The 137,500-nt window shown below is 44.9% G+C and overlaps 7 protein-coding genes across 8 annotated transcripts; 3 read left to right on the forward strand and 4 right to left on the reverse strand.

Moving 5' to 3' along the window:
• Window positions 1–30,256: 30,256 nt before the first annotated feature.
• On the forward strand, window positions 30,257–37,638 carry LOC308373170 (lutropin-choriogonadotropic hormone receptor-like; the record flags this gene model as incomplete). Its single annotated transcript, XM_080848585.1, has 9 exons — window positions 30,257–30,267; window positions 31,043–31,114; window positions 32,522–32,551; window positions 32,820–32,894; window positions 33,115–33,186; window positions 33,949–34,017; window positions 34,677–34,751; window positions 35,532–35,720; window positions 36,495–37,638. 9 exons carry the CDS (start codon window positions 30,257–30,259, stop codon window positions 37,636–37,638), a joined length of 1,737 nt encoding a protein of 578 aa, XP_080704711.1.
• Window positions 37,639–39,577: 1,939 nt separating this feature from the next.
• Window positions 39,578–47,834, reverse strand: gtf2a1l (general transcription factor IIA, 1-like; the record flags this gene model as incomplete). The annotated part of the gene is made up of 9 exons (XM_080848586.1): window positions 39,578–39,685; window positions 39,860–39,952; window positions 41,199–41,435; window positions 41,791–42,509; window positions 42,779–42,872; window positions 45,968–46,020; window positions 46,350–46,473; window positions 47,298–47,399; window positions 47,811–47,834. The coding sequence occupies 9 exons, from the start codon at window positions 47,832–47,834 to the stop codon at window positions 39,578–39,580; spliced, it is 1,554 nt and encodes a 517-aa protein (XP_080704712.1).
• A 3,180-nt stretch (window positions 47,835–51,014) lies between these two features.
• On the reverse strand, window positions 51,015–59,345 carry ston1 (stonin 1). Its single transcript, XM_080849505.1, has 4 exons — window positions 59,152–59,345; window positions 52,899–54,842; window positions 51,988–52,190; window positions 51,015–51,726 (listed from the first exon to the last, which is right to left on the reverse strand). Exons 2-4 carry the CDS (start codon window positions 54,781–54,783, stop codon window positions 51,661–51,663), a joined length of 2,154 nt encoding a protein of 717 aa, XP_080705631.1. The 5' UTR covers window positions 54,784–54,842; window positions 59,152–59,345; the 3' UTR covers window positions 51,015–51,660.
• Window positions 59,346–61,350: 2,005 nt separating this feature from the next.
• Window positions 61,351–78,837, reverse strand: ppp1r21 (protein phosphatase 1, regulatory subunit 21). Of its 2 annotated transcripts, none has more exons than XM_080848788.1 (22): window positions 77,689–78,837; window positions 77,003–77,071; window positions 76,468–76,614; window positions 76,149–76,250; window positions 75,552–75,716; window positions 75,167–75,225; window positions 74,635–74,729; window positions 73,840–73,892; window positions 73,433–73,582; window positions 73,164–73,265; window positions 72,971–73,059; window positions 72,643–72,779; window positions 71,857–71,949; window positions 70,816–70,943; window positions 68,887–69,039; window positions 67,610–67,702; window positions 67,069–67,341; window positions 66,341–66,376; window positions 66,014–66,130; window positions 64,792–64,890; window positions 64,385–64,513; window positions 61,351–63,159 (listed from the first exon to the last, which is right to left on the reverse strand). In XM_080848788.1, exons 1-22 carry the CDS (start codon window positions 77,740–77,742, stop codon window positions 63,130–63,132), a joined length of 2,373 nt encoding a protein of 790 aa, XP_080704914.1. In that variant the 5' UTR covers window positions 77,743–78,837; the 3' UTR covers window positions 61,351–63,129. The 2 variants fall into 2 exon arrangements, with proteins under 2 accessions (XP_080704914.1, XP_080704913.1); XM_080848787.1 differs by having other exon boundaries at window positions 76,149–76,253.
• A 3,975-nt stretch (window positions 78,838–82,812) lies between these two features.
• exoc1l (exocyst complex component 1 like) lies at window positions 82,813–83,793 on the forward strand (the record flags this gene model as incomplete). Its single annotated transcript, XM_080848587.1, has 3 exons — window positions 82,813–82,933; window positions 83,175–83,338; window positions 83,533–83,793. The coding sequence occupies 3 exons, from the start codon at window positions 82,813–82,815 to the stop codon at window positions 83,791–83,793; spliced, it is 546 nt and encodes a 181-aa protein (XP_080704713.1).
• Window positions 83,794–85,753: 1,960 nt separating this feature from the next.
• smc2 (structural maintenance of chromosomes 2) lies at window positions 85,754–98,045 on the forward strand (the record flags this gene model as incomplete). The annotated part of the gene is made up of 24 exons (XM_080848588.1): window positions 85,754–86,014; window positions 86,305–86,454; window positions 86,561–86,683; window positions 86,773–86,811; window positions 86,900–87,010; window positions 87,145–87,189; window positions 87,325–87,558; window positions 87,886–88,035; window positions 88,453–88,686; window positions 89,068–89,227; window positions 89,529–89,646; window positions 89,901–90,039; window positions 90,428–90,547; window positions 90,707–90,911; window positions 91,314–91,449; window positions 91,716–91,840; window positions 92,239–92,432; window positions 93,821–93,964; window positions 94,549–94,743; window positions 95,192–95,392; window positions 95,865–95,981; window positions 96,707–96,867; window positions 97,276–97,423; window positions 97,866–98,045. Exons 1-24 carry the CDS (start codon window positions 85,847–85,849, stop codon window positions 98,043–98,045), a joined length of 3,597 nt encoding a protein of 1,198 aa, XP_080704714.1. The 5' UTR covers window positions 85,754–85,846.
• A 5,238-nt stretch (window positions 98,046–103,283) lies between these two features.
• Window positions 103,284–115,859, reverse strand: foxn2a (forkhead box N2a; the record flags this gene model as incomplete). The annotated part of the gene is made up of 5 exons (XM_080848952.1): window positions 103,284–103,771; window positions 104,630–104,698; window positions 106,770–106,819; window positions 107,337–107,461; window positions 115,272–115,859. 5 exons carry the CDS (start codon window positions 115,857–115,859, stop codon window positions 103,284–103,286), a joined length of 1,320 nt encoding a protein of 439 aa, XP_080705078.1.
• Window positions 115,860–137,500: the final 21,641 nt, after the last annotated feature.

The following is a 137,500-nucleotide window of genomic DNA, read 5'->3' on the forward strand; positions in this document are numbered from 1 at the left end:
TTGTTTGAATAATGCTTGGCTGTGAATAATATAATAATCATAATATTACTTTACCCATGGCATGTTGCAGTTGTTCTCGACCGCTGTAGCAACTGTCCCACAGGAAAAGAATTAGACACATGGGCTTGAAGTAAATATAGAGACAAGAGGCGTCTGTTGCATATATGTTAAAATGAAACTAGTCGCCAGGCAAAGGCAGAAGTGTTACAAATGTACCTGGTCTCCCCTACAAGAGTACTGAGCTAATTAAGCCAAGATTCTGGGATGTATAACCTCACAGAGAACAGCAGTTAAGGGAATACTTTTTGGAATTTTTTGACTGTTGGGAAGGGCATCGTTCTTGGTTTTTATGCCCGCTAATATGTGTGATTGTTTTTGTGAGCTTGAGCGTGAATGCTCTTGCGTACAAATGAGTTTTAGTTTGCGTGAGTGTGTGTGTGTGCGTGCATGCATGCATGTGTATGCCCACAGGAAGGCTTGTTTCAACAGAACTCTTCTGACCTCTGCTGGTTGGTGCATCACATGTGTCATCACAGCCTCTCTCGTGTGTGTGTGTGTGTGTGTGTGTGTGTGTGTGCATCACATGTGTCATCTTGTGTGCCTCAAACAGGGACGGATCACATCACTGTCTAAAACATCATTCCACTGGAGTTATCATTACAGTACATAGCCTTAAAAGTAACTGACTCCATACACGATAACATGTCTACCATAGATATGACATCGCCTGACTCCATACACGACTACATGCCTACCATAGATATGACATCGCCTGACTCCATACACGACTACACGACTACATGCCTACGATGGATTTGACATCGCCTGACTCCATACATGACTACATGCCTACGATAGATATGACATCGCCTGACTCCATACACGACTACATGCCTACCATAGATATGACATCGCCTGACTCCATACATGACTACATGCCTACGATGGATATGACATCGCCTGACTCTGTGACGGTCGTGGTGCGACCGCACATGAAATCGCACTTCTCCCCATCTCTCCAACCACTAGCTCACCCCAACAGACATGGATTGCACACACACGCACACACAAACACTCATACGACTGATTGAAATTGGATCCACCTGATGGGTGATTGCTTTTTGCCTAGACTGGCAGAGGGGACACAAACAATGGTATGGGCCAGACCACCTGGATAAAGTGGTTAGGTTTACATCCTTTTGAGACATTATTTATTACATAGTGAATTATGTGGTTTATAATTGTGAAGGAATACTATGTTCGTGTCTTGGGTCCGTCTTGTCATTGTGTTTTGTTTAGTGTTTGTGTCTTCCCCCCCCCGTGTGTAAAAATGGTGCTGGCCGCCAGGTGTATATATGTTCATTGTTCGGTCTAGTTCAGTTAGTCTAGTCTAGTCTTGTATGTGGACCTTTTTGTGACTGCTGATAGTTGACCTCTACCCCATTTAGAGGCTTAGCAGGTATTTTAATTGATGTATGTAATGCTGCATTGTGTCCTCTTCCCCATTTAGAGGCTTAGCATGTTTATTAATAGTGTTTTGATACTGCTGATTTTTGTCCTCTGCCTATTGAGAGGCTGAGCAGGACCGTTACTGGAGAGACTGCTGCTTTTTGTCCTCTGCCTATTGAGAGGCCAAGCAGTTCTCAAGAATATTTTGAAAGCATAATAAAGCTTTAATCTGAACCCTCACTCTGTCTCTGAGCTTTCGGGCCAAACCCACTCATTTAGACGGCAACCGAGGCTCGGTCCGTCACACTCCATACACGACTACATGCCTACCATAGATATGACATCGCCTGACTCCATACACGACTACACGACTACATGCCTACGATGGATATGACATCGCCTGACTCCATACATGACTACATGCCTACGATAGATATGACATCGCCTGACTCCATACACGACTACATGCCTACGATAGATATGACATCGCCTTACTCCATACACGACTACATGTCCACCATAGATATAACATCCCCTGACTCCATACAAGACTACATGTCTACCATAGATATGACATCACCTGACTCCATACACCACTACATGCCTACCATAGATATGACATCGCCTCACTCCATAAACAAAAGCACAATTCAGGACCAGCAGATGTTTGGGTAATTTGGGTGTTCTCACTACTCTGCTTTATCATCAGCCAGTCCTCCTCCATGCTCCTCCTCCATCCTGCCCTAACAGAAAAACACTCCCATATTTACCCTCCGCACAGAAAAACCCATACAGCTTGATCCTCTCAAACCCTCATCAGATTTATTGATAACGTTATGCTTTAATTGGTTGTGGGAGGCTCTGGAAGATTAGACCGTGGGGTCGAATGTCGGGGAGACGCGAGGAGCGCCACAGCCTCCGACTCACCCCCGGAGAGCTTGGCACGCTTCTAATTGGGCGGATTTATTCACCACTAGAAACTGCAGCTTATTCACTTCAGGAAATGGAATCTAGGGTTCCTTTTGCTTCTTGGGGTTGTTGGATGACTGCCTTACATGTCGCAAGGCCATCCATACAGTTAAGCAGTGAAATGCCATCTGTAGTGGACTTGGATGGGAGTCAGAAGGTGTTTCACTATAAACTGAGCCATTACTGGTAATGAATGCAATGCAGTTTGATGCAGTGTTTAAGGAGGTCACTTTCACAAAGAAGCATATGAGTATATAGAGTATTAACAGACTAGCTGAATACGTTATGAATTACATCCTGTACTTTTGATCTGTGCTTCTTGCATTGAGCTTATACGCAATGCTACCTCATTTCTACTGACTCACCTCATACCCAGGACACCCTTTAGTCAAGAGAAATGTGCGATGAAAGCTTTCTGCATCAGACTCCGCGCACTGACAACGGAGCTTTTCAAAAAGTCACGTGCTGTATGAGTGTGTGTGTGAGTGTGAGTGTGTGAGAGTGAGTGTTAGTTTGAGTGTGAGTGTGAGTGTGTATGTGCTGTACCGAGGCTGGCATCAGAAGATGAGAAGTGAGCCATTTTCTCTGACACTTAAAACCTTTAGATCCTGGCTGCTGTAAGCCACCGACATGAATGGATTGTCACATATGCTGCCTTCATTTTCAATCGTATTCTCAGCCCTTCCTCTCATTGGCTTTCTTTTTTTTTCATGAAACGCTATCAAACAGACCTCCGCTCTTAATCTTGCATTGTGCTCATCTTGTGTCAGTGGCCCGTCGTCACTCTGATCCTGCCAGGAACTGGTCGACTAATGCAAGTCTGAAAGACTGGAAGCACTGTTATACAACGCAGTGATGGCTCTCACCATGGCGTATAGAATAGAATATCATGCTTAGGTGAGGTCTCTACACACCATCCCCAAAAGGAACGTCTGCACTGCTGCTCAGGATCTGTCATGGTGGTGCTTTAGTGTGAGGGAGAAGACAGGCATGCTGGAGAGGAAGGTAACACAGAGAGAAAGAGAGAGAGAGAGAGAGAGAGAGAGAGAGAGAGAAAACAGGTAAAAGATAATGAAACTGAAGATGAGAGCTACGAAGTGTGTGTGTGTGTGTGTGACAGAGAAAGTGAGGGATAGAGTGGGTAGACAGAGGGAGAGAGAGAGAGAGAGAGTCATTAGTGTTAGCATGATCGGCGGGCTTCATCTGCCCGTGCGCACACCACGTCATCCATCTCCCGCTAATTTGGGTCATCATGCATATCACAGGCTCTAAGGGGGGTGGTTAAGGTGTGTGTGTGTGTGTGGGGGGAGGGGAGGGGGGAGTGGGTTTGTAGGGGATGGGGTGTGTGGGGGTGTGGGACAGCTGGGGGCGTGATATGCACATCCAGCTGCTCCATGTCATCCTGCACCACCCCCCACCACCCCCCCCCCCCCCCCACACACACACACACACTCCCACACCCCCACCCCCCCACACACTCTCACACACACACACACACACACACTCACACACACTCACACACACCCCACCGGCAGCCTTCCCAATCCCGCTCTCATTTCATGCCCTCCACAGGCAGTCCTCTCCTGCCGCCTGCTCCCCACTCCCGCGCCAAGAGGGGCACACGGATAACAAGCTGGAGATTGGGTTCGGTTTTGGTTCAGGTTGCATGTTATGAGCAGGGAGTAGAGCAGGAGGAGGAGGAGACAGAGGACGTGGGTGAGACAGAGGAGGAGGGGAGACAGAGGAGAAGAAAGGACAAGAAATGTTTGGGGGATCGCACTGGATGCGACTACAGGAAAGACAACGGTACCACAAAAAGGAAAGAAAATGTGTGTTTCCAGCCATCCCATCATTGCCGCCGCCGCCGCCACACACAAAGCTGAACCGTCTGAAACACAGCCTTGGCAAAACACAAAACGACCAAGGGGACTCGAACTCCACTTCATGCGACAAAAGTCCCACAATGCGGCGCTCTCTCTCTGGACCTGGCGTTGGCGCGCCATACGGAGAAATTCCCACAGGGAACCCAGTGACTGTGATGGTCCTGCTGTGCACAATGCGTCACCATGGCAAGACCACAGAGACAGTTACGGTGACTGAGATGGTGGCGGTGCGGCCTAGAACAGAGCTCAATGGAGCACAGATGGAGATCAGCACCAATCACAGTTGAGTCAGACCAACCACAACACAGAGTGAATAGAAAGCCGTGGTTATAAAACCGACAGGTAAACACGAGCTCCAACAGGCACGCGGCTGCTTTGGTTGTCTCATTTAGTGGCAATTGAGACTTGAGAGAGGGTTTTTGGACACAAACAGACACAGAGGAAGAGCCATAATAACAGAGAAAGAGAGAGAGAGAAAAAGAGAGAGAGAGATAAGGAATGTTGCTGGCTAGAGGTACTGACACAGGAAGTGAGTGGCGAGCAGAGAGGGCGGCTCAATCCGTCTTGGCCGGCTGACAGGCAGCGGAGAGGCCAATCGATGCTGCTTGACCGCTTTAAATATCAAGAGTGCAAGCATCACTTCCTCGCAGACACCACACTCTCTCTGCGCACACACAGACGCATACGCACACGTACCCCCCCCCCCACCCCACCAACTCGATGAAGATTGATCATGTAGGCAGGCAGGCCAGGCAGACACATCTACAGGCTGCATCATCAGCCCCACACACAACGACCCCCCCTTCACACCACCGCCACCCAGGTCGTTAATAATCATCTCTGCTGTGGTCGATGCACTAAAGAGTGTCAGACAAATACCGAGGACATCAGGGGTCCTACTGCCGGCCTTTTGATATGACGCATGGCTAATATGTTTTGGCCTGGGTGAGTGTGGTAGCGTATGCTATCCCTGTGGCTAATCTGAGGAAGGGGGTGGATAAATGCCCACTTGTGTGGAGGGGGGAGGGGTAAGGGGGCAGAGGCTTTTGCTGCAACCCTGATCAAGCACGTGATTAGCTCTAAACACATGCTCCTCTGGACTAAACACATGCTCTTCAGGACTAAACACATGCTCTTCAGGAATAAACACATGCTCTTCAGGACTAAACACATGCTCTTAAGGAAACACGTGCTCTTCAGGACTAAACACATGCTCTTCAGGACTAAACACATGCTCTTAAGGAAACACGTGCTCTTCAGGACTAAACACATGCTCTTCAGGACTAAACACATGCTCTTAAGGAAACACGTGCTCTTCAGGACTAAACACGTGCTCTTCAGGACTCTTCTTTAAACACATGCTCTTCAGGACTAAACACATGCTCTTCAGGACTAAACACATGCTCTTCAGGACTAAACACATGCTCTTCAGGACTAAACACATGCTCTTCAGGACTCTTCTTTAAACACATGGGTTAAATGCGCCAGGTGTTCACTTATAAGGGCCAGAGCCAGCGAGGACAGGCCAGATGATTCCAACAGAGATGGTCAGCTGTCTGTTGCACGCATGAGATCGCATGGGACTGCAGAACAGAACTCTTTTTAAGACATAAAACGCTTAAAAAAAACTATTTCACATACGGCCAGATGTAGAGGTTATTTTCTAGAGCTATCCAAAGGTATACAAAGGTTGACAGAATACAATTCATTCAGTTTGAATACAATGGAATGGAAAAGCATTAACAGATTTTTTTACCCGAAGAGGATCTTGCAAGATAATGGTCCCAGAGGCCCCTTGTGATCAGAAAAAGCACGGTATCTTATTGTCTTTTTGACCAAGACAGATTAAAGAGGCAATTGCTCTCTTTATCAACCAAATTCCAGTGGCTACACACCATTCATCATATGAGGGCCAGATCAATTCCCTGCAGCAATTAAAAGTCTGTGTACTTGGATCGGCTAATCGTTCAGTCAAAAGCCCTGCTGGTGGCTGGCTCCGTGTCCAATTGACTGCTCAGGTGAAACGAGGTAAGTCCTCCAGGACTATGCATTCAAGCCGGTAAAGACTCCAAGGGAATTTCTATTACCTACAGATCATTATTAAAAAAATGTCATGTTGTATTTTTGCCGTTGTTCTTTTGATTTATAGACGGACACGGACATGATAGGTTTAGTTTAGCTTGTGTTTCTTTGCGCACTTGCATAACACTAAGTTCATGTAATGGATCAGTTAATGGAACATTTCCTTCTCCATCAACTCCAGCCACTGTCTGAGGGTTTCTCCTTGGTTGAGTGATGCTAAGAGCTTAATTCACGTCTAGGCTCCATTTGTGGCGAGGCCAGACAGACAGTGATATCATATTCTCAGGCTGCCGTATGTTCTCCCCCCCCCCCCCCCCCCCCAATGACTCACATCCTCCAGTAGCAACAGGTACTTCCTCCATGCTGGCCCAGCTGCGGTGCTGTCACGCGGGCCCCAGATACTGAGGGATGAGAGGGGAAGAGGCTCCTCTCTGCCGGCTGTGTAATTCATCGCTCCAACCAAGGGCCTGGGAAGGCGTTGATTTGTGATCCACTCTTACAGTTATTGATGACCCGGCGAGCCCTCAGCAAAGCTCTGTGGCGGAGAGAAGTGCACACACACATGCACACACACACACGCACACACATACGCACACGCGTGCACACACCAGACACATGCACACACACACACACATGCACACACACACGCACGCACACACATGAACGCACAAACCCACACACATGCACACACACATACACAGGCACGCACTGCAGACAGGCATAGAGACCTATAGACTTCTTCACATCCAATAAGAGAGGCCCCCAGCCCCACTGTCACACTGAGGGGAGCAGCATCTCAGCGAGGGCCCTCGGGGAGCGGTCCCATCCTGAAGGTTGGCTCCACCATCAGCAGCACATAATAGTGATTGGACACAGATCCTTACCCATCTCCATTACTGTTTTATGCATTTAAAGGCATTGAGAGTAGAGAGACTCTCTTAATAATTAAGGGAATTGTATGTGAAGGACTCGACGTAATTATCTGCGAGCGCTATTCTCAGCAGGAGGCCCAGGCAAGTACAGAGAAGCAGCCCTCATGGCATGGGATCAAAGTTAATGATTCTTGCGTAGTGCACCGACGCCTCAGTATCCCAAAGCAATCGGATGGCAGCCGGATAAGACAGGGGAGCAGGGGCGGTGGGGGTGGTGGGGTACGGAGGCAGGAGCACAGTTGTCTTTGTTTGCCCCGACCGCTCGCATTACACAAACAAACAAGTGCTGAAAAAATCAGAAGCACTTCAAGGAACATGCTCAAAGGAAACGTGTTGACGTAAGGGGGGGGGGGGGGGGGGGATGAGATGCCTCACAAAGATTGGGTAAGGATTTGAATTATGAAAGAGAGAAAGAGAGGGAGGGATGGATTTAGGGTGGTTTCCAGAGCATAGATACAGTAGCACTTTTTCATTCTGATGTAATTCAAGTAGAGAAAAAGATACCAAGGCAGAGACACATTAATCTGAAACCACCTCACTATTCCACATTTACAAACGTTGGGAAACCAGACATCCGATGAACAAATCCAATGGAAACCTTGTTGAGGAAACTGGGTCCGGGGGGAGAGCAGAGTATGTCCCTGTGAGATGGAGCACCAGAGGGCCTTTTATCCAATACCTGCACTGAGAGCAAGCTCTGTACGGTTCCATACCTCATGACATCGCCAAGATCAAAATGTTCACACTATTCACGAGGTACGACCTGCAAGGTTAGGAGTGTTTGGGAGTGTCATGGCAAGGTCCTCGCAAATGAGGCCAAGCACTATAAAGTCGGATATTTCAGTTCACTGCATCTTAGCTCTCGAGAAACACGTCTAATCTCGGCGCAAGGTCTTGCTGCCTCGGAAAGGACACAGGATGAGTGTTCAGCACTTAACTTGTGAAATGTGCATCATTGTTATTCTGGTCGTGGCATGTTTACATAAAACATCCTCCCGGGTCACACACACACACACACACACACACACACACACACACACACACACACGCATGTGAACTGGGCTCCAAGGTATGTGGATGCCTGGACGGGCGCCAGGCTCTTCCATCTGTTCACCTCCGCACTTACCTCTCCGCCAGGTCTCAACATATGTCGCTTACACTGAAAGTACGGGTCTTTACAATCAATCAGGGTGCCACATGTTTCCAAGGCAACCTGAAAGAGGGAGGGGGGGGGGGCGGAACAGCCCATAAAGCCCCTGCAGATACGGGGCAGATGAATGGAGAGGCGGCGCAGGGATAAATGTGTTGGGGGTCCGAGCAGAAAATGAGTTTGCGGGAGGAGAGAGTTCAGATCTCCTCCAGCTGCTCCTGATAATGCCAGGGAAAGTCATCAGTGATGGACGCAGAAGACCCGTAAGAGCTACCAGCCTGTTATCACATCAGGTGGGTGGGGGGGGGGGGCTGGTGGGGTCACAGAAAGTAATATCCCAAACAGCGCTGTCCTTTCACGGCGCACAGGACTGAGGTGAAAATGGAATTCCCCAGTCCCCTCGGCTGACTTCATTACCCAAGAGCCCGTTTTCAGAGAGCGGCCTTGTAGTGGAGGCAGCTCACATATGCCGACAGTATGACTGCTGAGGAGGCTCCATACATACGTACATGTCATACCTTGCCCATTAACTCAGCATCTAGAATAGAATAGAATAGAAAAGCCTTTATTGTCATTGTATTTACATACAACGAAATTTGGAGTGCTTCTCCTGTTGGTGCGACGAGGGACAACATATAACACAACAATATTGCATATCTAAAAAACGGTGGGAATAGCATAAAATATATATAAATATTAAGTGTGCAACAAAGCGCCGTGGAATATATTAAAGTACCTATGTATATATTATCATACATAATATCTAACGAATGTGTTCATGAAAAACAACCTTTTTCATCTGTCTAATTGTTAATACTCAACCTCGTCACACTAGTTAATAATAGAATATGTCACTGAGATCATCTTAGACCTGCTTTGTGATGGACACCTGACTGAGGGGTGGCTCAAGGACCGGAGCAGCAGCTCACCCTGTCTCTGTCAGGAGTGGACCAGCACATTTACCATTAAACGTTACCGGTCCCGTGTATCAAGAGACATGTCCACTTGAAGATAATCATCATTCTTTTTTTTTTCACTCTCCCTCTCTCCAAAGAGACTCTCTCTCTCTCTCTCTCTCTCTCTCTCTCTCTCCCCCCACTCTCCAAACAAGACTCTCTCTCTCTCTCTCCCACTCAGCCGTACTCTACTTTAGGCACTCACGCATTCCACGTGAACAGCCTCCCTCTTCAATTAAAACACTTCTCTCAACATACTGAGCTCAGACAGGAAGTGGGGAAAGTTCAAACGCGCCCGCTGCTGCATATTGAACCTCTCTTTTTCTGCACTTGATATCAGCTGGTTTCAAATCCAGTGAAGTCCCACTGCCAGGTGAAAAAAAAAAGTTGTGGTAATAATGTAACCCTTTTCCCATGATGATCACACGCCGTACCCACATGCCTCAGAACACTCACTCTGCCTCTGCTTAAAGTTTTTGATTCCGGGGAAGCGTCTGATCAAGGAGACTTGACTGAAACGAAAATAGCTCATCTCTTTTCTAAAGACTTCATGTCATCCTCCTCTGGAGTAGGCTCCGTCTGATGCTCTGTGTTACTCTCATTACATCCTCCGCTGAAGTAGGCGCCGTCTGATGAACCTGTCTTACTCTCATGAAGACATCGCTGAGACTTACTGCTGCACTTATGTGGAGGAGGCTATTTGCTGTTTTTTTTATGCAAGGTGAAATGGCAGGTTCACTGAAACTATAGGAACACATAAACAATGAATAACCTCTCGACATTCTAAATATTCTTTTCAGTCATCCATAATTAGGACTCTATGCTGTAAATGTGTTTTAGAACCTCTTAGATTATATCTCCAAAGAAATGTTAACATTTGTGACGGGTTTAGATTAGCCTTGACATGTGTGCCATGTAGAGCACATTCTACAGCATCCTAATTCTGAACCATTCTGATCGTTTTTAAAGCTGCCGTTTCATTTCCACAGCAGTCGTGTCTGTGAATTTGGATTCACTTTGACACGCATTCCTTGCTTGCTTTGGCCACGTGTCTGCTTGCTGTTTTATTTTCCGTTCTATTTGAGATTCTCTCCTCCTAATCCTTCTCTCCAAAGTGTTTAGGCTGCTGGGTCACTGCACCAGGCACACAGTATACAAACGTTATTATGAAAACTTTACTCGACACTTTTCAAGGAGAAAATTGCCAGTAAAAGTATTCCCGTATCTATATTTTTTTTCTTTCCCCCACCCTGTGTAGGGAAGGTGACCCCCACTTATCTCGCCTCCTCGATGCTCTTCTAATTGAGTGACCAGAACAGAACCCATTGCTGCCGCAGCCTCACTCACTCTTCAGATGCCAGAGCGACCGTCGGCACAGAGGGTGTGATTTACGGCCCCCATGCCCAATCTCTGACAGACACGAGGCTCCCCTTCGGCCTGCACGATAAACCCGCCTCCAAATTGGATTATTTTATTCCACGTAATTGGAGGCAGCTCCCCCAGCCGAGGCGTGCACCTATCTCCTTTTCATTCCTGCGCAATAAACTCAAATTCACAGTTTGTCTTTATTAAACCCCTCCCTGGTAGCCACAAACAGAGAGCAATCATCTTGATCGTCCATCACAGCCGGTGCACAGCAGGAACACAGCTTAAACCTCACACACACACACACACACACACACACACACAACGCCTCATCCGCTCAGGCTTGGAGGGACATGGGACTACTTCAGTCTCACCGTAGCCGTTCCATGGTATCGGTGATGCATCTATCTGTCTCCAGGCCCCTCGATGACTAAGAAAAGAGCCATGTCATTACGGCACCAAATAAATGTGTGTATAGAAGGGCCACGAGGGCTGTTTGCCCCTCTCGGCTTCATTAGGAGGGAATCAGGCATCCCCGGATGGATAGTGCCCTAATGAGCCACGCCAGAAGTCTGTCCAGGGAATGCCAATCGCGTGTTCATCACGGTCCTGGCAGTAGTGGAGACTATCCAGGGGCACATCAGTGACCACATTTGTTCACCATTTACAGGGCAATTCGTCATTTACAGTAACACGTGTTCATTCCGCAGAGCCTTGGCAATCTTTACATTGGCCATGCTGTCTAAACACTGCTTATTTTGAAATGCTATTTTGAAAGTCTGTTGTGAAGTGTACTGAAGCTCCCTAGGTAATACCTGTTTGTATTTCAATACTTAGAGGAAATGTGTCTTCAATTTGCCACATACTGTATGTCTGGTGACATCCACCAACATTTTGATGACATAATATAGAGATTCTGAAATCTGAACTGTCCATAATTTGCCTGAATCAAAGTATATCGAGATGATATTGTTTCAGTGTTTGGATGCAAACAGTACATTCTTCCAGCTATTCCTTGACACTGACAAACAATTGCTGTAATATGCATGTTGTTTAAATGTGTTAATTGCCTGAACTCATCAAGCATTATCTAATCCTTCAAAAAGACTGCAGTAAATTATGGAAAGGCAAAGTCTCGGTCCCATGTCACCGTATTTCCATAACTCATTATTGCCTGGCATTCTGACAAATGAAAAGAGTTCTTCTACCTCATTCAAAGACGGAAGTTAGCGAGGTTCTGTCGAAAACTTTCAATTAAAAACTGCGCCCATCTTCCTTCCCAGATCAGCCACCCTCTCCCCTCACAATTTAGCTGCATGTACAGCCAACCTTTTAAGCCGCATAAACCGCAAACCTTTCAGTTTTATTAAACCCTGTTTGACGGCACTGAAAAAGACACCAGATAGACGATAGATATTGTGTCTGGTATATGGTTTCGTGTTTACCACAAGGAATCATGTATCCGTTCTGACTGGCATTGCAATCAGAACAGTGTGTTTTGGGACACACTAGTAAAATGTTCAAATTTCATCTGATTTCATCTGCAAACACATCCTCCGAGCATAGTCTTGTTTGTATTACCATAAGAAGACGTAAGGGCATCTTCATCTTAGTAGCTCTACTGTTGTTACTGAGGAAAATGGCACCACCAAATTAACGTGCAATCCCTTGCTGGTCAATTATGATGACTGGTTTAGAATAATATTTTAAAGAGAATATTTCCAGCCTCCTTCCTCACTAGCTGCATTTACATGTGTCTTTTTTGTAAGCCGCTCTGACGGAATCATCTTCGCGAGAAGGTGTGAAAAATTCGAAGGGAAGCGGCTCTTGTTGTTAAGCTGTTACATGGACCGAAATTTAAGCCGCTTACCTTGCCTTGGGCATGCGCAAAGACGACGGAGATATGCTCCCACTCCCACTTCCGCCTTCTTTGTTTACTAACAACATTAACATGGATCCGCATCGTGCACAGGCAGCTTCCGACGTCGTTCGCTGCGTCGAAATTATTCATTTGCGACACACTCAGATGTGCCGAGACGTTACGCAATCTCCAGCTCGTTTACTGTTAGTTGACGAGCCTACCGACGACACAAGTTCAGAGTTCACGCCTCATGTTAACAAAGACATTAACAAACATGAAATATCCATCTAATGTTATCAAAAACTTGCATCCCTGACTGGGGACAAATCACAGGTAGTCTGAAGATATGGTTCTACAGTCATATTGTTTAAACCAGCTATAGTTCACCAGATGGCAAGCTAGTTTAATTTATCTACATGAGTGAAGTTAATGTGAAGTCTTTGTTTAAAGTGTAGCCATGGCCAGCATGGCATGCTAATTGTTCCTGGCAATAATTTTATGTTAATTAAACATCCATATATTTTGTGTTCATTTGAACCAGTTGTGTTTTGTATAGAATTAATGTTGAGATTTGCTTGTTGAGAGGTGAACAGGTTTCTTCTACACTCTACTGTGGCCAAAGGGGTGAATTTGTTAGAACCATAAAATGGTTGAAAATCTGTAATCTCTCTATATAGCACATTCATTTCTGTACTGAGAAGTCCTGCGGTGACTTTGACAGCCGTTGTCTGCCCATCATCAAAGGGTTAGGAGGGGTGTGAGGAGCAGCCTCATAAAAATAACCTTCTCCACATCGTCTCTTTGCAGCAGTGGAACATACTAATAACACCAGTGCAGTGGTGATGCCACATCTCTCTCTCTTTTCTCTCTCGCTCTCTCTCTCTCACACACACACACACACACATACGGTCTCATACATACACACAAAGACTGTACATACACATACACATAATCTCTCACACACACACATATATGAACACACACACACACACACAATTTTACACGTTCTATACACTGTATTACATGGACTACAGCTGAATGGCAATATATATATGCGCCTTTTATGAAGCCCATGTTTTTCCCCTACACAAAGGACATCAGTGATGCACACATATGGCCACTTACACTTCACCACTTTTGATTTATTTCCTCAAAGGAAAATATCCTTTTACATCTAAGAGAAGCCAAGCACAACTGCGCTCTTCAAGTTTCAGCGTTAGCTCTGAATTGGCTATCCACCACTGCTTAAATATTTATTTACTAAGGTTTTTTTCATCTTATCAGATCTTTTTATGTAGTCTTATCTCACCACGCAGAGCAGATGAACGTAGATTTTTTTCTGACCAGTGACAGTTAGATGATCAAGGGCAGAAGAAAAAGGGATAAGAAGGAACAACCTACACTGAGACTGTGAGCTGTGAACATCACAGTGTCCTGTGTACTGGAGGGTAGAGTAGTGTTACTATGACTACTGCTTAGAGGAATAGTGGGGAATAACAATCACATAGATTATCCTTCATTTTGTATTTGTCACAATACATCGGATGGTATCAACAAGCACACATTGAGTGTTTATTATAATTATGAGTAGAAGTAGTAGTATTAAAAGTAGTAGTTGTAGCAGAAGTAGTGGTAGTATTAATCTAGTGATAACTGGAATTGATGTGTAAATGGTTCCCTTTTGTGATATCTCTAGTCTTTGGTTCAGGACAGACGTACTAAAACATAATAAGTACATTATCCTACTCTCATCTTATGTCCACGACATCTTCTTCCTGTTGGAACATGATAAAACACACATTTACACACATTCTTTTCACAACCTGCTCACTTATCAATAGGTTGTGTATTTTGTTATATACCTTGTATTTAGGTTTCCTCCGGTAGGAGGTAACCTATTGTTATTGTAGGCTTTCTTATTATGTTAGTACCATGGGAGTCAATGGCAGCCCCTAGAACCATATGGTAACTTTTTGTGAAATTTGGCACACTCATTAAGGACAGTCCCTTCTTCATTCACACCAAGTTTCATGGCTCTCATTACACCACTCTAGCGCCACCAACAGGTCAAAGTTGGACTTTTGTAACACACGCAACTTTTGAACCGTATCACCGATTTTCAAAAATGAGGTACCAATGGATTCCCTGGATCAAGACGAATTAAACACACCCTATGGCGTCAATTTCCGGTTACATAGATTTTCCGCTATTTCCGGTTTTATCAAAAACCTTTGAAAGCCTTCTCCTCCTACAATTTTTGGCAAATCTTCTTCAAAATCACCAGAGATAATCTTCAGACCTAGCCTCACAAAAGTTATGGAAAGAATTTTGATCCTCACAACCGTTTGTCCGGTACAGCCACTCAAATTCAGCTGAAAAGTCGCCAAACAGGAAGTGAAGTCATATCTTGGCAAATCTTTGTGAAATCAACACCAAACTTGATATGTCACTGGAAGACACTACAACATGTTCCCATGTGCAAAGGCAACTTCATATCTTCAAAAATGACTGATATAAAGCAAATTGGATACATTGTTAACGCTAAAATAATGCTTTACACATCAACAGGTCAAAAAGTGATACTCTGATTCAATCACAAGTTCATGTGAAGACACTTGAGAGTGTTTAGAACACAAATCTGAAAAAAAGTTGACTGTAAGATGAAAAGTAGATTTTTGGTGAATATTTGAAATACGCATGCTTGGCTAATTGCTAGGGTGTTTCTCAAGTCTGCCTCTCTGCTCCTGCCCCTCTGGTCTTGCGCGCGTGTGTGCTCCAGATTCTCTCTCTCACACACACACACACAGGGACAGGGACAGGCTCCTTTGACACGCGCAAGCACACACACACAACGTTTAAGGAAATTTAGGGATGACCACACCCCTTCTCACTCTTAGCTTGAAGCCATGGCCCTTGAGGATCTTCAAAGTAATGCATTTGAAATATCATATCCCATTGGCAAGTCTGCAGCATGGATTTTTCTATACAGTGACAAATTGTCACAAAAATACATTTTTCCCTGGTTCGCAATGTCTGGAGGAGGAAACCGACATCGCTGCTTGCAGCTATATTTCCAATTACTATTTGTAATTATTATTTTGGATGTACTTTGGACAAACCATGGATTTGTTGTTTTTGTTTTTGATATACCAGTTTTTGGGTTCTGTTGCTGTTAACAATAGCGTATTGATCAGACGACCTGGACCACTCACTCCAATTTTGAGCTAAGCCGTCCTCTTGATGACTGTGGCAGGAGAATAGTTTGTTGTGCTATTTGTTGCAGCACACATCAGTATTATGTTTGAGGCGATTGCCTTAAGGCTGTTAAAAAGACAAAAGGGAAAACTGTTTTTTTGAAGAGTTAAGAAAGTCCACCACGCTAGAGTTTCAGAAATCTTCAAACGGCTTTTTAATCTCATTTCACCTCTCAGTCTTTTTTCCCCAGCAGATGTTGCTGTGCAGTGGAGTAAGAGCACACAGATACATTAAAATCATGCCAGTGTGGCTCAACATGACTGCAGTGCAGTGATTGTATTGATCTCGGGGGTAAAATGGGCTCAGTCATCTTCAATACACAGCAAATCCACTTTGACAGGCAACTTATAGGAGTCAATGGTGCATTCCCCCAGCCTCTCCCTCAGTGTCAATAAACACTTCAGCGACACGCACTGACAGCTGGGGCCGGCCACATTGCGCTTCAAAAATGCCGCGTGTTTTTTTCTATGCTTGTTCATGCCAAATAAAATCTGTCTTTTCAACTGTACAGTCTGACGGCTGATAAAAAGGCAAAGGATTCATCTGAAGTTAAAAGCCTCTTATGCCAGAATAAAAGCCTTGACCCAAGGAGAAGGAATGGCGATGGTTGGTGGGGAGGGGAGGGGGGTGTTGAGGAGGAAACATCATGGTAGCAAGATAATGTGATTTGCTTTAGAGCAAAATGAGAATCAGTGAAAAAAAGAACTCGTTCTGGACTGAGATTTCCTATTTGCAGATGAGGAAACCTGAAGTGTGGGAAGGCTGCTTGTGATACTGGGTCAGAGAGGGCCAAGGATGGAGAGAGCCCATTCTGACAGTTAATACAACCAGCATTGGCAGCTTTTATAATTCATCTCCCATCGCTGCCTATGTGTACAGGGCTGCCATGCTGTCTATAAAAACGACCTGCTGTGCTAGCCTCACTGTATGTCTTGTTATTACATCTCTATATAAAGGCTGTGTGAAAAATAAATGCATGGTACTTGGATCAAAAACCAACACAGTGTCTAAAGAAGCTTAGATGCAAGTATAACTGTACTGTACATTTTCGACATTGTGGATCAAAATGTAATACTGTATTCATGTTTACTGGTTTATTACTTATATAGTGTAAAAAACCAGAGCAAGAATTCTGTCCCAGTACACGGGATGGATACCCTGCAGGTCTGTACCGCACAGGTCTGGGATCCAAACGACAGCGGTACGTCATGGGTCATTTTTCCTTCTCCGTTGTCTGGTTGACAGTTAATTACTTTTTTTTATTCAGTGGCTATTGTTATAGAAGGGGCATGTTTTTTGTAATCTCAAAGGCTGTCATCTCTCTCTCCCTCACCAGCAGGTTGGGTGCCTTTCAATGGAAGCACGCAACCTTGAGGAGACTGTAAAGACTGGATTCTGTCAATAGGCTGTATGATTTATTCTGCACCACTGTGTGATATTACACTGCTAAGCTATGCAGCTTCAGAGGTATGCATATGATTTTTATTTTGGTCATGTTATTGCCTAGTGAGATTAAAAAGCCATTATTATTTATTATGCAGTTGAGAAACTGTCAACATAATATCTACTGAAATAATTTAAGTACACTTAAAATAATCAGCATTGTTACGTAAAAGAAAGGTTTGAAAGTTTAACCTTAATGCTAAAGGTCTTTCTTTCGTATGAAGCAATTCACCACTTTCTGAAACATGATTTTCATAAGCAACTAGTACTGGTATCCTCTTAAAATAAATGCCCATGGTATGGTCATGCGTAGAACAGATAAACCCACCTACTGTTCCAAATAGCCGCCTAGGCCAGGTCTGACCACATTATTAAATATTACGTTAAATAAACCCACATTATGCGCTAAATACCACATCCAGCTATCTCATTTCAGCTCTCATATATGTGTCAATTTCACTGGATTTGGTCAATGATAATGTATTCGTCAAACTAAAAAAGGCATTAAGACAACACATGTGGAATCTCTGGATAGCCGACAGGGAGAGAGAAGTTTGCTTGCTTCTCAGTGAGGCTTTCCATATAAAGCATAGACATACTCCGTGTCAGGACAACCGTCATCTTCTTTAGCCTTCACTGAGAAACTGCCCCATTTTATGGTCATGAAATGTAAAGATCTGAGTGCATACGTCCAATAACAGAATGACCCAGCAGCCATGGCACGGAGCTCTTCTTCTCTCTACTGCAGCACCAACAGCTGAGGCCACACTCGTGATTCTAGATGTGAGAGGTTATTCCTCACCTTCAAATAGCAATTTCACATGTGAATAAGCGGTGAGTTCAGCTACCCCGAGTTCGCAGCTCTAATATGGCTGGGAGAAATTCAGTCGAATAACAAAAAAATGCTTTTGCTTTTAGGTCATATTTTCTCCTCAACTTCATCCTCTCTCTCTTCTTCTCCGGCTTTCTTATTCGATAACAATATGAGTGCCATGTGCATTGTTTACATTCAGCTAATTATACAATACATTACTCAACACAATGAAAGTCAGTGGGCTGGGCAGGACTACCGTCTGGCTACTGAGATTCATTACTCTGTCTGTGTGGTCGATTAAAAATGGGCTAATTTTACGATAGCAGGCAGGATGCAGCCATGTTAATTCAAACATGGTATGATGGAGATTGACAGATCTCATTAGGGCATCCCAACCACAATCAGCCACAAACTAGGGAGCTCATTACAGAGTCGAGACGTGTCGTCACACAGCGAGTGCATATGAACAGACTCATCGGCTATTTTCAAGACATGAAATAAATCAGCTGCAAGCAGTGGTGTAGTCCAGGGTATACGCAGGTAGTCGGAGTATACCCACTTATTTTTCAATCAGCATTGCGTATACCCACTCCTCAAAAAAAGGTGTTTATCCTGTGCTATATGGGCTGCTTAAAAAAATAAGAGTATACCCACTTCTCCAGGGACCACTACACCACTGGCTGCAAGCCTCAACACATGAAGGAGGGATAGTATGTGTGGACAATTGAAACGCTTAAAAAAAAAAGCCTGGCAAACGTGTCCGATTGAGTCATATCAGACGAGGCTTCATGGAATCATAACTCTGCGCTAATAGGCGAGGGCCACTTTGTAATTAGCCCACATCCACAGGAGAGGTAAACAAACCCATGTCCCATTTTCAGCACATTTATTATTCCACCACTCTGGATCTGAATGAATAAGTGATCAAAGGCCAGCTGGCTGTTCTCTGCAGGAATCCAGCACAAGATGGTGGGGGGGAGAGAGAGAGGAGGATGTGGTCAACCATTACAAAGGTAATACTGACACCTGCTGGCAATTTGGGGTAACTAGAAATACTGTGGCTTACACATGAATGACCGTAATACACATTACACCACACAGATATTGGAATTAGGAGTGCGGGGGCTGTGTTTCAGGTACACATATTCTAAGTAACATGCATCTTACTCAAGGTGCACGATACTATTTCATCCTGTCTATTACCATGCATTCCACGGGGTGACAGTGGTACAGGAGGTATAGAAGACATTTAGTAATCATAAGGTTGTTAGTTCGATTCCCTGTCGAAGCGTCCTTGAGCAAGACACTGAACCCCTAATTGCTCCTGATGTGCAGTGTGCCATCAGTGTAAAAAAAATGTGTATACATCCTTGTAAGTCGCTTTGGATAAAAGCGTCTAATGACTAAATGTAAATGTTCCTCACTCCAGACTGTTTATGGTGTGGGCTATGAGGCTACTCTTTTAGAGCTTACAGATCAGATGAAAAATTGTATGGTGCTGAACATACTTTTTACTGATCGATTCGAGTTCCAGTTGTAGCTTCCGAGGTCTCTGATATTTTTAAGCAAAGTCTCTCGATGCATTATTTGCCATATTAAACAGATGTTGCTATTTGAATTTGGAATCAAGTTCTCCCAAAACAAATTGAAACTGTTTTGTGATCTGCCCTATAGTAGTTATTATAGTGCTTTAGTCCTCCTAAAGTAGTTATCATAGTCCTTATTGTCCTCTGTCCTAAAGTAGTTATCATAGTCCTTATTGTCCTCTGTCCTAAAGTAGTTATCATAGTCCTTATTGTCCTCTGTCCTAAAGTACTTATCATAGTCCTTATTGTCCTCTGACCTAAAGTACTTATCATAGTCCTTATTGTCCTCTGTCCTAAAGTAGTTATCATAGTCCTTATTGTCCTCTGTCCTAAAGTACTTATCATAGTCCTTATTGTCCTCTGTCCTAAAGTAGTTATCATAGTCCTTATTGTCCTCTGTCCTAAAGTACTTATCATAGTCCTTATTGTCCTCTGTCCTAAAGTAGTTATCATAGTCCTTATTGTCCTCTGTCCTAAAGTAGTTATCATAGTCCTTATTGTCCTCTGTCCTAAAGTACTTATCATAGTCCTTATTGTCCTCTGTCCTAAAGTAGTTATCATAGTCCTTATTGTCCTCTGTCCTAAAGTACTTATCATAGTCCTTATTGTCCTCTGTCCTAAAGTAGTTATCATAGTCCTTATTGTCCTCTGTCCTAAAGTACTTATCATAGTCCTTATTGTCCTCTGTCCTAAAGTACTTATCATAGTCCTTATTGTCCTCTGTCCTAAAGTACTTATCATAGTCCTTATTGTCCTCTGTCCTAAAGTAGTTGTCATAGTCCTTATTGTCCTCTGTCCTAAAGTAGATATCATAGTCCTTATTGTCCTCTGCCGTACAGCAGCCTGCCCCTGCGCCCTTTCGCTGACCTGAACCACTGCACTGAACTATAGTCACAGCACCACAGATGTTAATCCACTGAACTACAGTCACAGCACCACAGATGTTAATCCACTGAACTACAGTCACAGCACCACAGATGTTAATCCACTGAACTACAGTCACAGCACCACAGATGTTAATCCACTGAACTATAGTCACAGCACCAGATATATTAATCCACTGCACTGAACTATAGTCACAGCACCACAGATGATAATCCACTGAACTATAGTCACAGCACCACATATGATAATCCACTGCACTGAACTATAGTCACAGCACCACAGATGATAATCCACTGCACTGAACTATAGTCACAGCACCACATATGTTAATCCACTGCACTGAACTATAGTCACAGCAGCACAGATATTAAAATCCACTGCACTGAATTATAGCTTCAACACCACAGATGTTAATCCACTGAACTATAGTCACAACACCACAGATGTTAATCCACTGAACTATAGTCACAACACCACAGATGTTAATCCACTGAACTATAGTCACAACACCACTGCATTCTAACATATCTCTTTCGTTTTTAAGGTCAACAGTGACTCTATTGGAATAGTATTTGAGGACAAATACATTCAACTTTAGTGCTTTACTACTACAAATTGATTTCTTTAAATTATTTTCTTTAACTGCAGGCCATCCAACATATACTACTGTAAAAGTACTTTTTTTTTAAACACAGTACATGCAATTACTCAACTCTACCATGTTACTGACAGAAAACTGGTTCATGTCCTTAATGCTGGGACATGGATATGTGTTAGTGTGTGTTGCACTGGGACATGTGTTAGTGTGTGTTGCACTGGGACATGTGTGAGTGTGTGTTGCACTGGGACATGTGTGAGTGTGTGTTGCACTGGGATATGTGTGAGTGTGTGTTGCACTGGGACATGTGTGAGTGTGTGTTGCACTGGGACATGTGTGAGTGTGTGTTGCACTGGGACATGTGTGAGTGTGTGTTGCACTGGGACATGTGTTAGTATGCTGTTGCACTGGGACATGTGTTAGTATGCTGTTGCATTGGGCCATGTGTTAGTATGCTGTTGCACTGGGCCATGTGTTAGTATGCTGTTGCACTGGGACATGTGTTAGTATGCTGTTGCACTGGAAGCAGAAAGGTCCAAGGATTTCTGCATTCCTAATATGATAACATGGAATGTGGGGATGTCAACCTCCACCCTACCCCCACCTCTCTCTCTCTCTTCCTCTCTCTCTCTCTCTCTCTCTCTCTCTCTCTCTCTCTCTCTCTCTCTCTCTCTCGGTGCCAAGTCAGCCTCAAGGTTGCATAGCATTAAAAGAATTAAAAGTAAGCGTCTGCTTAATCATCCATAATAATGCACACCTTCTCAACTGGGATTTGTTTACCCAGAGTTCATTAAAATGCAATACCATTTTCAGCCCTATTGTAAAGTGAACCGATAAAAGGACATTATTATAATTATGTCTTTGGTGGTAGTGGTAGGGGTGGTGGTGGGGGTGTGTGTGTGTTGGGGGGGAGGGGTCAACTCAATTCACACGCTGGCCTTCAAGATATAAAACAAGAGATAAAACTCTAAATTAAAAAAAACAAATCTTGTTGACAGAGAAATGTATTTGATTGATGTGAATCATTAAAGCAACAGTGTGAATTTTAACATTACCATTTACATTTTGTGGGGAACTAGTCTTTGTAACTTCCTCAAACTAATTTCTAAGGTATATGGCTATTTGATGGACAGTTGAACACACCTGTTTTTCCCGCTAGCCGCCTAAGCTATTTACAATGTAGTTATGTGCTGCAACACCATGCAGCCAAGCATTTAGCCTAAATGAGTTCGAAAGCTAGCTAGCTGATATCAGTGCCAAACTACACGGTTGCTTTTCTTTGCAAGTCATTATGTGTTCCCAGGGTGCGATTTGTCCAAAAACCAGAGGGGGGGATGTTTTTTTTTTTTTTTATCATGAAAAAAAAACAAGCAATACATAGGCCTAATTCTCTTCATATACATGCATCATATATGTCTATGATATGATAATCGCTGCTAGGCGCTCAGTTATTGTGCTCCCTCTCATTCACGTTGAAATACTGAAACCGAAACTTAAACTTTGAAACTGAAACGCAACTGTTTTGGACAGAACTCGCGAATTCAGTGAACAAACATTTTCATATTCATTGTACAGTAGCCTAATTAGCTGGCTTTGCTCATTTCCGTGTTTGTAATGTTATTGTTACAATGTATACATGTGTTTATGTGCATGGGGACGTTCGCGAATTCTGAGGATGCCGACAGTTCGGGTAAGATGAACAATTAGTTATTGCCAGCGATGTAAGCAAGTGTATGAAAACGCTGTCAGAACCTGTCTGTTTTTTCATTGTTTTTTTAATAATTGAGGGTTATCCCCCCCATGTATGAAATTCATCCAGCTGAGGTGGGGATGTAAAAACCAGAGGGGGGGTAAATCCCCACCATCCCCCCCGGCAAATCGCACCCTGTGTGTTCCTGTGTAGGCTATGTGGTCATGTACGTATGCCTATGTGTGTGTGTGTCTATGCGTGTTACAGAGAGAGCGAGAGAGAGATAACACATCTGTGTGTCTGTGTGTGCGTGGTACAGAGAGAGAGAGAGAGAGAGAGAGATAACACATCTGTGTGTCTGTGTGTGCGTGTTACAGAGAGAGAGAGAGAACACATCTGTGTGTCATTGGCTGCCAGGGTTTGGTCAGATCACTTTGAAATATAGTCAGTTATTGAACACAAATTACATGGCAATTTTTGTAATGAATAACAAAATCCATTGGATTAAAAAAAAGTTACCTGAATACCTGAATACTTTTGGATTACTTTTGTTATTTAAAGATCAAACATTGAAAGTACTGCTTATAAATCTTATAATGGAAAATTGAAGCTGACCCAAATTTTGAGTTCCACAAATATACTTTTTTCTTCTCTTTATACGTCTCAAAACATTTTCAATGCAAATAATATTCATTTAGCATATTCAACATTTACAGTTGGTCAAATCAAATGACCCCTAAAAAAAATACATACTATATGTGTACTGTGTGGATTCCACACCATGTGGGATGCTGTTTCTTTAAGCAAAGGCCACAAGGAGGACTTTGCCCTTGTATCGCAAGAGGAGCGTGCAGGGCCCTATTCACAGTCTTCTACTTCTATTTTCATTACAAGAGGATCGTGTAGAGCTATATTCACAGTCTTCATCTTCTATACTCATCACAAGAGGAGCGTGTAGAGCTATATTCACAGTTTTCATCTTCTATACTAATCACAAGGGGAGCGTGTAGAACTATACTAACAGTCTTCATCTTCTATACTCATCACAAGAGGAGGGTTGAGGGCTATACTCACAATCTTCATATTCAAGGAGGACTTTGCCCTTGTTGCAAAAGAGGAGCGTTGAGGGCTATACTCACAATCTATATCTTCTATTTTCATCCAAATAAAAGGAGAAAAGCCTCTATTATGATAAATCCCGGTCAACACTTTATTTCTATATGGGACATGACTGGACTGGACATAATACAGCAGACTGCTACTAGTAACAGGGCTACCCAACAGGGTAACATTGTGCATGGCACAATGCATATTTTTGAGATCCAGTTTCCATAATTTGCTCGATATTGTGCGTTTGATAGTGACCTCCACCATTGCTACCATTATCAACCGTTCTCCAGTGGCAGACGCCAATGAGCCTATGAGGATTGAGGAACGTGGTGACGGGTGAAACTAAACTATACCCAATGTAGCAGCCAAATGGGTTGCTTCAGCCAAATGTATTGTCACTCACAATGTGTAATGACTCTGTTGAACACTGGGTGTTGCTGTGCATTGCACAGGTGGGTTTCGTGCATATAGGTAGGAAGCCTACTGTTGGTGCCAGGTGTTGACCCCGGAAGGGCAAATGGTTTTGACCGCTTTACCGCGAGGTTGGAATAAGTAACATGTCGTTGCTTTGTATTTTAATGGAGAAGATACAATAAATGGAGAACTGTTTAACAAAAGGCAAGAAGTGTATGGACTTTATCTCGCTGACGGTAAAGCCCCTGTAAACTGATCCAAGCGCGTCAACCAGGTTATTCCTGGGGTACAACGAACCAGTAGCTCAGTAGTAGCCTATACTGGGCTCCCACACCCAAGATAAACCCATCCCACATTTTAATGCAATGCTAGCTAGTTAACTGAGAAGGAGACTTCTTCAGATTTGAAGTTGAGGTCTTTGCTGATGACAGCAACTTCATCTTTTTGTACAAATCAGACTGGACATAGGCGTTGCGTTAGACATTTTGGAAATCAAAGTGATGACGATATTGCCAGGAATGGAAAGCTGTTTTGGAGGGACTGCTGCTGCTTAAATCTTGACTCAAACTGTTATTTTTTTTCTGCCACAAAGTCCTCTACTAAATTTTCATAATTTTTAAATTGCTGTCTTTTAAGGACATAATCAAAAGTCATCTTGGATGATTATAGTTATTTTTTTTGTCTTATTGTATTAAATTGTGTTATCCCAATGCCATGTAATCTGCTACTTCAATCAACCCTGTTTGCTGCACAGGGGGGTAGCTGGAGTGTGTTTCCACAGGCCTCTTCATCTTGCCCTAGTTGTCCACAGTCAGCAGGGGGCCTGACATGTCAATAGCCACCCAATCAGAGGTGAACCTGTCAGCAGGGGGCCTGACATGTCAATAGCCACCCAATCAGAGGTGATACTGTCAGCAGGGGGACTGACATGTCAATAGCCATCCAGTCAGAGGTGAACCTGTCAGCAGGGGGACTGACATGTCAATAGCCATCCAATCAGAGGTGAGAGACACCCCACATCGCAGGCACACATAAAAAGAGAAAAACTACAACCAAAAAAGCAACACTCACTGCGGTTACATGTATTCGAATTTCTGGCTTTATACGATTTAAATCGAAGATCCATTTCATGTAACCACCAATATTCAAATTTTTGAGCTCCGACTAAATTCCGATTTACACCCCAAGATAACTTGATCGGAGTTAGTTGTTAATTGGAGAACGCACGCATGTAACATGAAATCGGAGAATCAACTGGAGTTTACGTCTTTGCGCATGCTTGAGATCCTGCCCATAGACATATACATGCATCATATATGTCTATAATAATCGCTTCTAGACGCTCACTGTTCTTGAGCGCCCATATCTCATTCACTTTGAAATACTGAAACGAAATCTAAATGATCAAGACCATGCACCATTTTCTTTGCCCTCATGTGCTGCATATCAGAAATGGCCAACAGAAAAGCAAATTATTCTGATGGCTGCTTTTACCATGGAAACAATAAACAAAGCTAACTTTAGTATCTAAATAGCAACTGCATATCAGAAATGGCTAACAGAAAAGTTATGTCTTAACCAGAGACATGTATATATGTCTATGGTCTCAACTGTTCATACTAAAGGCACGTTTTTTTATGAATATCCTGCAGACTTTCTGTAACACCCACCAACGTAATAACTTCCCACCAACGTAATAACCCTGCCAACGTAATAAAAAAGTGTGCATTTCAGACGTAATACCCCGGCCAACGTAATAATTTCCTTCCAACGTAATAATTCTTGCCTCCTGCCAACATAATACACAGCTTCCTGCCAACGTAATACTTATTACAGTGCATGAAATGCCCTGTATTGTTATTCCTAGGCTTCTTCTTCTTCTTCTTATTCTTGTTACCTTTTTCTGCGATTAATTCAGCCCGAACCGCTTAACGTAGAAACTTCATTCAAACTTTGTCGCGTAGGTCTTGTAAAGGACACTTATGCTATGTATTTTTCACTTTTCTAAACTTTATACTTTTTAAGATATTAAATAAAAACGAATCAAAATTTTCCCATTGACTTACATTGGGCCATTATGACATCATAATAGGGTCTTTAAACTGGCTTGCACCTGTGCTTCACTGACACCTGCGCCAAATCCAAGGAACCTCTTCTCTGTCCCTCTCAATTTAACTGTAACTAGGAATATTAAGACACCTTCCATTCTCCACTTTTTTTTCTCTCCATCTCTCCATCTTTCTCTCTATCCCTCTCAGTCTACTTTCTCTCACACTCAATCTCTCTTCTTCACTCCATTTTTCAATATTTTCACTCTCTTTTTCTCTTTATCCAGAGCCACTCTTGTTCACTCTTCTTTCCTTTCTTCTTCCACTCTTCTTTCATTCTTTCACTTTTCTTTCCTTTCTTCACTCTCCTTTCTTCTTTCCTTCTTTCACTCTTCTTTCCTTCTTTCACGCTTCTTTCTTTTCTTCTTTCCTTCTTTCACTCTTCTTTCCTTTCTTCACTCTTCTTCCCTTTCTTCACTCTTCTTTCTTTTCTTCTTTCCTTCTTCCACTCTTCTTTCCTTCTTTCACTCTTCTTTCCTTACTTCTTTCCTTCTTTCACTCTTCTTTCTTTTCTTCTTCCTTTCTTAGCTTTTGCATTTCATGCACTGGTATTTCCTTCAGGAAATGCATTTTCTAGTTATGAATTGGTGTCTGTCAGCCTCCAGAATGGCATTTACATATGACCTAGTATCCCCAACGAGGCTCACATAATGCTCTCCCTGCCCCTCTGCAAAATGACCAAGGATTAATAGGGGTAGGTTCTCATCATATGTGTGTCTTGGTAAAATGAGGGTGGAAGCATTTGCTCCAAGTATAGATACAACCAAAATTTGCACATTATAAAGTTCTGATGCTCTTTGAAGGGTGATATGATCTCCAAATGTCCCATGTTTGTGCATATTTTCCAAATACATATCCCAGTTGTACCCCACAAAATTAGAAATAGGGGTTCCATGTGATGTATAGGGATTGTTTCGTAAATTAGACACAATTTCTTCCCTAACATTGGATGCTGATCTTAAAATCCCTATATTTTCAAGGTGATTGGCCAACGCAGAAAACTGGCAATCACCATTTGGTTCTGGATTTAATTGAATATGAAAATTTGTTGAGGTTAAGTATTATTACGTTGGCAGGAAATTATTACGTTGGCCGGGCTATTACGTCTGAAATGCACACTTTTGTATTACGTTGGCAGGGTTATTACGTTGGTGGGAAGTTATTACGTTGGTGGGTGTTACAACTGTCTCACAAGCTTATCTTGTTGATTATGAACAAACATAACACAAGAGGCCTGAATAGATATGAGCACCTTTACAACCCCTCCTTAAACACGTATAAGGACGTTCAGATGGCCGCGAATCCATTGAAAGAATACTATCCCATTTCCACAGAAAACTTCACCTGCACACAGCAATCAGGGCATATGTGTCAAACGCGATAAAAGATACTGCTATGATCTATTCCCATTCCATACTGAATATACTGTTTAGATCAAAGGTTTGTTTGGACATACCGTGATATTTCAGATGATAGTTATATGGTATACCAATGTGTTGAAATTAGAAAAACGTTGACTGCGACTGTTTTGGACAGAACGTGCTAATTCACCGGACAAATATTTTCATATTACTTTTCCACCACTTGTTAGTCATGTCATCCATTCATATTGATGTGAATCAATCAATACTAATACAACTTTAACTGTGATGTGTTTTTGTTTCATTTCACAGCTAATTTACTGTATAATCAACGGTAGCAGGTGCCCGATTGTAAACATTCCACATTTGATTTGAACAGACGCGGCCAATGATTCGAATTTTTTACTGCCATGTACTTTGAAATAATAGCAGTTGCCCCCCATGGATAGCAAACTCCGACTAAAGCCATACTCGGATAAATGTCATCATGTAAACGTACTGACTGTGGCAGTCGACCAGGAGGCAGTCTAGAACTCAAACATGTATTATTCCCTCTACTCTATGGGATCACTGTGGCAGTCGACCGGGAGGCAGTCTAGAACTCAAACATGTATTTTTCCCTCTACTCTATGGGATCACTGTGGCAGTCGACCGGGAGGCAGTCTAGAACTCAAACATGTATTATTCCATCTACCCTTATGGGATCAGAACAGAAATCATTTAATGGGGCAAGACCCCATGAAGTGCACCGACATTTCAACTCAATTGTATTCATTACTACCATCTCATTAGTTGCAGACACTGCCTCACGGCACTGTGCAGAGCCTGGGGCTTCAGCACCTGAGAGCATAAAGGCTCCGGGGAAAAAACGTCCCTGAGCAAGACATTGGTCTCTGCATGGGGCAACAAAATGGGCCTCAGATAAAAGTGGTCCTTAAAGTGAGTCGTCACGTGGCCCCACTCTCCCCTCTTCTACTCCGATGACATCTGATTGACTGAATTCCCATCATTCATATTCATTCAGTCCACTGGCTGGATCAAGACTGATTATTGCCACTCCAGACCCCCACCCCACCACCACCACCCCGCAGACAAAAGCATCCTCCTGGTGGTAATGCAGGGGTGTCAGGCGCCAGGAAGGAGACGGGAACATTGCTGTCTAGCTCTCTGGCTGTCTGGCTAACTGGGTGGGGACTCTTATGGTGCAGGTCGCTAATATGTTGCAGGTCACTTGTGAAGAGAGATGGGAGGTTGTGCTGGGTGCATGCGCTGAAAGCTCAGCTCATTATGAGGCTACCAGTGTGGTGGTCTTTTGTCCCCCCGCCAGACACCGGGGGGACTTCATGTTGGCGGTCAACATGCCCTTTGCTATTTTTGTGTATAAAAGCATAAACATCAATTTGGATGTCTGGTGGGAAATTGGTAAATAACAAAATAATTTCCATATTATTGTGATAACAAAAAGTATCTCTCTGAATGCAGTGCATTCTCTTTCATGACTATGGAGAGATGGGTAATTAATACCTCCATCGACCCACACCACCATTTTTTGCCACCATTTCCCGGAGCGCAAAGAAGATGCCACATCCTCTGTTTAGAATTTGCAGAGTTTCCAAGAATGCTGCTTCCATGTGTACCTCCTTGTCGTGCTCTCCTCCTGGTCGTGCTCTGGTCATGCTTCCCTCCTGGTGGTGTTCTCCTCCTGGTGTTGCTCCCTCTTATCTACAAACGCTTATCTGATAAATGGTATTTGTTGAGTCATTGACTCAGTCTCCACTCATGTTCCTCTTAATCAGTCAGGGTCTCCCCAATTCCCTGGCAGTTGCACTTTATGCTAACAAGCAACTATAAAACTCCAATGCCTAAATTAAATAAACACTAAACCAAGCACAGCCAATGCTAAAAAAATGACTTCACACTTCTGCCTGAAAGGCTTTCTCTTAATATTCAGGTCATATCTACCTCGACTGTTTGCATTTCCTTGGATTACTAGGGGCTAGGGCTGTAACCAATATAATAAAAAAAACTACGGCTGTAACCAATATAATAAACAAACTACGGCTGTAACCAATATATGATAAACAAACTACGTGTGATATTGATGATGGAAATTACAAAACAGCTCAAACATGTCTCGAGTGACACCATTTTGCTGAATAGACATGTCAAGCGTCTAAGGATGTGACTGATTCTTGGCGGAGACCTGTAACTTACACAACTCACCTAATAAACTGTCACTGAATAATTCCAAGTTATTTTTCAGCCTTAATGGCAACGCACAAACAGCTGTCTAGGGTTGAAATCAGCTTTACTATTCCAAAACACCGGGTCGGTGTAGAGTGATAATGAGCGCGAAGTAGGCTATACATAAGATACTGTATATGGGTCCTGATAGCACACGTGTTCTGCAATTTTTTTAGACTAAGACGTCCTTGCTGAATGATCTGGACACAAAGTAGGCTTTTTGCCGCTCTTCGTTACCTTCTTTTCAGAGCGTACAGACCACTGCGCGGATTTGTATATTTCTTTCAAATATGAAATATGAGACTCAGAAGTCAAACGTGTCAAATATGACTTACATGTTTGACTGTGATTGTTTTGTCCCTCTTACTAAATGAATGCGTACGTTTGTAACCTTGCTGAGTAGGCTACTTAGTGACGTCGATCATACAGCGCTAGTATTGTAGAGTACAGTAGCCTGAGAGAAGGCAAGACGGACGCTGAGTTCACTGAAGTTATAAAGCTAAAGTTTGTGCTCGTTTTGATAAGGTTTGTGAAGGAAAAGGTTCGAGGGATTGCTCAATATGCTTTTGCGTACTGTTTGGTTGGTGATCTTGCTGTGGAGTGTCCAACACGTGAGCCCTATCTGGACATTCGAGTGTCCACTGATCTGCCAGTGCTCCGCGGAGACATTGCGCTGCACGAGAGAAACACAGGAAAAAGCGCAAGCTCCATCAAAATTGACTTTGTAAGTTTACGCTTTCACCGAATGGATTACTTGTCATATGTTTCATTCTTTTTAATGGCATTTCGTTATGCGTCCAATCACCGCGTTATTTTCCCTCAACTCTTCAGTTTAACATGTTCAGGGTCTCTAGCGCTCTCTTATCGCATGTAACCTTATTTTCCAGGAGAATTATACACCTGCCATTGAGGGAAATCCAAAGTGGTTCTTTCACAGGGTTACTCAACGTATCCAGGATGTAAGTGTTCACGAATTGTCTTTTTTGCTAACTGTTCGTTTGTGGTTAATTAAAGTTGCATGAACTTCTGGTGACGAACCTCTATGCAGCAGACAAGACCTTTGACAGATTGACAACCTTTTCAAAATATGGTCAGGATGGACAGAAGCTATCGTTACCTATATCTATTGGCCAGGTTGGAAAGGAAGTTATCGTTACTGGTACCTATATCTAATATCTCTTGGCGGTCTTGTGAATTCTGGAGTGTAGCCTGTAGGATAACCTGTACACCATCCACTTTTTGCCTTTATGCCTGAACTGTTGTGATAATTGCATGCAACGTATATAGTATCATAAGAACCCAGGGCTCAAACAGATTAGGAAGGTATATCAGAGTACTTAATCAGAATCAGAATCAGATTTTGAGTAAGGGTATGAGGTCTGCTAACTTTTCAAACATAAAATCACAGTGTCCAGTGCTCATTCACCCATGGGGTGCTGATCAAAGCCCTCACTTCAGCTCACTCAAGAGAAGAAAGGCAGTGGAACACGTAGCTGTGATAGAAGTCGTGCGGTCACCCACTGTGTTCCTCTGGTCATGTCCCACTGGGGTGTGAATGAGGTGAAATAGGTGACCAGAAAGCAACGCTAAAGAAAGCCTTTCAGAGATCACTCCCTTCTCGTGTCGCAAATGCAGACAGTTTTTTCCTCTTCCCGTAATTGCTTTTTAAATGTGCACTTGTTAGGACAGGTAATTGGGGTCATTACTTCAGAGGTCTGACATAGGAGACCAAAGATGAGTGAAATAATTTGTGAAGTCTGGAAGTCCAAGATAGAATTGAAATGATGTTAATTGTTTGCTGAAGTGTTCGCTAATTATGCTTTGCAGTGGTAGTTTATTTTTAAAAAGCGCAATTAAAGAAGATGGAAGAGTAGGTCTGTGTGTGTCTGTGTATGTGTGTCTGTGTTTGTGTGTGTGTGTGTGTGTGTGTGTCTGTTTGTGATTGTGTGGGTGTCTGTCTTAGTGTCAGCGCAAGCTACCAGCAACTGAGGGCATGACACAGATGACCTCTTCAGTGATGTTGTTTAGAGAATTTTAGTACAATTTACAAAGTAAGCTTAACCTTGTGTGCGTAGTAGAATATATTCTACGGATTAATTTATTGGTTTCCTTGTTTGGCTGGACCCTGGAATACCTGCCATAGCATGGAGCCATGCGTTATTGATGACAAAGCACTTGGCTGTAGAAGACTGATGCATTGTACATGTTTCACTTCAGTCTGAAGAGAATACAATTAAACAAACAAAATACTAGTGTATATAATATTATATTATTATGGCCATATAAAACCAATTCAGTACACGGATGCATGTATAACAACTTGTATCTTCTTTTTGTATCTTCTTTTTTTTGTATCTTCACTGTAGAGAAATATCTCAAAGTGACTCAGTCAGAAGGTTAAGACACCAGGCATTTCTCTCACTGAAAACCCTTACAGAAATGTAAGTATTTCATACTTTTTATGTCTTGCTAAAAACAATTGCTAATATAAGTCTCGTTTTAACAGTCTCCCTGGTTAAGATCTTGTTACACTGTTGCCTTGGTCAGTCTCAAAAGTGACCAAAACAGAACATCATGTCTCATACCCTTGCATCATGCAGTATGCTGTCATTTCCGGCGAGGAAAAAGACACTTGTGATGTTATGCAAAGATTTTTTTTCTCAGTGCGATACTGAACATCATCCATCTTGTGGCGATTGAGAATGGAGCCTTCACTGACATTCCCAAACTACGATACTTGTAAGCATATCTACATAAATTTGACAATTTACAATGAAAATTTGTGCTGTGCGATGATGACATTTTGAAAACACTCGTGAATTATGTTCCACATTTGCATGCAGGCCTTTAATGAAGCCTTATTTGTATTCAAACACTTCATATAACATTGGTTATATTGGCTCTAATGGGTTATTGTGACAGCTCCTCCTTGAATAATGCTTTGCCTGTTACTTTGTAGGAGTATATGTAACACAGGAATAACACATTTCCCTGATCTTTCCTCCATTTCCGCACTGGAGATAAACTTTCTGTGAGTACCAAACGTCTGCAAACTCTTAGTCCACTAAGCTACTGTGTTGCTTTGTCCCCGACTCCCACATATACAGTATATACCAGTGGGGCCTGTTGGTATACCTGTAGGGGCCTGTTGATATATAACTCTAGGAGCCTGTTGATATACCTGTAGTGGCCTGTTGATATATACCTGTAGGAGCCTGTTGTTATACCTGTAGGAGCCTGTTTATATACCTGTAGGGGCCTGTTGATATACATATAGGGGCCTGTAGATATACCCGTAGGAGCCTGTTGATATACCTGTAGGGGCCTGTTGATAGGCCTGCAGACAACGTATTCCATCATATATTATGATCTCTGACATTTGGTCCAGTTAACAAGTCTGTACTTTGGTTGAAAGAGATGCAGTGAAGTTATGAAAAATGGAGTTACATATGCATACCACACCAACAATTTGATGGTACTTCTCCTTGCAGGGAGCTAGGAGATAATATAAAGCTGGAGAGCATCCCATCCAATGCTTTCATAGGCATAGCAGAGTACAAGCACATGTGAGTACACAATGTTTTTTTAGTGATAATACCAAAAAATGATGAAATATTACTTAGTATGAATTATGATGAATTAATTATGTTTTAATGATGAGTTATGAATGAATTAGTGTATAATTATATGAATACAGGCTTGTCTTAGGGTTTAAATGAATGGACTTGCTGAAGACATCCTTCAGTGGATAAATTAAAATACCAAAGTGTTAATGCTAATCTCATATTTTCAGGAATCTTGTCAGAAATGGATTCAAGGAAATTCTATCTCATGCCTTCAATGGAACCAGACTGGAGAAACTGTAAGTGTGAGGCGTCACATCCATCTATTCCTGTTAGAGAGCTGACATTTCTAGACCACAGTCTCTATCAGGTTCATATTTGAGTGACAGTCTGTGCAGTGACTGAGATATCTCCATTTCTCTGTGTCACATCATGTACATCAAAACAAACAAAACAACACAGACAAAGCACTGATGGAGGCTCCATGGGTGAATGAGCGCTGGACACTGTGATTTCATGTTTGAAAAGTTAGCAGACCTCATATACCCTCAGTCCTGTTCAGACTTAAATAATATTATTATAATATGAAATAATATTATTATAATATGAAATAATATAAATAATAAATAATCTGATTAGGAGCTCTTCCCTAATCTATTTGAGCCCTGGGTTATTTTATTATTCAAGTCAGAGTTAAGCATAATATTTGCTGAAGACTCCAGTCAGACTGTCAGTGCCCTAAATTGCCCATAAATTAAGTTAGAGGGTTCTTATTAGATTGTGTTTCAACATTTCAGTTCACGTCAATGAAATGCCACAATTAACTAATATGTAAAAGGATAAACAGCTTGTGTGTGTGTATATATTTATATATACACACACACACACACACAAGCTCTGACAACTTGTCATGTGTTCTATACTCAGTTGTGGTTTGTGATTCATGTCTCTGCTTTAGGATCTTGAAAGATAACTGGTATCTTCACACAATTCATGATGATGCCTTTGAAGGAGCAACTGGACCAATTGTCCTGTAAGTAAATAGTGACGCATTTGCCTGAAAATAACTACAAAAACCTACAATAATGAAAATATATGACAAGAATGTGTTATATGAACTAGCAAGACCCTGTTGGGCAATTGGGAGCACAAGACAAAATCTAATTCCAGGCCTTATGTAACTCCAACTGTGTATGGGCCATTGAGCAAATGCAGGAAAGCTTACAGTTTTCATACTGCAGTCTTGTTGTCACAAGGGTACTGATGGTGTTGTGAAAATCTGTGTCGAATTTAACTAGACAAAATTTGCCTCTGGAAACGCAATTGATCAGTGTACAGTTACACTTACTGTTACAGGTATTAAGCAATTACAGTGAAGCCCTTGACCTTAATATGCGGCGGAATCTGTATTTATAATTTAATATTATAAAAGATAGGTAACAAGGTCTCATAGAACAGCTAGTCCATGTTAGTGTCATTGTTTCTACTTAAACAATGAATGTCATGGTCGCACAAAGATAGTGCCATTGGCCATACTGGCGGTTTACATCTGGTCGTGTTCATGACTCCATGAACTCCTTGCTGCATTGAGTTAACTCATATTATGGAATATTTTGTACACTTGCCCGATAGCAGAGCAGCTGAAACGATTAGGCTTCCCCCCCCCCCCCCATTGTGTCTGTGTTTTGTATCTTATTTATTCTTCACATTGAACTAGCTTTGGGTCAAAGGGCACAGGTTTCAACTAGCATCAGTCTATAGTATACCCTTGGCTTTGGTTCTGATGTACATGGTGTGTTTATGTTTCATACAGTGACGTGTCCTCCACATCTCTGCGCTCACTCCCTGCACACGGTCTGGAGCTTGTGAAGATGCTGATGGCACGTTCTACGCCTTCTATGAAGACTCTACCCCCACTGGAGAACCTGCAGAACCTGCAGGAGGCCTCCCTCACCTACTCGAGCCACTGCTGTGCTTTCCACAGCTGGCGGCGGAACCACAGGTACTCACCGCATACACATGTCTCCTTAATTTCTTCCCCAGCCCAGATGATCCCTGAGGCCCAGATGATCCCTGAGGCCCAGATGATTTTTGAGGCCCAGACGATCCCTGAGGCCCAGATGATCTTTGAGGCCCAGACGATCAGAAAGGCACCCATAAGCATGGCAAAGGGACCACATCCTACAAATAAATACCCATCATTACAAGTTGTGCAGCTACCTTGATGTTAAAATCATTTGTATTACTTTAGTACCTGTTCTATGATTTTTGAAGAGTGAAGAATTTGGGCACAACCTAGTGTCTCATTACTGTCTCAAGTAGTTGCTCACATCTTACTAAACTTTTCACTTTTCTTGTGAGGCCAGGTGCAAAAATGGTTTGAAATAGTTTGCATTTTAAATATTTTCCGGCGTGTTTAATACTTTCTTCTTTTTCCTCACAGAGATAATCCCCTCATAGCGCTCTTCAATCTGACACGCCTCTGTAGTGAAGATGCTGGGACAGACATGTGAGCCACTTATTTATTGTAGATGAAAATCCAAAATCAGACAGCTGTATGTTAGTAGTTAATGATTCATCAAAAATCAGCTAGCTCAAACCATAGAGGAGCATGTGATACCTCTTGCATTTGTCTGCCCACACGTCAGCCATTTGTCAAGGAGTAAAATAGTGAGTAGTTGTCGCTCATATTCATATTTATTTAATTTAAATGTAGGTCACTTATATAAATCTTCCATAAACCTTCAGCTGATGCATCTGCTCATCTTCTGCACAGGGATCCTGCCACTGATCTCAACGACATCAGTTTCCACTACCCAGACCTGGAGCTGTGTGTTGGCAGCGTCCCCATCAAGTGTACCCCAGAGCCGGATGCCTTCAACCCGTGCGAGGACCTGCTGGGCTGCAGCTTCCTGCGCTCCACCACCTGGGTCATCACCGTGTTCGCGGTGTCGGGGAACCTGGCCGTGTTGTTCATCCTGCTCTCCAGTCACCAGAAGCTGACCGTCTGCCGCTTCCTGATGTGCAACCTGGCCTTCGCCGACCTCTGCATGGGTCTGTACCTGCTCCTGATCGCCGCCATGGATCACCGCTCGCGGCAGGAGTACTACAACCACGCCACCGACTGGCAGACAGGACCCGGGTGCCACGTGGCCGGCTTCCTCACGGTCTTTGCGAGCGAGCTCTCCGTCTACACGCTCACAGTGATCACCCTGGAGCGTTGGCACACCATCACCCACGCCATGGAGATCGACCGGAGGCTGAAGCTGCGGCACGTGGCGCTGATGATGGTGATGGGTTGGGCGTTCTCCCTCATGGTGGCCATGCTGCCCGTGCTGGGCGTTAGCAGCTACAGCAAGGTGAGCATCTGCCTGCCCATGGACATCGAGACCCCCGCCTCTCAAGTCTACGTGGTGCTGGTGCTGCTTCTCAACACGCTAGCCTTCCTGGGGGTGTGTGTGTGCTACGTTCGCATCTTCATAAGTGTGCACAACCCAGAGTTGGCCGGTCGCCGCGGGGACACGCGGATCGCCAAGCGAATGGCCGTGCTGATCTTCACTGACTTCCTGTGCATGGCGCCCATTTGCTTCTTCGCCATCTCGGCGGCGCTGCGGATGCCCCTCATCACCGTCTCCAACTCCAAGATCCTGCTGGTCCTCTTCTACCCCATCAACTCGCTGTGCAACCCCTTCCTCTACACCCTCTTCACCCGGGCCTTCCGGCGAGACATCTGCCAGCTGCTGAGGCGCTGTGGCTGTTATCAGGGCAAGGCCAGTCTCTCCCGTGCCAAGGGCTTCCGGCCCCGCCCACGCCCCAGTGCAGCCAATAGCAAGCCTCTCTCCAAGAAGCCCAATTCTCTGCACTTTTATACGTACCACATCAAGATGCAAGGCAGCCTCCTCAACAAGGGGTCAACATGACTTTAGCATGGTGACAAGAGTGACAAAGCTAAGAAGCTAAAGCAGTGGATAAAAGCTACTGAAGTTTATGCTTTTTTTGGTTGGTGCTGTGTATACAATGTATATAGTATTTTTTCTCTGTACAATATTTTTGTAATACAATATTCAAAAATGAAATGTGTTTTGTATAATGTAATATGTACATTCCAATTGTTTCTATACATCTGTGGATTCTTAAATACATATGTCTTAAGATGAGCACAGGTTTGGACTTTCTTAATTAACAAGCTATCACATCAAACCTCACTCTAACCATTACTTCTCTGTTCCATCCACAACACACACGTTTTTACTAAACATTGAAAATGTCTTCCGAGAAAAAGGTGAATAAATCACCAGGTGGAACAAAGGAAACACTTCCCAGGTGTTCCAAGAAATCCCCGTCTTTGGCTGTATGACAAATGGGCCAATTACAGTGTTTACCCACTGCTCCAGCTACAGTCAACACTGGCCCCCAGGTGTCTGGAAGGGAAACCGCTTTTAACAATCAGTGCTGAGATACTGGAGGACTGCTTGACCACCTTAATCTGCTAGGGCCATGGACTCACGGCTCAGGGCCAGCCAAGTGGAACTGACTCTACACCATCCTGAGCTCAGGGTGTGCGCGCGCACACACACACACACACAAACACTATTCACAAAGACACACACACACACACACACACACACACACACACACGCACAATAAATCAATGGTACGGTCAGGGCCTACCATTTCACCTATATGTTAGAAGGGACAGCTAGCCAAAATAATACAACAGACGTGCCCAACATTAACCGATGCTAGGAATGGAACGATAGAAAGCCAACCAGAAGAAAAATTCAATTTTAAAGTAGCTCTGATAAAATAAAAATGTTGAAATGATAAAATATTTTGGTTTATCTATTAGTTAAATGAAAGCATAAGACTATTTGTGTACAGAAAGACAAAACCTCACGGGACTGAAGTCATGAAGGCGAAACAGCCTAGTCCAGACACACAGACATAGATAACCACGCAGGTATCCAAATAGGGGTGCAGAATTAGTGCACTATTAATGGTTGGTTTGAATTGCATACTATTCCATGGCAGGCTACTGCAAGCTGCTAACTTAAAGATGTGGTGCTACAAGCACAGGCATGAGTAGGACTCTGCTTAAATTGGAATTCATTTTCCAGCAGAGGTGAAGTGCACGGATGGAGGGAGGGGTGGAGAGGTCAAGTGCCCGGGTGGCGAGGGGAGGCGCACGGGTGGAGGGAGGGGTGGAGAGGTAAAGTGCACGGGTGGAGGGAGGGGTGGAGAGGTAAAGTGCACGGGTAGAGGGAGCTGCCCACCCACAACTGTACACTTGTGTACATTCCAAAAGGATTCATGATCAATGTATGCTAATACATTTCCACACACACAAACTTGACACACAGAACTTTGAGAGCAGTTAATGTTTCATTTAGAAAATAACTCAGAGATGACAAGTCAGTCACATCACTGACAGCGGAGCTACACTTTAAATAAATAAATAAATAACCAAATAAAACGTACACAAATAAACATTCATCATATGAATCTCAATCAGGACTGCTGTGCTTAAATTACAAAATGCAGAGCATAGGTCAGTGCATATACAGAGTGTGAGCTCCCTAGAGTATAAATAATAATGAATAAATAAATAAATGTTATTTAACAAAATACAATTTCAGGGAAATAATATGTAAATAAAGTTAGTCAAAGTCCATCTACAAGAGGGAAGAAAACTGTACTTTTAAGGCTTCTCGAGCTAGAGCATGTTAGAACATTTTTAATATAATGTAATATAATGTAATTTCGGTTTATTTTCCGGTTCATTTTTTTTGTCACACTTTCAAAACAATGGTCTCTTAAAGGTGTTGTTGCTGTGGTGGCATCTTCATCTTCCATGAACCCTTACCACTCTGCCTCTCCAATGGCCCGGGAGAAAACATAATCCTTTCCCCCATAACACATGACTCCATCCTTCAGGTTGAACTTCCAGCGGTTCTTACTGCGGTGAATCTGGACCAAAATAAGATTCATCAATAGCTGCGCGCATACACACACGCACGGGCACACACAAACACACACACACACACACACATATACATATTTAAGGACGAATTCTACATAAACAATTAATTGTACAAGTCATACATTTCATACAACAGGTTTGATATAAGGCCAGGTGCTTACCTTTTCATACTGGCAAACAATGACATTCTCTGTGTCGAAAAGATCTGGGATGTCCTGCTCACTCACATCATCTCCTGAGTTCAAGGGGCTCTGCTGTGGTTTGAGTTAAGGGTAGAATGGTAACTAGGGATGTTTGTTGCTGTGGTTGGAGTTAAGGTTAGGATGGTAACTAGGGATGTTTGTTGCTGTGGTTAGGGTTAAGGTTAGAGTGGTAACTAGGGATGTTTGTTGCTGTGGTTAGGGTTAAGGTTAGAGTGGTAACTAGGGATGTGTGTTGCTGTGGTTGAAGTTAAGGTTAGGATGGTAACTAGGGATGTTTGTTGCTGTGGTTGAAGTTAAGGTTAGGATGGTAACTAGGGATGTTTGTTGCTGTGGTTTAAGTTAAGGGTAGAATGGTAACTAGGGATGTTTGTTGCTGTGGTTGAAGTTAAGGTTAGGATGGCAACTAGGGATGTTTGTTGCTGTGGTTGGAGTTAAGGTTAGGATGGCAACTAGGGATGTTTGTTGCTGTGGTTGGAGTTAAGGTTAGGATGGTAACTAGGGATGTTTGTTGCTGTGGTTGGAGTTAAGGTTAGGATGGTAACTAGGGATGTTTGTTGCTGTGGTTGGAGTTAAGGTTAGGATGGCAACTAGGGATGTTTGTTGCTGTGGTTGGAGTTAAGGTTAGGATGGTAACTAGGGATGTTTGTTGCTGTGGTTGGAGTTAAGGTTAGGATGGTAACTAGGGATGTTTGTTGCTGTGGTTGGAGTTAAGGTTAGGATGGTAACTAGGGATGTTTGTTGCTGTGGTTGGAGTTAAGGTTAGGATTGTAACTAGGGATGTTTGTTGCTAAAGCAGTGTGCTAGCTGGTTCCTTTACATTTTTCTATGGTGCATTTGATCATCGTAAAAAGCCTTCACCTCTGAGTCGTCATATGTACATTTTCATCCATGCATACAAATTAATTCTGCCAACACATGCTAATTTGCCCCCTATCAACATATGACTGAATTGTTGAGCTTCTACAAAAAGCAACAAAAATCTATCTTTCTTCTTTCAGGCAGCGCCATTTTAAACAAACAGTTCCTAATTTTGTTCAATTCCGAACATCAAACACTTGATAGTTTTGTCCGCATTTAATCCCTGGTCACAAAACAGTTCATTTAAAATGAGGCACGGTCTTTACTGCCTCTCATCATTTCTCATGTGTATGGCGCAAGAGTGCGTTACAAATTAAATGAATTATTATTATTATTATCTGTATGGCGCACATAGTCTTACCTCCTCTATAACCTCTTCTTCCATCTGTATTATTATTATTATTTCTCATGTGTGTGGCGCACCCCAGTGAAGTCTTACCTCCTCTATAACCTCTTCTTCCTTCTCCATGTCGCTGCCTGACGTACTGCTGCCATCAGTGCCGCCCTCCTCCTCCAGGACGTGCAGAGCATCTGCACTGATCATGCCCAGGAAGTCGTTCTCTGCCACCGGCCCTCCGATGTCCACCTCCTCCTCGTCAGAACTGCCATCACAGGCCCCGTCCAGCTGCACGATGTCTTCCAACCCGTTGTAGTCGAAGTCCCTCATGAGTTCCATCTGAACACCGACACAGAGCAGCAGAGACTTGAGACAGAGAACACTAACACCACTCAACACAGCACCAATACAGCGGACACTAACACCACTCAACACAGCACCAATACAGCGAACACGAAAATCACTCGACACAGCACCAACACAGCGAACACTAATACCACTCAACACAGCGCAATACAACCAGCCCCAAAGATATGTTGTAGGATGTTGCTTTTTATACTGAATCACTGAAAAACACTTCACATGACAGTCTACCCTCATTTTCAACTTGACATGACACAGCCTACCAGGTATTATTCTAATAGGCCACCACCTTATCAACATCCCTTACCAACTGCATTGTCCAATACCATACCTTAATGGCTTCATCCAGTTGGCTCCCAAGGCTGAAGAAGGCTGTGCCATCTGACACAGGCAGTCCATCGGGAGCCTCTTCCTTCACCTCTTTATCAGGTGTGTCCACGGTGCTGCTGCTGCTGCTGCCCTCCCCCACCTGACAGCCCAGCAACGGGCCCTGCTCCTCCTTGATGTGCACCCCAGGGGACGGGGTGAAGGGCGTCTCCACCACATGAGGGCTGAAATCAATACCGTCCAGGGTGAAGTCCCCAGGGCTCTCCGCCACTGGCTGGGGGGTCACGGGATGCAGCGGGGCTGGCTGGGGGGTCACAGGAGGCAGCGGGGCTGGCTGGGAGGTCACAGGAGGCAGCGGGGGGGCTGGCTGAGGGACTGGAGCCGGCAGGCTTTGATCCACAGGTGCTGGGGGCTTCTGGGGCTGCTGGGTTTTCGGAGGTTGCTGGCCTGCTTGAGTGGCTGCCCTATCAGGCTGGGGCCCAGGGGCAGTGGATGTGGCCAGGGCAGTGGATGTGGTCAGCGCAGCCCCCTTGTTAGAGGTTTGAATGGGTGCTTTGTGGGTAGTGGTGATGGTGATGGTAGTGTGGGCTTTGCTGGGGGCTGGCTGGGGCTTGGGTGGAGCATTGGGGGCCTGCTGTTGCTGTGCAGTGGGCTGAGTGAACACACGATTGGCTCTTGGGGCCTGGGTCACCACAACGGGTACGTTTACTTTGTAAAAATGACCTGAATGCAGACAAAAAATTTGTATATGAAAACACGGTTCAGAAGCACAGTAACAGTTTCAAGTCTTCAGGAACAGTGTGAGTAAACGATGTGGGCGTGTGGCTTGGCGGAATAACAGGGTACATTCTGAATGCTTCGGTTATTGCTGTTCATTAAATCAATGGGAGTCCCCAGACATGAGGGAGGTGTGCAGAAACACAAATTTCTCCTGATTTCATCTAATAGTTTAGATACAGTAGCAGGTGCTGGTCACACGAAGCGTCTCTCACCTGAGGCCGTCTGTAGCGTGACTCCTGCTGGGATGTGAACTGGATATGTGACTCCAGGTGGTAGAGAGAAGGTAGCGACAGCACCAACACTGCCCTAAGGCACATTAGCAAACAATAACATGAGAACAACAAGAAGCTCTGTGCAATCTATCGGCCCTCCCAGGGCACTTTCTTCCACACAGTCCCTGTTATTTGTAGCTGCCATCAGGATCAGGAGAACCAATAAACAGGAAGCTCATAATTGCAAAAACAAGCATAACCACAAGCTACATCAGTGTGGAGAATTATATGGTGGGGATTGGTTCAGAATGTGGTGCACTATTTGAAAGGTTTCTGCTGCATGTCTGTGAACAGCACGCCATTTTGTGAGTTCAAGATGCACCCTTAACACAATTTGGCGCTTAGTCTCTCGAGTCTGCCACATGGTTTGATGTTGAATAGGGCAGGGCAGCTCTCCAATTATACCCCCACCTACTGGCTAGCCTTAGTCATTGCACTTCCCTGGGTTGTGGGGGGGGGGGGGGTTTGCGGCCCTTAGCGTTTATCTGCCCAAACACTTACAGAACAAGAAATCACCGTAATCTGCATTAGGATTTCAATAGGGACCAGCAGGCATTGCGCTTGGAGCCCTTACAGTCCTCCTGCTGCCAGACATATAATTATGCCCAGGGAGCAGAGGGGCAGACAGACATGTCAGGGGCACACAAGCGGGGGCTTCTCACCTTACACTTTTCAATGTCACAATCTCAGGTAGAAAAAAAAAAAAGAATTACCCTTGGGTTCTCAGACAGCGGCTATTCTTTGGGCAACTCTATTACCTGCCGGCTTTCTTTTTTTTTTTTTGCGTCTTGGCTTTTGTCAGACCTTATCTAGATGAAATGGTGTTGCTTCCTTTGTGTGTTTAATACAGTGTCAGCCTGACCCGCCTCTCCTGTAGTCATAACAGTGGCTCTCCTGGAGCTCACTTTTCAAGAGGCTCCAAGCATGAGGTCAGAACTCATGCACTCACTAAGTCGGCACCCACTCACCTCTTCCACATTTATCACTTAACACACACACAAAATAACTAAATAATAACTAAACTCTACCACACAGTAGGGCTGCTCAATTATGGCAAAAAAAAACATAATCATGATTAGTTGGGTTAATATTGAGATCACGATTAAACAGGATAACTCATTCAGTGTTTCCCTTAGGATTCTTTTCAGCTGCGGTGTGGTTGAGCATGCAGACTTGCCCAGTGCTTTTATTTGATTTTTTTTTTTTTTTAATCAACTTTATTAATAGTAGCATCATCAGTGCATATTATGTTTGTGATATAATAATATACTAACCTTTACCACTCAAAGCACATATACCATATGAAATGTGCTGTATAAATAAACTTGGACTTAAACTTTATTTTGTGTTCTTTAGTTATTAGAAACAGCATATAAACTAAAACATACAGGTAAGTGTCAAATCATCTTTAATTGATTTGTGTAAAGTTTATTTTCATTTGAAGTTGAAAAGTACTGTAGGCCTACAATAAAGGTGAAGTAGGTCTTCACTGATTAGTAGTTCACTGACTGAAAAAAAAAAATCTGCTGATTTGGGTTATAAGTTGTCATGTTTTCATGTGGGGATGTGACGTGAATGTGATCCTGCATTTTTGTCATGAATGAAATTTTAGCAGTGGTGCTATTTACTCCGTGGTTTAGCAGTGGTGCTATATACTCAGTGGTTTAGCAGTCGTGCTATATACTCAGTGGTTTAGCAGTCGTGCTATATACTCAGTGGTTGAGCAGTGGTGCTATATACTCCGTGGTTTAGCAGTGGTGCTATATACTCAGTGGTTTAGCAGTCGTGCTATATACTCAGTGGTTTAGCAGTCGTGCTATATACTCAGTGGTTTAGCAGTGGTGCTATATACTCCGTGGTTTAGCAGTGGTGCTATTTACTCAGTGGTTTAGCAGTGTTGCTATTTACTCCGTGGTTTAGCAGTCGTGCTATATACTCAGTGGTTTAGCAGTCGTGCTATATACTCAGTGGTTTAGCAGTGTTGCCATTTACTCCGTGGCTGAGTGAGTTTGGCACCGCTGTGAAGGAAATGAGTGTGCTGGATTTATAACACAAGACAAAACGAGCGCATCAATACGACACATTAGATGTCATCTCGATTACGCTGTTTTCATAATCGTACTTAAAATTTAAATCAGCTTAATTGCACAGCCCTACCACACAGTGCAGTGTTTGTGCGATCAAGAGCTCAAACTGGTTTCAAGGGGAACTTCAGGGTTTTTTTACAACCTGGGCCCTATTTATTAGATCTCTGTGGGCCGCAAAATGGTAATACAATGGAAGCGTTTGGGGCAAGGATGCACGTCATAAGTAAACCGCTTATTTTAGTCACTGACAGGCTCGTCATGTTGTAATAAGGGTCTGACAGCATGGAAAGGATCCCTAAAGCGCCATGTCTGCTTACCTCAATAGCTGTAAAGACACTGCGGAAATTACCGTTTTACCTTTCCCTTCTTCAGGTCACTGACGTGGCACCCTATTCAGTGCCTGTAGTTGATCGGTGTACTGTGTGGTGATGGAGTGGGCACTCAAAGGGGAGAGCACCTCTCTTCGATAATCACCGATTACGTTAGCCCACAGCAACCTCAATTCTGTGAGGACCCCCTTGACATTTATGATTTCATGGAGGAGACTACAATGATGTGAAGAAACCCCCTACGGCCATTAGTACCACAATACCAAGAGCTTTCTCATTAGGCTAAAGCACAGCAGCTCCATGAAACACAACTGCCTCTCACAATTATGTGAGACAGAATATAAATTTACTTTTCTTTTTTTGCATGTGACAATAGTTTTTTTCCCCCCTCTTCTCTCATTTCCAAACCCTAGTTAACAGCACTTTTAATGGGGTTGGCCGGCTGGCCCCCCTGCACCTGATCCCCACCGAGTTGATCTGGGTTGAATTGGATAGAAATGTCATGGCTCTACAGCCAGCTAGTGCAGATCATTTGTGGGCACTTTCCCTGTTGTGTTTGGGGCGGATTTGGAGAAAAATGCTTTTAGTGAACATTTAAAATAATCCAAATTACACATTGAGACGATAAAAAGCAACTAAGAGAAGAAAAACAGACTTTACCTTCCCAGAAGACTACAAATCAGACACATTTCAAAGGAATTTATAGAACATACCGCCTTAGCTGTGAAGTTCTGCACATTCTGTCCAGGTGGGAGGATGATTGAAGCTACATGAATATAGCAGAGATAAAATACTATTCATGACAAAAAAAGACAATTTGTCTACATGAGTCACAGAGTGGTAAAGTGGGCAAATCTTCTAAGGTGCTTACAAGAATTCCTACATACAAACCCATCCTGACATGCACTAGAATAACCCAGACTAAAAAGAAGTGTACTCAAAAAGGTCTTAAAGTGTGCAATAACAAGGCTACATTAAGTACATAAAGAACTCATGGGAAGTAAGGTTTCTCACATTCCTCACTGCAGTGCACAGGCTAAAAAGCAAGTCTAAAGTGGCATGAGTACAAGCTGTGGACAAAGGCGCGTCACAAACCAGGCTGTTTTTGGAGGGTTTGCGTGTAGTTGGCTGGAAGCTGAAGGACAAACTTCGATGGATTTATGGTATCCTTACGGAAACCCTCCACTGCTTTTGACTGCATGACTCTGGACACCCACATCTATAGAGGAAGAAGACGAGTGAAAGCAGTCATAGGCCTACTGTGTGCTTAAACAGATGAGTTTAAGGGTCATGTTACAAACAGTGTTCTCAAAGAGGCAGACTTTTCCCAATTTGTTATTCAAGTTTTATTTGGACTACATTAACAAACATGACTTATTTATGATTATCTCCCTCTGGAACGAAATACTGTTTTCTGATTGGCTAATGGGGTGTACATTAAGTTCGTATAACCGGACACCTTGGACGTAGTCCCAGTAGAAACGTTAAATCGCCGTTCCATATCAATGCTCATGAATGGTTACCATTGACAACCAACGTAACGGTTTTTTTTTCTTCAAAAAACGCACTACTTTCTCTAACGGGAGCACTAGGCTTCAAATCAAGAATTCATCAGGTTATTATGCATATTAAATTTCCTAAAGATAAAGGAAATTCTAAATAATAATAATAATAATAATAAAAACATTTTTGGATGTTGTAAACGGGAGATAAGCGGGATAACGGCCTCCGAGCTGTCCAGTTCTACGAAGTTAATGGACTTCTGCGGACCAACACCACTCCGCTCCGCGTCGTGGTGTTCTTTGCCCCGCAGCGTCCATTAACTTCGTAGAACTGGACAGCTCGTCGGCCGTTATCCCTTACTTAAATCTGCAACGGAATGTTTTAATTATTCAGGGTTGGCCTAACATTTAAGTGTAAGCTATAAACTGAAGGCTGTAGGCCTATGCCCATTTCCTCCTTGCAAAAAAAAAAAAAAAAACATCTTTGAAGCCTATACCCACAGTACTGGGGCGCATATCCACAGCTGCTTCATTCACCAACCTGACGAAGTTCGTTCAGGACACCCTCCTCCACTCCCTCGTCAAGAAACGTCTCACGTACATTTTCGATGACATCGTCGATAACAGAAAGATAAAGTTTGCACTAAAGAGGATAACTGGTTGAGTATCGATATTTGCGAAATCAATATAAGGTTATGAGAGATTAAACCACAGTAGTCAACTGCTAGATAAATCACGTTAGCTTAGCATGATACCATATCAGGCAAAAGCTGTATGGCCTTGGCTCAACTTTCCTAAACAAATTAGCTGGGGAAATAATTAATTGGCGGGGACAACCACCTCCGTGTGCCCTGACAAATGTAAGTTTGCTAAGACTGTGAGATATTATAATCTATGACTTTGTCTTTATTTAACGTTAAAAATGGACTGACATGGCCTAATTGGTTAGCAAGTTGTTGCTGCTGTACGCTAACTAGCTAATATCGGAGTCGAACATGGAACGATATAGGTAACGTCACTGATGTTTAACGTTATCCAAAGAAATGCTACTTACCAACGCATTAGCGCTTGAATGCATGACCAGTGGCGGTGTCCACCACCGCCTTGGCGATGGTCCAACCGCAGTTATGTAGCCAGTTACAGTATGTCTAACTAAATTGGGGCTGTTGACTCTTAGAGTAGACCGTCGGCCAATGTTAACACCTCTGATAATGCCAGCTATGGCTGAGGCTAATCTTGGTATTTTGTTCTGAAATGATTATTCTGAAAGTCTTCTAATTGTCGCTAAATTTTGTTCAGAGGTTATTTGGTTAAAATGAACCGTTGAACACCATTGTCATTACCCAGAGGAATTCACTAAGTGCGTTAATGTTTGCTGCAGGTGCTGAGACCTGTTTTTTTTCCAGCAGGTGTGAAGATAGGTCACATCCGTTAAAATAGGCTCACGAGTTTGGTCACGCGTTTGCATAATTTCTATTATCTCAAACGCAGGATGAAAGATCTGTAATGTATGCTCTCAGTTAGTGCTGACATGGAAAAGCTGTGGTATGTACAGTTACCTGGTCAAACCCTAGATTTTGAACAAGTAACAACCCAATTTGATTTAGAGAACTTTTAATGTGACAGGTAACATTTACTCTCTTCGTAAACAGTTTATCTCGTTAGGCACAGTTCACCCTAGTCTTCTGCATCAATATTTACTCAGATCAGATGTCAGCTTTTGGTTTGGCTAGCCAGACAATATGCCCACATTTAAAATGGACACTCCATTTTCTGTTCCTTTTGCATTCAAACCCCTTATAGGCATCTTAAGGCGTAGGCCCACGTACTCTGACTTACTCTGTGGTTGCTCTGTCCTTGTGTAGTCATACAAAAATGGAGTCCATTGTCATATTTAATCTTTAAAAGACCCATCGTATGCTCATTTTACCACAAGTTGATATGGTTCCTTGGGGTCTTAATGAAATGTGTAACATACTTTGGTCAAAATACCATAATAATTCAATCAGAAAACAGCACCCTTTTTACCCTGTCAAAAACAGCCCTCCACAGAGTGTTTTTAGTTCCTTTCAATGCGAATGAGCCAGCTTCCCCCTCCTCCACGAGATGCGCTTGCCTAGCTTTAAAGGCACCCAGTGCAACTTTATATAAACATTCAATGAAAAATAAACATTCAATTTCTAGTCTTTTTTACACGTAGTAAGTTTCAATAACTCCATACCATTACATATCGACATTCAAGGAGCAAAGATGAGACGTTGTTGTGTGGTGAGAACTGATAGAAAATCGTAAACAACAACAATCGCCGGTGGGGAGAGGCCTTTTTTCCATTGACTGGAATCCTGCTTTATTTATTGTGGGCACCAATTAATAAAGAAAATGGCGGCGATTGTTGTTGTTATCGATATTCTATCAGTTCTCACCACACAACGACGTCTCATCTTTGCTCCTTGAATGTCGATTTGTAATGGTATGGAGTTATTAAAACTTACGTGTAAAAAAGACTAGAAATTGAATGTTTATTTTTAAGCCTCGAAAGTTGCACTGGGTGCCTTTAACACCTCCCTCCACCCCAACACAAAGCCCTTTCAAAAGGGAATGTTTTTTGTATGAGAGAACTATTTCTCATAAAGACATTATATACTACGACACAAATTCCACTCCATAGACATCCAAATGAACTATCTACTGTAGAAGTAAGCATAGATCAAATAGGCTAGCTTAACTGTTCACACAAAATTGCGTTGGGCACATTTTTAGCAATTGCTGTACACCAGCTGGCTCCTACACACTACAACATGCTAATATCACTAACTTTTACACAAAGCCTATCATTTCACTGTCAGGTTATTGTGACAACAATTAATCTCGAAAACCTTCAAATACCAAACTACTTCACAGAAATCTTGTTGTTTGCGGTAGGCACTACAGGTATACCCATTCAAACGTAAATTCTCACAGGAATTACATCCAAACGAACTGCTAAACTAGCCTATTTGATCTAAGCTTACTGGAATAGCTAACTAGCAGCATGAAGCAAATGAAGCCCTCAAGATGCGCTGTGGTCGGCTGCACAGATCTGTTTATAAACGTCCCAGCCTCAGAAGACATAAGAGCGAAATGGATTGAATTCATATTTAATGGTAATGTTCCGGAAAGAATTGGCAAAAGTTTGTTGGTGTGCACGCAATTTCACCATTTAGTGTGGGCGGTTAGCGATGTTATCAATGTTGAAGAGGGGTTGGGGGGATGTTATGTGATCCCTTAGGCTAGTCATGTTTGCCTTGTAAATATGAATTCAATCCATTTCGCTTTTGTGTCTTCTGAGGCTGGGACGTTATGTACAGATCTGTGCAGCCGACCACAGCGCATCTTGAGGGCTTCATTTGCGTCATGTTGCTAGCTAGCTATTCCAAGTGTATCCGAGGTTTACAAAAACAAAGTGAAGTGCTTTGGCAAATATCGTATCTCAAGTGAGTGTAGGGGGGGGCGGGGAATGACATGGGGAGGCGGGCCAAGGCCATGTAAATCAAAGTGACGAGAGAATGTTAAGGAAGCTCATTCGCAGTCACTCAAGCATGACGTTTCTGACGTACTAGAACCATAACAAATCGCGGGAGTTCTTTTTTTCTGGAGTTTTCGGGACGGTAGACTTGCCAAATACCCAAATTAACGTGTATAAGCACTAAAAAAGTAGACGTTTTATAATATGTCCCCTTTAAAGGCTTATCTGGGATTGGTGAACCAGGGAAGAGGAGCCTTCTTGATGAACCATAAGAGCAAGGATACCCACAAGCATCCTACACTGAAGCATGTTTAATCACAATGTGTTAATTCACTTAAAGGAGCCGCTTGTTTATAAAAGCAGATTCTGTTAAGCCCAGTAAGCATGATCGTCATGTAACTAGTCATTAGTAGGCCTACATTTCTTTAAAATTGACACTTAAATGCACAGAAAGGATCTCCTTGATTGTGTTTGACATCAATCCCTTCTCAAATAAAATTTAGGTCTACTATGTGTTGCTATGGGCAACCATTTTAGACTCCATACTCACTTTCCACTGCTAAGATAGTGAGTAAATAATGGGTTCCTCACAGGACCACATTTTTTATTTTTAAACGCAAGCATATCTGAATATCAGATCTATCTCATCTGTGCCTTTAGTTCAATAACAGGTAGTAATAGCTGTAAATGAGTACTTACCTTTAAAAAAAATAACACACAATTGTATAAAATATTAACATTTTAATTAGCTTCTTTGAGTTATCGAGAATAAGCATGGTAGTCTAATTTCATACAATTCAAAGTATCAAATCTGTTGGCTTTTCTACATTTAGCACTATACACAAGTTCATGTGGTACAGTTAGTACCAAGACTTTCAGTTGCTAATTTCATCAGTACTTACAAAAAGAATGGTTAACATAGTGCATTTCAAATGTAGGAGAAGTTAAAAACAACCTTACACTGCCTTCATATAAGCCAATCTATTGGTCTTCTTTAAGATAATATTGTGGATTAGTGACACTGCTGTGTACATTATTGCTATGATTCATATAAAAATAATTCAAGTTCCCTGTCAGTAAGCAATCAAATGTCAAAGAGGAATGTAAAGTGCAATGCAGCCGCAAGAGTGGGAGTATAAACTTTGCATAACATGCATAAAAAAATCACTGGTTTGTGGAATCTTGATGTAACACGGTTTGTATTCATGCTGGAGTATTATGATTGATTGAACCAATGACAGAATTGACAGAAAAGTATTAAATAACACAAAAGATGATTCTGAAGCCTCTACATCCTTGTTTCTCTGGGTCTAATCAGTTGTCGGAACACGTACATATCAGAGCCAGCTAAAGCAGTCCTGCATCTTTGCTCCGGAGAGTTTCTCTTGCTCCTGAATCCTCACTGCATCATGCAGTTTGACTGTCTCTGAGGTTCTGTTTCGATCCATTTCTTCTCGATCTCCACCTGGGAGAAAAACAAACATTCTTAGTTGGCACCAATAGGAAAATGCAGTACATAAAGAGTCATGTTTACCTCATAGAACCCAAAGTATCTCAGAAATCATGACTCATTAACCCAATGTATCTCAGGAATCATGACTCATTACCACAATTTACCAAAAAGCCAGCCAAAACAGACCTTTGTATTATAATTCGTTCACTGCAACTCACTTCACTTTCAACAACTCATACAACCATTGTGCTGTAGTTAATTATGCACACGTACCTGGCAGTGATAGTAAGCTCTACTGCTCACATGCTTCTGTGGCTGAATGTCACTCTCTGTGCCGAGAGATCGGACCCTCGTTTGGGACACAACTACATCAGCAACATCATATTCCATGGTGGCAAAGGGGTACCAGTCAGTTGGGATCTCCTGATCAGACCCAAGCTCCAGCTTGCAGGATAAGGAATGCGGATGGTTCAGTGCTGCCGGAAACAAGAGGGAATCTTTAGCTGTAGTAATGCCTTACCACCAACAGAGGGTGCACTGTTGTATTTTATAACCAAGTTATTTCACATATGGTTACAGTATACAAGCTTAGTTTTGATGTGTAGATACAACCATAAAGGTTTGTGTTTTTCTAGGGATGCAGTGAGGAAATGTTTCTCAGCTGACCTTGACTATTTCATCAGTTATTGACTCAGACAAGTTCATTCAAGGATTAGGCCTCAAGGATGAGACATAGTAACAGAAGAGGCAGGCAGTGTAATGGGGGGGGGGGGGGAGTGTGTTATCAAGGTTTGCTTTTGAATTCCTGCCTTTGCGCTAAATTGTTTTTGGTCATGTGTGTTTTAAAGGTGAAATGTGTTATTTTGCTGTCCAAAACAAAAAAAATTCTAAAATAAACGAAAACAAATATTTTAAATAGTTCTGTTCATTCTTTGAATCTTGCTCTTCAGTTTCAGGATTATATTGCCTACTTTAGGAAAACAAATACAGTTAAATGAAATGCCCACAAACCTAAAACAAGGAAAAAACAACACTACATATTGCATCTCTAAGTTCAGCCACTAACTGAATTGTGTGAACTTAGTGCTGAAACAGTGGAGTAGTAGACAGCTGGAGCAATATAATGGTGAGTGATGAACCAACGGTCATGTTATCAAGGCAAACAATTAGGAGAAGCTTCTTACCCATATTCTTAGCAGGTAGTCTGTCAATCCTCCACACAATTGCCCCATATACATTCTCATACTTGACGGTGCCAACAGACACTTGCATGACCGGATGAGACTCTGGCATATTGACAGAGCCCAGGCAGGTGTTCCTGTTCATGCGAGACTTGAGAGACCTCTGCCGTAGCAAGGACACCGTGCGGGATACCTTGATCCAGTCCCCAGGAACAGGCACGCGGATCATTACATTTTCACACAGAGGCTGACACTCAGTTGCTACTCCTACAGATGGGGACGAAGAGGACATATTGAGGAAGGCCTGCAGCTCTACATAAGCGCCTTGGACAGTAACTAAGGCCTTCATGGAAAAGGGGAGGTCGCTGCAACCGAACGACGTTGTCTTGTAGCGCATCAGCTCCACTCTGCAAGCATCCGGAGGTGAGAACTTCACCAGTCGTGAGTTGTGGAACTCATCTTCTTTCACGCAGCTGTGGAAGTGACAGTCTGCGATTTCCATCCAAACGTTGTCATCTCCTTCGGACCCATAGCTGGAGTCTCTCAGCAGCAGCTTCTCATCATTCAGTGCCATGAAACATTCCCCCGGACCGTTCAGGAATGCCAGGCAGTGTATCCGTGTGACGGCTGCCTGCTCCAGTGTGGCCCCTTCCTTATCCAGCTTCACCCAGACGTCATCGGCGATCTGTAATGACATCTCCTGCTCCTCGTAGTGTTTTCTGGGTTGTTGTGGGGCTGGTAGCCTCAGCAGCTCTTCCTCCAGAGCCACCATAAGGTCCTCCATGTCTGAGTGGTCTGTGGTGCCAAACTTCAGTAGCTGTTCCACCTCTGCCTCGTGAGTCAGGTCAGGCTTGGGATGGTAGCGTTTGCGCTCAGTGTGAGTCACGTGCTCGATCTTCACAGTGTGGATCTTGCGAGGCTCGCCATAGCTCTCCAGCTTGGGCCCAGAAAGGCGGCACTGGGGCTGGAGCTGGAACTCCTTGAAGGGTTTTTCCAGGCCTTTCTCATAGTAGAGCTGCAGAACTCCTCCAGGCAACAGGTGCAGGTAGATGGGTCCCCACTGACGGGAAGACATCCGATTTTTCTTCTCTGGGATCCTCAACATCAGTGGCCAGCCATGTCTCCTCTGGCTACGAAACAATCCCTGAGGAACGAAAAGCAGAGACTTCCCTGCAGTTCCCTCGTCTCTCTCCTCTTCCACGCTTGGCTCTGTTCTCTCACTGTCCTCTGCTTCTTCCTCTTCCTCCTCCGCGTCTCCTACGGCACGTAAACGCTCAAGTTTATGACAAATGTACGAGTAAGAACTCTGAAGATGAGCGGCAGGGGGAGGCTCATAGCCCTCCTTGGTCCTGATGAAGAACCGAGGCAAACTCGAGCCGGACTCGGAATCTGACGAAGAGCTTCCTGACTCTGCGTTGTGGCTGGTCTCCCCCCAGAAAGGATTACAGTGCCCTGGGTCATCTTGAAACAAAGGGAAAGGGCTAGAGTTCTCTGCACTGGGGTTTGTTGAACTTTGACCCAGGCCTGAGGAAGATAAGACAGTAGACGGGGAGCTGGAAGCACTGCAGAACAAGTCTGGTTGTCCACGAGGACCAAAGTTGAAAGGGGATGCACTAGGCGGAGTCTCCCTCACAGGTGTGCACATGGGAGTGTTACTAGGGACACAATTACTGCCATTAAGGCCACTTAAGTGTACTTGGGGAGATTCAAGGGCACCGGTAAAGCTCCATGATTGATCTCCCAAGGGTGGGAGCACCAGCTTTAAGCCGTTGGGGCGAGGTAAGGACCTGGGGGTGTACGATGAGGTCTGCAGCTGTTTCGGAGGTGAGGAGACGGGGCTTCCCTCCTCCTCAAAGGTGACCCAGTTGGGATGGTTCATTGAGCACATTCTTGATCAGTTGGCATCGGCACTGTATGGCAACCAGTCAGGTATGCTTGAATTGTAATCTGTAAAGAACAATCACCACACAACATTAAAACCACACAGAAATGAGTTATGTATGTAGTTATTGTAATTTTAAGATGCACACTATTTGACACTGTTAACCTCCGAAATGTTTTAAGTTTGCCAATATATGGTGTACATTAGCCAATCCCTCCAGGACCTTGCAAGGGATTGTTTGTCTTTGTTGTGTCCGAAAGTGACTGAATTTGCAGGAATTCTCAAAAATTGCAGTGATTTTTATTTAAATCAAATCAAATAAAAAAGAATGCAGAAATTACATGAATTTTTTTGGCGGCCATATTGCCGTGACAACAGTGACAAGAAACACACACCTGCATTTGCAAATTCCTTACATTTGCATGTATTCGTGAACACAAATACTGGAGGAACTGATTACATCCACAATGTAACATACACATCACATTTAATTATGACTGCAGTCTCACACACAGTGGACCCCACGTATCAGACAATGTTGAATAAACGCCATACACACTCCAGCATTCCAATCTTAAGTGTGTTCAGCATATGTCTTTCATCACGTAGGGGTCTTGAGTGCAAGGGCACTCTTTACAAGCCTGTGATGTCACACCATATGAACACGGTGGAATCAGAAATGCCTCAGCATAATAAGGCTAAGCTCTTCACATGAGTAACAGCCTATCAGACATTATTTTATACACCACGTTTGCTATTTATATCCCTTGATTGGGGTGGAATATCATAGAGCGGGTTATAGGAAGCTTTCAAATAAGCAAAGACAAGATTCTTCACGGAGATATTGAGTTTGCATTTGGGGGTCATCTCTGGGTCTTTCACATTCAGTTTTTCTTACCAAGAGACCAGCTGGCTTCTGTCACTCAGCCAGTTCAGCCTATTCCCACATGACTGCTAGTTTAATTACATTTAATTATTCAATGGCACGTGTGTCTTTGCTCGCATTGCCTGCGCTTCATAGTTAATATTTTATTTGAACCAGTTTTCTCAGAGTAGTTCTAAGTGGAACCATATGGAGGAGCACAGGGCGGTACTTTGTGAGACAGGCATGGAAAAATGAGAAAGAGAAAGACGGAGGAAAAAAGTGCTCGGTGCCACCCCATTCCGTGTGTTCACCTCTGCAGATTGTGGAAGTGTTTAAAAATAGCCGCTTGAATCAGCTGGTGACTGCTGAGTAATGTCTTGACTGGCGCCATTGAAAAATACGGCTGAAAATCTCAACAGCACCAAGAACAGGGAAAATCTAACCTACAAAAACATGGAATGATACATTATACACAGGAGATTAGGTTACATCACAGGGGGAATCTGAACCCAGAGAGATAGTGGCATGGTGTGGAATGTACAAAATGTCTGTACTATTTCCTGTGTTGTTGCACAAAAAATGTATATCTAAATACATCCCTTACCTCAGTGCTTTCTGCGTAGGGGCACAGAAAACTATAAACAGAAGCCCTGAAAAGGGCTAGCTCAGAAAATCCCATAAAATGTGGTGGCACATCAACAGAGTTGCTTTCCAGAATGTACCCCCTCCCTCTCTTACTGCTACCAACCAGCTAGATAATGTTGCATTACAAGACGAGACTTATGACTATAAATAAACAAGTGAACTATGGGAGTGACTTTCACAGAAGCCTTAAGCAGCAGCATGGAGGTTGATCATTCAAATCTCCTTGACTGCTCCTTGAATGGATTCACTGAGACTGTGGCAAACTGTGATGCACAGCCTGTACTGGAGGAGGGGGGAGAAGAACGTAAATGCAGTGGTAGGAAAAACCAACAGAGCTTCCCCAGAGTCAAAACAGAGACGACTAGCTAACTGACCCAGTTCTATGGCTGGCAGTCGCAGCTCCTCTGAACAGTGAGGGCAGATAAATGAGAGGTTACAGAATCTTTAGAGGCCATAACAGACATTCCTCACATTCCACCGGGACGCGCACCGTGCACACAGGAAATGCCAGCGCTTCACACTTCTGCATACTTACGCATGAAACAAGTAGTTCCTATCGCCGCTAATAATTGTTTCGCGCTTACCCATGTGCCCTTCTACTTACAGTCACAGAGTTTAAGCTCTGCTACTTCCATAGGTTGAATGCAAAGTAAAATTACAACTGTTTGGTTCTCTCCATTCCATACAAGATGGATATGGGGCAGACACTTAAGGAATAATATTGCATGTTTTGACAGTCAATGTACATCCCACAAAAAAATATAATCAGAAAAGCCTTAATTCATAACCTCAACATCAAGAAGAGAAACCCTGATTTGGGCCTTCAGAGATGAGTAGCTTTGTAGGTCCTGGGATGTACACATTCAGATTGTTCAGTTCTGTCTTTATGTCTGAAGATAATTAGGTGCATTCTGTCTGAGGAAACCTGGGACAGGACTGCCTCTCCCACAGCATACTCCTTATTCTGTCTTCATCTTCAGCAAGAATGGCTTTCCCATTTTAGATACAGCTCTATTTAAGTCCACATGACATCAATTACTGTTCAGCGATGGATATTGTTCTATTAGGGCATCAGATGGGGAAAAACCCTGGAACTGATGTGAAGTGGAACTGATGTGAAGTCCCTCAAGAACAGACATCATGAAACCAGGGTTGTGGTAACTGCTGGGTGGTTGGCTGGTTGATTACGTTCATCACTATGTAGAAACCTCAATCCAGTAACCACTGAGGTTCAGGTGCCAAGTGTTTTCGAATAGTTTAATGTTAGTACAATAATAACGCGATCAAAATGATTTCAACAAATTCTGAAGAAAAATGAACCGCATCACGGAAACCTTATCTGGTCGGGACATCCAGTGTAGACTACATCCAGTGTAGGCCTATCGTACATTTTCTTGTTTGTAATTTTGCTAATTTTAAACTTATTTTGCCAATGTCATATTATATATTAAACAACCTCACAAGTTGTGTCGCTCTCATTTCTAAACAGATAGTTTCTAAAATAGCCATCTTCATGGGATCTTTCCTTTTCGGTAATTACAAAGCCCAATATGCCAACATCAGTGTGAATATTCTCTCACACTGTATCTGCTATGGTTGTGACTATTCTCTCACACTGTATCTGCTGTGGTTGCATGCTATGATTTCTAAATTCAGATCAACTTTGAGGAAAAAGGGGTGTGACCCTGGTCTAACCTCACAAAATTACTAAAAATGGGAAGGATGTTTATTTTCCTCCCTGTAAATTCTCAAATACTCTGATTAATGATAGACTGTGTATGTCTATGAAAGCCAAGTACGAATATAGCACAGACCTCTATAGTCCTGTAATTGGTTGTTTTCAGGCAGCTAAAATTCCTCATACAGTAACTAAAGCCTTCAGAATGTTTTGCCAGTAACCTAACATTGCTGAATCATCTGGTCCTTTTTAAAAGGAGGTCATTTATAACACAGGCTACAAGAAACATTAATTATAAGAACATTTTGATGAAGTGCCACTTGTAAATATTTTCTGCAATCCACGTTAAATTGCTTCAACACATATGCCTTGTCTGAATAATTGAATAAACAATCTGTGGATGATAAGATCATAAGATGTTCTTTCAATTCAGCATACGCACCTACTTTGGAAACATAACCCAGGTGCTTGGCAGAAACCACTAGCCTGAATGTGAACCTGAATATGAAAATAAACGCTCAACAACTGACCGTTCAGGCCATGGCCAGCAGATACATGACACTAGTGAAGATGGCCTGAATGTTGAGATAAACAACAATCCCAAACTCCAACCTCAGAAGCATGGAAACTATATAAACTAGGACGGGCTGTGATATAAACAACTCAGCCATGCTTGGATTCACTAAGCCGGGGCAAAAACAGCCCCCGCTAAACTGATGGAGAAAACTGTCACGAAAGGATAAAGCTGCTCGTCATGGTAGCCACAGATGTTACAACTTCTCTATCCGTTCGATGGTAGAGCACAAAACAGCTGTTTAAACTCAGAAATCATAAAGAAGTCTATCCTAAACCGTCGGTTACATTAAAGTTGTTACATTCGTAGTCTTCAACACAGGATACCGTTAGGATTCATGTAAACACCCTGAACTCAGTCAAAGGCTTTAAGGAAACGCTACATCAAAATAGACTTGAATTCCTCTGTTGCCTACGCAATTTAGGATAGGCTACGCCGAGGACAAAAAAGTGTAAGGAGGCAATCTCAACATCTTACTTTGACGCTAACCACCAGTGAAACAAAGTAACCTATGCCGTAGGCTACGTAGTCATCCACAGTGAGGTCATTTAAGTTTCTCTTTCCTTCAGTGAGGTCATTTAACTTTTCAACAAAAACAAGACATCCACTCACTTCATATACAAAATTCCCAAGCTTGAACCACAGTCCAGTTCAAGTCATTGTCCCGTTGTTGTTGCCAACTCCTTGTGCGGATGCGCCTGGTCCGAAATTGACCGGATTCAAACAAAATGGCAGAGATAGCCTGGCCAGCTGCTGAAACGCTGCTCGCAATTCCGTCTCTCCTCGCAAACCAGGGCTGACGAGAGGCCCAGCCAAACAAGAGGCTCTGCGATGGAATGAGTGTTGCTAACGTAGCACAGCCCTATCAACCCCCCCACCCCCTCCCAACTGGTGACGACTGTCTGGCGGAATCCACCAGAAAGCTGTGTGAAACTTCCCTAGTGGGCCGACTACACACACAATGTGATCAGACACTCGTGTGTATTTGAACCGTTACTTTTCTCATCTCAGTTCAGAGTGCAGCAAACATTCTGATCCTCTAAATTGGAGACCTCGATAAAGATTCTGAAGTCCTGTAACGGTAAACAGCATTTCAGCCCTACTGGCATATGGTGGAGTTACATGCATTTATAAAATATGTTACATGTGAACAGTCAAGACAGGGGAAGTCTGTGGGTGTTTCAGCTGTCTGCTTTTGTTTTGAAGATATCCCAGGGACAAAGCTTCTTCTTTTTACTATATTATGGATCCTTGCTTTTTATTTCAGATAGTGTTCATTAACAAAGCAACAATTAACTTAATCTACCCACCCGGAGAGGACAGTTGAACGCTTCAGGGCAAATACTGTTGCCCTCACCACACACTCAATCAAAACGGCAGCAAATAAAGTGAGTGAAGACAGTTGGGGGAAGCTATCAAAGAGAGACATCCATGTTTTAAATTAGTGTAATTCATTACACAGAGACTGTAAGAACCAATTACAGGGGCTGATATCTGTGGTCACTGACAGGGCGGAGTAAAAAGGCCACAAAACAAGTCTGTAAAAGGAGACACCCCCCCCCAGGCAGGGGTAGGGAGACACAGAGGCCATCCCCAGAATATGGTCTTACTAACATGCAGGGGACTCCGTAGTGCATGTTGGAAGCCAATTAGACAAACATCAACAATGCAGCGTCGATGGCACAGATACAGTCCCCGGAACTTCCTTTAATGTAGACCAAAGTAGTGTTCCTAAAGTAGTCATTTGTGACTCGTGTGGTGCTCCGTGACACTCCACCACAAGTGTCTCTACCACGCTGCATTCATTTCACAGACATCACTAACACACACCACAGCAATACAAGGCTCTTCAAACAGCTGAGTGTCCCATAAACGTTTTCATGTACATGTGCTTACAGATGAAAATGGATGGTCTTGTGATCAGCTCTTGAAGTGTGAGCATTAAATCATTGATATCCTTTGCATCGCCACAGATCAGTGGCTCAAAAGGCAAATTCCACTGCCCTTACATACTAGGAGACTGTGCCCTCACATGCTATGAGACTGTCCCCTCACATGCTATGAGACTGTGCCCTCACATGCTATGAGACTGTGCCCTCACATGCTATGAGACTGTGCCCTCACATGCTATGAGACTGTGCCCTCACATGCTATGAGACTGTGCCCTCACATGCTATGAGACTGTGCCCTCACATGCTATGAGACTGTGCCCTCACATGCTATGAGACTGTGCCCTCACATGCTATGAGACTGTGCCCGTGATAGTAATGTGCCAGGGGGCCTTCATCGGAACTCTTTTTTTCCCACAGTAAAGGGAAGGGGTGAAAGGGGGGGGCAGTCAGGGTAGAGACCCTTGGGAGTGTGCCCAAAACAAACATGAAAACAAACACAGGAGAGCAGGGGGGGGGGGGGGGGGGGGGGGGTGTCAGCACAGAGCTGGCAAGCTGCCATGCAAATGTGATCAGTATGGGGAATCAAGAGCTCGCTCTCTCACCCTCTTTCTCTCTCTTTCACTTATCTCTCTTTCGCTCTCTCTTTCTCTCACACACAAACACACACTAGCCTGGGTGCCATCCGTTTGTATGCGTTCCACTGATTGCTGCCTTCTGCTGAACAAACGTTTGTTCAGCTTGATCAGTGGAACGCGTACAAACGGATGGCACCCAGGCTAAACACACACTGGCTGAAGGCTGAATAGTGGCACCTTTTTCTAGATAAAGATAATTACACTCATACATTAATTATACATTATGTTTGATGTATAAAAAAAAGCAGCAAGTTCAATCGACCTTTGAGTATCACTTTGCCTTTAATTGTGAAATGTTTAGTTGTATGACATTTACATTTTCTTTACACGGACACTCAAACCAGGTGTGTTGGCAATCTATTCACATTTAGATTTCTCACAGTGGTAAACTTTTTGTGCCTAAAAGACAGAAAGGAAAAAGAAAACCAGGAATAAGCATGGAAGTGAACTGGAGAATGGCATCTGTCCTCATGTGTAAACTATCATCGAGAAGAACGGTTTGCACAGTTTGCCAACACACCATCACACAAATTAGCATTGATAAGCCACACAGAACATGAGATGGAATAGATGTTTTCCTATTCCAGATGTCAGATATTCACGGGTGTAAAAACTATCGGCAGCATTTCAGCCCTCCCTCACTCCTGTCCTTCAGTGCGTGTGTGTGTGTGTGTGTGTGTGTGTGTGTTCTATTCTGTGCACGCATAGTGACGGTGCTCCACTGACACATCAACATCAAACGACTTCATTGGTTCAGTGAAACATTCAGAGCCCATTTGAATCAATTGTCAATGTAGCACGTACATCTTTAGGAAAGAAAAAGCACACTGGACACGTATTTAAACATGATTTCTGTGTTTTCCTAGAGGTGTGTATTCATACGTAACCCTTTTTGATCCATTGGTGATCCCTAGTTTATTTTCAAACTGCCTCTCTAAAGACAGCACTCAGCGCACAGCCTTTTAACGTTGCTAACACACAGTATTTGGAGTAAAAGGCCCATCACTTTTTTTTATTTTATTCAGACTTCGCTGGCCACTAGTCCTCAAAGCTTTGGGAGCAAATATTTATTTGAACCTTCTCCAGACATACTGAAAGAATAGTCTGGGAGGCATGTGAGAGCAGCCCAGTGTGTCCCCTCTCGGTCATACTTACTGGGTGAGGGTCGTTCTCTTTTTTTTTTTTTTACTGGTGCTTTCGTATTCATTGTACATATTTGCTCTCATCTACAACTATCTCTGCATATAAAATTTATACAAGTTATACATTAATACAAAAAACTGTCACTGCCAGTCCCTTAGCTGTGCCTCTGTCAAACATGTAAATGAGCAAATAAATTCTCGCCTCAAGCGCATATGATTAAAATCCCACACCCAATGCCCAAGACAGAAGTCCTTGTGTCTGACATGAATTTTATCCCACGTTATTATGTGTGGATCTCCCTCCCCTTCTCTCGGTCAGACAAACACACTTACTTTTAACACACACTTACATTCAGACACAAACACTCACATTCAGACACACACACTCACATTCAGACACACACACTTACATTCAGACACACACACTTACACATTCAGACACACGCTATCACATTCAAACACACACACACACACACACACACACACACACACACACACACACAAACAAACACACACAAACACACACACCGCGGTTGAAGAATAAGTGAGTAAACCTGTGTGGCCCCTGAACTGAAAGCGCTTCCTCAGGCTTGCCCACCCCTGAGTAAGGAGCAGCTGCTGACGGCCAGCTCCAGGAAGCACTTCACAAATACACTTTATATGAGCATGGAAACACATGGAGAAAAAAAAAAGAAAAAATAACCATAAAAATAAATCAGCTTTTCCTGTAGAGAGCAGCACACTCACTCCCAGAGCCTCAGCCCACCCTGGCCAGATAGAAAGAAGTGTAGGGAGGGTGAACCTTTCTCTTTCTCTTTCTCTCTCTCTCTCTCTCCATGCTGCAGTGGTGGCGATGGCAGGACAGTGCTGGATCGACCCATGGGTTACTCCTCCAGTTCCCCGTGCTGTGTCCGTGCTTCACTACCGGCCCTTATTCTTCTTAGAGTTTCCCTGTGATGAGCAGAGCAGAGCAGAGCAGAGAAGAGAAGAGAAGAGGAGAGGAGAAAAGAGAGAATGGGATTCCGTGACTGCCCCTGTGAAACCGCTCAACTTGCTCCTGTAACAATATGGGAATGCAAGTCTAAAAGTATTCCATTCAGTGTCTTCTGAACCCATAATGCATAATGACCCAAAAGTTCAACACTTTGGTTAAACACTTTTTTAAAGGTGTGGGAAGATGCATGACGAGACAGTGTGTCAAAATGAACAAGATAAAACTTTGACATACTTATTGATAACCAGCAGATAGAAGGAGAATCCACTGATGAGTCGCCACCACAATATTGTGTTTACATTTGGGCCAAAAACATTACATCATGTCAGGTGGTCCAAACTCTGACACACCTTTCACACGTACGCGTTGAAATGCGTTGAGCCGTTAAGGGCGGCGGATCCCCATCCACTTTGAATGGGGTGTCGTCATCCTTTGCCGAACTGAATTGTGGCTCCCTTCAGTTCGGCTAAGGTTGACGTCACCCCATTCAAAGTGAATGGGGATCCGTTAACCCTGACGCATCAACGCATTCTAACGCGTACGTGTGAAAGGTGTGCGAGTTGTCTTGAATGCAGCAAAACATACGGGTGGGAAATAACTAGCCTACCTGTTACTTTAAAACCAATGAGGGGTGATTTTGCATCATGTCCAGCATGTTTATGCTTATGTCAGATGTGTGTGTCCTTAGCTGCTAAGCTGTGCAACTCAGCCTCCTGTTCCTGCAAGCTGACTGTCCCTTCTACACCCACGTCGTCCCAGGTCTATGACTACCTCCGCTGTGTGTGTGCGTGTTCATGTGTCGTTCCCCCCCAGAAGGGCAAGGTGGAATGAAGGTGAAATACAAAAAGCCTCGCTTACTAACACACACTTTCACCCTTTCATCTAACCCTAGGCTGTAACCGCCCCTGTCGCTTCAGTTCCCACTGCCCTAATGGCTTTCCCAGAGCCCTGCCGGCAGGTGATATTCCCATCAGTCCTCCACAAGGTCTGTGTGAAAACGTCAGTGTGTGTGATGTGTACCTGATTCGTCAGTGTGCTTCAACCTGATGACATTTGCGTTTCCTCTTTGTAAATTTGGAGGTCTACTTTAAAGTCACACATCTCTCCTCCTTTTGTCTAGGTGTGTGTGTGTGTGTGTGTGTGTGTGTGTGTGTGTGTGTAAGAGCTTGGTGAAGGGCTGACCTTGCTGCCCAGTTTGAGCGTGTCGATCTCCTCCCTCTGCTTGCTCAGGGTCTCGTTCATGCTGCACAGGTGGTCACTCATCATGCTCAGCTGATCCTCATAGCTGCGCTTGGTTGTGGCCAGCTCATCCTGGAGGCACAAGACACCATTAGAGCAACAGACCATCAGGTGAGGAGTGTGTGTTTCCTTAGTGTGTGTGTGTGCGCGTGCGTTTCCTGTGTGTGCGTGTGTGTGTGTTTCCTGTGTGTGTGTGTGTGTGTGTGTGTGTGTGTGCGTGCGTGCGTGCGTGCGTGCGTGCGTGCGTGCGTGCGTGCGTGTGTGTTTGTGTGTGTGTAGAATCTGACGAGGGAGATGATGTGAGTTGAGTGGGAACTTTATTATCTTCTCCAAAGGAGGCGTGTCTGTACCTGCAGCCGTGAAATGTTTTGATTGGCCACTTTCAACTCCTCAGTCATCGTCTCACGAGATTTCTCAGCGATAGTCAGCCGCCTGGCAAGGGCACGACACTGTGGAACATCCCAGACATCAGGACTCAACAATCACACACCATGATTTACACAAACATCAGCACTCAAGAATCACACACCATGATTTACACAAACATCAGCACTCAACAATCACACACCATGATTTACACAACTATCAGCACTCAACAATCACACACCATGATTTACACAACTATCAGCACTCAACCATCACACACCATGATTTACACAAACATCAGCACTCAACAATCACACCCCATGATTTACACAAACATAAGGGTCACTTAACAATGGCCTATACAATATGTTCCACCAAATGTTTCTCGAATCTTCAAGATGTAGTGCCCTACGGTAAATAGGCTGGACATCAGCTCGAGCTATGAAAGGCTGCTTCTTCAGATGTGAAGTCAGACACCTAGGTCTGCAATCTGCATGCAGAAGCACAGAAGCAGTACCTGCTGCCCTGCATAGCGAGAGCCACTTTGCAGAGAGGCCAGAGTGGCTGACTCAGAACCAGCTGCCCCAGACATCCATAAAACCCAATCACAGACAAAAGAACACCCTGTGCTGCTTACTCACCGTCATGACTAGTAGTCATCACTACTACACGACACAATAGGCGATTTTTTTTAGATACTACGAGGTAAAAACCTTCCGGCAGGCCACTGCACAAAACAAAACATTCATGGTGCCAGAAGGTCATAGCCTATTGTACACATAAATCCCAAAGACTACAGCACAGGGCCAAAGACTGGGGCAGCACCTGGACTATATATGAGCCTACGCACGAGAGATTCTGTCTTCACCCAGCTGTGAGGCAGGGGACGGAACAAAGACAGAGCGGAAATAGGAAGAGGAACAAAAGGGAAAAAAACAACAACTTGAGCCCATGAGGAAGCTAGGTGTAATATTATTCTGTGCTGCCTGGATACCCGCTTCCTTTATACCAAAGGGGTACAAATGAGGGAAGAAAAAGGGGAGCGGGGGAGGGAGGAAATAGATAGATAGATAGATAGATAGATAGATAGATAGATACTTTATTGATCCAGAGGGAAATTAAGGTCATGAGAGATGAATACAGATGTGTAGTAAAAGAAAGGCTTGCCCAGGAGGACCAGTGACTAGAGCGTGGCAGCTCTCCTACCTCAGCATGGAAGTGCACCGCTTTGCTGTCGGCCATCTGCAGCTTGGACGTGAGCTCGGCCACACGTGACATGTAATGAGACTTAATCAGATGCTCTCGTGACTCCTCTTCACTCACCTGTGTGGGCGCACACACACACACACACACACACACACACACACACACACACACACACACACATTTCAGAACAGGACTGGACAGATGACACAGAGCCTTCATTGTATATAAGCGTGTTACGTTCTGAAAAGAGTAAGTGGTAAAGGATCCACATATGTGGCCGGTAACAGTCGCCAAATGGCCAAGTCATTCAAATAAACGTGGACTTACGTCTTCACTGCAAGTCGTCGTGAGCAGCATGCCAACCTACGAAGACAAAAGGATGACCAAAATAATTGCAAACTGCAAAAACTGCAAAACAGAAACGCATCAATCACACATGAAATCATTCCAAGCAAATGACAGGCCAATAGCAGAGGAAATGCATGTTATTACTCCTGTAAGTGCTCCTCTCAGTCCTGGGTCCCGTAAACAGAACTAGAACACTTTATCAATATACTCCACTACCCAGTCCCCGGTGACGACAGATCCAGGAACCGCTGCCTTTCACAGACACACAGGCACCCAACAGGCATGGACACACAGGCACCCAACAGGCACGGACAGGAAGCTGTTCTTAGGACGGCATCGAAGAACATTACAGTGCCGTCACTGCCTGCAGACCAATTAACCAATCATCAAGATTGCATACAAAACTGCAGTGTAAAGCGCTGGAGACAGGAGCCATTTCCTCTTATTGATGTGACTCTTCTGCATATAAAACTGCAGTTTGCATCACATAGACAGGAGCCATGTCCTCTTATTGATGTGACTCTTCTGCATATAAAACTGCAGTTTGCATCACATAGACAGGAACCATGTCTTCTTATTGATGTGACTCTTCTGCATATAAAACTGCAGTTTGCATCACAGAGACAGGATCCATGTCTTCTTATTGATGTGACTCTTGTGTGCATGTGTAGCAATGTGAAGGGTAGGAGGTGAACGAGCACACAAACCAGGCTGGAGCTTTGGCTCGACTCCTTGTCCCTGCTGGCTCCTCTCTCCTCACAGTCCAGGTCCAGGTGCCCTGAGGTGCTGGGGCTGTCCTGGGAGGCGGCCGTGACGGGGGCCGTGTTGGAGGTGCCCCCCAGCGCTGCGGAGAGCTGGGCCTCGAGCTCCGTGATGCGCTGCGTCTCCTTCTCCAGGCGCACGCGGCCCAGCTGCGCCTCCAGCAGCCAGTGCTCCTTCTCCTGCTCCAGACGAGCCATCTTCTCCTGGGACTGCAGCACCTGCAGACACGCCACAACCAAGGCATGAGATAATCACACTGTACTGTACTGTACTCTCACTCACTCACTCACTCACTCACTGGAGTTAATCACACTGTACTCACACACCACACACACACACACACACACACACAAACACACACGCTCTCTATCTATCTATCTCTTTATCTCTCTCTCTCTCTCACACACACACACACACACACACACACACACACACACACACACACACACACAAGATGTAAGGGAAGCTGAATGCTTGGTTCCCTACCTGCTGGGTGAGTCCCTCTCGACTCTCCGTGGAACTGGTGAGGACGCGGCGGTTGGTCAGAGCCTCTGTGTAGGGGACTGACTCTGGCCTGGCCTGGAGAAACAGTTGTAGTGCTTACAAAGACCAGTCACAAAACCTCAACACAGTCATAGTGCTCACACAGACCAGCCACAAAACCTCCACAACAACCTACTCTAATAAAACAGGACACAATGCTAATTCTCTGAGCTTCTGGTTACTTTCGATAACAGCATCTGTTCAGTGATCCTGTTCCATAAATGAAGGAAAGGCAGATCAGCCGCAGGAGCTAATAAACAGTCTAGAGGAGCTCTTCATGTCTAATAAACAGCTAGTCTAGAGGAGCTCTTAATGTCTAATAAACAGCTAGTCTAGAGGAGCTCTTAATGTCTAATAAACAGCTAGTCTGGAGGAGCTCTTAAGGTCTAATAAACAGCTAGTCTAGAGGAGCTCTTAATGTCTAATAAACAGCTAGTCTAGAGGAGCTCTTAATGTCTAATAAACAGCTAGTCTAGAGGAGCTCTTAATGTCTAATAAACAGCTAGTCTGGAGGAGCTCTTAATGTCTAATAAACAGCTAGTCTAGAGGAGCTCTTAATGTCTAATAAACAGCTAGTCTAGAGGAGCTCTTAATATCTAATAAACAGCTAGTCTGGAGGAGCTATTAAGGTCTAATAAACAGCTAGTCTAGAGGAGCTCTTAATGTCTAATAAAAAGCTAGTCTAGAGGAGCTCTTAATGTCTAATAAACAGCTAGTCTGGAGGAGCGCTTCATAAACAGCTAGTCTGGAGGAGCTCTTAATGTCTAATAAACAGCTAGTCTGGTGGAGCACTTCATAAACAGCTAGTCTGGAGGAGCTCTTAATGGCTCTGAGAAATGAAATATAAACAGAGGGGAGGTTTTAAAGAGTGCCTGACTAAGGCCAGTCTGAACTCAGCCAGTGGAGTGGCAGTTAAACACATCCCCCAGCAGTTAAAGGAGACTGGAGACTCTGTGTGTGTGTGTGTGTGTGTGTGTGTGTGTGTGTGTGTGTGTGTCTGACGGGGTGAGACAGACAACTGGAGACTGGAGACTGTGTGTGTGTGTGTTTGTGGTGTGTGTGTGTGTGGTGTGTGTGTGTGTGTTTGTGTGTGTGTGTCCCTGTCGGGTGAGACAGATGACTGGAGACTGTGTGTGTGTGTGTGTGTGTGTGTGTGTGTGTGTGTGTGTGTGTGTCCCTGGGGTGAGACAGACAACTGAGACAGCCAAGAGAGCACTGACCTTCCTGACAGCCTGCATGTAGGCTGACGCCTGCTTCTTGTTACCCAGCATGCTCTCTGCCTGCACCGGGTTGAGGGCCCCGGAGCCCCCCCGAGGACCGTAGCCAGGGGACGAGGTGAAGAAGTCCAGGTTATTGCTGAAGAAGGTCGCGATCTGCAGGAAACAGTGGCGTTTGTGAGCAGTGCAGGCTAGTCTATGCATTCACTTCACTGCGTGTTCTACATAATGAACCACGGCAGTGCAGGCTACTCTATGCATTCACTTCACCGGCGTATTCTACACAATGAAACCGTGGCGTACGTGAGTAGTGCAGGCTACTCTATGCATTCACTTCACTGCGTGTTCTACATAATGAACCACGGCAGTGCAGGCTACTCTATGCATTCACTTCACCAGCGTATTCTACACAATGAAACCGTGGCGTACGTGAGTAGTGCAGGCTACTCTATGCATTCACTTCACCGGCATGTTCTAAACAATGAACCGCGCTAGGGATGGATGTTCAACATGAATGGCTGTTAAATTTAATTGGTGACTCAAAACCTCAGCTTAGTCTGCTCTGTGCTCTCATGTGCAATAATTGTCTCTATAAATATATGGTCCAGTAGGGCAAAGCTTATAAGGACTAGTAACATAACCAGAGATGCCAAACAGGATTGAGCAAATCAGAACACACACACACACACACACACACACACACACACACACACACACACACACACACACACACACACACACACACACACACACACACACACACACACACACACACACACACACACAGACACAGAGAGAACCCAAGAACAGTCTTGGCTGCGGTTCCCCCTCTGTAGTCGTTAACTCCCTTCTCAGATAAACACTGTTTTCCCAGCACCTTCCTGCTGTGTCTGCTGTGTCTGTCTCCCATGTCTGGAAGATCACTATATCACAACACCAGAGCTGGCTCTAGCACGGGGGCTCAACGGAGATCAAAACAGAACATCACCTCTCTGTCCACACACCACTCCACATTTCACACATATCAAGCTACGACGAGAAACAGCAGCTGCGGTACAGACTCATAAATTATAAATTATTACACAAAGCCAGCTGTTCTACATGCAGAACAGGCAGAATGAGAGCTCTCCAAACTTGCCACGTCAGACACACGACTTTTAAAAAAAGTGTGGCATTAGCTGGTGACTTGTGGGGTCTGTGATGCACATCAGACTCATGCTGAGCCTGGGACTCTGACTCTTAGCAGACGCTGCTCTACTGCTCCACTGAGGGTGCGTTTCACAGGTGTACTAGGAGGAGGATGAACGCTGCTCACTGCTCACTGCTCCACTGAGGGTGCGTTTCATACATACACTAGGAGGCTGATGAACGCTGCTCACTGCTCTACTGAGAGTGCGTTTCATACATACACTAGGAGGATGAACGCTGCTCACTGCTCACCGCTCCAATGAGGGTGCGTTTCACAGCTCTACTAGGAGGAGGAGGAACGCTGCTCACTGCTCTACTGAGGGTGCGTTTCACAGCTGCACTAGGAGGAGGAAAGGTCACAAACTCTCAGCTCTTGGCTGTAAAAACGTCCTGAGGGAAAAGGCCCCCCCATAAAACACCACTCTGAACATTAGTCTCTCCTTTGACCCTGTAAAAGCCTCCACATGATGCTAGTATCTATATGGCTGTGTATAACTTCTCAAGGAGACACAGTTTGTGGTTTATGTGGAGCATAAATGTAGGGCAATAGAAGGCCATCCCATAGTCAAATAAACCTACTAGCCAATGCCATGGGTAAGACTTACAATCAAAGCAGGATTCCTTGGTCTATCGTCAGACATGCTACCTCAATTCTCACACAATTCTGCCCACCTCTGCCATTCATAGACCCCACTCTAATCATGCTGTTGGGGTTCCGCTGTGGCGCGGCGGTCCTGGGCGTACCTTGTGGGTGCTGTTGGTGAGGGAGCCCAGTGAGGAAAGCAGGCACTCATTGGTGGTGCGCATCTTCTGGGTGACCGTAGGCAGCTCCTGCTCCATGCTCGCCTTCTGGCTGTAATGCTTTAACATCTCTGGGGAGGGGTCAAACACGAGAGAAAGGATGGAGGAATGGGGGCAGGGAGGGATGTGTTAGAATGTTGTTGAGTGAACGTTCTCAAAATTATCTGGATTCATTGAGTAGAACATCGAGTTTTGGAATGGTATATTGTTGATGAAGGCATTCCTTTCAGTAGGATGTTCCAAACTCCTTTATGCACTGCTACTGGGGAACAAATACTGGCAAAGAAGTTTTTAAAACTTACAGAATTACAATTATTTGGAGTTAAACAACAGGAGTTGGATTAGACATTTGTGCCGGGGCTTGCAGTAAGTAGCATATCAATACTTATACGACACCCGACTGGGCTCAAGCTCAGCCAGATGAGTGCCCACTGTGCCAGCAGCTGCATTCAGAACCCACAGAATAATGACCCTGTGACGTCTCCAGCCAGTGCCAGCCTCAAACACCACTGCAGGGCTATCCAGTTGGCAAAGCCACTGATTGCCCACAGCACAATAAGCATCTGTTTATGTAATCTATATTATGGAGGGACAAAGAACATTCGTTTCTCCACTTTTGCTTGGCTCACTGAAATGAACTAAACTGCTGGTTTCTGTCATGCTTTGAGCAAAGTGCTATCAGATTAGATTCAGTTTTTCTTCTAATATGCCTGCATAACATTATTATTAGAGACTAATGTGTCTGTACATTCCCCAGGCCCTGCTGCATATGAGGAGGTGCTGTTACAGTCTGGGGGGCCACTGGGACTAAGAGGAGGTGCTGTTACTGTCTGGGGGGCCACTGGGACTAAGAGGAGGTGCTGTTACTGTCTGTCGGACTATGAGGAGGTGCTGTTACTGTCTGGGGGGCCACTGGGACTATGAGGAGGTGCTGTAACTGTCTGGGGGGCCACTGGGACTAGGTGCTGCTGTAGGCTGGCTTGCCTTTAATGGCGTCGTGAAGGCTGTGAAGAGAAGCAGCCAGCTGAGTGAACACGGCACTGGAGCTGCTCTGGGGCAGGGCGTCCTCACGCAGACCTGGAGAGACAAAAGAGTGATTCGTTAAAGGGGTCTCAATAATGCAATTTAATTATGATTTATTTTGTTTTACAAATTAAAGGATTCTGGTTTTAATGGATGACATCCACACTTCATTTATTTTGTTTTACAAATTAAAGGATTCTGGTTTTAATGGATGACATCCACACATTCACACAATATCCACATAGAATGAAAAACAGCTCAATCAATGCACATATAAGTATATACTGTGTATAAACATCTATTGAGTACACAAAAGCAGAGCACAGCTCCTGCTACAAAACTGAAGGTACTAGTGGCAGAAAAAGGCCAGAAGGTGGCGCTGTGACTTACTAGGTAAGGCCAGTAAACTGATGTAGGTCTGTGACTTACTAGGTAAGGCCAGTAAACTGATGTAGGTCTGTGACTTACTAGGTAAGGCCAGTAAACTGAAACTGATATAGGTCTGTGACTTACTAGGTAAGGCCAGTACACTGATGTAGGTCTGTGACTTACTAGGTAAGGCCAGTAAACTGATGTAGGTATGTGACTTACTAGGTAAGGCCAGTAAACTGATATAGGTCTGTGACTTACTAGGTAAGGCCAGTAAACTGATGTAGGTCTGTGACTTACTAGGTAAGGCCAGTAAACTGATATAGGTCTGTGACTTACTAGGTAAGGCCAGTAAACTGATGTAGGTCTGTGACTTACTAGGTAAGGCCAGTAAACTGATATAGGTCTGCAGCTTCTCAAAGATAGAGGTCACTCTCTTCATGTCGTCCTGCAACTCCTGGTTTTTCGAGGTGAGGGAGGAGTTGCACAGAGGTGCTTCACACTCTTCCTGCAGACTGGGGGAAAGAGGGAGGAAAGGGTCACTTTCAGTCTCTCACACACACACACACACACACACACACACACACACACACACACACACACACACACACACACACACACACACACACACACACACACACACACACACACACACACACACACACACACACAAATAGTAGATCACTCTACCAAAAAAAAACCTCACCTTTTGAGTTGGTAGGGCAAGATCTTCTGTAGGAAGCGTGTGTAGGCACTGAAGTACTTGGAGAAGTCCTGCAGTTTGTTAACAGTCTCCTACAGATTTACAAAAAGACACACCATACATCACACCATATCATACCAAAGATCAGCCTTCATTTCCCCCAAAAGCGTCTGGTGGCCATGTTGGCTTGACTCACCAGCATGGTAACAGTGTCTTCCGTGATGCTTTGGTGCAGCTGCACAAGGCCGTCTTCGAGTGGGCGCACGTAGGCAGCGTTCTCATGCAGATACTGCGAGAACTGAGACAGACAGACAGACAGACAGACAGACAGACAGACAGACAGACAGACAGACAGACAGACAGACAGACAGACAGACAGACAAAGCGAAATGAAAACTCTGATACTCTGCACTGAACTCGAAGAGCAGTCGTGGCGAGCAGGATTTTGGGTTGGAATGTGCCCACCTTCTGGTTGAGGGGGGAGATGGTCTCTATGGACGAGTCGAGGGGATAGATGTGCACCCTCTGTTCGGTGTAGGAGTGGAAGTTGAGAAGGGCGGCCACTAGGTCCTGGATGAAACCCAGTGCCTGTCCTGCCACATCACGAGCCCTCAGCTGCAAGACGCATATAATGACATACATCAGAAAGACTTCCTAATCCAAATTACAACAGGCCCCTAGTCATCAGTAACATTTTAGCATGATGATCATCCTCAGACAATCAGAATCAGTGTTCACTCAGCAGTCCAGAGTCATGGACACCATCCCCAGAATCAGAGGGATCATCCATGCACACCATCCTCAGAATCAGTGCTCACTGGACCTAACTCCAAACTTTGCTGTTGTAGGTAATGGGCGGAGCTCAAACCCACCTGGTGCCGACGGTTGTGTGGCGGAACGTTCAAGCTGTTGTAGTCACCGAATTCTAGGGAGGGAAAACACACATGAGTACTGAACACCTGCTTATCATAAAGGATTGTATCACTCTTTACTTCTCACTTTCACTGTTTCACTATGCAATATGGAGCAGTTAAAAAAGACAATGAAAAAAGATCTACGACAGGTCTGGCTATAACAGCATTGCATGGCTATGATGGCGTTGCATGGCTATGACAGCGTTGCATGGCTATAACAGCATTGCATGGCTATAACAGCGTTCCATGGCTATGACAGCGGCTATGACAGCGTTCCATGGCTATGACGGCGCTGCATGGCTATGACGGCGTTGAATGGCTATGACGGCGTTCCATGGCTATGACGGCGTTGAATGGCTATAACAGCGTTCCATGGCTATGACAGCGGCTATGACAGCGTTCCATGGCTATGACGGCGTTGAATGGCTATGACGGCGTTGAATGGCTATGACGGCGCTGCATGGCTATAACAGCGTTCCATGGCTATGACAGCGTTCCATGGCTATAACAGCGTTCCATGGCTATGACAGCGTTCCATGGCTGTGACAGCGTTCCATGGCTATGACAGTGTTCCATGGCTATGATAGCGTTGCATGGCTATGACAGTGTTCCATGGCTATGATAGTGTTCCATGGCTATGATAGCGTTCCATGGCTATGACAGTGTTCCATGGCTATGATAGCGTTGCATGGCAATGACGGCGTTTCATATTACACACAACAGAGCAAAGGCATGCAGAGCTGAAATACTGACTGGTGTCATTGAAGGGCACTTTCTCCTGGATGACACTGCTGCTTTGTTTCAGCTGCCGGTTCAGCTCCATCTGGTACTTCCTCAGCTGCTGCTGACTGTGGGTGGAGGAAGAGAAAGAGACAATAAACAGGAGAGAGGGAGAGAGAGAGAGAGAGAGAGAGAGAGAGAGACAGGAGAGAGAAATAGAAATAGAGAGAGAGATAGAGAGAGAGAGAGACAGGAAACAGGAGAGAGAAATAGAGCGAGAGAGAGAAAGAGAAAGGAAACAGGAGAGAGAGAGAGAGAGAGAGAGAGGGAGGGAGGGAGAGAGAGAGAGAGAGAGTGAGAGAGGGCGAGGGGGAGAGAGGGAGAAAGAGACAGGAAACAGAAGAGAGAAAAAGAGAGAGAGAGAGAAAATACCAAATCACTATAAAAGGTAAATGGATGACTGTTCAAGAGGACAAACACAAGGGAATGCATGAAGTATAGCCCGTTGTCTCTTTCTGAAACGCTACCATTGCAATCCATTCACCTGAGACAAATAATATCTTACCACTCATCCGTTCGTATTCGACAGTCCTTGGCCTCCCTTTCCAATGTCTGTGCCTTCACCTGCCAAAGAGGAAAGAGTCAAAGCATCAGATATCAAATTTGGTGAACGAGTCAGTTTCAACCCTCTATTCATCCTCTTTAGAGATGCATCCTGACTTATCTCCAGACCACTGAACAAGACCATACGGATTTCAGCGCTGAAAGTAATCTCAAAGATTTTCAAACTAACCTCTAACCAAACTTCCACTCACATGGGGGACACGAGGGACACAGTAGTCATTAAAAGATTCACAAAATCTATTTCACCACACCTTCCCCACAATCTCTCTTTTTCTCTGTTCCGCCATGCCTTTCCTTAATCTCCACCTCTGTTTTCTCACGCTCACCTCTAGACGTGCCTTGTCACTCTGCAGCTTCTCAATGTTCTCCATGTACTTGCCGGTGAGGCCCTCTACCACGGCCTGGTGCTGGTCCGAGTCCTTCTCCAGTTGCTCCAGACGAGCTTTCATCTGGGCCTCCTGCCTCCGGTGCTGCTCATCCGCCTCATAGAACTACACACAGAACCAGCAGACATCACGGCACAGAACCAGCAGACATCACGGCACAGAACCAGTCGACATCACTGCACGTCACAAACGCTAGGTGCAACACAAGGCTCAGCTCTGACAAAGCAGTCATGGCTAAACATCTGTACGTCTGATTGTCTGCTAACAAATACAGTAACCAAACAGAAAGAGAAGAAAGGCGCCAAAATGCATGAAATTCACAGCAAACCTGCAATCTTAAACTATCTGAAAATGTTGAGTATATATCTTCAAAACATAGCTTTTAGAAGATTGGACAGACAAAAATTAGCCACCTTTGCCTAGAGGAGACCTGTATGAAAAACTACAAGTTGAAAGTATTCTCAAACAAAGAGTGCTTATCTATTCTGAACATAGCTCATACCAGGTTGGAATTTTACTACATTTAACTTTACACACCTGAATGTGGAGCCTCTCATTCTCCTGAATCTTCTTCTGCAGGTCCTCATCGAACACAATCTGGGTCTGCAGGTTTGGCTGGGAGGGGGAGTCTCCTTTACTCTGCTGAGATAGAAGCCCAAACAATCATAAGCATACTTCCTTGACCAGTCATGCTATGCTCACTGACCAGATCAGTGGCATGTCTGTGTAAAGTCAGTGTCATACTATTCCTTTTCTTTTTCTTCTTCTTCTTCCTCTTCCTCCTCCTCCTCCAACACCTCCACCACCACCTCCTCCTCCAACACCTCCACCACCACCTCCTCCTCCTCCTCCTCACCTTGTTCTTCTTGCCCTTTGCCTCCGTGGCCACCAGCTCCTCTTGCAGCAGCTCCACCCTCTTGGCCAGCTGCTGGTTCCTGAAGCTGAGGCTGTCCATCTCCTGCTCCACCCTCCTCAGGCTCTGCTCCCTCTGCTTCAGCTCATCCTGTATACAAGAGGAGGATGGGTACACACAGATAACCCTAACCCTACTCAGGCTCTGCTCTCTCTGCTTCAGATCATCCTGTGCACAAGAGGAGGACGTCCATGTAAGGACGAGGATGGGAACACACAGCTATAAAATGCCAACAGGATTTAATGATCGCTCAGAACTCTCTTGGTAAATTACCGATTTGGCGAAAAACATTGTGTGGACATGTCCTGCTATGTATGCAGACAGCTGATTATAAAGAAAGATATATATATATAGATAGACAGATAGATCGATAGATAGATATGTAAAGTTGTTTTAACTGAGGGTATTTTATAAACACCATTATGACAGTTTCAGTTCAGTTCAGTTCAGTTTCTCTGAATGAAAATCAAACTAATACCTTCAGCGACCCAGAAGTGGCCTGCTCATCCACCACAGCTTTCTTCAGGACTTGGTTCTGGGCTCGGAGCTGTGCACCATTGAGAATAAACAGCAAACATTATTACACTTATAGTGTGGTAGTGAAGTGGTGTCTGAAACCATTAAGGCCATATGCTGACACAGAAACTTGCAACAGCAACTACTCTGATCCTTTTTCCTGTCTCAAACAACAGGAAGAATCCGATTTCAGTATTAGTCTACAGCAGCATGGACGGTTACAGTGTTTCAAAATAATACATAATATTCAACAGGTTTAAAACGGAAAGGCTTTTCTTAGGGCTTTGGTCTGTCTAGTAGCAGAGGGCCTTGTCGTAGGCTCTCTATTAACTAGGCTCAAAAGTCAAAAGAAAACGCTCTGAATTCTCGTGATGTCAGCTGACCGTTTCAGTTTTTGCAGAGCAAGCAAATTCGCCACGTTATGTAGTTTACCTGTTTTTTGTATACTGTTATGCTATAACGTTGTATATAATAATGTTTTTAGTTACAATATACGGTTAGAAGATAACAGGCTTAATACATTGTCCCAGCCAAGGTGTTGCTGAAAGCAGTAGGCTAAGTGTGATGTTTCCAGACAGTGCTAGAGAATTGACTGTTCACAGAACAAAATTTGAAAGAGAGAGAGAGAGAGAGAGAGAGAGTTGTCACCTTTGAGTACTCCTGGGCCAGTTTGGTATATTTTGATTGAAGGTCTGCTGCCATATCTTCTGCAACCTAGTTAGGCTAGCGCGCTATTACTGTTAGCTGACTATTTTGCTGCCTGCTGTCACTAATAGCCTACCTAGTTTAACGGTGGTTGCCTTGCTAATGTTTCCTTCCTTTTTAACAGGTTCACAATAACCGACGAGTTCTGTGTTTGGACTTAACGTTTCCTAACAACACAAAATAAGCGTGTTATTCGGTAAAGAGGAAGCAGAGAACCGGTCATACAACTGTTATGATGGAAAACTTACTGGTGGTTAACTATCGAGCTAGTAAGCTATGCTATCTAGCTAGATAGGCGGGGTGATTATTGTAAACTCGATTACGTTAGTTATATATAGGATAACAACGTAATCTGTCGTTGAACCAAAATGCAGGTGAGGAAAACTAACCCAAAACAAAATAACGTTACAGTGTACCTCCAAAATACGTTAATGATGTCCACAGATATCTGCCCGACTAAAAATGCAGCTTCGAAGGAGATAAAGTAACGTTTAACATAAGATTAGTCCTACTAATAGGTTTAGGCGACAGTTATTACTTATTCTGACTGGTATCCTTTACTAACGTTACAAACAATTATAGCAATCTATTTCACTGTCAACACTGTCAATGAATTATAACCATTTAACCCTACTACCGGGAAGCTGAATCAATGATAGCTTGCTGTCGTCTTATGAATGGCAGCCGTCACTGGCTAGCACGTTATGATACGTGAAACATTCTGAAATTGTAATGACGAGAAAATGTAATAGCCATCAACCTAACGTTACAGAGACATATATTAATGCTAGCAGCCTGCTATCTTGCTACGGCTAACCTGCTTACTTAGCTAGTTAGATTCGGTAGAAGTACATCGACATTTGTTAGCGAGCTGGCTAACAAATGAATCTCAGTACCCCTGCATCTGACAGGTCTGACAGTAATACCATCGATCTTTTCGATGTCTTAATCCACAGATGCATTCCATCATTCAAAAGTCTGCGCCTTGACAAAACTGTAATGTTGGTTGTCTTGGCAGACAATGGGTCAAACGCCGATGTCGGCAGTTTCTGCACCACCACCTATCCCTGTAGCTCCCATCAAACGTTGTTATGCTATCCAGCTAACTTGGTCGCAGTCGCGCTCATATCCCGCTGTAATTCATTGAAGTTCAAAGTGCATTATGGGAGGGACAAGTTTAATGTTATCTCAGTTGGTTCAGATGTTAGGTCCAAAGCCATTCTTCACATATTCTTTCTATGTACATATGTCGAAAAAGAGAATGGTAATGATAACAATTATGAAAATGCCTAATTTAAGTTTTATTAACTCATCTAGGGCCTACTTACCATAGTTCAGTGAACCATAACCTTAGAGCATGTCTGGCTGATTTTTAGGTGTGCATGGCTTGTTAGGTTAGACATCCCAGTTTCACAGAATTTTTTCATTGAGTATTCATTATTATCTCCAGAGTGCTTCATTGGGATGATGTGAGGTATCCTCACTCACTCTCAACAGTGGCTTGATGAAGTGCCCACTGATGCTTTAGTTTCTAAAATGATTAAAGAAGCCCACTAAGCTTGCAGTTCACTTTAGCCTCTCAGGCCTATTAACCAGGGTCCAGAAAGCCTGAATTACTCACTCATTCTTCTGGCTCTACATATGATTTATTACTCAGACTATCTGTGCTATTAATCATTTGGGAAAAAACATCAGGTTTGAGGCTGACTCCTTGATCCCTCATCTGGAGCAGTATATCCCTGCTCCCAGACCCCTCCGATCCCAGGATAGAATCTTGTTGGCGGCCCCTACTGTTAAAACTAAACAAGGTCAAGCAGCCTTCAGTTATTATGCAGTAAAACTTTGGAATCTTCTACCAGACCACATCAAAACTGCCCCCACCATAGACAGTTTCAAGACAAGATTAAAAACTAACCTATTCTCTTTAGCCTATATGTGAAATTCTCTATTTATTACGGTATGCTGCTTCTTAGTGCTAATCATAATGTCTCTTACCTGCAATTTATTGATTTTTAATGTTTTATTTATTTATTTATTTTCATTGTGTTTTTTATTTTTATTTAAGTTTCTTTGACTGTGTTTCAATTTAAATTCTATGTTTGTTTCTGTAAAGCACATTGAATTGCATTTAATGTACAAAATGTGCTATATAAATACATTTGCCTTGCCTTGCCTTGCCTTGCCTTGCCTTGCCTTGCCTTGCAAACCAAGCATCCAATGATCGGTAGGCTATACAAGCTTTCTGGATGGTATTAAGGACAGTGACCTTTCTTTGTGAGTGACTGGAAACTGGAGTAATGCATGCTTGTTAGTGCAGCTTTCAGAGCTGGTGGACAGAACTAAGGTGAGTTGAGGTAAACTTTCAATGTAGTTATTTACACATACATTTATAGATCTACCAAACCTTGAGCTCTACCAAATCATGAGAAACACAGTCCTCTTTGATTTATTTCTTTGTTTATTTCGTCTGCAAATGCTGCAGTCTGTTACAAAACCAAGCAGAAAACAGCTCTCAGACAATGGCACCCACAAAATACAGAAGCCATTTCAGTTCTAAGGAGAAAGACATATGAAATCAAATTCATGTAAAGTAATTTTATTGATCTAATTTCTGATATAAAATGACTATTTAACACGTGAACAATCTCTTACTTTTTTGCTGCCACTATGCCCTTACCTTCCTGAAGAACATTTCTGCCTCCACATTCTTTCTCACCCATCATACTATTCCTCAGACAGCCATTTTCATACATAAACACCGTAGGGAGGTGTTTCTCTGGATAGTTTGGGATGCAGCTGCTGTCAAGAATCCTGAGGAACTTAGTGTCAGGGAATTTGGAAGCAAGTCTTGAGAAGTGGTGATTCATGAGGAAGCACAATGGAATACTAAAGAGAAAGAGAGCATGTCATCATTCCTAGCAGAATAAACGCAATAGTAGGATATAGAACCAAAATGAAGACAAAAATACCAAAGTCTGATACATAAATTATTCTCTCATCTGAGAGTTATGAAAACGGACCCTGGCCTGTAGAGGAAAAGTATAACTTTGACCCCTCTCCCAGCATGGGTAACCTCTTTTACATAATCTTCTCCGGTAATCTCTATCAGATGTCCAAATTTCTGTCCTTTCTTTCTTTTGGGCTGCCACACCTGACAGTCCCTGAACCTGATGGGAAAAAAATATTTCAGTGATACCTCGCCATCTGTTTTTCAATCTAAATAGTCTTGTCTTCTCTCATACTTCTTATCTATGTCATCATCATCACAGTTGTCATCTTCTTCTTCTTCTGCTTCTTCTTCTTCTTCTTTTTCTTCTTCTTCCTCTTCCTCCTCCTCCTTCTCTTCATAAGTTTCCTCCTCTTCATCATATCCTAATTCTTCCTCCATCTCCAGCCGTGTGTTATCCTCCTGCAAAACTTCCCCATTAAAAAAATCGGAGGTTTTAATCGAATTAAGTATTTGGGAGAACAGTAACTGAAGGTCTCAAATGTGTAGAAAATATTTGTGTTAAATTTTTGTATGTGGATGTGTGATGCTTTTGTGTGATTCAAAGAATACCATGATATGTTCCATCCAGATTATCTTCCACTGGGTCAAGATATTCATGTTCGTTTGTTGGTTCTTTGGAAAGGGTTGTAAAATGTTCTTTCCCCTTTTCTTTATTCAGCTTCAGTTGGTTATATCAAAAACAACATTTTAGTGTCACATGGTTAAGGAACAGTCCATTGTCAGGGATGATTCACAACAAAAGGTAGGCTATTACCATTTTGTCTTCTATGTTATTAAAACAAATATTGGCAAGCCATTTTATTCTCTCATTGTTTGTCCTACACAAACGTATCATTTTGTCTAAATTCAATCTCACCTGCATTGTCCCCAAAAGTTATTTCAGTTCCTCAGATTCACTTGTGTAGCAATGTAGTGAATTACTTTAGAGAGATATTTGTTTACTTCTAAATTATGCCATTACCTCCATAATTCCAAAGTGATTGTTGAATTCTGAAATTCTGTTATGGCAACAGGTATAATATAATAATATTAGATTACAGATCAAATGTAATCTAAGATACAAAATAAGAACAACTTTTGTTTTACAATTTAAGTACATTCATTAAATCGTTTTGGGTCCTATGAATCATCTAATTGGATATTTCAATCCCTCTCCATTATACGTGCATTAACTAGGAAATTACCTCCTCTCAATCTGCATCACAATCCCAAACAAATAACTCCTTAGCCTCAGACATTGATTTGTTGTCAACGTGAACCACACCTGTATGAGGCTATTGATCACAGAGTCTTCAATATCAACCATACACACACAATAGCCACTTCTATTACTTCTAGACAAATGAGGTTTCATAATACGAAATGGGAAGGTGCCATGTAAGCCTGTTTGATAAAGTCATGTGATGCATTCAGATGTTTTATGGAAAGCAAAGATGAAACACACATCCGCATTCAGGTGAAACACATTAAATCCAAAGTGCTCTCACTATACTTTGAAAGCAGATATTGAATTAGGTGACAGCAGAGTGGAGAATTGAATAATGGTGTCAAAGTTCCTCCATATATACTGTACTTTCAATGAAGTAATGTTCTCTGGTGTGAAGCTACAGTGCATCCTGTAAACACATTCACGTGCACTGGCTTCTGTTGTCTTGAATTTCACTCACAAAAAGCAGGCTAATGGCACTAAAATGCTTAATGGAGGTCAAATCTATTTGTATCCTGTCATGCCCAAAATGATTTTAATGGTCCCTAATTGAAGCTGCAATATTGCTGTATAAGATGGAAGAAAAGTTTGATTGCCAAAGTTCTTTCCTTGTCCTCTGGGGAAATGTAATGAATATTCATGAATAATGAGAGAGAGAGAGAGAGAGAGAGAGAGAGAGAGAGAGAGAGAGAAGGACAGAGACAAAGAGGAGGAAAGAGAGTGAGAGAAAAAGAGAGAGGAAGACAGAAAGAGAACCACCACAAAAAAAGACCCTGACTCAGGAGCAGCTGTGTCTTCATGTAATTGTCCCTTTTTTGGTTTGTTGTGTCTTATCCTTTTTCATTGAAACATGTCATCGCTGTTGAAAGAGGAGTTGCAAAAACGGTTGTTCTGGCCAGAGGGACAGACGTTGAAAGACTTCATAGAGATCGAGGAGCCCGTGCAGTGCAGGCATTTCCTCTGTGTCTCAGGTAAATTATTATTTTCATTTTGAGTGCTAATGATTAAGGCAGTCAGTGCCCAAGATGACTAACTATTGTAAAAGCAAAATGACAAAGGTTTATTAGAAAATTTGAATAATTGGCTGAAATTGTTGGATGTGGTTTATTCAGCATTACCTTTTTAGAACAATGATAGAGTAAATATATCCATACTGTTCATATGTTTAAAAAAAAAAGATAATACAAGTCTTTGTTGTATGGTGGCTGTAAGTGTCGAAGAACAAGGAGGTCCAGCTGTCTGTGGTGCAATGCCGGAAGCGTCAGACATCTCACACAAAAAAGACGAAACAGTCTTTTTTATTGGACTCCTACAAGAAAATTGAGGTGTGGCATTTGCAGGATCTTGCCCTGCTTGATGGACGAAATCCTGAAATAGTGAGAGCCTAAATATATCTATCTATCTGTCTGACTGTGTGTTTGTCTGTATGTCTGTCTTTCTGTCTGTGGTGTCCACATATGTTGAGTAAGCCTGATCGAACTGCAACCACTTCACACAAAAAGTACAAAAATAAAACATCAAATCACACCCATCAAATGTACATGTCTTCCTCCTCCTTCTTTCTTTGTAGGATGACCCGTGCTTCCTGATGCATTTCACTACCATTCGTTTTGTTCGGGCAGTCAGCTGTGCTGCAAAGTACTCTCTAGCCCGCTCTCTGGTGGCCCTGAGCAGCTCACATTGCCAGTCCCCTCTCACTTTAAAGAACTTTGACCAGAACTACATCCAATCTAGCAACAATTACTTCGATTATGGAGATTGCGTAGTGTTAACAAGAATCTGCTTTTATGCTTTAAACCTTGTGTGGCTCTCCATGTGTCCTGCTGGTTAATGTTTCCAGTGCATCACCATTGTTGAAAAGGTGTCACGTCTGGAGCAGGAACTCATATTAGCATTATACAGTGTTCAAACCTTCCCCCTTGACTGGGACACTGGACATTGCTGTATTTTTACACTGTCAAAAAGTGTTGTTATTAATTATAAAATAATATCTATGTATTAGCCACATGTCAATGTCCAGAAAGTGCAACATATCTATTGAAAATGTGACCACTGGAACTTTGATATTGTCACCAAGTTCTTGAGTTGTCATTTTTAAACGTTTTACTTTTCTCTCCCCTACACACTATTCAAACTTGTCGTATTACACAAAAGATTAAAACATTGTGAAGCCACAGCAGATGCTTATGTTCCAGATAGCATGACACACCTAATGTCTTCATATCTCTATCTGTCATGGCATATTCTGGTCAGCTTTACTTTATTGAGAGCGCCCTAACAAACATTCTCACCATGTGGTATGTCCACTGTTCTGGTGCTGACTGAAAACCCACTGGTCCCCCGTCTTTGTTTTATCTCCTCATTCTGCTTATACACATATCAGCTACATGAAATCACACATTGGCTACCCTGTACATATTTGATTACTTGTATCCACACTTTTTATACAGCATGTTGCTTCCATAAAGTATGTACTCTTATTTCAATGTATAGGCCTACTGCCCTGTCAATTTGTATCAATTTGTAACTGTATTCAATACAAATAAAAATACATCCGTTGTAATATCTTCTTCCTGAGGAGACTCAGGAAGTTTGGCATGAATCCAGACATCCTCACCAACTTCTATAGATGCACTATAGAAAGCATCTTGACTGGTAGGATCTCAGTGTGGTTTGGGAGCTGCACAGCCATGGACCGTAAGGCCCTACGCAGTGTGGTCAGATCAGCTGAGTTCATCATCGGCAGGAAACTCCCTTCCCTTCAGGACATTTACCACACAAGAAGCCTCCGAGGAGCTGGCAGGATCCTAAAAGACTGTCACCACCCATCCTTCAGACTGTTCACCCTGCTGCCTTCTGGTAGGCAGTTCCGAAGTATCCGGTCTCGCACCCGCAGACTGGAGAACAGTTTCTACCCTAAGGCCATCAGACTCCTAAATGAACAATAATGCACTCTCATCACTTTAGGTATGTTTATCTGTTTAGTATCTGCTTAGTATGTGTATTTATGTCTATATTGTATATTTATTGTTTATCTAGTAGGTCTACTACCCTGTCTTTTCATATGTTTATCTTATGTTCATACTTATTGTTAAGTTATGTTATGTTATATCATGTTGGAGTACTTATATGTTTTTATGTTTATATGTTATGTTATGTCTTGTTGTTAGGTTATGGTAGTGTGGTATGGTGTCCTGTCCTAATCATTTCAGTACCCAGTCCGACTCTGTTGTTCTGTGTATCTGACAATAAAAGACTTGACCTGACTTGTAATGTATTAAATGCTCAGCATCAGATATTCTTAGGACTGCCCAGGTAAACGGCAATACAACGTGAACAACTCCAAATTAATTAAACTTAATGCACGTACCCTAAGTCATATTTATTGGGGTTAAATCACTGTTTTCATTTTACTACAAACACAGAATGCTCTTCTATTTTTTGACAGACCCTCCACAGGTGGCAGTCTTGAGCACTGTTTTGCCAATCAAGCCCCCTTTTCTTGGACAAACTGTCCTGCTTAAAAATAACGTCTTTTTGAAATGTAACAGTTCTGAAAGTCACAACTGACAGCGTTGTATGAGGTTCCGGGTTAAAATCATATACATTTAATGCGGAAATATTTTTTGAAATTCGTGACGTTTACTGATAAGACCCAAATTTAAAACAGGCGCAGATAGGACCGCAAGAAGACACTCCATGCCTGGCGCCAAAATTTAATTTCAAACAGTTCGCGTATGGGCTTGTTTACGTGGTTGGTACAAAAGTGTGATGAGAGTATTGTCTTTTGATAATATATTTTTTTCAGGATCCAGACGAAAGGTTTAACTTGTGTTTGGTGAGTTATAAGGAATCGAAAGCCCACCAAGAAAGCTCGCGTCAAAATGCACATAAAATCCATTATTTTAGAGGGTTTCAAGTCCTACGCGGAGAGGACAGAAATCAACGGATTTGATCCACTTTTTAATGCAATCACTGGATTGAACGGCAGCGGGAAATCTAACATTTTGGACTCCATATGCTTTCTCCTTGGAATATCCAATTTATCTCAGGTAAGTTGTTTGCTGCTGTTACACTGTAGTCTGTCAATGCGTTAACTAAGTTAGCTCCTGGGAAGCTAAAGTTAGGTAACGATGTTGCTAGCTGCATTATTCGCTTGTCATTGTCATCTCACTAGCCACTTAGTGACTTCCGTAATTTAACTTATCAGACAGTGTTAATCAACAAGGTGAGTTATTGTAGTTTTATTGTAACTGCAATAACCTATCTTTCTGGCGATAGTAAAAGTTGTAAAAACCTTCAATAAAGGGTCATTTCAAAATATTTGAAACGCCGGTTTTAGGTGAGGGCGACCAACCTTCAAGATCTGGTGTACAAGAATGGACTGGCTGGCATCACGAAAGCCACTGTTTCAATCACTTTTGACAACTCTGACAAAAAACAGAGTCCTCTTGGATTCGAGACGCATGATGAAATCACCATAACCAGACAGGTAAGGCTAGTCTCTTACGATATTTAGCATGTATCTATGCTGTTACTTAAATGCCAGTCAACATCCATTAGATGGAGTGAGTTAGTGACTGCGTTATGTACCGTAGGTGGTAATCGGTGGAAGGAACAAATATCTCATCAATGGGGTGAACGCCAACAATACTCGAGTTCAGGATCTGTTTTGCTCCGTCGGCCTCAACGTGAACAACCCGCATTTTCTCATCATGCAGGCAAGATATGAATCCCTAACAGGAACTCCTTATTTTACCACCTCTGTTCGCTGATAAACGTTATAGTAATGTTATATCTCTTTCCACAGGGGAGGATCACTAAGGTGCTGAACATGAAGCCACCTGAAGTGAGTCATGCCCTCACCTTTCTGTAGTGGTCAATGATGGATGACCAGGACTCACCAATCATCTAAAATGGATTTACTTTGTTGTTAGATTCTTGCCATGATTGAGGAGGCGGCTGGCACACGGATGTACGAATGCAAGAAGATCAGTGCACAGAAAACCATTGAGAAGAAAGAGGCCAAGCTGAAGGAGATTCAGACGGTGTGTTTGCTACTGAATCTGCTGTTGGCAATAGAGATTTTTATTTACACTTTTCAAATCTGCATTATTTATAACTATAAATGCATTGCATCAATTTATGCTCTTAATTTGGTATTTGATTGTGTGTCCATCAGATCTTGGATGAGGAGATTACCCCAGCAATGCAGAAACTGAAGGAGGTAAGAAATCATTGTGTTTCTCCAGTCACTTATTTATTTTGAATCCTCAAACATGAACACACCGCAAAGTATTGCAATAAACTATTAATGGCTGGATGACAAACTTTTACACCTCTTTTCTGAACCTCTTCTCAGGAAAGATCCTCATACCTTGAGTACCAGAAACTCATGCGAGAGATCGAGCACCTGAGCAGGCTCTATGTGGCCTACCAGTTTGTGTGCGCTGAGGAGACCAAGCTGAAGTCGGCGGAGGACCTGCAGGGGATGCAGGGGGCCATCGGGGAACTGAAGGAGAGCATGCTGGAGAACGAGAGCAAAGTCAAGGCACTCTCCTTGGAGATCCAGGAGCTGGAGAGGCGACGAGATAAGGTGAGGGAGACTAGGCGCTGTGCATCCTGTGAACTTACTCCAGAGATAAGGTGAGAGTGACTAGGTGCTGTGCATCCTGTGAACTTACTCCAGAGATAAGGTGAGAGTGACTAGGTGCTGTGCATCCTGTGATCTTACTCCTGAGATCAGGTGAGGGAGACTGGGTGCTGTGCATCCTGTGAATTTACTCCAGAGATTCATACTTCCACAAAGTGAGCTGCTTCAGACGTCTAAGAGACGAGGGTGTGAGGGACTGGGTTGTGTCTGACCATGTTTGTCTAATGAGTGGGGATGTAGACTGATGTGGGTTTTTCTTTGTACTCTCAGGAGCTGGGTGGCATCCTGAAATCTCTTGAGGACAAACTGGCGGATGTGCAAAGGGTCGACGCCAAGGCCCAGAGTGCACTAGACATGAAGAAGCAGAACCTCAAGGACGAGACCAAGAAGCGGAAGGACCTGGTGAAGAACATGGAAGAGGTGAGGGGTCAAAGGCCAGGGGTCAGAGGCCAGTCCAGTCCTCACATGTGTCTCTGGCCCTCAGATGTTAGCTTCCTCTCACTTTGTCAAGTCAATCCCATTTAATTTCCATTTGAGTTTGTATAATGCCAATAAAATCCATCCTTCAGACTCTTGTGGCTGTGATGCCAAGTTGAGTTGGGTGTAAAAGTGAGCCCATAACATCAAGCACTTTGGCAGCAGTATCTTGCCAGGTTCAATAAGTGTCATTATCATTTCTATATGTGAAAAGGCATTCAGTTGAAGCAACTTATTGATTTGTGGTAATTGCTAGATGCCCAGGCTCCCTCGAGTGGTTAAGGTGTACCTCTGCCAATCCCTCACACTCGCTCCCTCGAGTGTTTAACGTGTACCTCTGCCACTCCCTCACACTCACAGGACAAAAAGGTGCTTGGCTCCAAGGAGGCAGAGGTCTCCAAGGCGACGGAGGGGCTTCGGGCGGTGACGGAGGAGGGTCATAAGGACGCCGAGGCGCTGGAGGCGGCCCAGCAGCACTTCCGCGCCGTCTCCGCAGGCCTCTCCACCAATGAGGACGGCGAGGAGGCCACGCTGCAGGGTCAGATGATGGCCTGCAAGAACGACATCAGCAAATCAGACACCGAGGCCAAACAGGTGTGGTACTGGTGCTGCTGTCAATGAGGCTTATTTAGTCCATACGTTACAGACACTGCCTTTCTATTACATGGCAGCAGAGGCTCGAGTGAGAAGCGGAGAAGAAAAGCTGCTTTCATACATGTTTGGTGTATTTGGTCTACACCACTACGTTTTCTATTATGCTTATGTTAACTAATTTTTTATTTTATTGTATTATTATAATTCGTTTTTTAATATGTAGGCACTCAAGAGATTCTTCTGAATGAAAAGTGCGTTAAAATAAAATGAATTATTATTATATTATTATTATTACTTGTGCGTTGAGCCAAGAGATCTTTAATGCTAATTGTTGTTGCTCTTGTTCGTTGCTCGTCTCTTGTGTGTTGTGTCCATGTTCAGGCCCAAATGCGACTGAAGCACGCGCAGCAGGAGCTGAAGACCAAGCAGGCCCAGGTGAAGAAGATGGACAGCGGATACAAGAACGACCAGGATGCGTTTGAGGCCGTTAAGAAATGCAAGGACAAGCTTGATGCTGAAATGAAAAAGCTCAACTATGAAGGTCTGCATAAACCCTGTTCAATGCCTGTCATATGGAAATAAGGCCTTTAAATAATTACCATGATAAAATAAGTCCTTTACCATGATAATATACTAACAACATAAGACTAGAGGTTTGACCCTGGCAAGAATGGCAGCCAGCTGTAACGATGAAGCACAACGTCATATACTAGCTTTAACACTAAAGGATGAAAAGGATTTACTTACAGCAGCAATGTCCACCGGTGAATTGAAAAGCAATACAAAGTTTGAATTGAAATCAATACATTATGAATTGCTTACTGATTCTGTCATCGGCACAGACGGCAAAGAGGAGGGTCTGATTGAAAGGAAGAGGCAGCTGTCAAAAGAAGTCCTCCGCCTGAGGGAGACCTACGAGACTCTGATGGGCCAGTTCCCAAACCTCCGCTTTGAGTATACGTAAGTCTGTAGTCTGTAGTTCTTTTTATTGTTCAGGGTAAATATTCCATCAATGCAGTACTGCAAGTCGACTTTGCATCACGTTCAGAGTTGCATCAGTGGGCGTTCAGTTGGTTGAGCACACGACCATGACTGTGTTGGTTGAGCGTGTCTTGATCATGTCTGTCTGTTGAGCGTGTCTGTGATTGATTGAGTGTGTCTTTATCGTGTCTATGATTGATTGAGCGTGTCTTGATCATGCCTGTGTTGTACAGGGATCCTGAGAGGAGTTGGGACAGGAAGAAGGTGAAGGGTCTGGTGGCCAGCCTGTTCTCTGTCAGGGACGTATCCACTGCCACGGCCCTGGAGGTGGTGGCTGGAGGCAGGCTTTACAATGTGGTAGTAGACAATGAGGTCAGTCTTTTAATAATCCATATCAACTCCATTTCAACTCCATATCAACTCAGTATCAACACCATTATAACCTCATTTCAACTCCATATCTTTCTCAAGTCAAAAGTGAACTGGGCTCTGCATGGCCTTAGTGATACGTGATTAAAACATGACCGTTTCATCAGAACATCTGACAGCTTATGATGCAGATAACATAGCATCCATTTCATACCTGTTGTAGAATAACATTCCTAAAATGTGTTCGGAAGGCAATATAGCTTTAATGTCATACTAAGACCTAACAGCTGATTCTCATAGTTAGTTCCTCATAATCATGTCACTTGTATACCCTATCAGTGCAACAGTCCAACGTAAACAATGAACACACGGGTGAATCTTCCCCTTTTAGGTCACTGGCAAGAAACTTCTGGAAAAGGGTGAACTGAAGCGCCGCTACACAATTATTCCCCTCAACAAAATATCAGCCAGGACTCTGAACGACAACGTTGTGAGAAATGCAAAGGACCTGGTAATGTTCATAATAACAATAACAGTCAATTAATGCAGTCCTGAATAAGCATGCGCCTTCTATAGTCAACAAAATATAGTCTTTTTTATAAGGTCTTGGTACATTTCTGCCTCCACCAGAATGGCTTGTTTTCTTAACACTGGATGTGTTTGGCTTCAGGTGGGCCCAGATAATGTTCACACAGCGCTGTCCCTCGTGGGCTACGAGTCTGAGCTGCAGAAGGCCATGGAGTACGTCTTTGGCACCACGCTGGTCTGCGATACTCTGGACAACGCCAAGAGGGTGGCCTTTGATAAGCGCGTCAGCACCAAGACAGTGACCCTCGGAGGCGACGTCTTCGACCCACAGGGAACACTGACCGGAGGTGCGGCAACAAGCTCCCCAAATTCAGACACAACACACAGTTTGAGATCCTGTCACTATTTTCCTCTCATTATGTTGAGCGTTACCTGGAGCCGTGTAAATGGAGCCTGTCAGCTATTAGCGTCTAGCAGCACATAATGCCGTGTTGAATTATTCACTCTGAAAAGATGATACACACTCAGAGGTTTCCACTGAATAGGTGAACGATGGCACTTAGGAAGTGCTTACACACAAAACACATTACACTTTGAGAGCGGGACTTGTGTTTCGGTGCTCTCTCTGTCTTCTAACAGAAGCTGATGATGTGTTTCAGGAGCGGCGCCTCAGATGGCCTCAGTGCTAGCTCTTACCCTCACCCTAACCCTCTCTCGGTCTCCTAACTGCATCTGATGATGTGTTTCAGGCGCGCGGGCCCAGACGGCCTCAGTGCTGTCCAAACTGGCTGAGGTGAAGGACGTCCAGGACCAACTGACGGCTAAAGAGGCTGAGCTGAGCAGTTTGGAGAAGGAGATGGGTGGCCTCAGGGCTACCGCAGAGAAGTGAGCTCTGCTCCAACTACTGTTTAGATCCAACTGTAGTGGAAGCAATGAAGGATGATCAAGATAAAGTCCTAATATAAATCCATCTGTAAGAATATCATTAGCGTTCATATTTATGGATTTGAGACTGCTGACCTCTTCAGCAGCTGGAAAGGGGTGCCTTAATGTTCTATTGTCTTCAGTTGGTTCTTATTTGGTGCTGTCTGCCCTGCCCTGCCCTGCCCTGCCGTCCTCTATGTTTCTCAATGCCTCCCTCTGCCCTGCAGGTATCGTCACCTGAAGCAGCAGCTGGACCTGAAGACCGAGGAGGCGCAGATCCTGGAGACCAAACTTCAGCAAAGCTCCTTCCACCAGCAGCAGGAGGAGCTGGACGCTCTCCAGAAGACCATCGGTACACACACCCAGCCCCACACTCTGTTGTAATCCTGTCTTGTAATCCTCCCAAACGGGACATTCCATGGCACACTAATCTGATCTGAGTCTAAGTAGTCTAATCTGTTACCCTTCATCATTTAAGTAGTATTATGACAGACAGAGCCATAGCTTTGAAACCCTTTCTCTTCTGGGGTAATTGATCCTTGAAGTCTTACGCATCCAGACCTCACTGCAATGATGTGCCCTTAAATAACTACTTTGAAAAGAATTAGAATCTCATCTATGTAATATTGGGCACACAATACTTTATAGACCTTTTTCATTTAAAAACAATTGAGATGGTAAGGCATACAAATGGCCTTAAATGTGATGAATTGGCACTGAATGGCCCTCGCCGTGTTTGTTCTTCTTCAGAGGACAGCGAGGCCACTCTGCAGAAGACCAAAGAGATCCAGAAGAAGGCCGAGGAGAAGTACAAGGTGCTGGAAAACAAGATGAAGAACAAGGAGGCCACGCGGGAGAAGGAGCTGAAGGCCGCCCAGAAGAAGCTGAACGAGGCCAAGAGCAGAGCGGACGCCTACAACAAGAAGCTCAAAGAGCGGCAGCAGGTACACTTCCTCTTCATCAGTCAGACTTCATCTTCATCAGTCAGACTTCCTCTTCATCTTCATCAGTCAGACTTCATCTTCATCAGTCAGACTTCCTCTACATCTTCATCAGTCAGACTTCCTCTTCATCTTCATCAGTCAGACTTCCTCTCCATCAGTCAGACTTCCTCTCCATCAGTCAGACTTCCTCTCCATCAGTCAGACTTCCTCTCCATCAGTCAGACTTCCTCTTCATCAGTCAGACTTCCTCTACATCTTCATCAGTCAGACTTCCTCTTCATCTTCATCAGTCAGACTTCATCTTCATCAGTCAGACTTCCTCTTCATCTTCATCAGTCAGACTTCCTCTTCATCAGTCAGACTTCCTCTTCATCTTCATCAGTCAGACTTCATCTTCATCAGTCAGACTTCATCTTCATCTTCATCAGTCAGACTTCCTCTTCATCTTCATCAGTCAGACTTCATCTTCATCAGTCAGACTTCCTCTTCATCTTCATCAGTCAGACTTCCTCTTCATCTTCATCAGTCAGACTTCATCTTCATCAGTCAGACTTCCTCTTCATCTTCATCAGTCAGACTTCATCTCCATCAGTCAGTCTTCCTCTCCATCAGTCAGTCTTCCTCTCCATCAGTCAGACTTCATCTTCCTCTCCATCAGTCAGACTTCCTCTTCAGTGCTCACACAGCGCTACAGGGAGAAGAGACAGGGATATTGATCTGGTTCTTGGCAGGTCTTCCCCCAGGCCATGGTTATTGCCAGGCATACTGCTCCTGTTAGCGCTTTCAGTGGCATTGGTAAATCACCCGAGGAAGTGGTCCTGTTCAGTCTTTAGTGAAGTTCTAACTGTAGGCTGGGGGAGACCCAGCTCTGAAGAGCTTGTTTTGATGAAATCACAAAGCTGTGTGTGTGTGTGTGTGTTTGTGTATATGTTTATGGCTTTAGCACGCTGTTATTTACAGCTTTGGCTCCTTTTCTCCCTTTTCATTCATCTGGTGCTCGGAGAATTCCGCCCCGGGGCTTGAAAAAGCACCTGGGAAGGAAAATCAATACTTTGATGGGCCATCATGTCCACAGTTAACTGACCGCTGTGTGGTTCTCTCATTTCAACTTTCTCTGTTCTCCCTTCATCTCATTCTGCTGATCGTTTGTTGTGTGTTGTTTTTGTTTGTCCTGTCTTATTGTTGTTTCTATGTTTATTTTCATTTAATGTATGTTTAAATCTGATTGTGTTGTGGACCCCCTCGAAAACGAGATGTTATATTCCCAATAAAGACATTTCCAACATCTCTCTCTCTCTGTCTGTCTCTCTCTCTCTCTCTCTCTCTGTCTGTCTCTCTGTCTGTGTCTGTCTCTCTGTCTGTGTCTCTGTCTCTCTCTGTCTCTGCAGGAGGTGGACACTGTGTCCCTTGAGCTGGAGGACCTGAAGCGGGAGCAGGCTGGCTACCAGCAGCAGATTGAGGCGGTGGATGAGGCCATGAAGGCCGTCCAGGAGCAGATCGAGGCCATGTCCGAAGCCGTCGCAGCCAATAAGGTACAGACAACAGAAGGAACACATGGTGTGGGGTTTGCACACTCCCAGAAGGACAGGACCGGAGACAGGAGGAGCACATGGTGTGGGGTGTGCAGACTTTTAGAAGGACAGGAGAGGAGAGATTTTCAAACAGGGAATGAAAGATTAAAACTCCTATCTGAAGGCACTGAACTCTTAACTGTTCCAAAAGCCAGGACCAAGATAGATGGAGAGGCAGCTTTTAGTTTCTGTCCTCCCAGCCTTTGGAATACTCTGCCAGGGAACCTAAGAAGGCTGAAACGGTGTACCCCCCCCATTTCTATCAGTGAAGCCCATTGTGTTACCTCCTATGAAATGCGCCATACCTCTTATGAATAAAGTTTGATTTGATTTGGTGGCAGATAATTGTTTTAAGATACGGAAACAAAAGCATTGTGTTTATCCGGGCTCACAAAGTCAAAGAAAAACTCTTCAATGTCAGGAAGGCAACGGTGCAGCAGAGTTAAATGTTGTATTCCTTACGAGGATACTGTGTGTCTGTGCAGGAGTGTAATGTTGTAATGTTGTTTTCTCCACGGGGAAACTGTGTGTGTCTGTGTGTGTAGGAGGCGGTGAGGGAGAGGCAGGAGGAGCTGACCCGGCAGAAGGAGGTGATCCTGGGCCAGGAGAGGGAGATCAAGGGCAAGACGGGCGAGGCCAACCGCCTGCGTGAGCACAACAACGAGGCGCAGCTGAAGATCAAGGAGCTGGAGCACAACATCAGCAAACACAAGAAGGACAGCGCAGACGCAGAGGCCAGGGTCAGTAATGTATACCACACCAATGTATACCACATGCACACACAAGCACACATTATTACACCTTTTGGATGTGAAATGCGTACTCCTACGTACATGCAGGTTGGTGTAGAACCACTCTTATTTGTGTAGAACCGCTAATATTGGTGTATGTGGTATGACATGTAGGTTGGGGTAAAGCCACTCTTATTGGTGTATGTGGTACGACATGTAGGTTGGGGTAAAGCCACTCTTATTGCTGTATGTGGTACGACATGTAGGTTGGGGTAAAGCCACTCTTATTGGTGTATGTGGTACGACATGTAGGTTGGGGTAAAGCCACTCTTATTGGTGTATGTGGTGTGACCATGTTGTTGGAATATTAGCCTAGCGTTACTTTAGCACTAAGGGTTGGAGATGTCACTACTCTGCTTTTGACCCTTGACCCCTGAGTGCGGACGTGTCCTCACAGGTGGCCCGGATGCTGGCGGAGCACGAGTGGATCACCTCGGAGCGGCACCTGTTCGGCCAGCCCAACTCCGCCTACGACTTCAAGTCCAACAGCCCCAAGGAGGCGGGGCAGCGCCTGAAGAAGCTGGAGGAGACCAAGGAGAAGCTGGAGAGGAACGTCAACCGGCGCGCCATGAACATGCTGAGTGAAGCCGAGGAGAGGGTGAGGACCACACGAAGACTTTTAGGATTATTTTATTATTATTAGTATTATTATTTTACCTGATTGTTTATGGTCACAGACACTGTCAATACAATACACTCAAGATCAATGTAACACGATCAAAGCATTAAAACAGACAGATTTTGACAGCTTAGCAAAGCCAACTCATTTTGAAGACCTCTTTTGCATGCTTGCTATTTCAGTAATATATGAAGAAGTCTGTTCTAGTAATGCTCCTGCATAAAGGTTCAGCCGCAAGTCAGCCTCACTTCACACGACATGAAACATGATGTCCATGCAAGTTGATTGTTATATAAAGCAGTTATGCAATAGTCAAGTCTTCATCTAACCTCTCTGAACTTTCACAGCAAGACTCTGCCTTAAAATGCCTGGATAACACTAGCTTGGTTATTTTGCCTTTAATATTGTAGTTTTATGTGAAAGTTGCTTCTTTTCTTTTGGCCCCTTTTAGTACAACGACCTTAAGAAAAAGAAGAGAATTGTGGAGAATGACAAGGCCAAGATCCTTGAGACCATTAAGGAGCTGGATGAGAAGAAGAATGAGGCTCTGAATGTGGCCTGGCAAAAGGTATGACGGATTTAGGCCGAGTGTGTCAATGTGTCTGATCACCTACATGATGCTTCCAAGAAGAGGCTCTGACTCTTTGCCAGCGGCATTACTGAAGCCTGATTGGCTGACTGGCTGTAGGGACTAGATACACTTTGAGGTGTTACTGAAACCCGCTTGTCTAATGTAGGGACTAAATGCACTCTGAGGTGTTACTGAAGCTTGATTGGCTGGTGTAGGAACTAGATACACTCTGAGGTGTTACTGAAGCTTGATTGGCTGGTGTAGGAACTAGATACACTCTGAGGTGTTACTGAAGCTTGATTGGCTGGTGTAGGAACTAGATACACTCTGAGGTGTTACTGAAGCTTGATTGGCTGGTGTAGGGACTAGATACACTCTAAGGTGTTAATGAAGCATGATTAGCTGGTGTAGGAACTAGATACACTCTGAGGTGTTAATGAAGCATGATTAGCTGGTGTAGGGACTAGATACACTCTGAGGTGTTAATGAAGCATGATTAGCTGGTGTAGGAACTAGATACACTCTGAGGTGTTACTGAAGCTTGATTGGCTGGTGTAGGAACTAGATACACTCTGAGGTGTTAATGAAGCATGATTAGCTGGTGTAGGAACTAGATACACTCTGAGGTGTTAATGAAGCTTGATTAGCTGGTGTAGGGACTAGATACACTATGGTGTTACTGAAGCTTGATTAGCTGATTTTTTTCTTGTTTGGATGAACAGGTTAATAAGGACTTCGGCTCCATCTTCGGCACCCTGCTGCCTGGTTCTGACGCCCGGCTTGCCCCGCCTGAAGGCCGTGGGGTTCTGGACGGCCTGGAGTTCAAGGTGGCTTTGGGCAACACCTGGAAGGAGAACCTGACAGAACTCAGTGGAGGACAGAGGTGAGTCAACCAGTCTCCATGAATGACTCTTAAAGTCTTTGTGTCTCCATGAATGACTGTTCAACTCTTCGTGTCTAGATGAATGACTCTTAAAACTATTTGTGCAAATGATAGCATGATAGTCACGGTGTCTATACTGAACCTTTGGATGGTTAAAGGAACAACATGTTCCATAAGAATTGCCTGTTATTAGGGTCAAAGAACGGATCAGAAGAATGCTAATGCTAACGCTAATACTAATGCGCCCCTGCAGGTCTCCTAGCCATGCTACTGTTCACCCTAACCCTAACCTTAGGGTCAAAGAACAGATCAGAAGAATGCTAATGCTAATGCGCCCCTGCAGGTCTCTAATGGCCTGTTATAAGGGTCAAAGGTCAGAAGAATGCTAACGCTAATGCGCCCCTGCAGGTCTCTGGTGGCCCTGTCTCTGATCCTGGCCATGCTGCTGTTCAAGCCCGCCCCCATCTACATCCTGGACGAGGTGGACGCCGCACTGGACCTGTCTCACACACAGAACATCGGACAGATGCTCCGCACACACTTCACACACTCGCAGGTGCCAGCAAATAGACCTCTAAATTATTACATTAAAATTTTAATTAGGTTTATCTTTAAGTCCCTAAACTCTTTCAGCTAAACAATTTCATCACAGGGACAAGTAACGTTAAGTGAATGTATCATTAAAAATTAAACAACACAAGGGGGGGTTGGTTACGGTATTATGGCAAACTGCAAGGTGCCATTCTAGTTGGCATTCAGGGAAGGAGGCCAGGTGAGCAGGAGAATCCATGTAAAGAAGAATCAGATACCCCTTTGAGGATAGCAGTAGCTGGGATTTAAGACTTGAAGTTAATTGATTGTTTACATTCACAATAAACTAGATTGGTTGAAATTGGAGGGTCTTGTATTTATGCAAAACCAAAAATGAGATCTCTGTTTTTGGTTATGTTCACCTAAAATGAAATGAAACTTGCGTTCTCCTGTGTCTGTGTTCCCAGTTCGTTGTCGTCTCGCTGAAGGATGGCATGTTCACCAATGCCAACGTCCTCTACAAGACCAAGTTTGTGGACGGCGTGTCGGCAGTGACACGCACAACCCAGATCCAGGAGGGCAAAGGTCAAGGCCAGAAGGCCCAGGACAAGGCCAAACTCAAGGAGAAGAGGCAGCGCAACCATTAACTAACGTTTCTCAACTCTGTGTTTGTTTCCTGTCTCTTTTTTTATGTGTTGCGTTTGTTTCGTTTCCATTTCTGTGTTTCTTTAGCTCTGAAACTTTGGATGTTATGCAACGTCAGTTAACAGTTTCCATGCTAAATTATGTCTGAACCATCTTTTTTTGGTTCTGCCCATATGCGATTTTATGCAACCACTCTATGGTCAATTTAATAAAGTTATACAGAAACATGATTACTTTTCTGACTGGTAGATTCGTTTTTCTGTACAAGGAAAAGGGGAATTTAGTGTAACCACAATTTAGTTTTGACCACTAAGTAAAAACAGTTGCAGTATCATTGTAGCCACAAGGTGTCTCACTTTGACCAAGAAAGAGTTCTACCAACACGCTCGAAACGATCGAGGTTCTCCCCACTGAATTCGTCTGCTTGTGTAGCCAGGGAGAGCCAAGTACGATTCAATCTCAGGCCTATAACTCTTCTCTGATTCAGTTGACACCTAATATTTCAGGTTGACTACATAAGTGTGCAAACAACACACTGACAGCGTTTTCCGTTTGAATAGGAATTCCAAAAGCAGTTAACAGTGAAGATGTTCACCAGAATAGAAACATTTTGAGTCCTAATGTAGCTATGCTCGACAACCTTTTGCAACTTTTTTTCACCACAAAATCCTCCAGCCAGCGAAAGTGTGAACCTTATTTACAGCCGTAGTATCCTTTCTCTCTGCCAAAACACATGAAAATATCAACATATGTAAGATGTCTCACATTCCTTCACTTCCAAACCTCACTCACACCTTCTTGTGCAGACACACGGCAATGCACAGTATCCACTTACACACACTTGTTCTCACACTAGCACGTAGCCCGGGGATCCAGCCCAGTCTGGTTGCCTGGTAACTGTTGGCGTGGTGTGGTTGCCAGGGCAGCGAGGGGGGTCGCGGGGTAGGCAGGGGGACGGGTGCTCTGATTTCTAGATGTGCTGGAGCAGTCAGGAGGGAAAGGGAGAGGGGAGGCCCCCGTTTGCACCAGACACACAGTGCTAATGAACAATAGACAGGCTGACTGAGCCCCCGGGCTAGGCAGAGACGAGGCTCACGTTCAGGGTCGCATGTTTTTGTCAGCATAGGGGCCCTCTCTGACTAATTAGCTGAGAGGGGAGGCCTTTGTTTGGACGTGTGATGGAACATCCATCATGGGCGCAGCTGCAGTGGCGCACTGCACACCACCTCAAATAGCCCTCCGTAACTTATCTTCCGCGTCCTTGCGCCATTCAGAAAAACGGAAGGAGTGACCTGTGCCCAGATTTGATGCGAGCCTGGAGTGTCCACGTCCACACCATATTACGAAGGCATGGCTTTTTTTCTAACTTAAGTTAACCCCTAACTTTAATGTCTACGCACAAAATAATTGGTGGTCAGGTTAATAGAGCCCAATCGTGTTTACACACTTCAGGAGTGTCTAAGAGATAGATGGTTTGCTTACGAATTGTTAACACTTACACCTTTGTATAGTTGGATGTCCAAACAAACGGTGGCAATTGACAACCGTTTAGGATATTGCTGTAAATGCCAAATTGCTATTCAAGCCCCCCAGTGTCTGACCAAAAAAAAAGAACCCTGTCTGAAGTTCTTTATTAACTGTTGAACTTCACAGGGAAACTTTCGAAGAAAAGAGAATATCTGGAATGGTGAGCAGGCTCTATGACAGCCATGCCTTACAGATGCCACTGTGGACATCAAGATGCATCAAAATGACCAGAGACAGACTTTCTTAAATATGACCTAGATTATGTCCTTTGATATGACCTAGATTATGTCCTTGAATAAAACCTAGATTATGTTCTTTAATATGACCTAGATTATGTCCTTAAAGAAGACCTAGATTATGTTTCATAAACATTACATGCAAAGACAAAGGAACAGCTTGTTTAAAACAAGAACATTTTTATTCAGTAATACCATATATAATGCAATTGCATATCTTTGGCGAAAATAAACTTTATAAACATTTTATTAACAGAGGTTAGCATACAAAACTCAAGGGTTTGTCTGTCTCTGACAGACACCGGACAACAGACGCAAACTGATACTGGATTGGCAGCCCAAGTTAGTTCAACATGACAAACACAAGTGAGAAAGGGTCATCATAATCCTCATAATGGTACATGGGTATCTTATTAACTCAAAGCATTGTTTTATTAATTTAATCAACTGGTCAATTAAAGCAATTAATGAGTGAGGGGCAATGCTTCCTGGGAAATGGAGTCCTTACGTCATCATCTATAAGAAAAACACTAATGAGGTCCTCTCTCTTAAATACAAACCCTAACCTCCATCACATCATCAAGCCATCATGAAGACCCTGACCTCCATCCCATCACCAAGCCATCATTAAGACTGGCCAGACGGAATGCGAAGCCCTCTTCACACAGCCCCGCGTTCTCTTACTGCACGTTCTTCATCCCCATTAACTCAGGCTAACTTAGATTTCTCTGGAAGTTGGCAGATTTGCAAACATACATTTGCAATGTGGCAGCACAGACAAATTAATAGTTGGCAGTTAAACTAGCCTTAACTTAAATAACATCAAATTACAACATGGTTAGAAATTAGGCTATAATGAGTATTCCAGAGGCTCTTCTGGAATAAGTTCATCTGGGACCCAACACACACATTCGGGATGATCAGGTCACATAAATTCATTGGAATACGTTGGCAAATGACTGAAAAAAAAGAAAAGAAAAGAAAAAAGTTTTAAAGCAATAGCTTTATTCATCATCTAGAGTACCCGCTTATTAACACAAACAGGAGGCCTGGCAGTAATGGTTCGGGTTGAGAACACCCCCCACCCAAACAACAGTGCATCTGACTAACCCTAATGTAATGACGCGAAGTGAACCCATTGATCTGTGGCAGTATAGACATTGCGATACTGAGAGAAAGTACAATTTCTCCTTACCAGGACAACTGGCTTCACCCTAGAAACCTATGCGACAGATTCCTAAGAACAGGGTTCAACACCACCTCAGGCCTCCATGCTGAGACCGTCCGCTGAGCAGCTCAGACCCAGTGGCTTCCTGCTCTCTAAAGCTCGTCACCAAGTGCACAGTTGTCTTAAGTTTGATCCACCAATCACAAAGCCTTCAGAGAAGATGTACATGGCACTAAATCAAAAGGTTTTGGCAACAATAATGAATTTCCAAAGGCCCTCCTTGGCACAAAATAAACCACGACTATTGGAATTTATCTGACACTAAACACTATTGTGCCGATGGGCACTCGGATAGGCCAATGAGAGTGAGAGACAGCCCCCTTCTGAAGCTGTTCCTTCCTCTCTGTCTTTACCCAACTCCACTGTGACACGTGCAATCTACTCTTCTCTACGACTAGATTCCCATTCTCTTCTGGCTTCAGAGAGACACGACTCCTGTTCCCTTCCTGCCCCCCCCCCCTGACGTTCATCTACACAAATGTGATCCATGGCAGTGATCTCAATGTCATTTAACCACCTCCATTCTGACCCAACTGGATGAGCAAACAAATCCCTAAAACAAAAGCTGAATATTTAACAGAGAGAGATGTGGGTCCAGGCTGCCGGTCATGCAGCTCACACACGCACACACACACACACACACACACACACACACACACACACACACACACACACACACACACACACAGACACACTCTAGCTCCAGGACTGCTCTGTACACTGGCCCATTCAAACACAACTCTCTCTCTCACACACACACACACACACACACACACACTGAAGGTTAATTGGTCATACTTTTTGAACAAGAGCTACCAGGGTTGCCTTTTGTTTTTGCATAGGTTTAACACAGAAACCAAAGTAAAAGAGGTTTGCCACGAATATCAGTCTCAGTCTGCACAAAAACAACTGAGAAGAAACAGTGACAACAGGAAGAGAAAAGAGAGAGAGAGAAAGAAAGGGAGGGCAGACAGGGGATTCCCACCCAGAGCAGAAAAGGATCTTCTCAGCTGGAGCGGGCAGAATTGGCCCTCTCTGTCCCCGACTCCTCTAAGCGAGGGCTCCATGCAGTGGCAGTTCATTCAGAGTTTCTGCTGTCCCCCCCACCCCACCCCGCCCGCCCATCAAGTCTATTGAGTGTCTGAGAGCTGCTCTCCATGGATACACTGTGATCTCCATGGTTACGCTGTGATCTCCATCTCCATGGATACACTGTGATCTCCATGGATACACTGTGATCTCCATGGATACACTGTGATCTCCATGGATACACTGTGATCTCCATGGATACACTGTGATCTCCATGGATAAACTGTGATCTCCATGGATACACTGTGATTGTTGGCCGCCGTGAGCTCGACCCGTAGCCACCGAAAGGGAGCTGTAGATCCAAAGCGAAAAACAGAAGAAAAAAAATACCACAGAGAGACATTTTTTTCTGACATCAACAGTCCAGGACAGTGACATTCTCAACCCAGACCAGTAGAGGGTTAAAGGTTTTTTGTGATTATAATTATTGCATCTCATATTTTAGGGGTATGTGGGGGAGGTGAGGCAGTACACTTCGGAGAAAGAAAAAAAAATGGTGGTCACTTTTCACTTTTTTTTAAACATTTTTTTGTCTCTTTTCTTCCTTAGCCTGGGTAATGGAAAATGAACAGTGGTCAGGAGAAGTTAGTTTTATATAATACAGACATGCACTCATTCTCTGTATAAATAGATTCACTTGGAAGAGGACACCGATTGGAAGAGGAAGCATGCAACATCTTGATGTCCATCTTTTTTGAAAAATGAAACCAAAATGAAAAGCACAAAAAAGAAATACTATCCTTAAAACTCTGGTAACGTGAAACCCATCAAAAGCAGATGGGACGTCTTGGATAGGTGTCAATGTCTTTTACGGTCCCTCACACAAGTTCCTGTATGGCTTTGTTCTCCTGCGTGAATGGTACTATTGCCGTCGTTGTTGTTGTTGTGGAGCTAGGTGAGTGAGTGGCTATTTCCATTCGTTCTGTTCGTTCTTTCTTGATTTTTAGTAATGTTCAAAAAAAAAAATTGACAATTCACGGACCAGAGGAGAAGGGAGGAGGCACACCAAGACACAGAGTTTACACGGAGTGAAAGTGACAGAGGCATAAGAGAGAAACATAGAAACACAGAGGGGTAGATGGTGGGAAGAGACCGCGTCTTCAGGACTAAGGTTTGGTGGAGCGCACACTCTACGCCTCACTTCCTGCCCACTCTAGGCATCACTTCCTGCCCAGTGTTTTGCTCTTGGCGGCGTGTTTGGAGGTGGCCTCCAGGCAGGGGCGGATGCCGGCCAGGTGCAGCAGGGAGCCGGCCGCCTCCTTCAGCTCCTCGTCCAGCTCCGCCTTGGCCTCGCGCCGCGCTCGCTTGCTGGCCGGGGGCTTCAGCGAGGGAGGGGGCGAGGGCCGCCTGAGGGGGCTCCCCTGCTGCTTGGCGTCGGTCTCCAGCTCCGGCTCCGGTTCCGAGTCCTCATCGCTATGGAAACCCTCACTGCCGGCACGGTGAGGCTGGCGGCGGCGGTGGTGGTGGTTGGCCCGGCTGCTCTCGTCCAGGGAGGAGAGCGAGGAGGAGGAGGAGGAGGAGGAAGAAGAGGAGGAGGGTGAGGAGCAGCGCTGCACAGGATTGCTGCTGTAATTGTGGTCCTGTTTGGGGTCGCTGCTCACCAGCATGGAGTCTGGACGGGACAGGTCCAGCGGACCGTCAGCACCACCTGAGACGGGGAGGAGAGGGCAGAGACAGAGAGACAGAGAAGGAGCAGAGAAGGAGCAGAGAGACGAGGCATCAGCTGTAAGTTGGAAATAATCACCCAAATGATCTGCAGTCTTGAACTCTACACATAAGGGCAGCGTGGTTGGTTGGAGCCCTGACTCGACTGAAATGAATCCATCATCTGGAAACAGAGTGCCAGCCTGGCACCTACCACAGCGCCATGGTGCCAATCAATATATGCCATCAGCTGTGGGAGCTGGCATGCCTGCTTTTGGCTCAGGACCTTATCAGCTTCTTGGCCCAAATGAACACCTATGGCAATGAAGGCTAAAAGCTGCCTTAATGAGGCACTTATGACGCTAAGAGGCCTGTGACGTACAGTTACGCTCTGAGAGGAGGGGTGTGACACTGTGACGTACAGTAACTCTCTGAGAGGGGGGGTGTCTGTGACACTGTGACGTACAGTTACTCTCTGAGAGGGGGGGGGGGGGTGTGACACTGTGACGTACAGTTACTCTCTGAGAGGGGGGGGGGGGGGGGTGTGTGTGACACTGTGACGTACAGTTACTCTCTGAAAGGGGGGGGGGGGGGTGTGACACTGTGACGTTCTTAGGCGTCTATATTTAAAACTCTTTAGCACCACACAAAACCAACACACCGCCAGAGTCTGGAGCCACTTGGAGAACAAACAAGTGGATACAAAGATGTGCAATGTTAAAATAAGGACGAACATGGCAGCATGCGTTTAATGCAGGCAAGAAGGTACATGTAAAAGAGAGGGTGAGGTGGCAGAGTCAGAACAGAGAGAGAGAGAGAGAGAGAGAGAGAAGAGGAAGAATGAATGGATGGCTTCTCTTACATCGGTCGGAGTGGTGGCCGGGGGCCGAGTTTAAGAGCATCATGGCAGTGGCAGCATCAATGTCAGATTCTGGAAAAGGAGAGAACATGCATGGAGTCAAGCTTCTGCTGTTTGTGTGTGTGTGTGTGTGTGTGTGTGTGTGTGTGTGTGTGTGTGTGTGTCTATGGAGTAGCTAGAGTACATCACTTTGATGTAATGACAGTGGAAAAAAATAAAATAAAATAAAATGATGGGGCAACACCAGCAAGCCAAACCATTTAGGATCATTTCACCCAACCCAACCCTGGCCTCTGCTGTGAGGGCCGTCAAATGCAGACAGGGACCAGCTAGGGAGAACATCTGCTACAGGTGTTTGAATAGGAACCATCGCTGCTTTAGACTCCAAACCAAATCCATTACCATTAGCGATGCGATGAGCTGCAGCTGCTGCTTCTGATGATATTCAAGCTCAAACCTTCCCCATTTTTATCACTAATTCCCCATTGTTCATGTAATTACCCCACACTTTCGACTTTTGATCCAAACAAGCCAAATGGACATCCAATTTGACAGTGATAAGCTGCTTGCCCATGGTTCATAAAGGCTAATAAAGTTGCTTATATGCTATATGCACTTGGAGACCGTTAGTTATGGGAAAGCAACTTGGAGTTTCATCTTGTTACAGATGCTGAGCCTAAATTGTGTGATAACAAAATGTGAAATTGGGCTGGATTCTTTGCACCGTGTCACCTGCTTCCGCTAGGACTGGTTTCAGCAGCGGTGTGGCTGTGTGCATGAGGATCTTAAATTATATAGGATTTTATTTTTTAAAGTATTCAGCTTATCAATTTATAGAAAGAAAAAATGATAATAATAATCAACAGATGAATCGAGTACATCTGGAGAAGTTGCAGCCATAGTGTACAAACATACATAGTGGCTTTGACATACTTGATGTGTGTACGAGTGCTTGTGTGCCAGTGTGTGTGTGTGTGCCACACTTCAAGGCACCTGAATTATTCATTGCCAACAAGACAAGAGTGGAGAGCAGAACACCACAGCCTCCGTAGTCAAGGTTACAGCAGAGGGGAGAAAGTAAGGGGATGAGAGAGAGTGAGAGAGAGAGAGAGACAGCGATGTGAACGGATGGAAAACGCAGCAGTGGGGAAGGGAGACAGACAGACAGCGTTCCCCCTGTGCACTAAATGAAACATTACCAGTGGAGAGAGTAGCGTTGTGTGTGTGTGTTTGTTTGTATGTGTATGTTTATGTGCAAGAGCAGGGTTATGTGTAAGTGTGTATGTGTGTGTGTGTGTGGTATATGTGCATGAGCAGCGTTTTTATGTGTGTGTGTGTGTGTGTGTGTGTGTATGGTATATGTGAATGAGCAGCGTTTTTATGTGTGTGTGTGTGTGTGTGTGTGTGTCTTTCTGTGTCTCTATGGTATATGTGAATGAACACCATGGCTGTGTACACTGGTAAACATGACCTGCAATGCCGACGGAAAAACAAACAAAAACCTCACAGTCAGCATAAACACATAAGACAAATCAAATATGAACAATCATATGCATGGATCAACACAACCACTGCCACACCCCAATCCCCAACCCAACCTGAGCATACTGTTAATGTGTCTGAACTACCAGGCCGATAACGGCACTCGTGACTGGATCTGAGCATACTGTTAATGTGTCTGAACTATGTGGTGATACTCCTCTATCTGCAGCTCAGTCTAAATGAGGCCACTTGCGCTCGCTTCCAGAACGGGCACAGATGCACGGATCTACATGCTGTGTGTCTTAATTAGCAAACGCAAGCGGGAGCTTCGGCCCGGCGCTCCCAAACACCTGAGCCAAGGAGAGGGGAGGAGGAGAGGAGAGGGGAGGAGAAGAGGAGAGGGGAAGAGAAAGAAATACTACTAACTAATAATAAAAAAAAGAGTAGATGAAAGGCAGAGGACGAAAAGATGGAAACATAAAAAGTAAAGATGGTTGAGGACAGAAAGGAATACAAAAAAGAAAAGGAGGTGAAAGCAGAGGGAGGTGAAGACAGAAAAGGGGAGGAGGAGGGAAAGAGGAGAGGAGGAGGGAGAAAGGAGGAGGGAGAGAGGGAAGGAGGGAGAGAGAGAGAGAGGAGGAGGGAGAGGGGAGAGACTCACCTTTGAGCGAGCAGCCCTGCAGGAGGAGGTGGCGTGGGGGCGAGGAGGCACTGTCAGAAAAACACACACACACACACACACACACACACACACACACACACACACACCCAGGCAAGATAAAGAGAAAGAGTGAGCACTTGAGGGCAACAGAGGAGAAAGATCAAAACACACCAGCTTTGTTGTCAAGACAGCACTGTGACATCTTTTGACCATTTCAGCCTGTTTGAACAAACACTGTGTGTGTGTTTGTGTGTGTATTTGAGGACAGTGAATACACAAAGAAAAGCATTTTCTTACACAAACAGCTCTCAAGGCATTTATTTTTCAAGGGGTTTAACTATGAGGCTATTTACTGGCACCTCTTGGGTTGTTCCTGTGTAAATAGGCTGAGTATTATTTGATTGTGTGGTGTGTGTAAATAGGCTAAGTATTATTTGATTGTCTGTGTGTGTGTGTGTTTGACTTACCTGTGTGTGTGTGTGTGTGTGTTTGACTTACCTGTGTGTGTGTGTGTGTGTGTGTGTGTGTGTGTGTGTGTGTGTGTGTGTGTGTGTGTGTGTGACTTACCTGGGCGGGGAGGCGGGTGGTGTACAGAAGGCGTGTGCGGTAGGGAAGTGCTGCTTTTTTAAGGCCTGGATCAGGTTGGGCCGGTACTCTGGGTCAACACACCACAGAGAGCCCTTCCCGTTCACCTGAGTGAGTGAGTGAGTGAGCACACACACACGCACACACACACACACACAAAGCAGACATTAGTTACAGCATGTTGTAATAATTTATTTTCATATTGTGGTAAAGCCCTGATAAAGACTCAAACCCAATACACCAGAGCAGTCAGCAGATCTCATGCTTTGTATGTGGTGAAAGTGAAAGGTGTTTTGTAGGGGTGGGGGAAAAAAATCGATTATTCGATTTTAATCGATTCTCTCTAAAACGATTCTGTCTCGATTCAAAAAAGTTCATAATCGAGTTTGTAATTTAAAAAAAAAAAAACACATCCATCCAACACATCCATTTTATGTTGAAATGCAAGCTGCATCGATTATTGGATTGTTCATAGAAAGTCAAAATTGTGACAAGGAAAAGCTTTTTCTCTCATAAAAAATAGAGAAGGTAATTCATCTGTTGATTTTCTTTAATTATCAAACACAAAGTAGGAAGTGTAGCAAAGACTCTAAGTAGCAAACTCAAATGTTTTAAAAGTCGAAATGGATTGATAATCGTTTTATCGGTTTAGAATTGATAATCGGTTTTTTTTTGACTATTGAATCATTTGAGTTTGCAACTCAGAGTCTAAATTGAAGAAAATCAACAGATGAATTACCTTCGCTATTTGCTTTATTAGAGTAAAAGCTATTAATGGTCACAATTTTGACTTTCTATGAGCAATGCAATAGTCGATGCAGCTTGCATTTCAACATAAAATGGATGTGTAAAAGTTTTTTTTTAAATTACAAAATCGATTTTAAATCGATAATCGATAATCGATTTTAAATCGAATCGTTGACCTCTGAATCGATTTCGAATCGAATCGTGAGGTGCCAAGAGATTCCCACCCCTAGTGTTTTGGTCAAACGTCTATATGATGCGCATTTAAACACTAAACTGCAAACATACGTGTATACACCTAAAAAGCATGTATCATACGAGTGCATACATTATGTTTATGGTATATGTGATGAACATGACATAAGGTTAGTACGATCAACACTCCCTTTTCAACACAGCATTCCATTTCCAACTATGATCACCTGTGTAAATCATCAAACCACGACAGGCCCTTCATCACATGTCCCCCTATTCAAACCACGCCAGGCCCTTCGTCACGTATCACATGTCCCCCTATTCAAGCGTCTCCCTTTCGTCACCCCGTCAGCTTACTGCTGATGACGGCCAGTAATGTCCCCCTCTCATGAACAAGGCAAAGGCTTTGGTGGCTGACTACAGCACGACCACGACCACAAGCCTTAGCTTCCCCGCCGGAGCATCAATGTGAGTGGGGTTGGCCACTGCAGGGTGGCTGCTGTATACACACAGAGGGGTTGGATGCTGTAGACACACAGAGGGGCTGGATGCTGTATACACACAGAGGGGCTGGATGCTGTATACACACAGAGGGGCTGGATGCTGTATACACACAGAGGGGTTGGCTGCTGTATACACACAGAGGGGTTGGCCACTGCAGACTGGCTGCTGTATACACACAGAGGGGTTGGCCACTGCAGACTGGCTGCTGTATACACACAGAGGGGTTGGCCACTGCAGACTGGCTGCTGTATACACACAGAGGGGTTGGCCACTGCAGACTGGCTGCTGTATACACACAGAGGGGTTGGCCACTGCAGACTGGCTGCTGTATACACACAGAGGGGTTGGCCACTGCAGACTGGCTGCTGTATACACACAGAGGGGTTGGCCACTGCAGACTGGCTGCTGTATACACACAGAGGGGTTGGCCACTGCAGACTGGCTGCTGTATACACACAGAGGGGTTGGCCACTGCAGGGTAGCTGCTGTATACACACAGAGGGGTTGGCCACTGCAGGGTAGCTGCTGTATACACACAGAGGGGTTGGCCACTGCAGGGTGGCTGCTGTATACACACAGAGGGGTTGGCTGCTGCAGACTGGCTGCTGTATACACACAGAGGGGTTGGCTGCTGTAGACACACAGAGGGGTTGGCCACTGCAGACTGGCTGCTGTATACACACAGAGGGGTTGGCTGCTGCAGACTGGCTGCTGTATACACACAGAGGGGTTGGCTGCTGTATACACACAGAGGGGTTGGCCACTGCAGGGTAGCTGCTGTATACACACAGAGGGGTTGGCCACTGCAGGGTAGCTGCTGTATACACACAGAGGGGTTGGCCACTGCAGACTGGCTGCTGTATACACACAGAGGGGCAGCAGCCAAGTGACTCATGATGCGGTCACATTAGCGGGCGAGACGTGGGAGAAACCCAGCCGCTGGATTCGTGTGGGTTTAGGCGCGGAGACGTAGACAAACACTACGTTTGACAAGAGGCCTCACAGGCTGGGGGTGGGTGGGGGGGTCAGGTTTATGTTCTCATCCTGGGGCTCAGGGAGTCATGCCTCAACTCAATCCACTGTTTAGGAAAAAGATGGTGGAGGGCTAGACTGCATCTCCTGTTATGCATGTTCGGGGCGTTTCATCCACCGGCGTATGACTGTTATGCATGTTCGGGGCGTTTCATCCACGTGGTGTATGACTGTTATGCATGTTCGGGGCGTTTCATCCACGTGGTGTATGACTGTTATGCATGTTCGGGGCGTTTCATCCACGCGGTGTATGACTGTTATGCATGTTCGGGGCGTTTCATCCACGCGGTGTATGACTGTTATGCATGTTCGGGGCGTTTCATCCACCGGCGTATGACTGTTATGCATGTTCGGGGCGTTTCATCCACCGGCGTATGACTGTTATGCATGTTCGGGGCGTTTCATCCACGCGGTGTATGACTGTTATGCATGTTCGGGGCGTTTCATCCACGCGGTGTATGACTGTTATGCATGTTCGGGGCGTTTCATCCACGCGGTGTATGACTGCGCGATACCAAAGGAGCAGCTGTACTCGGTTGCAAATGTGCATGAAATATATGCTGATGCTCATCAGAAGAAAAGGGTTTTATGGTTGGAAACTGTGTTTTTTGTTTGTGGTTTGTGTGTTTGCCAGAGAGTGCAGTGTGTGTGTGTGTGTGTGTGTGTGTGTGTGTGTGTGTGCCAGAGAGTGCAGTGTGTGTGTGTGTGTGTGTGTGTGCCAGAGAGTGCAGTGTGTGTGTGTGTGTGTGTGTGTGTGTGTGTGTCAGAGAGTGCAGTGTGTGTGTGTGCCAGAGAGTGCAGTGTGTGTGTGTGCCAGAGAGTGCAGTGTTCTTATCATTTATCTTTCTGTGCTTTTCCAGTCCTGTGAGGAGTGGGAGGTTGCGGGAGGGAAACAGAGAGAAAGGGAGGGGTAGAGCTCGAGATGAAGAAAGAGGGAGGGAGGGAGGATGAGTGGAAAACAGACCGAGAAGACACGTGAAGGGAAAGAGAGACAGGGACTTGTGTTAAAGAGATGGACAGAGACGGTACAGAATGAGGAAGGATTAAAGATAACAAAAAAAGAGAGGAGGGAAGAGAAAGAGAAAGAGAAAGAGAGAGGGAGATAAGTGTCTGGAGAGGGGGGAGAAATATAACCTTGACTCAGATTACCAGTCGACTCATAAACAGGAAGGAGGAAGCGTTGCCGCGGCAACCAAAACCAGGCAGTGTCATTTGAAACCCACAGCGCTGCTCACTCGGCAGACGGATGGGGTTGGCTGGGATGGAGCGGTGCAACGCGGCGCGGTGCGGTGTGGTGCGGCACGGCGTGGCACAGTGAGGATGCTAGCTGCTACCGCTAGCCACTGGCCTCTCCTGGGCTGGGAAAATATCAGTCCCCTGGTCGGTCACGGCGGCAGCCCCCAGTGCTTTCGGTGACTCAGTTTTAGGTGTTGTGCCAGGTCTGAGTGCATTCACCGGCTCACAACAGCCCAACAAACGCTCTGGTTTCAGTTTATGCCTTTTCAAAAAGACGTGTCTCTGCTTCTGTGGAAAGCTCAGGGGGAGAAAATCACGTTTTGACGTCTGCTGTATCACCAACACTGGTGTGATGTCTGCTGTATCACCAACACTGGTGTGATGTCTGCTGTATCACCAACACTGGTGTGATGTCTGCTGTATCACCAACACTGGTGTGATGTCTGCTGTATCACCAACACTGGTGTGGTGTGTGCTGTATCACCAACACTGGTGTGATGTCTGCTGTATCACCAACACTGGTGTGATGTCTGCTGTATCACCAACACTGGTGTGATGTCTGCTGTATCACCAACACTGGTGTGATGTCTGCTGTATCACCAACACTGGTGTGGTGTGTGCTGTACCAACACTGGTGTGATGTCTGCTGTATCAACACTGGTGTGGTGTGTGCTGTATCACCAACACTGGTGTGATGTCTGCTGTATCACCAACACTGGTGTGATGTCTGCTGTATCACCAACACTGGTGTGATGTCTGCTGTATCACCAACACTGGTGTGATGTCTGCTGTATCACCAACACTGGTGTGATGTCTGCTGTATCACCAACACTGGTGTGGTGTGTGCTGTACCAACACTGGTGTGATGTCTGCTGTATCAACACTGGTGTGATGTCTGCTGTATCACCAACACTGGTGTGGTGTGTGCTGTATCACCAACACTGGTGCTCAAACGATTACAACATTCTAGCCACTCCCATCTCTACATGACTGGCCAACCCTAACCCACAGCAACAATCTCCCACCTGTCCTATTGGCTCTGAAGTCCACAATGTCCCACCTGTCCTATTGGCTCTGAAGTCCACCGCTTAAGGGAGGGGGGACGGACTCACTCACTATAACCAGGAATCAATGATCAATATTACAAGGGATCTATGATCAATATTGATCAGTAGAGTCAGGGGATGTCTGAAGATGCTGTTGTTGCTTTCCATAGTAGGAGAAGAGTTAGGTTAACACAACTTCAAGAGCACGGGTCTAGGGAACCCTCTCTAGGGCTAACACAACTTCAAGAGCACGGGTCTAGGGAACCCTCTCTAGGGTTAACACAACTTCACGAGCACAGGTCTAGGGAACCCTCTCTAGGGTTAACACAACTTCAAGAGCACAGGTCTAGGGAACCCTCTCTAGGGCTAACACAACTTCACGAGCACGGGTCTAGGGAACCCTCTCTAGGGCTAACACAACTTCACGAGCACGGGTCTAGGGAACCCTCTCTAGGGCTAACACAACTTCACGAGCACGGGTCTAGGGAACCCTCTCTAGGGCTAACACAACTTCACGAGCACGGGTCTAGGGAACCCTCTCTAGGGCTAACACAACTTCACGAGCACGGGTCTAGGGAACCCTCTCTAGGGCTAACACAACTTCATGAGCACGGGTCTAGGGAACCCTCTCTAGGGTTAACACAACTTCACGAGCACGGGTCTAGGGAACCCTCTCTAGGGCTAACACAACTTCACGAGCACAGGTCTTGTGACTTGTTGTGTTTCCTGGGACCAGAAGCCATGAACTTTGATAAGCTGTACTTTGCTCAATGAGCCAAAGGCCAAGTTCAAAGTTCTCCACAGCTGAGAAACTGACGAGCAGTGAGAGCTGAGCTGCTCCAGAGCCACAGAGGCGTGTGTGTGTGTGTGTGTGTGTGTGTGAGAAGCGCCGCCCGCCAGCTGCAGAGGGGGAGGGCTAGTGCCTGTTTGTTTTTATTCTTTGGCGGTTTTCAAGGTTGACTTCAGCCACCTGCAGTCAACGAGGGCGCTGCTGATCCACTGCTCTTGTGCCTTCTCATTATCACAGTTCTCTCTCTCTGTCTCTCTCTCGGCACTTGTGGGTAAACAGTGTTTTGTGTGTGTGTGTGTGTGTGTGTGTGTGTGTGGCCGCTCAGAAACACTGCCCTCTTGCTGGGTTGTGTTTGCGTTTCCTCTGGGACTCTGACCTTGCCCAGATTCCAGCCTTATTAGGACGAGGAGAGGGCAGTGGAGGGGCCAACTGGACCCACACTGGCACACACTAACCAGTGGCACACACTAACCAGTGGCACACACTAACCAGTGGCGCACACACACACCAGTGGCACACACACTAACCAGTGGCACACACTAACCAGTGGCACACACACACCAGTGGCACACACTAACCAGTGGCACACACTAACCAGTGGCACACACTAACCAGTGGCACACACACACACCAGTGGCACACACTAACCAGTGGCACACACACACCAGTGGCACACACACACCAGTGACACACACTAACCAGTGGCACACACTAACCAGTGGCACATTGCAAACATGTGGACAGTGTCTCCTGCACCTACAACCCTAACATCTCCAACAGCAGGACTGCAGATGGTTCAGGCAGGGATCAGGGTTATTATAGCTGACAAAGACTAAAACTAAAACTAGCAGTGACAAAATAATGTCTGAAACTGAAATTTAAAAAAAAAACTGCAACAAACAATGCAACACAATCTAGAACTAAATAGAATTGCAGGTCAAATCAGATGTTTTCACTTCCCCCCATGATTTGCACTAAGGTTGTTATATCACTTTGTCCTGTTCTGTTCTGTTTGACTCCTTGAGAGAGACACTGGACTTATAAAAAGGACCTACAATGAATTCAATAAATACATTTTCAGAGTCATGCATTTTTCCATTCCACCTTCTCAGTTTCTATAAATCAAGGCTTTCCTGACAGCATTAAAGGTAAATATAAACAGAACTAGAACTAGTCAGTTCCTCAAAATGAAAATGAAACTAAAACCTCTAATGCAATCATAAAACTAAACTGTAAGACTAAATAAAAGTATAAATGTCAACACTAAAATAACTCTGCTTGAGATTAACTTAAACTGCCTGTAATGTATGCTTCTATGCCACAAACTGTCATCAAAAAAAGCCATCAAAAAAAGACACACGTGTTTGCTGTCAATAGCCACGTTTGAATGTTACACGGACCAGGACCTCTCTCGACCTCTACACCAGCAGAAGATTCTATGCGCAGGGTTCCTACAGCTTTAGGCAATTTAAATGTAAGAAATGTTTTAATGCCACTTGGAATGAAACTTAAGACCAACTTTACAATAACCAAAATTGAAGAAAAAAAACATCATCTTGATCTTGGCACCAATATTCAGATCCAGTTGTGTGGTTTTAGTGGTTTGGTTGAGGCTCTCCTCAAACATGAAAACAAACCCGTCCTTGTTAGCGTCCGCAACAAGCTGATCTGAGATCCAAACCTGCTGATATAGGCCGTCTTATCACCATGCAAGTGGACCAAATACATTGACTGGTACCGGTTTCAGCGGTTTCATTTGCAATTCCCCATGTCCTCGCTAGCTAGCAGACAGTGCCTCTGCTCTTAGCATGCTAGCCGCAAACAAAATATTAATATTAGAAATACTTTCCTACTTTCCATGTCTTCACATTTTAATGACTTTTGAGAGATTGATTTAAGACACTTCAATACCAATTATGCCTAATTTTAGATAAATTAATGAATTCAAAGCCTTTTAAGACTTTTAAAGGATCAGCCGGAACCCTTCATACAGTCACCTCCATCTCACATCAACTCCGACCCACTATACTCACTCACCACAAGCACAGAATCATCTACACTACCACCACGTGAGTCATCTTGAAACCTACAGACCTTCTAATGTCTTCCAATGGAAAGGTCACAAAAACACTTCCCACAGCACAGCTCTCCAGTTCTCTCTCTCTACACTCATAAGACTACAGTAGGGGCCTTGACTCAATGGTGTGTGGCAATCAATAGAAATAGAAGTGGAAGCCATAATCGGTTTTAGAAAGGGAATCCGATCACAAGCATGCCACTGTAGCTGCCAAAGCCCCTATCCTTCTTCTTCTTCTTCTTCTCCCTCCTCATAGAGAGGGATGGGAATTAATAGGGTCTGGCTCCACTCACCTTCCCGAGGCTCTTCTCCACTTTGCGGAAGCATTTGTTGAGGGACAGGTTGTGGCGCACCGAGTTCTTCCAGCCAGTGGGGGCGCTGGAGAAGTAAGGGAAGTGCTCGAGGATCCAGCCGTAGATGTCCTTGACGGGCAGCGACTTGCTTGGCGAGTGCTCGATGGCCATGTAGATGAGCAGCGAGAACGAGAAGGGGGGCTTGGACTTCACGGAGTCCCGCTCCGCACCCCGGCCAGCGCCCGTGGAGGATGACGACGATGACGAAGACGAGGCGGACGAGGACGCCAGTGGGCCGGCGGGGTCGCCCTCGATGTCGAAGAGCGGGCTGCCTCCGCCGGGCGTGGCCTCGCCTGGCGTGCCCAGCGTGAAGTTCTGCAGCAGGTTCTCGTGGAGCCAGTTGAGGTTGGTGAGCTCCTCGTCGGCCGCCGCCTGGTCGAGCCGCGTGGCCAGCGGGCTGGAGGCACACTCGGCCTCGGGCAGCGTACCCGCGCCTCCCCACGGGCCCCGCAGCCCCGCTCGCTCCTCCACCTCCACCCCAGGGCTCTCGGCTTTCTTATCCGGAGACATCCCGATGATTGGACCCATTAAACCAAGACGGTCTGCAGGAGCACAAGAAGAAGAAAGGACGGGGAGAAAGAAGACAAAATGGGTTAATGGGTTTTAAAATGTACCACATGCAAAATTAAACGGTGTTTAACAAGGCTGTGAAAACATTGCATTGTTTAGGCTAGCTATGGTAAGTCAGTAAGGGGATAATGCTCCCTACACCACTTAGTAACAGTGACATTAGTTCTCAGCCATCATATTCGGCCCCTTCGTCAGCATTAGAGAAGCCTCTCCTCTCCTCTCCTCTCCTCTCCAGTCTTAAGCAGAAGGCTCTCCTTAAGGGGTCCTGTTCGAGTGGCCCGGGATGACTCCCTCTCTCGGCCTCTCAATCGCCGCCTACCTCGCTTTCAAATCTCCGCGCAGCTGCTCGTTAGCCTCTGACGAGCACGAAACGAGCCACTGCAACCAAGAGGCCATAACTGAGACGAGAGGGGAGGGCAGCGAGATGAGAGAGGGGAAGGATGCTTCACATTAATGAAGGGGTTTCCAGAGGCAAGCCTCGCACTCTCTACTGTACGAGGAGAGAGGTCAGCCGCAGCAGCCTCTGGGTGGAGAGAGGAGACCTCTACTGCATAGAGACTGAGGGAGAGAAGAGACCTTCACTGCACAGAGACTGAGGGAGAGAAGAGACCTTCACTGCACAGAGACTGAGGGAGAGAAGAGACCTTCACTGCACAGAGACTGAGGGAGAAAGAGAGAGAGCTCTATTACACAGAGACTGAGGGAGAGAGACCTTCACTGCACAGAGACTGCATAGAGACTGAGGGAGAGAGAGAGACCTCCACTGCACAGACTGAGGGAGAGAAGAGACCTTCACTGCATAGAGACTGAGGGAGAGAGGAGACCTTCACTGCACAGAGACTGAGGGAGAAAGAGAGAGAGCTCTATTACACAGAGACTGAGGGAGAGAGACCTTCACTGCACAGAGACTGAGGGAGAGAAGAGAGACCTCTACTACACAGAAACTGAGAGAGAGAAGAGACCTTCACTGCACAGAGACTGAGGGAGAGAGAGAGAGACCTTCACTGCACAGAGACTGAGGGAGAGAAGAGACCTTCACTGCACAGAGACTGCATAGAGACTGAGGGAGAGAAGAGACCTTCACTGCACAGAGACTGAGGGAGAGAAGAGACCTTCACTGCACAGAGACTGCATAGAGACTGAGGGAGAGAGAGAGACCTCCACTGCACAGACTGAGGGAGAGAAGAGACCTTCACTGCACAGAGACTGAGGGAGAGAAGAGACCTTCACTGCACAGAGACTGAGGGAGAGAGAGAGACCTCCACTGCACAGAGACTGCATAGAGACTGAGGGAGAGAGAGAGACCTTCACTGCACAGAGACTGAGGGAGAGAGAGAGACCTCCACTGCACAGAGACTGAGGGAGAGAGAGACCTCCACTGCACAGAGACTGAGGGAGAGAGAGAGACCACCACTGCACAGAGACTGAAGGAGCAGAAGAAAAAAAGAAAAAGAAAGAAAGAGAACGCAGCGCACCTGCCACGGTTCCGTCTAGGTGTGAAATGAATGAGGCCAAATAGACATGGAAGCTCCACAGTCTGAATGCAGCCGGCAGCTTCGGCTCATCTGACTTTGAAGCCATTAAGTCATTACAGACAAAAGACAGGAGGAGGGGGTTTCTTTAGCAAGTCACCGGCGTTCCTCTGCACTTACTTCAGAGAAGTCAAAATAGTGATGCCCCACTTCAGTTAGCGCAAAGCCAACCCCTAACACCGTTGTATTACCTCACATGCCGTAAAAATAATCATGGACTTCAAGCGGTGGGGGAAGAGCTGGCGAGAGGGAGGAGAGAGAGAGAGAGAGAGAGAGAGAGAGAGAGAGAGAGAGAGAGAGAGAGAGAGAGAGAGAGAGAGAGAGAGAGAGAGAGAGAGAGAGAGAGTTGTGGAGAGAGAGTGAGAGAGAGAGAGAGAGAGATGTGGAGAGAGAGTGAGAGAGAGAGAGAGACAGAGATGTAGAGAGAGAGAGAGAGACAGAGAGACAGAGAGAGATGTGGAGAGAGAGTGAGAGACAGAGAGAGAGAGAGAGTTGTGGAGAGAGAGTGAGAGAGAGAGAGAGAGAGAGAGATGTGGAGAGAGAGCGAGAGAGAGAGAGAGCGAGAGCGAGAGAGAGACAGAGATGTAGAGAGAGAGAGTGCGAGAGTGAGAGAGAGAGGAGAGGGTGAAAGATAAATGGATGAGTGGAGAGAAAGAAATGGTCAAATGAAGCGGCAGCACTGCGAGATGCCCCTCCTGTCTGCTCACACCAAGCTGTAATCTATGCCCTACACGTCACCATGACAACCATGCTGTCACTTCAATTAAGGGGGGGAAGCAGAGAGCAAGACAGAGAAAGAGCGAGAGAGAGAGAACGAAAGAGAGAGAGCAAGAGAGAGGGGGGGAGAGAGAGGGGGGGGAGGGAAGGATAGAGAAAGAGAGAGAAAGGGAGGGAAGGAGAGAGAGAGAGTGAGAGAAAGGGAGGGAGGGAAGGAGGGAGAGAGAAGGAGGGAGAGAGAACAACAAACAGACACTCAGTGACAGACGGCAGCGAGCGAGCTGAGGGGTCCTCCACCCTGCCCTCATTCTGACTATCAGCATCCACACCCCCCTGAATGCTCACCCACCCACCCACCCACCCGGGCAGACAGGCAGGCAAGGCCACCCCCTCACTGACACACCCAGCATGGGCACCAGACGTCCCAGTCTGGGCTGGATTGGGGCGGGGGGGTGGGGGGAGGCGGTATATGGACACATTCTGAATCTGGGGAGGGCTTTTTTTCCCCCACTGGCTTTCAAGCGGTGCAGAAGTGGGTCAGGCTAAGGACATAACCTACTGCTTACCAGTGAGAGAGAGAGAGAGGGAGAGAAATGGAAGAGATCAAGTGAGAGACAGGTGCCCTCCCACAACGGTCTCCTAGCAGCACAGTATGCGGCAGCCAAAGGCATGACTGAGTCCTACAGCGGTAGCGAGTCAGAGGCACAGCGCGGAGGAGGACCTGGGAGAGGACTGCATGAGGCACCGCTCTGAGGAGGACCTGGGAGAGGACTACACAAGGCACAGCTCTGAGGGGAGGACTGCATGAGGCACAGCTCTGAGGGGAGGACTGCATGAGGCACAGCTCTGAGGAGGACCTGGGAGAGGACTGCATGAGGCAGAGCTCTGAGGAGGACCTGGGAGAGGACTGCACGAGGCACTGCTCTAAGGAGAGGACTGCATGCACTCAGGCAGGGAGCAGGAAGAGCCTGAGGCTTCCAGGAGGGCAGGCCCCGGGGGTTAGAGGGATGGAGGGGAGGTCTGGCCCCGGGGGTTTGGGGGATGGAGGGGAGGTTGCCATCTCTCCTTAAAAGAAGGAGTGCCCACTGAAATCAATGCACTGAGGCCTGAGAGGGGCAGAGGAAAGGAAGAGAGAGAGAGACAGAGAGACAGAGACAGAGAGTGAGAGAGAATAAGTGCAAGAACTGAGAGGAGTCATGGAAACAGTATTTAAATAAATAAGTCGTCCTGAGCCTACGATGAATCATAACTCTCAGAAAAATGGAGCCATCAGACATGTCAGGCGGCAACAGAACTGCCCAATTTCGTTAAAGCGCCAAGACAAACACACACAACACACACACAAACACACACACACACACTTACAGACACACACACACAAACAAACACACACACACACACACACACACACACACACACACACACACACACACACAGAAACAGTTAATCTCTTTCCACAGGGGGAGACATAGCTGCGACTCCGGTGCAGAGAAAGCGACATCATCTGTCTCCGAGTCGAGCTTCTCCACCGAACTTGCTTGTTCATGTCAGCACGTCTTGATAGAGAAGAACAACTCCCTGATGAAATGCCTGAGCTCAAGTTTACGGGCATGACTTAACGTCTGACAATGGCTATATTTGAGAGTGGCATATTCTCAGACAGGCAAGAATAGGTGACAGGCCTATAGAGCTTTAGACATGACACCAACACACAAACACACACACACACAAACACACACACACACACACACACACAAATGAACGATATGATGAGCACCGCCTGTGTATCCAGCAGCTGCTAAGCAACCAGTGTGGGATATATTAATCCCGATTAACGACATAAAACCCCATCACCTTGGCTCATCCACACAGGCCTGGACATATTAACATGTGTCAAGCCAGGGGTAGAACAGGGCTCTCTCTCTCTCTCTGCCCATTCAACTCAGACACACAGACACACAGACAGACACACACACACACACACACACACACACCTTCTTCGCATTTGAATAGGCGACGGCATGAAGAGGGCTGGGGGAGACGGAGCCACCACCCGGCGGTCTGAGGACGGCAAAGTGCTTTTTACGCGATTACCGCTAGTCAATTATCAGCTTTGTTATGATTATCGCCATTATCATTGCTCTTATCAAAAGGCATCAAAGCCGCTGCCGGCGCAGAGAGGCGGGCCATAATGGGCTACTTGTGACAGAGAGCAAAAGAGGGAGGGGGGAGGGGGGAGGAGGAGGAGAGCATCCCTGTCTATCGAGAGCCCAGCACAGGCATTGCTGCATCTGGTGTCTCTTGGTTGGTTGTGGGAACACAAAGAACAGGGAAACGATGAACCTTTGGCCTGCTTCGCTTCAAAAGTTTCAAGCACACATAAACAGGACAGTTGCCCACATGGTTTAATAGCTTAATTTAACACGTTAAAACTCATTAGAGCATGGTGCCAATGAATCAGTGACTGGATCTGAAGAGGTGCTGAGCCATCATATCCGATAACACAGTGTGTGTGAGAGAGAGAGAGAGAGAGAGAGGGGGGTGGGGGGGAGATTGTGAGGGAGAGAGAGGGAGAGAGAGAGAGAGAGAGAGAGAGAGAGAGAGAGAGACAGAGAGAGAGAGCGAGAGAGAGAGATAGAGAGAGAGAGAGAGCGAGCGAGAGACAGAGAGAGACAACAGAGAAATAATGATAGACATACTGACATGAGAATGTGAGGGGGAGAGAATTAGAAAGAGAAGACAATATGAGCAACAGTGCAACAGTGCAAGGGCAACAGTGGGAAAGACAGAAATAATGAGACACATACTGACAGACATAGAGATATGAAAATGAAAGTGATAGAAAAGTAACCGCCGACAACATCTAGAAGACAGCCAGAAAAACAAAAACAGCAGCAGCAGCGGCGGCATGTTAATAACATTGATCATCCAATCACAGAGAGACAGGTTAGAGAGAGAGACGGCAGACAGTGAGCACACAACCCGAGGCATAGCCTGCAGAAAGTTGTCCCGCCCTCACAAGGTTATCATAACAGGGGCGTTCTGCTCAATGCTCGGCGACCCCGGCTCCTCACAGACGGGGTGTGATTCCAGTCGGCTGCAAAGGGAGCAGATAATGGAGAGAGATCAATACTGCCTAGAAGTGCTGAGGCCAGCGATACGCAGAGCACTTCACCCTCCCCAACAGCCCTGACCTAACACAATACACAAGGACGGGGGGGAGACACACACACACGCGCACAGAGAGAGAGACGCGCACACACACACACAGAGACAGGGGGAGAGACAGACGCGCTCACACACACACACAGGGATAAAACAGTGAGAGATCGGGACTATCCATGCTAGTCAGGCTAGTGTAGGAGATTCTAACGAAGTGTGCAACACTCATTTGTAAACTTTCAAACTGTACAAACCACACCTCTGACTCATGCCCTCCTTCACACACACACACACACACACACACACACACACACACACACACACACACACACACACACACACACACACACACACACACACACACACACACACACACACACACACACACACACACACACCAAGCTGAGGTGACGCCTTCCTCTGCAGTGAAGTGCCATTCTCCCCCACTCTCCTCCACAGACAGCCTGAAACAAACACACTTCCTCTGCAACAGGACAACAATGGCGCACACTCACATTCCAGCGGGAGAAGTGGATCATCCCAGCAGTGGACAGTGAGCTCTGGCCCAGCTCTGGCCCAGCTCTGGCCCAGATCAACACACTGCTCTGGCTCCAGTTGACCTGTGAGGTCAGATTCTGCCCGCTCTTCTCTCTCCACTAGTTATGTAAACGTTGTTGCAGTGGGCAGACTCAGATACGCACTCCTGGGTCGTCTGACACTGTCTTGAGGAGAAGGTTACCCTCCCCCCGCAAACACCCCCCCCGTCCCCCACCCCCGCGATGTCACAGTTAGGGACTGAATATAGCAGCAACGCACCCCCCACCCCAACCACCACACACACACAGCACCACCCTTGGGCCAGACTGGTGCATCTTCAAACACAGATAAGCCTGGCCATTTCGAAGAACTGCAGTACGTGGCAGCCGGCTGAGGCCCCCCGACACCGAGCGTCAGCTGAGCGGGCCTTGCCAACCGACGCCGAGCGTCAGCTGAACGGGCCGTCGAGCACTATCTGAACGGGCCTTGGCCCAAGACGAGGACTGCAGGAGGTTTGCATGTGATGCACTGGGAGGGTTGGGTGCTAAATGGGGAACTGTGGCCTGATCAACTACACCAAACACTCGGACAGGAAGGTCGAGCGAGGCTCATGACAAAACTATTTGGAGCCTCATTATTCACGAGACGAGGCAGATAATCAACAGCCAGCCCTGGTTTTTCCCTCACCCTCACATTTTTCTAATAGCAGCCCCTTGAGTTAGCCGCCGCTAAAATAGCTCTCCTGCTGACAGTGAGGAATGGATCTCCTCTGCGTTTGCAGCGTGGGCAAACAGGACAGCCAGCGAGCCGACGTTACATTCAGGTCCCGCGCTCTCTCCCTTCGCTCAAAAAAGAAAAAGAAAGAGCTGTTGTTTTAACTTTTATCTCTCTGCGCAATGAGGCAGAGAGAGGGTGTTCCAGAGAGGCTGATAAACAGGGGGAAACATCAAGCCTATCTTTGAGGAAGTTCAAATTTTTTTTTTCCGGTGTTTGTTTTGTCTTTCCCCATCTTTCTTTCCAACAAGCAAACCCTCACTCTTAGCACCTCACAGAGACGAGCGAGCTGGTTGGCCTCTAAGCAGCTCACAGAGATGAGCGAGCTGGTTGGCATACGCACCACTAGCAGGAGGAGACTTGCCCCTCAACAAAAAAGGCTCCACTTACTCAGAGGGGGGATTTTCTGCTAATTCTTCCTAAAAGCACTATAGCTTCTCAATATAGCTTCTGTCTCGCTCTCTCCACTATAGCTTCTTTCTGGACGAGTCCACTGGCCGCATTCCAGACTCAACTAACACATGGGGGGGGGGGGGGTATGTGGACTCTGAAATGTTCACACAGGCCCCACTCAACTAATACATGGGGGAGTGGACTCTGAAATGTTCACATAGGCCCCACTCAGCACTGGACCCCGCCATTTACCCCCTGAAAAGAACAAATACAAGCTCAAAAACATGTAGGACACTAAAACACAAGACAACACCACACAGCATAGGCCTCTCCGACATGAGCTCAGCTGAGAATAGATGTTTTGGGGCCCTTGGGTCATGAATGTGGAGGTTTTAAAGCACTGGGGTGAGGGGTCATGAGTGTCGAGGTTTTGCAGCACTGGGGTCAGGGGTCATGAAGGGTTTTGGGGGTGCAGCAAGCCATGGAGCCGTGTGCTTCTAGGACACAAGCAGCTCTCCAGGCTGAACGGGTGCCGCTCACACACAGCAAGAGCACGGCAGAGCAGCCGACACACACACACTCGACTAGAAGAAGCTGGGCGCCACACACACACACACACACACACACACACACACACACACACACACACACATACTTAAAGAAGGTGGAAAGTAGGTCCTCAGAGCTGTGAAACCACCAACTTTAACCTTCACCGTCAAGCACGTCCCAAGCCTGGTAATCAGAGCGTGACACACCAACGCACCTGCTCCATCCTCCCCGCTCTCATCGTCTGACTAAAACATGTGTCAGCCAGGCAAGTGTTGCATTGTGCTACGGCCCATACTGATGCATTTTAACACCCAAGCGATATGAATAACATAAGAGTCCCAGCGGCCTCTTCAGAAAGAGCTCCGGATTTAAGGATTAAGGGCAGAATTCAATTCAATACAGGCACAGTACGTGTCAAAACACATCACTCACAACAACAACAACAACAACAACAACCCGCTCCAATCCCATCAAACTTGTGTAGAAGACGCCTGTAGCCGAGCGCTTGATGCACAGTGTATGGGGACGCTATCATTTCTAGACACGCCTGTATGTCTGTATGGCTTCCTATCTAAATGAGTTCCCTGAGCCCTGTCTCTCTATTGAGGATCAGTTAAACTGAACAAAACTTACTCAACTCGGTATTCCAGAGGCTGTTCACGGCCAAAGTAACAATATGATTTCCCCAAAACATTTTAAATGTGTTGAGCAATGAGGAATCGAGGCCCTCTCTTCATTCACCCCAAGGCCACACCTGACCTGTCAGCTACTATGTCCCTCAAAACGGCGTACCTACATAACTTCACCTTCAGAGGAGGCCTGTTAAGTCCAGCAATTTAGCTTGTTTTTGCAGTTATTTGTTGGACATCACAGCATCTACCTTCTGGTGGAAAAATGTCCTGAGGGATCTCCTCCACATCCCTACCATACTGACCTCACCCACGCCAGGGAGTGGGGCAGTCCGCTGTCACACTGCCATCTCAATTAAACAAACCCCGTTCACTCGGCCAAGAGTGGACCAAACAAAGAGCCATTGTTGCCCATGACATAAGGCGCAGTCTAGGTCCTCTCTCTCTCTCTCACACACACACACACACACACACACACACACACACACACACACACACACTCTCTCTCTCTCTCTCTCTCAATCAAGCCAACGGTCACATTAGCATTGCTTACAATAGGAGCGAGTGAGAGTGCTGCTAGCGCACATCTTAAATCCTCTCCGCCGAGCTCAGCCAGGGGGAGGGACGCTTGAAAAAGGGAGGGAAAGCGGGGAGAGGAATGGGAGGGGTTCTGGGCAGAGTTGTGACAGGCTGCGAGAGAGGCTCAATGCACAGGGACTGTGACCAATTCAGAGATGCAAAAACACACTATGAAGTCGACTCACGGGCGCCACCAAACAAGCTGACCTTCCTCACGTTTGCTACACAAAAGGGCCATGTGACTGAGAAAAACACAGATAAACCACACACACACACACACACACACACACACACACACACACACACACACACACACACACACACACACACACACACACACACAAACACACAAACACACACACAAACACAGATCAAAGAGGAGCTCACCACTCACAGGAAATCAAACCAACAATCAATGAGGAGTCACAGATACAGTCAACTTGTACTGTGATGATGAATAGCAAAACTGAAAATATCAAGTCCAAAATGACACGTGCTCTTTAGCAGGGAAGGGTTATGGAGTGTGGGGTTGGGGGGGGGGGGGGGATAGAGTGAGAGCAGTACAAAATTTGCAAACCAAATTCAGAGCGCAGCCACCTATATTGAATTACAGCACGCTGATGTCACGTAACCAAGACAACTGAAGCGTTGCAAGCTCATGGGGATGTCCCTCCCCCTGGTCCGTTGCTCTAGGCGAAAAACTATATAATGGAGATGAGGGCAGAGGGAAGGGGAGGGGGCTAGACGATGAAAAATGTGTGCAGCTGCAGTCATTAAGAACAGTCACCTCCCAACAAAGGCCAGATAATATCAGCAGATGAGCACTGGGGCCTTGATGGAGTCAGACCAGAGGCTGCAGCTTAGGCTCAGAGCGGTCACCAGAGAAACCTGGCAGAGACGTCAGGAGACACCACTTACCCTCGCACCATCACATCCACATGGAGCGCACAAAAACACCAATATGGTTCCTGAACAAAAGCAGAGCAACTACTTTCTGAGGATTCATTTATTACTTTATTACGTTCATTCCTTAATGAAAAAAAAAGTGACACGTCCATTCCTGCCTCCCATAACGTGGTAGAGACAGAGACAGGTTTCTTTGTTTGAATTCTGCAGAGTGGCACCTCTGTGATGAAATCAGACTTCAAAAGAATGATCCCCAATCCAGTGGCTCGCCTGTCTGTCAAAACCTAGACACTGGTGCGACTGCAGTAAGGTGGTGACTTTGTCACATCCTTTCACAATCTCCTGTCTCTCAAATGTTAAACAAAAAAATACGTGAAAACAAACAAACAAAAACAGGGTGCCATACATCGTTGTTTGGCAAATAAAACTACCACCAGGTAAACAAAAGGGGCATCTTCCAGTCAAGACAGTTCGTAAAGACACAAACAAAGACTTGTTGTCATCAAAATAACAGAAATGCAATAATGGCCTAAATAACGTTTACATTCTTCCTCCCGAGAGGAGACATTGACCTACACACACACACACACACACACACACACACACACACATACACAAGGTGTAGGCTGAGCACATTATATCTGAGGTCAACGTGATGGTTGGCAGAGGCAGGCGGAAAAAATCTCTCCCCAAGATTTTCCCGTTAAACGAATCAAGCAAAGAGGGGTCAGAGAGGTCACCGCCACCACTTCCCCTGGAGTGAAACGGGAGGCGTTTTTCATTTCTCAATGCCAACAACACAAAAGGGGCTGAGACCAGCCTCCCCAGCAGCACCAGTCACTACGGCAGCCCAGAGGGCCAAAAATCACTCACTCCACATCCTGACCAGTGGACACTTCCCCATGTAGCCCAAAGTGCTAATTGCTTTTAAAGGGCACTGATCCCCTCCTGCTTTCAGAGGGGAGAGGATGAGGAGAGGCGTTGTGATCTCGAGTCCTTGAGTGGCCAGGTTCTCAAGCAATTAGCTTTCCTCCCCAACCACTACAGAGAGCGAGAGAGAGAGAGAGAGAGAGAGAGAGAGAGACTAGCCAGGCAGCCGCGTGGTGGCGTGATTCAACTGGCGACGATGAGGGTGTCTTCCAAAGGTGCACTGGAGCAGCCAGATGTGGGCGGCTGTAGGCTTTCTACCTTTGGGTCTTGCACCAACCATATTGCATGTGAGGCAAAACCATCGCACAATTAATGCTTCTGTGCAGGTTACCCAATTAACCTTGCTCTCTCTCCAGCTCTGGAGGAGTGACCCCTTTGCTTATGACAGCTTTTTTGTTGTAAAGGTCTAAAGGTCTGCAGCAATGAGGCACGTGCTGCTGGCTGTTAACAGAGCTTCACAGGGTGGAATTCCCATGACTCCCAAGTCCTGATAAGAGTGAGTTTGGAGTCCAGGAATGAGTTCAGATAATCACCCCGGAGGTGTCACGGCATTTGCATGGGAGCCATGCACACACACACACACACACACACAAAAAAGCCCAGCAGATGGTTCTAAGACTTCATACAACACACAAACATAGAGACTGCCCAGGGCCTGAATTTCTGGCAGTAAAGGGACGACAGGTTGATCATTTGGGTTTCTCTTCTATTATCTTTGCTCTCCTCTGTTTGCCGTTTATCTGGAGCAGAGTTGTCAGCAAACAACATCTGTTGAATGAAACAGGATAACTGGGGCCATTTCTTCTACCATTAGCCTTCCCCCACCCTACTCCACCCCTGTCAAACCAACTAGACGACAGAATGACAGAGAGGCAGTTAAATTCAAACACATTGCTTTGTATCTAGGGCAATCCTGTAAATCCATTCCATAAGGACTTCTTCCTCTGTTTTTTCCAGTGAACTCAGACATTAACCTTTTGTGCTTTGAGGTTCATATATCCGTTATATATCCACCAGAAAACCTTTTGGGGTCGACGCAGTGGGGTGGGGGGTGGATTAGTAAAAAAAAAACTTAACTGAGCAAACAGAAGCAATATAATACTAAATATAACATGTAATGCTAATAGTATCTTAAATATGCCATGTTATGACGTGTATAGTGTTCCTAGGTGCCACTTCTTAACATTGTAATCAGTGGCAACATTTCTCAATAACATCCTGTGCTGTAAACAAGCCAACAACTGACAACAGAGGAGGTCCATCTTCCCTCTTCAGAGGTTTCATGACTGTTTTAAACAGCTGAGGCTAGCTATAGAGTCCTGAACAGTCCAAGAGATATATAAACAAGGTATGGCCTATACAGCAGCTTCCAGTCGTCATTGCTTTGGAAACTTCAGGGTTAAAACGTGTGTGTTTCATCAATGGGGCCGCTTTTCTGCGCTTTGGTTGAACGTTATCAATGTAACAGATTGCTTCGGGTCAAGGGTCATTCGTCTGAACCATGGAGGGGGAAATATCAGCTGGGACAATGAGTTGACGTTAAGTGGAGATAGTAAGCATTCTTTTCATTACAATTTTTTTTAAATCTACCTCCTAATGCTCATCAATTTTGGTTTAAACAGTTTCGTGATACACAAAATGCCTTAGGCTTAATAGCATTGCATAACTCATGCCATTATTAATACCTAATCATATAGGGTAGTTAAGTCGAGTTCATTTAAAAACGAGGAGCATGTAGCCTATCTGCATGCAAATGTGAGCTCTAAGTATACATGTCTTGGGTAAACTGTGCACAACATAAGCACTCAGTCAAGCGAAGACCCTGACCTTTTCTTTTGCGAAAGAAACTAAACACGTGTTTTTCTCTAGGGAATAAGAACCGTACTTTAAAATCACCATACAAAAGCGATCATCAAAGTCGTTTCAGTGGAACCCCGTGACAAAAAAACTCAGTAAATAAAGTCAAATCCTGCGAAGTAAACAGCAACACAAATTTGCCTTTCTGCCCGACCGGCCATGTTAGCTACAAAGTTGCCCCAGTTTAGCTTCAGCGGGCAGCCGAGCTGGTTACATTGTCAGTTTTATAACGCCAGATGCACCACACATCTGTCGGGGTTGGATTAGACGAGAAGCAAAATATAGCAGACAGTAAGACAAGTACTATACAACCAAGACGCACAATTTATAAGACTTAAAAAACTCCAAGTATCATAGTTACTAAGTGACAATGACTTGACAAGCCTTGATAATTTAGTGCACACAACAACAAACGGTTAGGGGAAAGTCTATTTATTTGACCTGAAACAGTTCAAAACATTTGCGCTTTGCGAACCAGTTAATGCGTTGGGTATGCTACGAACTCTGATGCAACAAAACATGAAATGTAGCGAAGCGTAACTGAGCGTTCCAAATACATTGTACTAATGCAAACAGTACGTTCGCCACACTCACACAGAAATGATTCAACACTTTCGTGATCTCCGCCACTACGACTGACCACAAAAGAAGTTTTCCTTCGCTAGCAACAACACAGCTAACTAGCTACGACCGACCAACCACATGGGCACTTCGAAAAAGTGTTATTATTTCATTTGTTTATTCTGCAAACGTAAAACACAGCATACTCAGATACAATGCCTGAGTGTTACTACATCTTCAGATACAGCCACAAGGCACTGTCGTGAATAGGTGAATGCAGGAAATGTCCGTACGGGCTACCATGCTTGCTACAACGATAAAACTGGCTTCGGTACTGTGAGTCAGTCATGAGTCAGTTTTCCTCTTAGCATTCACGGATAACTAAGAAAACAAATGTGTTTGGTTTACTAACTACAAAACACCACATGAAAAACTCTTATACGTGTACTTACATTCATACACGCTGTGCCTGTGAAGCAATATAATTCAGGTTCTCTGTCCAATGTGTTCTCGTTTAGATGCCTGTCTATTTGGACTGAATCAGAGAGCAGCAGCTGCTTCCTCCATCCGCGCGGCGAACAGATCACGCCGCTCAAGCCGCACGGCAACGCTACCAAACCCTGCGCCGTCGCCAAGGCAACAGACCTACTTCAGCCAATCAAACCCCCTCCCCTCTTACATCCCCCTGGCAACTGCCGCAGCACAGCACAACTACTGGTGAAATGTTCACTGCACGGCATTACGGCTCAATTATAAAATTCTCCCCTGGTAGAGGATATTTCAGTTGAGCCTGGTGTTGAAACGTTATAAAATAATAATTTGTGTAACAAATGTGGATTGGCCTATGTATTGTGTATGCCTTTTGCAGGCTTTATTAGACTGGGAAGGTCTGGTACAACATGTACTATTGCTATTTTGAATTGGAAATAAAAAAACTGGATAAAGCTATAACAGACTAATAAATGACTATCTCATGGGTTTTGCAACACTTTGCGGGAAATCCATTAAGGTGCACTTACAGTAACAACACGGCTTGCCTGAGGCCTATGTGACGTCAAAAGCGTTTTATCCATGCAATTTGCTCCGTAGAATAACTTACATAATCTTCCTGCTGAAAATTGTTAAACACGCTTTGTAATGTCAAAGGTGTGTTGAAGGGAAACAAAACAAGAAGGTGAGGGCAGCGAAATCATCACAAAAAAAATCTTCATCACAGATAGATAGAGACAGAGATCTTTCTGCCCCCTACTTCACACATTCTCGCATGTGTTGACCCAACTGGTGTGGCGCATCTGTGATTTCACACTAAACCGCCACTTTAACAGCAGACTGATATGCGTCTGTACCAACCCAGCTGTCCATTGGAGTCAAAAACGTATCTAGCCAACATAATTTGACTCCTGATTTCCTTTTGTTTTCTTAAATAATCTGTACTGTCCTCCAAGTTGAATACATGTTTAAGTCTTCACTTGTTGTCTCAAAGTCAGTGGCAAATTAAATGGCCTGACATTTACCACTTTGTTGTGGGTTTCCTGGTTTGCACACACCCTGTTTTACCTGAAGTCAAATTCTGTTGTTGAACTGGTTAAACAGGACCTGGGCAGTGCCTCAGCAGAGATCACATGTGAGATATGAGTATGGCTCCAGGCATTCCAGTCTCCATGAGGTAAATGTAGAAGAATTTCTCAGGAGGCCTGTATGCACAGGCCGGTATGTGTGACATCTTCATGTGCGCCCAGGTGTCTGTCCATTTCAACCCTCACCTGGATATGAGTCAATGAAACTACTTATAGGACCACATTCATCTTTGATCTCACTGAGCCAGGTGTGTTTGTGTGTGAATGAATATGAATAGGCGTGTGTGTCTGTATTTGTAATAAACTTGTCAAGGTGTGCTGTGATTCACAAGCTCATCCCTCACTCTGTGCCATTCATTCCCTTCTGTTCAAGTTGTTTAGTGCTTCCACAACGTTACTGCGGTACCTGCCAGCCCGCCGCATTGTGTGTAAGGCACTTCCATTGTCACTATTCGGATCATTCCATCAGAGAGATGAAACTGCAGCGCCAGCAGATGAGGGAGAAGGACGAGACACGGTGATCACCGTGGCAACAGTAGTCAGGGTGTCATCAAAACGACAGACATCGTCTCCGCGCCTGCCCCCCATGATACAACCTGATCCAAAGCAGAACTGGAATCCAGGTGAACAAGCTTCCAAAAAAGACATGGTCTCTCCACCACATGTTTTGTCTTTCATGATTGTGAAGACAAATAGACATGGAGGGAGAAACCTGTTTGTTTCTTGTACGACTGAGGGAAGGAGAATAGCCTTAAAATGCACAGTGTTGTGGAATTCAAGTAGGTGCTGCTTGGCTGAGATGAATGAAGGCAGAGTGAGTGAGTGAGTGAATGAATGAATGAATGAATGAATGAATGAATGAATGAATGAATGAATGAATGAATTAATTAATTAATGGATGAATTAATGAATCAGTGAATGAATGAATATGCACACTGTCAGGAGAGCCCATCTTTCCTTGAGGCAGCAGTCCCTCTGCTCTATAGGCCAACGCGTCAGCAGGTCAGTGTTTGTGTGTGTGTGTGTGTGTGTGTGAGTGGGGGGGGGGGGGGGGGGGGGGGTTGTGGTGGTGCTGTGGTCAGGTGCCCTGCTGCTTTAATGGTCCATAAATCAGAGCTGGACTGGCTGCGCTGACGCCACCCCACTGAGACCCTCTGATGCGGAAAATGAATCAGGCTGTTTTAACGGGAGCGCCAGCGCCCGGGATCGTACACACACACACATATTCTCCTCTTTGGCCGGGCTCACTAGATAAGACACACTCGCACATAATAGAGGAACACACACACATCCAGAGACCGCACACATACACACGCGCACACACACTGCACTTCAAGCTTGTAAAACACTTCATTAATGACAAGTTGTGTTTGTTCGCCGGATACTCCTCTCATTATCGTTTGCCTTCTGGCTCTGCAAGCCTTCTTGAAGTGTGACCACAGGCACTGGCAACTGCCACCCCCGCCCCCCCTCCCACACACACACACACACACTCACTCACAAACACATTCATCAACTGGCATCCTTCTTTTAACTACTGAGTCCCCCTTATCCAGTGGTTTTGAACTACTGAATCAAAACAGCCTTTTAATGTAGCTGCTCCATGAAAACAATCATTCAGAGAACCAGGTTTCCACTCACAGATAAGGTATTGGCATTGTAAATATATCCAATGCTCTGTGGTGATTACTAACAACGAGTTTCATAAAGAGGCTTATCTTTATGTGAGCACAACACAAAGTGCCCCCGCAGTGGGTCATCCATTTCCTTTTTCTTACTTTTTTCAATCACAAGGAGTGTCCATTTAATCCCTTCATCCATACAGGCGGGGAAACTGAGATCCCAGCAGGGAGTGATTGTGAAAGTGATTGCATTGCAAGATTGTCTGGCCTCTGTTTGGTAGGATGGTTTTTGTTTGTGTATGTGTGTGTGTGTGTGTGTGTGTGTGTGTGTGTGTGTGTGTGTGTGTGTGTGTGCGAGTGTGTTGTCTTGAAGTGGGATGTGTGCTCCTGTTTTTGCAATGTGATGCATGCATACCCCTGCCACTCCTATACAGATGTACACATCTATGCACACGGACATGACCACCTGTCTGTCCATCCATCTTTAGGACAGGTGAGGGTTGTATTGCCCATCAGCTGTCTTCAGCATCACTTGGCTCTGAGCTACTCTATCGAATGGACATCATGGGCTTTGGACTACTAGGGAAAGACCCAACAGTCTACCTCAATTAATCAATTAATTTAAATTCATGTCATTTTCAGCACAAATTGTACACAGCGAAATAATAGCTAGTCTTAAAAGGATGTACAGAGTAAGTCCATGGTATTGCTTTATTTAGTCCTTGAAATGCTTCTGTTTTGTTCACAGTGTGATTCATTTGGTATCTTTTCACTATGATTAATGTTGTATCTATACAGTATGATTCATGTTGTTTCTATACAGCAGAAGGTTTTTTGTGACACTGAGGTCTGTGCTCTAATTGTGTTTCCTCTGCCCTTGGGGATCACAAGTGGCTATGTTGTAGTGTGTACGGAAATTGAAAGCACAGCTCACATGTGTCACATAGCTGCCAGGAACCCACCCAGCAGTCATCACTTCTCCACTGGTTGGGTCCATTTCCATAGATAAAGGTCTTGGGGCTGGCAGACTGGGTAAACAGGCACTATTTGCATTTACCCACTGGCAAGAGCTTCAAAGCTACCAAGCGTGATGACATGTCAGGACACATATGAGCGTTCTGCCTGTACTGAATGAGTCCGATTCTGGATATTCTCTTCTGGATATTTCACACATTTTTATTTTGACTTGAGGAATTAGTAGAGGTGTCATCCTAAACAACCAAATCCTTGTCGATGGATATGGTCCAAAAGTCAGTCCAGTAACCGGAAGCCAGGATCATCGCCATGTTTGAGCCGACCCTCTTGAGTGCATCCTATCAACAGCCCCACTGTTGCTCCTGGTAGAGAGTGGACTGATATCCCCGGGCGGCCCACAGCCCACAGAGCGAGCGCATTATTAAACAACGCTGTCGAGTGTGTTTGCCTACAGAAGCACCTTGTTTGTCAGGCCTTTGTGAGTGTCGGAGCCTTATGAATTGTGTCAACAGGCTCGGGTTGTCCCTTATCTGTAGGTTGATAGAGGCCCTTTTCAATGCCAAGGCAATAAAATACTCTGTGAGAGGAGACTGGAGAGAAGGCACTGTGAGCCATTCATCCTATTAAAGGTAATTTCACATTGATTTGACCTACTTAGACGGAATACAAATAAACAGGGATGTGTTTACGACACCTCAGATTTTTTTCCTGAAAACAAAATCATGATCCTATGATCTGGGTAAGTATGCGTCATTAAAAAGAGCGCGATAAACCCGCCTCACAGGCTTTAAACACTAGGGTGTGAAATTGAACACGTCTAGGCTGCTAGGCATAACCTGTTGCTTATCACTTTCACTGGTTCTGTGGTGGGAAAAGACACGTTTACACTGAAGACTATTCAGACAGCAGCTCTGTGCAAGGAGATAAAAGAATGATGAATAGTTGAGTTTGAGAGGAAATTCCTTCATTCTTTCACTTCTAACTTGTCTGTGTGTCATGATATCGCTTTTATATAGACGGGTCATTTTGTGTGTGTGTGTGTGTGTGTGTGTGTGTGTGTGTGTAATCCGACAAAGTCTATCGTACACAAAAACATCCACTGATCAATCCAGACATGCCATTCACGGATCTACCTGAGTGATTCGTTCTGTGCCTCATAGTCTTAAAACTAGTTGAATTTTAACCACACATGCCGTAAATGCAGTATCATTCATTTCCAAAGGTTAACTCTTGTCATGTGTGTTTCTAGTAATGAGCTGGCAAGAACGTGTTTACTTAGAGCTTAAGGGTTAAATGAACAGCATCGGACTGTGTTATTATTTTATTATAGCTAACGCTCCTTATCTGTAGTGCGACAGCAACCATTAACCCTAGTTTACAACCCAAATTGTCATGTGGAGCATAGTGCAGTTCTGTGGTTTATTTTTCTCCTTTCAAACTTTTTCAAAGTCTTTCAAACTCTTGGCTATTTTTCTTTCAAATGATCCTTTGTCATTAGTAGGCCACTAAAACGGCACCGCTCCAGAGTGTGCCCCTCACAAAAGCCCTCGCAAACAGCTCTGCAATACAATACAGCCCTTGCAGGGGCGATTAAATTAGCCCATTGATCCTGCAGTCGTTTATGGCCCCTGTAAATTATGTTTTTTCACCAGTAATGACCGCCCCCATGCAGGCAAATGAACACCTCTGGAAGTCAATTACCTGAAAAGATCAACTGTGAAAAAAAGGGCGGGGGGGGGGGGGGGGGTGACAGTCTACTCATTGATGAGACTCCTTTTATCTTCATTTAAAATGCAAGCTCTATTTTGGTGTGACAGGGGTAAAAATAAACTGTGTCCTCATCTTGCCTTATGACAGACTCCTGTGGTGTACTTTCAAGTTGTGCTGTTGCATGGAGGCCGTCTTACCCTAAACGAGAGCTCTGAAGCCCCAGTTTAAATGGCAACAGTCAGTCAGGGCAACACTGATTACTTTGTGCACTCGACCCTCTTCACCACTGCACCACCACCCTCCCCTTGCACGTCGCTTCTCACCACCACCCTTCCCACCCCCAACCCCAACCCCACCCCCCCTCCACCCTTTAGCCTCCAGCATAAGAACACTGTTGTCTCCGGGGACAATCGAGATGTTGTGCCTGGCAATGTCATCTGGCACCATCAGCCCTGGCGTAGGCTGGGGAACATGCGAAGGCAGGCCATTGTCTCAGTGTGTTAGGGCTAGCACCAAGCCTATGCAGGAACATTATGGGAACATTGAGTAAACGTGTATGAGCGTACTGTATGTGTTTGTTCGTGTAGAATCGTTACTGAAAATGTAAGGGGATGTATTACCGTTTAGGCTTTAGAATGCATTTAAAAGTAAGAGCGTAAATCTTGCCAGTGAAGTGATGGCTGTGTTTACTCATATTTAGATTATATGTTCTGCGCCAGGACAAAAAACAATTCCTGTTTTATTATTGTAAGTTGTTAAAGAAAAAGGAACAAAGTTCACCAACTGAAAACATCTGCCGGATAGAATGAATGGATATGAATATATACATCCATCCATCCATCAACAACACGCTCACTTCTGCACACCAGTGCACACTTCCCCCTAGCTGACCTCCAAAGTAGATGAGCAGGCTGTTGATTATATACATAGTATAATTCTGATTCTGATTCTGATATAGTCAGATTTGCCTACTCAAGACACCCAAAAGGCATTTGGGGATTTTTTTCTTGCCCAACATTAAAATTATGATACAAGATGTAAATACTTGCTGATTGAATGATTGCATGAGATAAAAAGCAAATGATGAATGAACCCTGCTGCTCTGTCCTCTCCTCTTCTCTCTCCCTCTCTCCCCCTCTCTCTGTGGTCTCTGCAGGCCGTGGGTACTGAGGGGAGCCTGGCTGAAAAAGGCGTGAGTCTTGCTGTTGCTGCAGTGTGTGTGTGTGTGTGTGTGTGTGTGTGTGTGTGTGTGTGTGGGGGGAGCTGCACTTGAGCGTGTGCTGCTTCTCTCCCTGCCTGGCTGAGCACAGGCTAATGAAGCGAGGAGTGTGTGAGGCCTCAGGTTAGCCCGGGCCCCATGTTCCGTGCTCCATGTTCCTACGCAACCGGGACTGAAGAAGGGGAGGTGCCGAGGCAAGGTGGGGGAGAGGGGAGCTCATCACTCCATCCCCTGTCTTTTTTTTCTCCCCCCATTCTCTTCTTCATTCCCCTCATTCATCCCTTCCTCCCACACCTCTCCGCTGTCCTCCTGTGGCTTCTCTCTCTCTCCGGTGGGCTTTTGCTCGGTTACACTTTCTTACCCTTACTCTTCTCCTTCTCTCCGTCTGACTACGAGCAACAATTCTCTCCGTTCTGGTCTGTCACTCCCTCCCGCCGTCTCTCATCCTTTAGTTAATGTCTTCAGATTCACTATCATTTGGAACGATTTTCAGGGAGATTTGTGGAGGCACGTGGCGTGACTGCATAATACCACAAACAAACACAATCAATGGGGATTAAATGAGCTGCCTACAATGGTAGGGACGCTGTGGTTTTCTTCCACTGCACTGATGCACACAGTTGGGAGCAGTTAGCAAGTGCCTTCTGTTTCTCTTGGGGGTGTGTTTATTCAAGAGTGTGGCACAGATAAGCAAGCAGAACAATTTCTGTTTTAAGTTTCATATTGATTGATATACGTGTAATGCCATATTTATTAAGCCCTTTTTAAGACATTAAGTTGAATCTGCCTGAATATGTTTGACACTACAGATATTCAAAATCTTGCTTTAATATTTTTAAGAGTTTGCAAGGGGAGTTTACCACTGTGACTGGTGAAATAACTTGTCCAAATCTGAATCAGTCCCTGTGATCAGGGCATGGAAGAGTGAGTGTCTGCGTGTGTGTGTGTGTGTGTGTGTGCGTGTGTGTGTGTGTGTATGTGTGTGTGTGTGTGTGTGTGTGTGTTTTGAAGCAGACAGGACTTAAAACCTTACAGTCAACAAGTGTGGTTCTATTCTTAGCTAGTGCGAGTGGCCATGGCGCTGGGTGGCTCCTGCTCCTGAGAGGCAGGCCGGAGAAGGTGTGACTTCCCCCACGCCAGATCGCACTGTGCCGGATCACACCACACCCAGCTGCAGGGCCAGTGGGGCCCATCGGCCATCTGTCCACAACCAGCAGCAACGGGCACTAGCCCCAAGTGCACAGTGAGAGGAGGCAGTAAAATCGCGACTACTGTGTGTGTGTGTGTGTGTGTGTGTGTGTGTGTGTGTGTGTGTGTGTGTGCAAGTGTGCGTGCATGTGTGCGTGTGTGGGGGCAGGGGTTAGGATCGG

This window comes from Sprattus sprattus (assembly GCF_963457725.1).
Source record: "Sprattus sprattus genome assembly, chromosome: 12".
Lineage (NCBI taxonomy): Eukaryota > Metazoa > Chordata > Actinopteri > Clupeiformes > Clupeidae > Sprattus > Sprattus sprattus.

What these genes read in the sequence shown, in the direction of transcription:
- ston1 (XM_080849505.1), bottom strand. Translation starts at nt 54,783, where the DNA reads ATGTGCTCAATGAACCATCCCAACTGGGTCACCTTTGAGGAGGAGGGA. An exon ending in ACTACCTGCTAAGAATATGG is followed by an intron (nt 52,191 to 52,898) that starts GTAAGAAGCTTC and finishes TGTTTCCGGCAG; the next exon opens with CACTGAACCATCCGCATTCC. An exon ending in GAGCTTACTATCACTGCCAG is followed by an intron (nt 51,727 to 51,987) that starts GTACGTGTGCAT and finishes TTTTTCTCCCAG; the next exon opens with GTGGAGATCGAGAAGAAATG.
- ppp1r21 (XM_080848787.1), bottom strand. Translation starts at nt 77,742, where the DNA reads ATGGCAGCAGACCTTCAATCAAAATATACCAAACTGGCCCAGGAGTAC. An exon ending in ATGAGAGGCTCCACATTCAG is followed by an intron (nt 75,717 to 76,148) that starts GTGTGTAAAGTT and finishes TTCTGTGTGTAG; the next exon opens with TTCTATGAGGCGGATGAGCA. An exon ending in CCTTCACGACGCCATTAAAG is followed by an intron (nt 70,944 to 71,856) that starts GCAAGCCAGCCT and finishes ACCCCTCCCCAG; the next exon opens with AGATGTTAAAGCATTACAGC.